Source organism: Solea senegalensis, linkage group LG14 (genome assembly GCF_019176455.1).
Source record: "Solea senegalensis isolate Sse05_10M linkage group LG14, IFAPA_SoseM_1, whole genome shotgun sequence".
Taxonomy (NCBI): domain Eukaryota; kingdom Metazoa; phylum Chordata; class Actinopteri; order Pleuronectiformes; family Soleidae; genus Solea; species Solea senegalensis.
In genome coordinates, this window is record NC_058034.1 from 4300320 (window position 1) to 4430789 (window position 130470).

At 40.9% G+C, this 130470-nt stretch overlaps 5 protein-coding genes across 8 annotated transcripts in view; all 5 read left to right on the forward strand.

Moving 5' to 3' along the window:
* The window catches only part of cbarpb (CACN subunit beta associated regulatory protein b), a 14378-nt gene extending 2102 nt beyond the window's left edge, over positions 1-12276 (forward strand). For all 3 annotated transcript variants that reach the window (XM_044044794.1, XM_044044796.1, XM_044044797.1), the window contains 9 exons: positions 46-118; positions 1724-1872; positions 3703-3764; positions 4800-4962; positions 5322-5493; positions 5877-6029; positions 6345-6615; positions 7459-7645; positions 8726-12276. In XM_044044794.1, the coding sequence (XP_043900729.1) occupies positions 71-118; positions 1724-1872; positions 3703-3764; positions 4800-4962; positions 5322-5493; positions 5877-6029; positions 6345-6615; positions 7459-7645; positions 8726-10232 (2712 nt within the window). In that variant the 5' untranslated portion in view covers positions 46-70 and the 3' untranslated portion in view covers positions 10233-12276. The remainder of the gene's footprint in view (positions 1-45; positions 119-1723; positions 1873-3702; positions 3765-4799; positions 4963-5321; positions 5494-5876; positions 6030-6344; positions 6616-7458; positions 7646-8725) is intronic.
* Positions 12277-35759: 23483 nt separating this feature from the next.
* Positions 35760-38612, forward strand: fstl3 (follistatin-like 3 (secreted glycoprotein)). Its single transcript, XM_044043305.1, has 5 exons — positions 35760-36014; positions 36307-36486; positions 37915-38130; positions 38210-38437; positions 38540-38612. Exons 1-5 carry the CDS (start codon positions 35945-35947, stop codon positions 38590-38592), a joined length of 747 nt encoding a protein of 248 aa, XP_043899240.1. The 5' UTR covers positions 35760-35944; the 3' UTR covers positions 38593-38612.
* Positions 38613-49676: 11064 nt separating this feature from the next.
* Positions 49677-55668, forward strand: rnf126 (ring finger protein 126). The gene is made up of 9 exons (XM_044044867.1): positions 49677-49786; positions 51778-51836; positions 52773-52836; positions 53264-53499; positions 53649-53717; positions 53810-53879; positions 53967-54060; positions 54382-54497; positions 54642-55668. The coding sequence occupies exons 1-9, from the start codon at positions 49712-49714 to the stop codon at positions 54810-54812; spliced, it is 954 nt and encodes a 317-aa protein (XP_043900802.1). The 5' UTR covers positions 49677-49711; the 3' UTR covers positions 54813-55668.
* A 2084-nt stretch (positions 55669-57752) lies between these two features.
* bsg (basigin) lies at positions 57753-71229 on the forward strand. Of its 2 annotated transcripts, XM_044043839.1 has the most exons (9): positions 57753-57993; positions 62790-63140; positions 64382-64550; positions 66011-66099; positions 66478-66614; positions 66745-67021; positions 69729-69753; positions 69841-69913; positions 70091-71229. In XM_044043839.1, the coding sequence occupies exons 1-8, from the start codon at positions 57930-57932 to the stop codon at positions 69899-69901; spliced, it is 1173 nt and encodes a 390-aa protein (XP_043899774.1). In that variant the 5' UTR covers positions 57753-57929; the 3' UTR covers positions 69902-69913; positions 70091-71229. The 2 variants fall into 2 exon arrangements, with proteins under 2 accessions (XP_043899774.1, XP_043899773.1); XM_044043838.1 differs by lacking the exon at positions 62790-63140 and having other exon boundaries at positions 57754-57993.
* A 2052-nt stretch (positions 71230-73281) lies between these two features.
* On the forward strand, positions 73282-116722 carry hcn2b (hyperpolarization activated cyclic nucleotide-gated potassium channel 2b). Its single transcript, XM_044043477.1, has 8 exons — positions 73282-74237; positions 75912-76335; positions 81190-81351; positions 93339-93557; positions 104072-104218; positions 104716-104956; positions 108846-109010; positions 114006-116722. The coding sequence occupies exons 1-8, from the start codon at positions 73501-73503 to the stop codon at positions 114974-114976; spliced, it is 3066 nt and encodes a 1021-aa protein (XP_043899412.1). The 5' UTR covers positions 73282-73500; the 3' UTR covers positions 114977-116722.
* The last annotated feature ends 13748 nt before the right edge of the window (positions 116723-130470 follow it).

Genomic DNA, 130470 nt, shown 5'->3' on the forward strand with positions numbered 1-130470 from the left:
ACAGTAACAGGTATTTCCTCTCTCTGTTTGTGTGTTATCTCTCAGGGGGACTCTTTCGTTGGCCTGGACCATGAGCAATGAGTCTACCGTCTGGAACACCCTACCAGAAAACTCCACGGTAAGTCTGCCTTTCACCACGGGCTCATTCTCAAACTTCCTGTGCATGTTCTGTGTGAGTGTTGTGTCCAGGTCACGACCAGAACCATCCTTTTGCCTCTGATCGTTTGACTGGCTAATAGAGAACATCCTGACCTGGACCTGAAATAATTCAATCTCTGATCTAATCTCAGCTCTAATTTCCCCTCGCAGAGAAATTACAGTGTGACGTCAGAGTCCGGTGCTTATTAACACTTGCTGTACGTTCCCTCTCCACTCCCCCAACATAACACTCCAACTGCAAGATCATCTTTCTGATATCAACAGTCTGTTATCTTCACATGACCCTCTCTATTCTTTCAGTTCAAACTGCCATTTATCATTTTATTGATCGTTTTGAAGTCTGTTCTGCAGCTGACATGGTACAAAGAAAACTTGAATTAGACAACTTTATGTTGCTGTTAAAACTGCGTCGATAATATGATTGAATTGATCTTTTGATTGTAAAACAAACTACAGGTTTGAAGCCTTGAGATTTGGAAAATTTGACCAATGTCATGTCAGTTTGTTCTATTGATACCTGTTGTCAGTCTGTCCACTCATATGCGCTGTGTTTATCTTCTATTTTTTGCAAATGGGAAGAGAATTTACTAAACTGATCATCATGCCCCATTGAAGAAGACCTAAAACTAGTGATTGAGACCATTAACTCCTCAGAAGAATGAGCACTGACGTTATAAATCAAGGGAGAATTTCCCATTGACTTCCATTGAGTTGTTTTTTGCAATCAGTGGCATCGCCCCCTGGTGGCTACTCAATAAAAACGCTACTTCCTGCTTAGTCTCACTCTGCAAACCAGAAGATTACATGCACTTTTTATATTGTTTATGAAAAACACACAAAAAAGTAGATTTCATACACATATAGTTACATCCAGGAAAAAGCATTTGTAAAAATACCATTTATCATTCAAAAATGATGAATGGTAAACTGATTTTAAATGATCTTGTTTGTAAAAACTCAGGTACAAAAGTACTCCAGGGTCTCTGCCGTGCCGGTGCTCCTTGTGCGTTTTAATTTACTCCACTTCAGTCCTCCCTGCGAGTTCTTTCCCTTAGCTTATGGTGCGCTGCAGACAGGTTAATAGCTCTGGCACTTATTGAGTAATTGCACTGTTGCACTTATGGATTCATTTTAGGCGAGCCAAACAGCCAGTGGGATTAAATCAATCTTTTAAGATCTATGTTGTTGCGGCCAAAGGTAAAACAACTGTAAATCTCATCTGCTGTTGAGGTGTCATGCATTTCATGTCGCAGACGAATGTCTGGGAACCTGCAAAGAGAACAGTTGTTCTGCAGTGCTGGTATATCAGGTATAAATGTTTAATTATCTCAGAATTACGATACAAGTCGACCTACTTCACATCAGGCTTTGATATCAAGACTAAGACGTGGAAAAGTTCATCCAGTGAGTGGTTCAGTGATATGATGTTTGTGTAGGAAGCTTTTTTTTAATTCTCCTCTCTCTTAAATCCCGGACAGCATCAGGGAGACACCTACTTCTCTTTGCGTCCTTTCACTCTATCTATGGATCTCACTGATTTATTCTGCCCTCTTCGCTGCGACAGGAGATCCCATTCAAGGCCAAGGAGCAACAGGATGGCTATGTGCTCATCCTGGTGATCCTCTCCATCCTCCTGGTAGGAACGCTGATCTTCATCTCCATCCTCCTCATCACCTGCCGTCGCTGCTACCGGGGAGGGCGATGCTGTGACAGGTGCGCTGCAGAAATCCTTTATTACACCCGGCGAAAAACCCCTGATTTTAAACCAAATGTTTTACGTTTAGTGAATAGAGGAGCAAATAAACCATAGATATTCAAATTTAATAAGCTTGAAACCAGAGAACTTAGTTATTTTTAGTTATATAGTTATAGTTGGAGATTCAGTTTCAGTTCAGTTCAGTTTTCCCAGGGTATATATATATATGTATATATATATATATATATATATATATATATATATATATATATATATATATATATATACATATATATATATATATATATATATATATATATATATATATATATATATACATATATATATATATATACATATATATATATACGTATATATATATATACGTATATATATATATATATGTACAAACACATGTGTACTTGCATACAATCTCATAGACAGGGATTATTCCCCCTGAGTTGAGCTCTGCACACAACTGCTTTTTAAACTATTACATGTTTAGACACAGATAATAGATAAGGCGTATTGCAATTACAAAATGAAGCGAGACTACTTCCTGTTTACTCCACCCAAGTGAATCCCAAACTCATCCTCACTTAGATTCCACTGCCACACAAGACTCGGATCCATTAAACAAATGAAAGAACGCTGGATTGCAATAATTGTATAACCCCACTCGTGCGAGCATTGTTGAAGCGGTGCGTTCTCTCACTGTTTGAGTGTCAGGACCCCCTGTAGACCCCGCTATTAAAACACCTTTGTGGAGGCACATTCAATATTTATGCTTGTGTATTTGCGATGCATCTGTGTTAATTCAGCAGATAGCATGGCTCCCCCCCCTTGAGCTGCTTTGTCCCTCTCATCAGCGCATGCACTTGTGTGTATGAGAGCGCACTGGCGTACAGATAAACACAGAGCACAGAGGCTGAGCTGTGAAAAGACGAGGCTTGCCGGGGGAGAGCGGGAGGAGAATTGGCAGACTGGTACAAATGATGAGTGTAATGAGATTTCATAGCAGCCATCGGCAGTGATTAATCTTGCGTCGCAACCCGGCAACACACACACACACACACACACACACACACTCTAACTCGCAGACAAGGTATAGAGAAGAGGCAGCCACAGAGGAAATGAAAGGCAGGAGAAACACAGATCTGGGTGGAACGGCAGAAATCCTTCAAGTCACTTCACACCCACACCCGCACACACACTCCAACGTCTCATATCTCTGCACAGAGAAATTAGATGGAGAAAAATGGCTGGAAATAGCTTTCATCTTCTTTCTTTTCTGCCTCATCAAGTAAATCCTGGGATTTAAGCAGCAGTATGGAAGTTTAACAGCTGCTCAGACTAGTCCACTAAACATTGTGGCCTTTATTATCCATTTTGATGATATTCTTGATTGTTTTAAACCATTGACCTGTATGTGTAGGAAGATAAAGATAATATAATGTGTGGAAATATACTTGTTTACTGAGATGTTTTGTGTTGTATTTCAGCCTCCGACCACTAGTTAGCAGCAGGATTTTGGCCATTTGACTAAAGAAAGACTGTATACTGATTATACATACAACATTGCTATATTTACTTTGAGTTTTTCATAAAATAAACTATTTTGGAGGTGAAATAATCCCAATATATCTCAATACGTCATCCTGTCACACCTGTATCAGTAAATGTATTGAATCACCAGATTCTAGCCAACGCACATCCCCGATATGTCAACTCTAACTGAATGGAAAGGTCAAATATTTTTAAATAAAACTTTTCTTTTTCCATGATAGAGAAACTTCAGGTGAAATCATATCATCTTATTGATCTGATTGTTGCTGTTTCCCCCCTAGGGCCAGCGATGACCCTGAAAAACCCAACGCCACCTACATGGAGGAGGCTCAGCCCACCCATGGTAAGAAAAAAAAGAGAGGTTTAGGAATAGAGGGACAGATAAAGAGATGAGTAACTGAGGGAGGGAGGAGTAATAGAGACCGGAAAGCTGGCAGGGGTCTTTTTCATAGCATCAGCACAAATGTGGAATGTCCCTGTCCAGTAAAATATTGTGATCTTGACCCAATAACTTAAAGTAGCCAGTCCTGTTACACATTTTATTATTTTGGAACCAGTGAATACGCTTCAGTGAACATTATTCATGAAAAGGCAGCACCCGTTTGTCACCCGTCTGCTTTTGTAGGGCTTTTTTTGTTCTGCGGTCAGCACTCATGCTTCTAAAAGGAGTCTAGAGTTATGTCGACTGCTTTATAGCTACGTTATATGTGGTTTGGCTTCGGATTACTTCTTTAATGCACGTCATACTGTGTCGTAGCTGCAGTGTGCGCTATTGGCTACTACAAAATGAGTTTTAGTCAATCATATATGACACGTGACAGTTCTGCAGGTGTGACACTTTTCGTCATCAGTATTTGTCACGCGCTGAGTCCTGAATCGAATTGGTGGTGGGTGGCCCACTTTTCCCAGCACCCTGTCACACTCATTATGCTGAACAGAACTCATCATTCACTGGCGCTTGTGCTGTCCAAATTGTGCTCTGATTGACTGTCAAAGCAAAACCAGAATGGGCAGTTCCCATGTTCATGTGTTTGAAGATGGCCACATTGTCCCGTTATAACAAAACACTGCTGTGTACATTTGCATTGACAGCAAGAGGCTTGAGCCAGCAGCCCTGGGTCACCATGGTCCTTCATCTCACTATTTTATTCCTCAAAATAGCCTCTACACTCAGCGCCACTTCTTATTTTCTTTGGTCGTAGGATGTAACTGATTAACTGGAACTCACAAAGGCTAGCGAGTCACAAATAAACTGGATGAAAAGATGGAATACTCTCTTTTTTTTTTGTACCATGTACCGTGTGTTGCTCTTACTGCTTCTCCCATCTGTACTTAGGATATGCACTTAAATCTAGTTTCCTCTTATTTCTCTTTATAGCAATCACCATCAGGGTGGATGAGTCAGACTGCCTGTCAATGGGCAGCGCTCACGATCAAGAGACGGAGCGCTTCCTCTCCACGGGCACTACGGGCCGCCGCGTCTCCTTCAATGAGGCAGCACTCTTCGATCATGGCAAGAAAGCCCAGGAGAAGGGCCGCAGGTCAGCAACTGATGACCCAACTGATACACAGAAGTCCACATTTACAAAGACCAAAGTATATACTTGTCCATATCCATATGTAATTCAAGGTTCAAAATCCATTCAAAATGCACAATTTATGATTTGGACACTGTGAACCCTCATTATTTATCATTATTTTACGTCCCCACTTTTCTGTTAAAGTCCTGAAACTGAGATGCAGATTCCTGATAAGACCGTAAACAGCAGTCAGAGACGCTGTGATGAGTTTGAAGAGAGAGGATATTTGCCTCGGTCTCCTTTACGAGGATAAGTATATGAAACACGTTTCTCATCGGGCTCAAACCTCATCGTGTTGGATTTTGCGTTTTGCCCCGCAGGTACACTCTGACCGAGGGTGACTTTCACCACCTGAAGAATGCCCGCCTCACGCACCTGCACATCCCTCCCCCAGCCCTCAAGATAGTAACCATCCATGAGTGCGACTCAGCCGAGAACACCATCACCATGACAACACGTCCTGTCACAAAGTCAGCGCTTTCCATCTTCCAGGTGACAGTGACAACCTGTTATTAGTCTTGATGCATAGTTAGTCCTGATCCGGGGACAATTACACCATCTATCACGCAGGTCGGGGCAAGAAAATGTATCCGGGCACATGTGCCCCAAAAAGTAGTGATTAAGAACTCTTTGTCTGTTAGTTTTTTAAACTGACTCCACTCATTGATTTCCCATTTTGGTACAGACACTGTGTAGTGTGGTCTTTGTAAAATGCTTTTTAATGCATAATGTGGGTGTTTATATATGGGCTGGTATGTAACAACTTACAGTAGACTGTGATTCCACAGTTATTGTGTATAACTAAATGCATTTAAAATCTTTGCAGAACAAAGAACAGAATTCAAAAAGGTTAAAGAGTGTGTTCTTTCCTACAGCCAATGCTTTGCCCCCTTCCACAAACAGCGCTGACCAGTCTGAGTGTCAGTCCCAGCTGTGCTCTCCCTGAAGATACCCTCAACTCTATGGTGGACACCAGCTTCACTGAGAACACTGTAGCACTCAGCACGAAAGAGCCCACCTACAGCTCTGTAAGTGATCTCCATTTACTGGAGGATACACACTATTACAGTAATGACTCATTCTTACATTATGCGAAAAGCAGTTTATTCCAAATATCTCACAAGCTAGGTCAATGAATGTGTTCCTCAGTCAGTTCGCCAGTGATTCATCCACACGGATGTTAGAGGGTCACAGCGCCCAAGGAAGGACGAGCTGTAGTGATGGTTGATGGCCAAACAAGGAAGCCCATGTGGAATATAACTGCCAGAGAGCATTATACACACACCACTAATCTTGGCATGCTTCTTTTTTTTTTCCCGCACTGTGTTTATGTCTCTGCTCAGATCGAGATGATGGGAGCTGGGCCTCGGGGCAGAGGCAGCAGTGTCAGTGTTGGAGAAGGGGCCATGGTGGGCGGCAGTGGCGCTCTTCCTCCTGCTGCTGCTGCTGCTGCTGGTGGGGGTGGTGCTGGTGGTGCAGGAAGCCAGGGCCCGGTGCTGCAATTCTTCACTAAACTGCGACGCCATGCTAGTTTGGAGGGGGCTAGTCCCTATTTCAAGATCAAGAAATGGAAGCTGGACAGCAGCCAAAGAGCGTCGAGTCTGGACACCAGAGGTAATGGATCCTTGGCGGTCTAAATTGTATTATTACTGTATTATTTTTAGAAAGCGAATAAAATGGAAGCCATTTACGATCATTTAGCATAAAGAAATATATATGTTGTATTATAACATAAAATGCCATGTCATCAGAGGTAAACAAATGCTATAGTTTATTCCCAACTTCAAATTGAAGTTGCTGTCTTCAGTATAAAGTTTGACGGTATAAATGCTTCTTGACCCCACCCGCCTCTGCTATATTGCTGTATACACACAAGCGCTATCTCAGTCAGGTCTGATAGTATTGCTTGACAAAGCCCATTCTCACAAGAATGATGCAGCATACAAATCATGTTAATTCATTATAAAAGAATAATAACATCATCATCATCATCATCAACAACAAAAATCAGCAAAAGTTGTGTGTGACTGTATATGTATTATTTCTTTTTAGTGTTTGTTCGTGTTGTGTTTGGCAATATTCTCTCATGGTACACAGACAATGGGTAAACAGGGGGCTCCAGTAACCAACTGTGAGATACCTTTTGGCTGCAAAGACTCGCACATACACACGGATGCACAAACGGACAAGACAGATGGCTCAGTGACGCAAAGAGTGGTCTTTCCAAGTTGGTTTGAGCCCCAGAGTGAATCCTCCCTGCTGATCCCCTTCATCCTATACACACACACTTCTCCCTGCTCCTCCTCAGGCTCAGTCCCCCACCCCCCCACCTCCAGAGACCTCCACAGTTGATGGAGGCTTTGTCCTGAATTAAGTGTCATTTCACTCTTGCCTGCCGTCACACAACCTGTATAACTCACAGCACTCTCGCACTTCCTTGTATGTGGCGTGAGCCAGGCTCGCCGAAGAGACGGCAGTTCCAGCGCCAACGAGCCGCCAGTGAGAGCATGGACCAGGACGACAATGACGCACACCACATAGACCTCATCCAGTACATCGCCCGCACGCAGGACGTCGTCTACTGTCCCAGCCAGCCCGCGCGCCTTCTCTCCCCGCCCTCTACACCACCCCCCTCCCTCGGCAGGTATCTTTAATTCCCTTGCCATTCATCCTGTCCACTGCTTTGCTGCCTTGCACTCATTTCTTCACAGAAACTAGATAATGTCAATTTTTGAATGTTATGTGTATTGTACATTATGGACGCACAGTATTATCAGCACTATATCGGTTATTAGCAGGTGTTGGCTTTAAAAACTAAAACAGTAGCCTGAAGAAGCTGCTACCTCCTTGACAGCTATAAAGATATTTTATATCCACATCTGCTGAAAAATGTTGTGTTTATTTCACTACAAAAGCGACTAAATAACATCTGCATTTGGGCAAAAGGAAAGACTGCTATTGGTAATGATTTTCGACCCAAGTTCTCCAGATATATCGGCAAAAAGTCCAATATTGTGCATCCCTAATATTGACGCAGTTCTCCACCGCTCTGCCTAAACATGAAAGTGTGCATTTAAAACATCAGTGTCCCTTAAAATGGCCCTAAACATTTTTATAAAATGCTTTGATGAGACATTTAATCAAAATGCTCCATGCTGACTCACTATAAATAATATTTCATATTTAAAAATGTATTTAATGAGGTCGATATCGGGGGATTCCCTGTGTGCACTTTTTCAAATAGGAGAGTGGAGGTGAGAATTGGAACCTTTCGGGATATAAACGGCATAGGAAACCATTCCATCGCTAACATGATCTGATGGTGCCCACAAAAGTGCTTCTGCACCAAAAATAAATGAACAAATGAAGCTCTTGCATACCTTTTCTTCTTATTAGTATTTCATGTCTATATTTGCTAATCCTCCTGCTTACTCCATTTATCAGTATGCATGTTTTAAATGTACTTGCAGTTTAAAGCAGAGGATTTCAAACACACTCAGATTCATCAGCTGAGTTCAGTTTAAGAACATGCACCCGCACCCATTGCCAGTCATGAAAATCATTTCATGCACTGTGAACACGGCCATCTCAGGTGACTGTGAGTGTGAGTGAATGCACTGACACTTGTTTTGCATGTCTGTGTTCCCTGCACCCCCCCCCTCCCTCCTCTCTCTTTATATCTTTCATTTTCTCTCTCCTCTTTATCCCGATGTGCACACTGCAGGGTAGAGGTAGAGGTGACGGTGGAGCCCCACTGCAGCCATGGAGGACCAGGGGTGATTGGCCTTTCCCCTGATCCCCAAGATGAAGCACTGAACCTGGCAAGAATGGAAGGTGCATATCCCTCAGACCCCCGCGACCCCCAGGATCCCCAGTCACTTTACAGAGACATCTGGACCCTCCGTGCATCCCTGGAACAGTACGCCACCTCGGACCACAGTAGCAACAATGACAGGAACTCCATCTGCAGTGACGGTGACAGTGTATGCTCATTGAGTGGACGCACAGAGGCGGAAAGATTAGGGCTTCCTAGCAACCCGTCCCAGGATTTAGGTGATGAAGCAGAGGTTGGGGAGGACGACAAGGGTTTGTTGATGTGTGTGGATGAGAAGTGGGGCATGAAGGAGGTGAAAAAGAGGAAACAGGCCAGCACAGATTCAGAGCGAGGGGCCAGTGACGGAGAAACAGGGACTCGTAAACTGCTGCAGATGGACAGTGGCTATGCATCAATAGAAGCTCCATCTCGAGGTCCAGAAGACCTGCGACTGTTTGGAAGCGGTAGCATCAGCAGCAGCCCAAAGGACAGGACAGCACACGAGAAGAGGCACCACTTCACTCATGCGGGGCGAAGTGGCACTATCGGCGACAGCTTTGAGTCTCATCTGTTTGAAGAGGAGCCAGAAGAGGAGTTGTTGTTGGGTGCGAGTGGAGGAGTTGCCATAGAAACAGGTGCTGGTTCGCTGAGCTGGTTGCCATACGGGCAGATGCTCACGCCTCGAGATGTTGCACAACTTTCACCTCAACCACCAACCCTACACCGACGAGACTACAGCATCGACGAGAAGACAGATGCTCTGTTCCACGAGTTTCTCCGTCACGACCCTCAATTCGATCAGCTGGAGTCACCTCTAAGAAAACACAAGTCCCGTATCCACCTCCGCAAGCAGTGGCAGCGGCACAAGCAGTGGAGCGACCCGGGCGTTAGACACCTCCAGTCGTCCTTCGAGAGACAACGGACTCCACTACGGAGGGGGGAGAGTGTAAATTACCCACTAGACACAAGTTACCACAGCACCCTGCCTCGCATCGTCAGTGCTCCTGATGAGGAGACCAGCGATGGGACAGGCAGCATTCCCGACACTCCAAAAGTAGAGCCTACAACTGCGGAAGATGGAAGCAAAGAGAGAAGGCGGGGCATCACTGTCAGAGACACTGAGGACCACACGTCCTCTCCATTGGACAGAAATGAAAGGCTGGGGGAGCAGCTTGACCCTCAGGAGGACAGCAAACAGTCAGGACTCCCGCCTGAGCCTCCGGACGAGCGCTCGCCGCCTCGACCGCCTGATTCCTCGGGCTTCGGCCCGCAAACCATCACAGCAGAGCTTACAGACAAACTAACTGCTAGCCTGGATGAGAGGCTGTACGCTGGCCTTCGCAGGACCAGGGACACGGCCGCTGAGTGTGTGACGGTGACGGCCACACGCGCCTCTCCAGACAACAGCCCAGTGTAGCTCAGCTCCATTCAGCTTCCCTGTCAACTTCACGCCAACGTGACACAACTGATTTGCCTTTCCTCAGATTAAATGTCTCTCTGTGTACAATTTGAATGGTGCGACCCAGACCCCGAACAAAAACAACGGAAAATGCTTTGAACCAGTCGATAATCAAACACCTATTTTGTGGATAATTAGATAACAGTGATCCAGTAAAAAAAAATGCATTCAGTCTCTCTTTATGCCTGTTAACATTGACATTTTACAGTTTACAGTAAAAACATTAAATTAACATATCAAAATAATGGCTTTAGTAATAACCGTTTGTCCATTGTTTTTGTGTCTGTAGTCTATACACTGTCTATTCCCACATTTCTGCAGCTGTTACTCCTGTCTCTGTTCTAGTGTAAGCATAAATGAAACTGAGGGCCACTTTTGTCTCTTTACTTGTTAAATCCACTGTGAAACTAGGTGCTATTTCACATGAAAAGAGCTACTGATTTGGACAAAACAGGCACCTGCAAGGTCTGTGATCACGCGAAGTACTTCTATCATACAAACACGCTTAAAGCTTCGCTTGACCACCACGATTAATCAAAACTAAATGTGGCACTCTGTACCTTGATGTCGGTTTATTCTGGGTTTTACCTTTTTGAACATGTCCGACTAAAGGCTGAATGACTGTGTATGGAAGAGGTTACTTGTTCAGACTGGTTACTTGTTTTAAACCCACGGGTCTGAATCCCCCACAGGAGCAAATATCACAGTAAGTCAAACATAAGTAGGCTCGGGTTGAGTTTTTTGGGCCACCTTGGTTCATAAAAATGTAGTTTTAATGGATAACAAACACACAATGTTGGGTTTATTGCCCAGAGAGATGAACAATAATCACATTAATTGTTTTTAGACGGAAGGTATTTTTGAACGTCATGACTGAATGTATGATGAGTCATGATTTTTATTGTTTGTTTTTTTTTTTTAAATGAAACCCTCGCCGTGCGTTTTAAATTTTGTATTACTTTGTTTAACTGTAAATGATGTGTGTGTCTGCTTTGCTTGAACAACAATGACAGTGTGGCCGGTTCAAAGGGGACGTACTTCTTTGCTGAATTAAATAGAACACTGTCGTTCTTATGCGATAACGCTCTGTTAAGTCACAGATATGACCGTGCACTCCCTGAGTACTCTGAAACTTAAACTCAGACTATGACTAAACACAGTTTGGTAGTTACATTTCAGCTATTAGACAGGATGGCTGCCCTCGCAAGCATTTGCTGTTTATTTAATTTAAAAGAAAAGCATGCTTTCTTGTGCATGTGGCTCCCAGAACAGACCTTATTTGTCCACATCTGACATTCTTTTCGCTCTTTTTTTCCTGAGAAAGTTGACAGCACAGTAGAATTTCCCCTCGGGGCCTGAGCTCTTCACTTCCTGCCAGCTCCATAACATAACAATTTTGTCGTTAAATCCGTGCTACTTTTTCTACATGCGACATTTGGCTTGCTCGCGCGATTTAGACAAACCAGCACTGTCATTGAAATGAGACTGCGTCTGTATCCTCTGCTGCAGCAGCATTATGTTGACTTTAACCCACTTTTGCTCATGTAATCTTATTCTCAGTGGGGCTGTTGGGCTTCCCCTCCCCCCCCACAATCTCCCCTGTGCAGTACACGGAGCCACTGCAGAGGATGGTCTTGAATAGTAATGGTAACAAGAGAAGTCCCCCTTTCATCCTTCCTTCTTTGTTCTTTGAGGCTGCCGGCATGTAGTTAATCAAAGGAAGTAAAGAGAAATCCAAGGAGCAAAGGCATAATCCTCCTCACGTTGTTTGAGTGTGATGATGATGATGATGCCTGAGCAGATTAGATGTTCCTCTGCTGGGTGGCAGGAGTTTCCCCTTTTGTTGTTACGAATGCTCAAAGGCTGAATTTGTATACCTCATTAGGGGAATAATGGTTGAGGTGAGTAGAGCTGAACTCAAATAAGGATTGTTTTTGCTCCCCCGGATTCACATTAAACCGTTGTTTGCAATTAAAATATTTATTTCATACATATTTATATATATACATATATATATGTATATATGTGTATATATCTATCTATCTATATATATCTATCTATATATATATATATATATATATTTATAGATATATATAGATATATATATAGATATATATAGAGATATATATCTCTATATATATATATGTTGACATTTATCAGCAGGAAGGAAATAACATTACTTATTCCCCTCTCAGCTATAATGCAACTGATGTTTCCTCGATGATAATAATTACTCAGCAAATTCTGGGAAATGAGGAAGGCAGCTGCATTTCCCTGAGATCAAATGTCAATGTATCCCAGTGTTCAGGCAGAAGGAGGTGCAGCAGTACAGCGTCCCAAACAATTCAACGAAAACAGCCATAAAAGTTGATTAAAAATACGTACACGTGTGCAAAGGTTTGACTTCACTGTGTAGAAAAGCACAACATTACAGGAGCTAGACTATAAATCAGTGTCCTCTGCTATAAGTTTAGACAGATACTGTACAAATGGGGACACTGTGGTAAATGGTGTTCATGTACTAACCACTAGCCTGTGAAATGCTTTGATGCATAGCTGTGTGTAGGTCTGCATGAGAGTCGACATTTTAGTCAAAAAAAGAAAAGAGAATCTTCATGTTTTATCAGACTGATCACGTCCATAGTTACTGCTCATTTGTTTAAGGCAGAAGATGAAATGTTGGTATGACTACAGAGGATGTATTTCATGGACTCCATTTTTAAGAGTCATGCTAGAATTCTGTAACTGATGAGATTTTGTGAGATTTCTCTCCTTGAATGTAGAAGTATTTCTGTAATTCCTTGCTTGTTAGTAAACTGCTTAATTTCTCAAAAAGAAAAAAAAAAAGCCAAGCTTTCTTATCAACTTTGCTTCTGTTGAGCCAAATCTATTGAGCCTTGAGGGACCAAATCATAAAAAAAGTGTTCTTTTAGGGTTGTTTTTTTTTTTTTCAATCTGTGAATAAACGAATAAAGCAAAAAAGAGAGAAAAGGATGTTTTTTTGCCTTATTTCAAGCAAATGGCTGTTATTCAAGATGTGAGAAAAGAGCACAGGTAAGGTTCCCGCTCCTGATTTCTCATTCCATTTTTCCTCATTTTTTTGCTCAGGCTTTTGATTTCTTGCCTCTCTCTTATTAATTGGAGAGAAAAGCCAAATCCAGCCTGGAAAGGGATCATCTAAAATGTCTGCCTTCCTCTTCACAAAACACCTTGAACTGCAGTGCCAGTATTCAGAAAATAGCCCCAAGTAACTATAACCATACTATTTCAGTGTTAGCAGCACAGGATGAGAGGGGGAGAGCAAGATGTCAGCCTCTGGTCTGGAAACTGTGATTTCAATAGTGACAGTTATACAACGCTGACATCATAATCCTCAACCAAACAGAGAAGAGAATTACTTGTCACTTGATAACTTGATGATGGTGGTAACAAGTTAAAAGAATAAAATATCAGCAGTCCAAAGATTATTGAGATATTTGACTCAAATTTCGACATCATAGTGGTGCAATGTTCGTTTTTGTGTGTGTGAACTGTAGTCTATCTATTTCAGTGTAAATAATATATGAATATAAATATAAATAATGGACTATGTCCATTATTTATATGCAGTCTATGTCAGAGGTTCTCAAACCTTTTATACCAACATAACAGTATAGTTATAATAGTAAAATACAGTGGTGTAAAAAGGTCGAGCAAAGTTAGCTGTGCACTTTTCACAGGATGTCATGACCAAGAAAGCTGGTGGTGTTAAGTTGTCGTCTTGTGGTTCCTGTTTTATTTTGAAATTTCTCCCCTCTCGTTTCAGGTAACTTGCTCCTCCCCCTTGTTTTGTTTCCTGCCAGGCTGATTGCCTGCCCCGCCCCGATTGTTTCCACCTGTTCCTCATTACCCTGTGTATATATGGTCTGCGTCTCCCTTTGTCTGTTGCCAGTTGGTCTTGTGGACCAGAGCAACGTCTTGTCAGAAATGTTTGTAGCTTTAGCTCTGTGTTTTGTTAGTAGTATTTAGTTGTTTTTTGTTGCTCTTTGAAAATAAAAGTGTTAATTTTTCATTTTGTCTCCCGAGACGTGCAATTGGGTCCAAGTCCTTGTCCCGGTGTGACACAGGAGGCTGACTTATTCACTCTATCATAGAAATGTGCGCTCGCACACTCGTACCATTAACTTGTACAACAGTTCAACACATAAGATGCCTACGTGTAGCATAGTTGGCTGTGAAAATAGTTCTTCAGCATCTCGTCCCTTTCAAAAATGGACATGGTCTGTGGCTCCAAGCATTAAAAAGAGAAGACTGGGGTGATGCTACTGCTAATGTACTGCTGTGTGTCCTATGCTGCCTAAAGTTATGTTGTGCTCTTGGATGTAGCTAGCTTGTAGTTAGCTGCCGACTGGCTAGCGGGCTAACAAGTAAACATGGTGTGCTAAAAACGTTATATAGACGTTCTCGCGTGTACAGGATAGGTTTATCTATAACGTAAGAGTGAATAGCTGGCCACGTGCTAATATCATCTACCCAATCTTTTATGGAAGCTGGGTCAGACACAGTATTGCTGTCGGCTAGTACTAATTTATTTAGGTATTGTTCGCGGTCCTTAATCGACAACATACATGCTATTCGCTTACCTGTTATGACGTTGGCTTGGAGTGTTTGTACACAATGAAAGGGTCTATACTGAAATTAGATGAAGATGGAGCGAGAGATAAGGTGACTCTAATTATTATTGTTGTTATTTTTTTCCCTCAGCTCCGCTCCAATCACATACCCTGGTGTAATGGCCGTTTATACCACAGTCCAAGTTCCTACGGCCACTTATTTTGCAGTGGTTTTGTTTCTGACTCGTGTCCGATTAATTATTTTTGAGAAACCCAATGTTACTCACAAGTATTCCACAGGAGGCAGGTAAACGTTTACGTCGATTTATTTGAAGACAAAAACCAAGAAAACAAAGGTCTGGTCCAGTACCAGAATATTGCAGTCCTTATTCAATTTTATATGCACAAACGCACGGTCAAACTGCCTTAAAACCTCGCCTAACTGTCATAAAGCTCAAATATAACACATATGCTTTTATCCAACACAAATCAGTTTCACACTCACAAATAAACTTGAATATATTAACAATGTATTACACATACTACACTACATATACTAAACTTAACGCTACAAAATTACTTTGAGTGGCTCTCACACCTGGCATAGAACAGTTTCCACTGGTGGTACACGTGCCACAGCTTGAGAAACCAAAGGTCTATGTCATCGACCAGCTCGTGTTGCCACCCACAGAGCAACAGCTTGAGCATGAATAAAGAACCAATGTTTCAAACTTTCTAAACTTGTATTTTCTCAACGAGAAGAAAAGAGCATCACTCCGAGCTTTTATTCAACGACACCTCACAAAGGGCGCGGTGACTAATGCGGGAACAGCTGGAGCCACAGCGGTGAATGGACGCGTGGGTTTGACGACTGTGCTACAGTAAAATACTCATTTGCATCAGCGCAGAGCATATTTCTATTGAGGGGGACGGGAAGTGATGAAAACACATTGATCCAGATCGATGCAAAGCTTCGCGTCCACAGCACAGGGACTGGCTTGTCATAACAGAAACCACAGTACTGAAACTGATTCATCACAGTGGTGTTGGTGGATGAAATGGAGAACACATGGAGGGGAGTGGAGACTGCTTTTGATGCAGTATGCCAACATGGTATACGTAGATTCATAAAGAATAATAAAATATCTCTTTAAATTAGTGCATAGAGATGAAATACGGGTTTTCCTGCCTCAAGCCGATCTTTTTCTCACACTGAAAAATACAATTTCCATAACAGAATCTGTGAAATAACTGTCAGTCTGCTGATTTTTTATTCTTTTTCTGAATGAGAGGGGAGCAGTGTTTGTGTGAGACGACCTCCCTTGTTGTTCTGTGTTTCACCCTGTTCCATCATCCCGAGCCATTTGCCCATCACTATTCATCGTCAGTCACTATTAAGCTGCCGGCCAATCGCTGCGCCAGACGCCTCAACTGTCAGCCAATTGGGGGCTTGGAAAGGGGGTTTCCCTTATATGAGAAGCGACGTCATCATCTGTGTGGTGCAGCACATCCAACAAATCACCCTTGAGAGTCTGTTTATAGCCGTGCCAAAAAAAAAGAAAGAAAGCAGAGGCGAAAAAAAAAGAATGCATCCTTTGTGTCAAAGATTAAAGTCACGTTTTTAATTTCTTTAAAAACGTGATGGTGCATTTGAATATTGTTAATGAAAATGATTCGTCATGTGAATATTGAGGATCGGAGCTCGTCAAAAGTTGAGTTTGGACTTGTCTGCGATAACATCGACATTAGATTGATGGAAATTACACCTAAAAGGGCGGGCTAGTCCAGACACATAGGATTTCAGTTGTGTCTCCTGTGCATTGTGACTGTGTGTCACATGTGTACAGAATGTTCCCTTCCACCAATATTCACCCCGACCACTTCTTCTTCTGTGCTCCTGCTTTGTAACTGCATTACTGAACCTCATGCAGGAGATATAAACTGATTTCCACAGACGGGGGGGGGGAATCCTGCAGACAAAGCATGAATGTAGATGTAATGAAATGTTACACATTCTCTGCTTTCTGTATGATAAATAGGCTAATAGGTTAAATAGGTTAATATGGGGGGAGGGGGAGGTGCAGGTTTGTAAATCTATTTAAATTGATTCTTATTTTATTCGTATTCTTTTAACTTTGTAATTTTATTTTTAGGTTTATTCTCACTTATTCTTATAGTTCTTAACTTTGTAAATTTTTTTTAAAAAAAATTGCTGCTATAATATTTGTTACCTTTGTACACTGGAGCGCTGTGACGAAAGAATTTCCCGCAAGGGATTAATAAAGTATATTCTATTTTATTCTATTCTTCACTCAAAAGCTGCAACTTGTTTGGGCTGCACCATTCACAACTTAACTGTTACTCATATGCTGTCTAGAACCTGAAAAAGTGGTGGCGATGGCGTTCCCTGTTTCCGTACCTTTGCCTCGCACGCCCACCCACGTACTGCACCTCCCCTCCTGCTCTGCCTCTACACCGTGCACGATGACTGTCGGGGAGGTGCTCAGTATTCAGGGATGTTTCTGAGAGGAAAACCCCATCTATCCCTGCCTCCCTCCCTCCCTCCCTCCCTCCCTTTCACCACCACCTCCTCCATCATGTGCCCCCCTGTTCTCCCTTCACCCACGCATTTCCCTCGTTCTCCCTTCTCCGCCTCCCTCTCTATCTCTCTCTCGTACACCAACGCAGGTGTCGTTTGAACGTGTGCACGATGCCGATGACTCACCCGCTTCCTCTTTGCTCACGATTCAAAGGCTTTTCGGTTTCTTAATTAGATGAGGCAAAACAAACATGACGCCACAAGTGTGAAATCGTTTTCTCTCAGTTGAACTTTACATACTTTTACTTGCTATAAAGAGCTCCACTGTTTAGTTCACTGCCAAATTAGTGTGCATAAAACAACCAAAAGGCATTTCCACTTCACTTAAACAACAATGACAACCCTAAACCCCCTCTATTTGACATATATGACTGTTTCACCAAACAAATTGGGCACAAGGAGTCTGTTAAAATACCCTTAGACTTGTGCCGCTGAGTGATGATGGACAAAAAAGGAAAAGAGAGGGAAAAAAGAGGAAACATTTGGACATCAACAGTGACAAAAGAATGCATTTAGGTGCGACAGAAATGAGGGGCATCACTCTGAAATGAAAATGTCTTAAAAAGAAGAAAATAAAGGGAAAACGAGGGCAGGTGAAAACCCTTGAAAGATGATCATGCAGCATCTCCCTCCCACGCAGTCTGCCTACGCTCCCTCTCTCCGCCTCCTCCATCCTCTCTTCTCCTTCTTCAGGATTCTGCTTTATCCATTACTCCCTCCCTGTCGGTCTTTTCCCAGCTGCGTCATCCACCTCTTCACTGTGTGTGTGTGTGTGTGTGTGTGTGCCTGCATCCCCCCCACACACACACACACACACGTCTATAGGGGACAGAGAAGAACTCTCCACTGTCCGTAGCTTTGTCAACGCATGCAAACGGATGCTTCTGCAGTATTTGTTCATCGTGGTTCTGCCTCACGCCGGGTCGAACAAGAAAGAAAACAGAGCATACACACGTGCAGACATTAGTCCGCACAAACCCATACAAAGAGTTACAATTTATTTATCAACCAGCCTGTAAATCTCCTTCAGCTGCAGTAGTGTTTCAGTGAAGCTTGTTGAAAGATCCCTGCCAGGGCTGAATATTCATCATTCATCATTCTCATCAAATGTTGGTGCAAGTCAGCGTCAGAAGAAAGGATATTTGTTTATGGCTGAAAGTGGAAAATCTTGTTCCCAGACCGTTCTACAAGTCCTGTTCACATGTCACATACATGACTCCCGAGAGGCCAGTCAGCGTCTCGTCAACCCAGGTGACCCAGACGTGAATCAACGCTGACATCATTTAAAACTTCTAGACCTATGACCATCGGTCAAAAACCTTTAATTCGGCTCCTCCCTCTCTATGGGTCACCACAGTGGACACTTACATCATCAATGACTTTTGAACGTGATTGTCTGACGATTGTACAACTCACTGCTTTGGCTAATGTGACATATTCATTTGGTTCTCAAACACACGAGGCTGCTTGTGATGACGGCCCGATGACTAATGTTGGAAGATGCAGAACAAAAAAAAAACAAACCCGTTCAAAAACAAACAAACAGGAAACGGCTTCCCATTAAGGCAATCAAAGGAAATGAAATAAATAAATAATCAGCTTTTGGTAAATGATGCTCATTTAATCAAAGATAACAAGTGTTTTCAGAAGGAAATGAGCGTTAGGTGGCCCCTTCCTCTTTTGTCTCCCTCGTCTCCTCTCACTCCACCTGCCTCCTTCACACTGTGCCTCTCAGCTGTGGGTTTACTGATTAACGCGATCCATAAATAAGTAATCAAAGCGAGAGCAGCGACATTCCACTTGCCCTTATTATCAGCCTTCTCTTACACACATCACAAAGGCACACGCTACCTTTTACCCTGCCTGTAGAATAATCGTGTGTGTGTGTGTGTGTGTGTGCAGGAAGACAGCGCGACAGTGAGCTGAGGGGATAAAAACAGGGAAGAGAGGGAACACATACAGTCACTACGAGTGTGACTAAACTGACTGCAGTAGAATGACTCACCCTGTTGCTATGGCAACATAAAGACACACACACACACACACACACACACACGCTCTCTCTCTTAATGTATTGTTTCAACTGCTGCTGAGGCGGCGGCGGCTAATGGGTAGAAAATCCAGAAATCGCTGAGGGAGTAGGGGTTGCAGAGGGCAGCGCATGGGTGCACACAGTGAGCATAAATCCTTGATATGAAAAAGACATTAACAAAACAAAGAGAAAATGCTCAGCCGCCGCAGCAACACCTCTCTCTTTCCCTCTCTTTGTGTGTGTGTGTGTGTGTGTGACTGTCAGCCCTGCAGAATGAAACCCAGTGGCTTCTTTTTCCACACTGTAGTGGACTGATGTGTGTGGGTGTTCAGCTTGAATGCCCATGGTAAGTAAAAGCCATAGGATAAAGTCTGACCTCCCACCACAATAAACCCTTCGAGGATTCATTAAAAGCCAAAGTTGCGCTCGTTCCCGTTATTCATATGCTTTCACTCTGATCATTGGCCTCTAATGTACAAGTGCAAGTATTGACCATAAAGTTAAATTAAAAAAAAAAACCTTTACATTACAGTATAGAAACAACACGGTAATAATTGTATAATTATAAGTGTTTTAATACATTGCATTCAGCAAAATAATATGGTGAGGTACAAAGCAAGATCACTGAAAGCTAATATTTGGACCTTGCATGTTAAATTCTAAAATAATAAATTGTTATGACCTCCCTGATTATGTCTCTGAATTAAGTACGTAGTTTAAACTTTAATATATTTATGTTTAGCAAACATAATAGCTCAGATGGAAGAGGAAATTAAATAATCCCACACACACACAAATATACAAGGGTCACAGACATTTTGCCCTCCATTAATTGGCACCGGAAAATGAATCAGACGGTTCCTCTCCGCACATCCCTCCATTCTGGAGAAAACACAAAAAAAACACACACACAACACACGAGCAAGACGAGAGAAGAATGATGGTACTCATGTTTAATTTAATTGGGTCCTTTGTGGACTCAGTCACAGTTCCAGACACCTCATTAAGCTCCACTATGGAAAAATAAATGTTTCAATTCAGACACTAACACAATAAAACAAGATAGGCTAATAAATAAATAGTTGTAATTTCCCCGCGTGACCCCAGAGACACGGAGTCAGACCTGTCACGGCGAAGTCACGACCAGATATGTAATAACAGAAATGACTCACCTAGAACACAAACAGAGGGGAGAATATTTCTTAACTTACTTTCTCTTCATAACGCGGAGTATTGACAAAACTGTATATATATATTGTATATATAATAACCAAAAGTCTGTGGCAGTAGGTGTGTCTATAATTCCAAATAGTTTTCCTGGCCTCCAAAAAAGTGCTTTTAGAATTTTGTCAGGGTGGAGGTTTCCTTGTAAACAAATCTGTAGAGGCTGAAAACCACTGCAATAAGAAAGAAGATAATGATTCATCGCATTAATGTCAAAATCGGGATTAATCACATTAATGTCAGAGTTAACTTGCGATTAATCGCAATTAATTGCACATTTTTATCTATTCTAAATGTCCCTTGATTTCTTTTTGTCCCATTATTTGTTCTCATTTTAACGCTCTTATCGTAACATAGAAAAGTGGATCGGCTTGCAAATGTTTTTTTAATTGAAACGATACAATATTTCTGTCACCCTGCATGTTTTGAGTTATTCCTCTTATTGTGAGAGCCGCGCAACAATAAGAGAGACTGTGTATCACCCTGCAGTGCCGTGAATAAAGTGCCCGTGGTTTAATGTGTTGTCGCCGTGATGAGCTAATCCGAGCTAAAGGAGCTAGCGGTCTTTGGAGGACTCCTTACTACGGTTTGGGGGTCTGCCAGCTTGGTTGGTAACACTGCATACATCATTACTTGGATGTGGGGATCCACTCGAAACGTTAGCCTACTACTAGCCTACTACTCTTACGTTAAAATGTAAAAAAATTGACGCCGTTAAAATGGCTTTGCGCTAACGCCGTTAATAACGCGTTAAACCGGCAGCACTAGTACAAACACATCTATTGAGATGATTAAAAATGTGATATGTGAAGATGTGCCTTTTGTGTGTGTGTGTGTGTGTGTGTGTGTGTGTGTGTCACTTTGCGTTGGCTTGCTACAGGGCTGACATCAACACCATGTTGCAATTAGCCAAACAAGAGACAATGACATATTGAGCGCTGCTAGCACCTTCTGTTAGTCAGCCTGCAAATCCCTCTTCAGGCCATAACTGCTGACACAACCACAGTATCATCCTGCACACGGCATCACTCACTGCAGCGTGCTGTAGTAGCAGGTCGTCCTTTTTAAGACAGCAAACATTACACGGTTCCCTCTAGATATACTGTATCGTGGGCATGTCTGGGAGGTGCCAACTCATACCCTGCATCATTACCTCAAAGCAAAGCAAGTCCTTTCGTGTTCACCTAATGGGCGTAGGCCTCTATCGTGCCGTCATGCCTGTGGCGGAGAAACTGCAGTGAGTCAACATCTAAGTGGTGCCCCCTGTTGACAGTGCTACCTGGGTTAAATGTGATAGTTAACCTGCAGTCATGCATGGGGTCATGCATTCTCAGTTCCATGTAGTGTCTCTCCTCCGGGAGGATGTGGATGAGAAACCCAAGGCTGTGATTATAAATACGATGCATTCTCTAACAGGCGTGGAACGAGTTTACTATCCAGAGGTCTCAGACTACGAGGTTGTTCTGCTTTTTAGGCTTGTTTTGAATTTCTGGATTCATATTCCAGGTGTTTTGATATTTCCTAACCCTAGTTTTTGTCTTTTGTCTTTGTTGTTTTAACCGTTTAACACAGAGCAAATCGAAGACGACACATTTGCACAAGCACACTTTGCAAGTTTCAAGTCAAAGCCGACATGTGGTTATTACGGTAATTTCACTCGCTCCATTGCAGGAAGCCGGCAAATCAGCATCTCTGTCGTACATAAGCTTTTTTGGCCTGTTTTTTTAAAAATATGTGTTATACTGTTCAAATTTCAAATTTAACACGGAAAAATTTGGTGTTCGTGTACAACTACAGTGTTTTTTCCAAATAAAACTTTTCGTTTTACTTCATTTTAAATTGTTAATACACCATTTTAACATGCAGTAAATTGTAAATAACTGCCAGATATTGAAAGTTATTCTGTAAAAATAGGCAAAAGCACTTATTCACAGGACATTATCTGGAACTTTTATGGTTAAAATTAGCCAAAAATAAAAGCCCAGGTGGACATTTTGAGGCTTAGGTGTTAAAGGGTTATGTTTCCCTTTGTTTTCTTACTGTTGCCCCTTCATCTTCTCTGTCCTCAGTAATTGCCCGAGCATTCCCCCTCTTATTTGATCCCAGAGTGTGGCGGTTAGATTTCGCTCTGCTTTATGTGGGACCGCTGTTTTCCTTGTCGGCTGACCCGCGTAATAAACCTGCTGTGAATCAGTAAAGGTTGTTTTCTGCTGAACCCTTACCCGAGTTGAGCCCTCAGCACTCAACAGCTACTGCAATAAATCTTTGTCCAATTCACTGGAGCCACGCGGAAACAATACGATATCATATCAATTTTTATAACTCTATTATTGCACCTTTCAGTATGTACTCACAGTGGAAAAAAAATAGACTTTCAGACACAATGACTTTCAAGCTTTTGCCGCTCGTCTGTGACTGAACACAACCAGCTGCTGCTGCTACAGAAGAAATATGATGCTTCCCGCCAACAAACAACAGTCTCTCACAGATGTCACTTTCACTATTGTTTTTAATGGTGAAATGATTTGACAGTGGCATCCCAGCACTAACTTATTCACAGGCAGTTTTCTTACAGCTTTAAAGCGCGGATGTCATGTCTATTCTGTCTGTGTGTGTGTGTGTGCATGTGTTCCAGGCATTACTAATGTTGTTGTGACCTAAATCTGTTGACACATGGGGACAAAAAGCAAGTCTCTATGACGTAAATGACTACATTTTAAGGTGAAGTTACAGTAAAGGTTTGAGTAAATCGCTAGGAAATGAGTCTAAACCAGGGGTGTCAAACTCATTTTTGTTCAGGGGCCACATACAGCACAATTTGATCTCAAGGGGGCCGGACCAGTAAAAATAGCAAAATAATAGAATAATAACCTATGACCAACTCCTTTGTTTTACATTTAATGAAGGATAATTTTACAAAACATGAAATTACTTGAGAGTAAGTGCAATTTCAACAATATCATGCCGAAATTTACTATTTACACAGCACACTTAGCACACACACATTTAGTCACGAGTTTCGGAGCATTTGACATTACATTTAGATTAGTGTGAAATTTTAACAAATTCATCCTGTGGGCCGGATTGGACCGTCTGTCGGGCCGATTCTGGCCCCCAGGCCATATGTTTGACACCCCTGGTCTAAACCAATGAAATGTCCTCGGAAGTCCTGGAAACCAGACTGTGTGTGTGTTCATGTATGGGTTTCATTTTGTGGACCAAAAAACTTTGGCTTTACGTGGGTTTGCACAAGGTTCTAGGATTAGGCTTAGGGTTAGAATTAGGTTTAGGTTGGGGTTAGGGTTAGGGTTAGAATTAGGGTTAGAGTAAGAGTTAGGATTAGTTGTGATGCATGGTGGTTAGTTTGCCACTTACTTTCATTAAATCACCACTCTCCATCTTCAGCCACACCAGAAGTAAACAAACTTAGCGTTAACTGCGTTAAATTATTTTCTCTCGTTAAATCTGGGCTGTATTAATCTCAGAGATTAACGTGTTAATTTTGACAGCTCTTTTCCAGCTTGTATTACCCGGTGTGGCTTCTACCGTGGCAAAGTAAGAGGGAGACAAACCCTTAGAGTGGAAACCTTCAAAAATAAAATGAGCACACACGAAGGCTAACATGAAGCCTCCTCCTACACCACCCAACCCTGCCATGATTACTCCGACTAATAATAAGCCCTTATTTGTCATTGTACTGGAACAGTAAATGCTTCAGGAACAACGACATTGCAGAACGGCATGTGATGGAGTGCCTCACCACATGGAGGAGTTCCTTTATCACCCTGTGACAAAAGGTGTCTCAATCAGAACAGAGGAGGAGAGTGTAGTGCTATAGAATGTAAAAAAAAAGAAAGAGCAAAATTGTCAAGAAAAGTGCAATGGAAATGAGCATCGGGTCAGGGGAGAAAATGAATGAAGGAGCTGGAATAAGGGCAGGCAGGATCACAGATTTACAGAGAACATCGTCAGGTCTAGACAGCGTGCAGCAAAATAAATCATACTGTGTAGTGTTGCAGCTGGTACTGCGATATTGTAATAATTATTCAGTGGTGTTTATTTTTAGTCACATCCTGAGGGTTTTCAAGTCCAAATGACATCATGTCCCCCCCCCCCAGAGACACAACACACACGTTAGTTTGCTCTGAGGAAGATGATGGACACACCCCATAATAAAACGACAATGACTCTGCATTCATGTGGACAAACCATGACCAGTTAATGCCTAACCCTAACCTTAACCTAACCACAAGTCAAAACTTAGCCCCAAACTTCCTCAGAAATGAGGTTCTGCCACATTAGGACCAGGTTTTGGGACTACCAGAGGTGACAAACACGCGTTGTTACGGCATTGTGTTGCCCCGAGGTCACATGATGTTTCTCCCCTGCTTTGAGAGTGTGTCTGTGTGAGTGTCAGTCTGGATGTGAGTAACCGTGAGTGATTGGGTCTGGATTATAAAAACCCTTCACTCTGGGCTTCCTCCTCACCTCTCCAGACAAATCCTGTGTCTGTGTCGTTGCAAAAAAGGTTGAAAGTAGTTATTAGTTGTTCATTTTGAAAGCTACGGTAAGTAGTAAGCCATTTTGTTTCACCTTTCTTTTCTCCTGTTTTCTGTTTTCCTTTTGTAGATAACATTAGGTTTAAAAATAGAAGTTTTGGTTTGTTATTTTGGCATTGTTTCGCTCCGAAATTAATAAAACTGCTCCACTTGTTTGAACAGACTTTTGTTTATTTGGCTTTCACACACACACGCGCGCGTTACCCCTGGTTTCCCTCACCAAGCTCAGTGGGAGACTGAACAAAATATGGACGCCAGCAGTTGAATGAAGTTAACAAAGTTGAATTCTTAATTCTTCAAAAACAATGTGAACAAAGCCAAAAGGGTTGGAGATCCTGACAAAAAGTGACAAAGACCCAGAACCGGAAACAAAAATGAAGAAAACCGAAGAAAAGTCGGCGCCATCGCTCATCGTCTAAGTTAATAACAAAAAACAATCGTGAGGAGGAGGAAGACTCGCTGCCCAGTGTCGTCCTCTGCTTTCGCTCTCCCCCGGCCCTCCCCACGATGACGCCCTCTCCCCCACTCACAGCAGCAGCACAGTGCAGAGGACAAGTGGGAAGGAGTGAGGTCGAGAGAGGCCGAGAGAGCAAGAAGCGACACGTAACACACGCAAGTGCACACGTACGCTCTAATTAAGGCCCTGGTGGAAATGGATGACACCTGTTCATATACATCCACATCCACTTGGATGAGTATTAACTTTAAAAGCTGATGAAAGCTTTGGACCTCTAGCCAAAAATAAGAAATGGGACTCATTAAAGGTGCATTCACACTGACTTAGATTCACTGTCACTGTAAAACTCAGTGTGTCCCCTGCAGGAGACTTTCTCCTGTTAGCATGACTTCCCATCCAGGAGGAAAAATAGCCCACATGTTGAGGGAAATATTGAATAGAGTATAGCCCACTGCATATAACACACACACACACTCACACACACACACACACACACACAGCATCCTCTGTGTGAGAGCGGTGAGTAATGTTTGGCAGTGGACAGATGGAGAGACCTTGGTTTTGTAACAGCTCACAGAGCATGAGTGATGCCCGCTGAGCCACAGGGGCACACGGTGGTTAGCAGTTAATGACTGTGTGTGTGTGTGTGTGTGTGTGTGGGGGTGGTTGGGTGTATGTGTGTGTATACCTGTATTTGTAACCTCTTTACTAAGGACCGGCAAGTTTCGGGAGCTAAGATTTGGATTGTGGTTTGGTTGAGATTAGGGTGAGGCCTTAACTAGTTATGGTTAGGGATGAAAATGAATGCTTGTGTCCTGGGAATAATAGCTGCACAATCTGTGTGTGTGTGTGTGTGTGTGTGTGTTGACTAGAGTACATGAAAGCACACAAGCACCTCCCACGTATCACACACTTGTGCCCACACATACCCGTGTATTACTTCACACAGTTAGGTTATAATAATGCTCTACATTTACACACGCACACTCTGCATGTACAACCAGTTAAGGTCTAACCATAAACTAACCACAACTGAAATGTTTAACTTAACCAGTTCCCCAGAAATTAGGTTCTGATTAGGATCAGGCTTTGGTCCTAAAGAGGTAACAAATACAAGTACAGAGAGAGAGTGAGTGGGAAATGTTGCTGTTGGAACATACTGTATTGCTTCCTGCTGTTGTCACATGTACATGTCACTTACTTTGTTATTGAGCACATCATTTTATTTTTCTCCTCCCCGCAGTCGTCAAAGTCAATTATTTCCAGAAATGACTTTTTTCCTCTTTTTTTTTTTTTTTCCTGCAACGAAAAGTGTTCATCTACCCACTCCTATTCTCCAGCAGCTCATCTTACCCCCGCCACCTCCATCACTGCAGTTATATAAAAGAAAAAAGGCTATTATGTGTCACTTTCCACAAGTTTGACAATGAACAAGAGCAGGTCCTCAGCAGAATGATGTTTGGACTTGGTTCCAAAAGTCTATTTTTGACTGTGCTTTGCTGTGTAACAAGGTTTCTTCACATTTTCTGGCTCATTGCAAAAAAAAAAAAACTACATTGATTGTGCCATTTTCTAGGCTTGTCGGGGTATTTGAGCTAATCCCAAATGTGACCAAGAGACATGGACTACTTGACATGAAACAAGGATTTTCAATAAAGCTTCTGCAAACCCGTAAGTGACAAACAGGACATTTTACAACACAAAAGCATCACATAACAACACTGACCTCGATGTAACCCAAACAGATTTGATGTTTTTAATAACAATCTGATTCTAATGTTAGAAAACAGCTGCATGGATACCAACCTGAGGTTCCCGGGACCCTAAAAGAACCCTAGAAGTCCCAACATTAGACTGTTTTTCTTTTCTTTTTGTTCACGTCAACATGACTTTTTTTTTTTTTTATCAGACTGCTTATAGGTTGTGCTGAAAAAAAGGATATAAGACACTCTATGTTGCACATTCTTATAGCATCTGTATGTTTTAGTAATGGACAAAAGCAGCCAAAATCCTCTAAGAATGAAGAAGAAGAAGAAGTGATGGTTGTTAATGGTGAAAATGTTATCATACTCATAAATGCTGGCGATAACTCATAAAGTGTGTATCTGTGCGTGTGTGTGTGTGTGTTCATGGACCTCGTAGTTGCTTCCTCCTGGGTGTAGCAATAACTTTAAGGTGAACAGTCAGTAAGTGTTTGCTTCAGCTCTCTTTAATTAAGTCCCACATGTTTGTGTCACACTGTAAAATAGCCTATAGTCTAATGTTTAAGTGCTTCCCATATTTAAATAGCTTCTAATAGAAATGCTCTCAAGGTAAAGACGTGCATGTGCAGTCCCGTGATCATATTCCACTGTCAGTCATTAATACTGCACAGACTCCAGCATGGTTGCTCTACTCATTGTAAGCCCCTAATGTTCATATTTACTCAGAGTGGGGTAATTAATTCTAAAGATCAATCTGCCCTTTTGCCTGTTTAAATATTTATGCAGCAGTCAGTCTTTTTTTAGTCACCGTCTATTCACCTGTTTTGCCCGGCACTCTGAAGAAAAGCGACCAAAAAAAAAGAAGGATCAATTCATTTTTCTGGAATAATTCATCATTGTCCACGACCAGAGAGGTCAGTAACGGACGCTCATTAATCAGCAGGTCCAACGTCGTTGTGTAACCAAAGGAGCAGCAGCAAATATCAACAGTGGCAGTGTGAAAACTCCATGGTTTGCATCTGCTTTTGACTCGGGTTGTTGTTTTTCAGCGCACACTTTCTGAAAGACACAATCACAACTTGCCCACCACTCTTTCATCCCTGTTTCCGACAGCATTCACTGTAACAACGGCAACAGATACACTTCACTCATACGTCGCCATGGTAACTGCCAGCAGGAGCAGGAGCAGGAGCTCTTGTGCAGTGGAGAGTCTTTAAAGGGCTCGCTCACGGAGAGACGGGCTGCAAAATTGCAGGTGGTTGGATGTTGTTAAAGGTTGATTGTTTGTTTTTCCTGATCTGACAACAAATATAAAAACGCTGAAGCCGCTGTGATTATGCAACACGGTGAAGTCTGTGCTTTATCAGTGTGTTTCTGCAAAAACAAAACAAAAAAAAACTTAATGAAAATTTCATACGTGGGGGTAAAAAAAGGGATTCTTTGAGTCAATACATGATTTCGTTTGAGCTGTGTGATCTGGAACATTCTGCTTTATTCTGCAGTGTGTAATCTCAGCATAGGAACAAATCCAGCAGCACAAAACAAAAGACACGATTTAAGAGGATGGTGGGCTTAAAATAATGTTACGTTTTGATAAAAAAGAACGACCGTGCTTAATGGAAATGACAAAATCAAACAGCCTATTTCTCTCGCTCACACACACATCCATACAAACTGCTCCCCACAGACATATCAAAGGGGTAGTTGGATTTATTCACAAATACAAGCAGCGCTTCATTATTTGGAGCACTCTCCAAAGACCTGTATGAAAGTAAGAATGATTTTTGATCATGTGGTGCAGCAAACATGCTCACATATACTCACATATGTCTTTTACTAAAACATGCAGGCGTTGTTTCCAGCGTGACAGAAAATACATTTATGATACAGTACGTGTTAAAATGTGATGAGCGTCGCTGACTTTTCATTTAACAGTAGTCATACGTTGTAGTAGGAAGTGGAAGGAGAGGAATTCCTCAAAATATGTTGTTGTTTATTTTACCTGGAACTTTTACTTAAGTTACGTTTTCCTTTGTTCATTTCTGTGGATGATCTGTAATTCATTCTTGAAACACAACCTTTCCCTTCCTCTTCTCTCCTCTATCTTCTTCCCTCATCACCAGTTACATACAAACACACACACACCCACTCATACAGAACCAAGGACTCAATCTACCTCCATGCCATGTTTACAGCCACTTTTTTAATTGAAATGTATTCATAATCTCATCTGTGTATATTCATGATTATATACTGTATATCATATTTGCGTTACCTCTATTTTAAGAGAATACTGCTTATTGTGTTGTGTTGCATTGTCGTTTGTTTTTCTTGTTCATTGTTTTTTTCACCCTCAATTTTGTTGTACCTACACAGTACAATGACAATAAAGGCTATTCTATTATACTGTATATACAGCGTACTGCATGGATTCTGACTACACTAACAGAGGAAATGGTGTCATAACAAACACTAATGCATTTTTGGCTGCTCTCTGTTTGATCACCAAGAATAGATTACAAAGGAAGTAGATGCCAAATAACTCTATAGTCAAGTGTTTGTTCAGTTACATTACATTACATTGACACCTCGAAAAGTTGTTTTTCTCCTTGACTTCTGTGTTTGTTTGTTTGCTAAACATCAGTGTGACTTCTCCCTTGTTACATAATACTCCAAAGTCTGTGACAGATGTGCCAGCAATCCAGAGAGTGACTCCATGAGTAAGTCGGGGCTGCCTGCGGGTGGTGAGGGTGAGTCATGAGCAGCAGAATATTCATTTTTTTGGGTTCTTTTAGAAAATGGAAATGAAATATGAACGCTAAAAACATGATCATAATTCAAGAAGACAATGAGTAAATCACAGAGACGTATGTCTGCAAACAAGTTGTGCGTCACTATGGCACATTACAGCACAGAATGGTTATCACGAGTAAGAAAAGAGCATGACTTTTTCTCAGGAGTGCTGTAGAGCGCACGTTTACAGGCCTAGTGATTTATTTTTGAATGATCAGGACCTCATGATTTATAATAATCGATCAGCTTTTCAACTTTAAAAAAAAACAAAAAAACATGGATTTATCAATTGAGCACTGACACAGTTTACAGCGCTCGTATAATGAAATGAACCATGGCAGTTATTGACATACAGGAACAGAGCAACATCACTTTTTCTTTTCTCAGGAGAAATAGCTGGAATTTCCTAGATCCCAGCACTCTAGTCCGTCACATGATCATCTGCATGGAGCATACCAAAGCCTTTCAACTGAGGAAATAAATATGTACTTTATTAACCACATATGACAATAATATAGACACACATTATGCATGTTGATCAATACAGTGTAGGATAAAACTGTTTCTCCGTAAAATGCCTGTGCCCACAAAAGGGCTGCCCATTGTCACCCATCCTGTTCAGAACTTTTAATTTCTGGGATGTGGAGTTTGGTGGTGGGAGGATCTCGTCTCTATGTTTTTCAGACGATGTGGTTCTCCTCTTAGCGCCATCAAACGAGTGGGAAGCGCCTCCAAATCCGAGGCCATGGTTCTCAGCTGGAAAAAGGGTGGATTGCCGACTGCCTCAGGTGGAGGAGTTTAAGTATCTCGGGTGATGACCAAAAGAACGAGATTGCGAAAACTGGCGGCCGAAATGAGATTCCTCCACAAGATTGTTGGGCTCAGCCTTAGGAATAGGGTGAGGAGCTCGGGCATCCCAGAGACCCTCCTGGCGGTGGAGTAGAACCACTGCTCCTCCACATCATGCTCATGCCTCCCGGACGCCTGCCTGGGGAGGTGTTTGGGGGCATGTCAACCCAGGACACGCTGCAGGGATCCCTTGGCTGACCAGAGAAGGCCGGAAGTGGCTGGTTAGAGGGCAGTCTGGGTGTCCTTGCTTAGGCTGCTGCCCCCAACTCAGAGAAGCAGAAGACAGCATAACGGAACGGCAAGACAACGCTTCTGTTTTCCCCACCTGCCCCTGTGCTGCCGGTGTATCCACAAACACTCTCTCAGTCAGGTCTGATAGTATTGCTTGACATCATCAAAAAAGGCAGCTTTAAACGTCGATCATTAATAATTTCTTGACTTCAACAAAGTCCATTACATCACATGTCAGAAAGTGACTTTGTTGTACAAGTCGAACTGAAAACAGCTTTGACAAATGAATGCAACAGCTTTGATGTGTTGATGAATGCATGACCATGAGGAGGAGATTAAATCTGGAGGGGGTGTTCAGAAAGAGCAAAGAAATCCACAGCAACACACAGTCACAGCTAAATGAAAGACACTCCTCATGTCCTCAGGGAGACCCTTAGTCACGACTTCATCGGTGTCCTGCTTCGACTGCAGGGAGAGATGAGAGAGTGTGGAAAAAGGTGACGTGGGGGCAGGAGAAGGGGGGACTGGTAAAGAGGAAGCGAGGGAGAAAGGTGATGAAGAGGAGTGGGGTTGGGGTGGTGGGGGGTTGTTGTTTGCATGAGCAGCGCGTGCACCAACATTAACCTTCTCCATTAATGAAACGCTGGAGGGACGACATGGGCAATATACTAACACAGGAAGGAAGCAGGGAAGGAGATGGCGAGGAGGCTGAGGGGGAGGCGCCGTGCAGAGGGACGGAGAGGGCGATTCTTTCCGGCTTCGTCACTTTTGCTGCCCTCGTTGCCAGTTCAATCAGTAACACACATTAGGAGTAAATTGGGTGGAGAGATGATGCAGATGCTTTTGGCCAGTCTGAGCCACACTGAGCAATTACCACCAATGAGTCCTGTTTAGCCTTGTGACCAAAGCGGCACTATATGACTTAAGACAGGCCTGTGGGTGAACAGAAATAGAGGGGGGTGTGTTGTTTTCTTGTCAATTGATTTGAGATTTGCAATGGTTTATAAATAAAGTGTAAAGTGCTTTATTTCATGCTCAGGAGACACACTTCATATTCTCAATCAGTCATGAGTGCAACTTCACACAATAACACTGAATCATCAAGCAAGTGGCAAACAGTCATGACGTCAAGTCCAGTCGTGAAGATTCACACATTTGACCAAGTTCACCTGCAACCGGGCTCTTGTCCGACCAAAATAGCTGTCAGTCACTCTGGAGTCCACTGTCTTTTTTACTCCATTAAACTCCATTAAAGGCGACAAAGACCGGAAACTCCAATTAACGCTGCGTTCGTGTGTGTATCTGCGTCATTACCTCGTTTATGAAACCCTAAAGTTTCAGAACAAACAGTTCAGCCACTGCTGAAAATAGTGTTGTATTGTTTTCCTGGGCTCTGCGAAGCGCATCGGCGCTTCCGTAATTTGATGTCGTCATCAGAAATCCTCACCACTCCTCTCACCACCGTAGCGCCTCCTGGTGCGGGCACTAGTCCGGGCACATCCGGTTGCGTACATTCAACCGCAGAAGAAGAAGAACTACTCTCGTTGTAGCTGCTGAGATGCAGAGCATCCACCGTGCCAGAAGGGGGAGCTGTGTATCTGAGAGCTGGCCTATCTATTACGTCACTTCCAGGTACCTGGCCAATCACAGGACAGTGGGAAAGCTCTCGTTGGCTGGCCAATCACAACACAGTCCACGTTCTGGGGGTGTGGTTTTGGTCTGAAACAGCGCGGCTGACGAGAGCGTCAGTGAGGAGATATTTTGATCGGCTCGTTTGCAGCGACTAGGAGGTTTTTAATCATGAAAACAAATTAATATATGTAAGTAGACCTCCATAACTAACATATATGTGTGATACAAGCATTCTATGTCACCTTTAAACACCAGAAAGTAGTGATTGTAACCATTAGCTCCCCAGGAAAATATCTACTAGTGCAGAGCTAGTTTTTCCATTGTCTACATTTTTGTAACCAGTGGAGTCGCCTCCTGGTGGCTGATCGATATATTCCTATTTCCTGGTCGGCTTCAGGAGGAACCCTGAAGACCAAGTCCATTTTTAAACCTGGTCTATGATAGTAAGCTGTCTTTCCTCAGGACAGTCACTGTGGCAAACGTGACTAATGTATCTAGACGACGACGACACATGTACCTGATTTGAACAAATTCAAATCAGTAGCCCTGTCATGTCCTGAATGAAAGGATTAATGTCCTTTTCATGAAGTGGGTACATGTGGCGAGTAGAGGAGGCTTCAGTGATGTTAAACACTGGTTCAAAGGAGGGACGGATGGATGGAAAATTACAAGATTGGTGAGTGGCGCCCTCACCTGGCGTTTTGTGTTGATTGCAACTACACACAGAATATGGACGACAGGGAATTGCAGCGTGAAGAAGCACCATTTCAATTTCCAAAATATGTTAGGCATGTATGACTAATCACAGCCCGTTTCATGGCATGGCGTTTCTACCGGTCACAGAAGTAAAATCACACGTGTACTTTATGTAATTATGAACGGCTGGATTCCATTTCGCCTCTCACCTTTTGGCCTATGACCTTAAGCTACATTTGTTACATTATTATTATCATCATTATATATATTATAGGTGGTAGCTTTTTGGAGTGTAGACCATTGTACATAGGCATATAAATGTAGTTTATTTTTTTATTTAGATGCAAAATGTAACAAGAAGAAGAACAACAAGCCATGTTGTTATAGGACCATAAACTCTGTTTATGCCTAGTGTTTTTTACTACTTTTCTGACTAAGGATCTACTAAGGAAAAGTCATTATATGCAACCCAGCGCTTCAGACTTTACGTATGTACACATTCCAACTGCCTCCACTAGATGGCAGTGATGTTTTTGTCTTTTCTCTCTTACGTTCCAGCCTGCAGGCCACAGTCCTGCACATACTCTGAGCTCCCCACCTGCGCCTCAGTCTCAGAGACACACTCCCGTCAGTGCACCACAGGCGTCATTGATTTCATGCTACCCCGCAGGCCCCAGCTACTTGAAAGAGACCTATATTTCAGTGGGATGGGACACAGGAAGCTGCACCCTAATAAAGATCATACATTAGTGGGCGCATCAAGGATCCCCACCATGCTGCATTCATTTGTATGGCTCGGCAGCGATGATCCAAACCATATGAGGAGTTGAGTGGATCTGCAGACAGTCAAAAAAGAGGCAGGCCACCCACAGCTATCACTCACTCCTCTCGTTTTTTTGTCTTCCCCTTCCCCTCCTAGGTCACGCAGCATTCCTTCTGTGCCCTGGGGATCTTCGCTTCAGGACCTCAACATCATTCACAAAGACTCTGATACTACAGCATATGCTGCCGCCGAACCCCACCCTTCCCTCCTCTCTCACTCGCCAACGATCAAAAGGAAACATAAAAAAACAAAAACCTGTGACAGACAAATGGGCAGAGTCACATTACTTTAGCATGAGTGCATAGCATACCTCTGTGTGTCAGGGGGTGAACGAGTGCAGGAGAAGGGGAAGAGCAGTGTGCAGATGTTCTGATCAAACAGGATGATAATACAGAGATAACACGAATAGTGGAGGCTGTTTTGTCCCTATAGTTGACAGATACTGTATATATATCCACAGTACTCCACTGTTTTCAGTCTCGCTTGCCGCCGTGTCTGTGTTTGATCAGAGACTGAAAACAAATGAGTGGGCAGACACCAATGCTTTTTTGTAATCATTGTACATAATATATTGCTCAAGACCAGATCACCTTCACAACAACTTCCCCTTTGTTTTTCCTACCGCAGCTGAAACATCAGCAGTCAGTGAGAAGCCCAGACAGTCAACAAAGGGAGGAATGACAACATCATATGTTGTCATTCCTACTGAAACATTTATTAGAGTCGTTTGTATTTTTGAGGCACTTTATATCAACTAGACATGGGGAAATCAAGCCACAGATGCTTTGGAAAAAAAAAAACTTTCCTTCACTTGCATTTACACAACAGCTTCAAAAGACTGTTGCTTCAAAAATGAAAATGTGGAAAGAAATACTAATGTTATTTCCCAGCCAAAACCACACACCATACATATAAAACGACTATAACCAATATTCAAATAACATTGGAAATAAGATAAATTGGATTTATCTTTATCCTATTAAATCATATTTAAAGATTATTATACCATTAAGTGTTTTTCCAAAGCTCATAGTCAAGTTCCATTAAGAAACACTGGTGGATATTTAAATGTTTATTATTATTTTAAAGCTCATTAATAAAACCAGGACTTGCGTAGCCTTCACATGGAGTGAAAATATTTTGTGAGGTCATACAAGTGCCCAGCGTCTGCTGCTGGAGGGCACGGATCATTTCCCGACTCTGAAAATTGAGTCAGACTCAAACTGTGTCCTGCCCTGGCTTATGACTGGCTGAGAGGATCGCCCATCCCAGCAGCATAATTCCATCTGGGCTAAATATTTATACTGAGGGGGAACGACATCACTTATCCACAACACATCCATTCACATAAGGGAGGGCTACTTCCAGAGTGGAGCAAGAGTGATCCCACTCCGTTGGTCCGAGTAACATCACTTTTCCCTGCTGACATTTGCACTCACAAGTTTTCACAGGAAGGTTTTTGTGCAAAGCAAAGAACACCATGAGCATTTTGATTTTTGTTTTTGGGTTGATACTGACTTTGTATCAGACTGGGAGGAATCCAGCCAGTGGTAAGTGGACTTCTCTTCTCTTCTCTCTCTTATTTTATTGTATTTGTGCATTCATTTTCACAAAGATCACATTTGAGCCTTTTAAAAAAGTAGTGTATCATTGTTCAAAAGATAAGTTTTCTACTCTTAAACTTTGTAATCATGATATTCAGCATACAGTGTGCTAGTAGCATTTTATAATAGAATGTAGAATACAACAGTATTACACTGAACATACTCATTCTGATGTGTTTATATTCTACTTTCTACATAAATTAAGACGATTTAATGTGTATTTATTGCACTATTATAGCCGGGATGTGCTGGCTGCAGCAGGGCCAAAGGTGCGACATGGTGCTGATGAGAGGAGTGACCAGAGAAGAGTGTTGTGCTGGGGACCGTCTGGACACAGCGTGGTCCAACACCAGTCTGCCCATGAATGAGGTCAGCCTGCTGGGCTTCCTGGGAATTGTGTCCTGTAAACCATGCAAAGGTAAACAAACAAACCTTTAAAAAGCTGAAAGAATAGCCCTGATTTGTTTTATTAGGGAATTTCTGAATTGAAATGCTTTCCATCTATATTTTAAACTTAAAAGACAGGACTCTGGTGGCTACTATCAGATTGTATATAAGTACTATAGGTTTTAGCCACTGCTTACATGCTCACATGCAGACTTGAATTCATCGGTTTCATTCAGCTTCATAAAATAACTCAAGTTAATTTGAACCACGTCATTCGAGAATCAACATATTTACACAATGAGTTCCTGATGCAGCTTTTTAACAAAATGCAGACGTGGATCGGGGAGAGGCGTTCATTCCACATCACTCCACTCAGCTGTCCTGAGACACTTCCTCCCCTGGAATCTAAGCAAGGTTCATTCAGGTTCACTTGCAGATAGATTCTGTTCTCGTAAGCAGCACTTTCAATATGTGATCGGGGGCCAACAATGTGCATGTGTCTGTGAGGATTTAAATTCCAGCAAAAACATTTTTTTTCTGGCTTTTTTTTTTCCTCTTTCTTTTTTGGAAAACACACTCAAGCACAGCCTCAGGTTCCTGTGACATCATCACGCGGTGAAGAGACGGAAATGTGTGTTCGTGTCTTAGATGCGTTTCAAATAACGCACCGCAGACACGGCATGACAAGCGGACAGAATCAGAAGCGTCAAGTGTTCCAATTCTCTTTCACTCTTACAAAATGAGCCCTGTTTGCTCTCATGAACAAAATAAGATGACGCATTCCTGCATGCTGGAATAAATGCCTGCCACATGCCCACATGTCTGGAACTCACAATGTGAGCCGTGATGGGGAAGAAAAAAGCAATAAAAGTCGATGAATCCAACATCATCTTAAGGTTGTTCCATTTGTTACCAGGTGACCTCTTATTGCTGTATTTGTGTAAACAAAGTATCTTGCAAAGAGCCGCACATAGATTTAAGAGTCTTTAATGATATTGACTGATCAGCTCTCATTTCTGTATACCGTGAAAGATCCCCGGAACTATATCCCATATGCGTTGTCTGCATAATGTGGCACGACAATGACGTTACGCGAGTGACAGAAGAGCCCCGGGCTTCCTTGTTTCTCCGTCTGAAAACAGCTCTGACAGCTATTTGAACTCTGTCTACCTCTGAGCCCTCCCGTCCCTCTACAGGAGCCCTGGCTTCACATTCCACCAGATGAGACACCCACGAGTGTAACGTCAATAAAAAGATGTGATTTATGTAAATATTGTGCAAGGTAAAAAAAAAAAACAGTCTGGGAAAACCCCAGATTCCAGACTTGTTTTGTATGAAAATGTTTGTGTGTCACCTGAGCTGGTAATACAGTAATGTTACACTGGCAGTGCACTGTGGTCACACACACACACACGCACACACACTCTCACATATGATACCACTTGCTGTGCTTTTGTAGAGACTTGTGAGGGAGTCAAATGCAGTCCCGGGAAGGTTTGCCGGATGATGACGGGAAGGCCGCAGTGTGTGTGCTCACCAGACTGCTCTCACATTTCCCGGAAGCATGCTGTGTGCGGCAGCGATGGAAAGACATACAAGGATGAGTGTGCTCTGCTGCTGGCTCGCTGCATGGGACACCCAGACCTGGAGGTCATGTACCAGGGAGAGTGCAAAAGTAAGGAAGCACAAGATTTATCTTGTCTGTCAGCTGCTCGGCACGGAAGCAAAAAACCTCTCTACTTTCTATCTCACAGAATCCTGCTCCAACGTGGTTTGTCCGGGAACTCACACCTGCGTGACTGACCAGACCAACAGTGCCCACTGTGTCATGTGCCGCACGACACCCTGTCCAATACCAATGCCGTCTGAGCAGCCAATCTGTGGCAATGACAACATCACCTACCCCAGTGCCTGCCACCTGCGCCGGGCCACCTGCTTCCTTGGCCGCTCCATAGGACTCCGCCACTACGGCCACTGCAACAGTACGACCGCAAACTCCTGTTTTCCATCTGTCATAATGTAAAAAAAAAGAAAAAAAAAAAAATGATGATGCCTTCATTTAACTCTGTCTGTCTTTGATGCAGCTCCTCCACGGAAAGCTCACAGTTTTGATGGCAGTGAGGAGAATGCAGTCTAGATGTGCGACTCGGATGAGGGCCCCCGTTTCAAGAGATGAGTTGATCTCCAAGTGACACACCACTAGCTTCCGAAATGACCTCTTTCATTTTGACAATCCTCCCCTTGTGGAAGACACGCTGTCGGTTAATGTCTGTGTTGATCTTGTCTTTGTTCAGAACGTGGACTGTATTTAAAAAGTGGACGTAGTATTGCGGTTGCAAAATAACCTCGAGATTTGGGCGATTTACAGTGACCGTGACCGCGACTGAGACGACAACGATTTTGTAAATCAATGAGGAAGTAGGCTCAATTTCCCAGTTTTTTCCACCCTACTTCCTGGGCGTCACTTTTCAAACCAGGAGACTACGTCCATTTTTATATACAGCCCATGGTTTGGAGGTTAGAGTCAGGAGCGATGCATGTGTCCAGAGGTAGAAATATCTCACAAGCTCTTTGGGAGATGTGTGCATATTGTAAATAGAATACCACTGCTATTTATTGGAGAAGGTATCAAACTCTATTTATGTTTTTATCTTAGTAACAGCTGCATTTACCCATGGGAAAGCTGATGCAAAATGTGTGTATTTATTGTGTTATTGTGTTTATTGTGTACATACAATAGTGGTCGCTGGCATTGGTCTTTTACAACTTACAGTTTTCACAGTCTCCCTCCATTCTCCACAAACAAAGAGCTTTCCCTCTTAAGCTGATGGAAAGCGATGCTAATTTGTTTGGAAAGTTGATACCACTTCACAGCCTGCCAGTGTGGTTTCAATCCACCACAAACAGGAATAGAACAGCTACAGCTGCACTGTACGTACTGAAGCTTTAGTCTGGAAGGTGAGGAAAGGGCTCAGCCTAAACAGTCCGCCTCACCCTCCACACAGTTTACTCTGGAACCCATTCCAATCTTGTAGCCCTCACTCATCACTAAAAATTAATAGTTTGCTTGTGTTGGCACAACCCCAAACCCGTGACAATAACACCTCTGTTAGACACTTGGCTGTGTTTGGTTAAGGGAGTTTTGAAGGTCATGTTCGTTGTATTCCTATTGCTGTTCTGCTGCTTTGACGTGATGGAGGGTTGTTTGAGAACGGGCTAGAGAGACAAATGTAATCAACATTGTCTGACCTGGAGGAAAACTGAATTTGTCTGGGAATGGACTGTAACACTGATAAACCTGGTATAGTTTCACACAACACGTACAAATATCTTCTATAAACTCAAGCAGATGTCTGGATACATTGAATCGTCTTGATTAAGTATACTACGCAACATTTGAATGACCCACCTGTACATAACAGTCTCATGTGTACCTATACTGTGTATACTGTGAACCTTGAATGATGAATGCATCAGCATATTTTTGTATTTTTGTACTGACACTCCAAAACAACATAAAGTTTGATATTTGTCACAACGTGTCCTCTGTCGTTTGGAGCTTCTTCTTTTTCCCCCACACCAAGAGGAATTTAGCTACTACGCACTAAAAAATCAATGAAAGAAGTAAAACTACATAATAATAATAATAAGAAGAAGAAGAAGAATAAACTAAAATGAAATAGAAGAATATGTCAAGTAAATGTGCAGTTGCATGATGCCAGTTACTGTACCAAAGATGCAATTAAAGCAATAATGTCTGAATTTAAGAGTTTTCCATAAATCAAATTTAAACGGCCCATAATAACATAAATGTGACACTTGTTTCATATTTAAATACATGCTGCGAACACGAGTGTTTAGTGTCCATTTACATTTCCATTTGGCAGTTTGGCACCTGAGAAACTAAAGCAGCAGTATCCCTGCATCATTGGAAGCCTTCCTACAGCTGCACCTACGTCGTCCACATTAGTCCACAGCGTCAAACATGTTGGTGCCCTGGGTCCTTTCAAGTCCCTTGAAACGCCCCTGCACAATAAATCTCAGTGTCCAAAAACGAGCTGAAACATGGACATGAACACGTTTTCCATTGTTCGAGTGTCTGAGATGAGTTTAGGCTCAAACTCGAACTCAGCTGCGTTTCAAAAGTCTCTATATTAGTTTTCCTGATGCGGCAGCAGACTGTGTTAAGTGACAATGATTTTCCAAAGTGCTCCGAGCCCATGTGGCTACATCCATCACAGCAACACAACGGTTCCTCATAGACCTCCCAAGGGCTTGATGTTCATGCACATTCAGCAGAGACTTGAGCTGAGAATATTGTCTGAGATATCACAAAGTGGTTTTACCTGAAACATCCAGAACATTACTTGTTTTTCAGTCTCGCAAACTCTCCCAGGTTTGTTTTAAGCTTTTTTTTTTTGTTCCTTTTTTTTGTTTTATATACAAATTTGCAACATTCTATTTTTGTACGTTTAAAAAAAAAAATGATTCAAAAAATGTTTCGGCATGTTTACAAAGTGTCCCAATGTCTTTTCCTTCATTCAATCATGGTCGACCTTCACGTGTCTCAACCGATACATAATCCAATACATCAAATAACAATAAACCCAACCGTGAAACTGTGTCCGACGTGTATTTTATAATATTTGGATTTTTTCGGAACTGTGTCACAGTCTTAATTGTGCTGCTTTCAGCCAAATGAATCACGATCAGACTTGCACCCACGTGGAAACTTATCGGCATTCCTCTCATTCAGGGTGGTGGGTCCAGCTCCAGCCAGCAAGGCACTCACACAGTTTATGCGTGCAGTGGTTAGACCTCGTCTCCTGTGCGTGCAGTGGCTGAGTAGCCTCACTGACAAACCTCTTAAGGGCCCACGTGAGAGGCAGCAGAGAATCAAATCCAGGCTGGGCAGCTTTACTCCTCTGCCTCTTCAGGGATCTCCCTGCTCAGGATCAAGGTCAGGGGGATGGAGGGTGAAGGAGCTGAGGAGTGAATGTTTTGAAGCACTCAGGCCTGGACATTGACTCACTTTCCTGTGTAGTACCTCCCTTGTTTTTCTGTCTTTCTCTCTCCCCTGTCTAAATCCTGCGCTCTGTCATGCAGCAGCATCTGGTTCAACTTTAGGGAGATGTTTATATTCCTGTCCAAGTACCCTTTTATTACACTGGGAATGGAATTAAATGTTTTGTTAGTTCGAACAAGGCAAGTAACAATGCCACGGAGGGGATGTTGCTGTGCCCCACACAAAATACGTACGAGAAAATCATCCTTTCGCTGTTTCCCTTAATATTGTGCTAAAATTCATAAATGACGTTTGCTCAGATTTTGTCATCAGGCGTGCACACGTAGTCATCAGTGTGGGCAGTGGAAGCCCCTCGTTTAACGAGGGCCTCAAGACAGTTTAGTCATCGCAATGTACGACGCGATGCGACGCGATACGCATCATCGCCGTCAGTTTACAGTTCATTTTGCAACCATTCAAAGCAAAACATGCAGCTCCACTCACATTTGTCATGACAAAGCACATTTTATCGTCTGGATTTAGACGTCATTTAACAGAATACTGTAGTTTTGCCAACACTAAAACATTTTAAAATCCCAAACTGCCTAATATCTGCATCACTTTTAATAAAGCATTGGCCACAGGTCTTCCGTTATAACACACAAGTGAACATCGGTTGATAAAGTAGTTTTGGTGCATGTACGTGGAAAAACCCTGTGGTTCAAGGCACATAAAATCCCATTTGCCCTTGTAACTATGACTGTGTAATACCTTCACTTTAAACAACCTGTGTCTCATTACCACGCGGCGCTCTTATGGATGTCGGATATGATGCACCTCTGTTACATGAGTGGTGGTAATGACACGACCGCAGCGTAAACCTATGAGCCATTTCAGAACTATTATAATTACACTCAACAGGAGACCTCAGGAATTCAATGCCCACTTTACTCGCGCTTGTTGTTTTCCCCCCTGTATATTATGGTTTGTGGTGCGGGAAAAGAGCATCATGTCCACTTTGTGTTTGTTTGTCCCCATGTTTGAACGTGTGGGTGAGTACGTGGGTGCATCTGTCCAGCTCACACTCACCTGTAATGAGCATGGGATCAGCCACATGTATTACATCACAACCTCTGGCTGAGTTGTTTATATCCCTGCAAACGCACGGGGCCATGATGTGACGCCCACACTGACATTTCAGAGATGCGTAATCATCCTGCTTTGATATGTCACGCTTCTTTCTCAACTATGTCCACATGGCATCATTTCCGCTAACTTGCTCTACTACTTCCAGTAAGTTAACAGCCAACAGTGAGATCTGAAATGATGTTGTGATGGAACTAGACGCTGTGGAGTGTTTTCCGAGACCACCCACTCTGTGGATCGCACGACTGGATTGTAAACAGTTCCGTCTCACATCTGAAACTAATAGATATCGCATCCATCATTTCATCAGTGTATTTCTGCCGCAGACATAATTTCCCACATTTCGGTTGTCTTTTAATTTTTTACATGTGCACGATATGAAACTTCTGACAATTCATCATTAAACTGACAAGAGCCTGTACTCCAGTTATATCCATTATACTTTTACCCATGACGTTTTTCTGGATTTCCCAGAAATATTTTTTTCAACTTCTTTCATATGGAGGCATAACACGACAGTTTATTATGTGCACAATGCTAGTACTGGGATTTAGAACAAAGTGGATTCTTCTGTAGGTGCTGGGAACTATTGACGTGATTGCGTCACACAGTTGCTGCACATACATTACACCACATTCAAAAGGTGCTTTATTATTGGATTGGGGTTTATGTCAGTGGCATTTAAACAATGCTCGGCCATCAAAAGCTAAAATCGAGACTTATAATACCAGGTTTTGTTTTTCCGATCATGGAGAGTATGTAAAAATGTAAGCCTAGTTTGTCTGTTTGAGTCGGCACAAGATGGCCTCCATAAAGTACATAGAGGAGGCATATTTCTCCCAATAAACCCTTCAAAATGTTACATACTAGTCCTTTAAAACCAATAATCCTAGACAGAGCCTCAGGTGAATGTCAAGGAAAGGAAAATCCTTTGAAAATCGGCTGTGCTCAACAACAAATGAATTATTCATTTGTTTAACGAAACCAAGTCAGCAACAGCGGAAAATCCAAGCAGGTTCACGGGACGTGTGCATTGCTCGTCAGCGATCTGGACAAAATCAGATCGTCAACAACAAAACGGCAGCGTTAGGAAGTTGTGCCAATGCTAATTGTCCCAAATTATTCCCGGTAAATTGTTCCACTTCCTCACTTTGACCTGTGGGACATTTTCTGCACATCGGTGTGTGGTCTGGCCCACATGTTCTTTGTCTACCAGAAATATAAAATGCACTTGCAATACAACTAATTATACTGTCATTCTTTGTAAAATATGTAAAAAAAAAAGAAAAAAGAATATAGATATAGTGTCCAGTAAACAAGTGTTAAGTGCAGCCTGACACTTGAGGGTTTTAAAGTGTGTGGGAACGTGAGTGCCTGAGTCGAGTATTGTAAATGAGGTTGTTGCACTCAAATTGTCACTGAATTCACTTTGGTTTGAATTTGTGTTAAAGCGTGAAGCCACATAACTGTGACGTGTGATAATTGTGTTACAGTTAGTCCATAAACTTGACTCCAATTGAGACCAATTGTGCAATTTGAGGTTTGGAAGACCACCAGACCGTGGCCATAATTTCACATCAGCTTTTCAGGTGGCGCTCACATAGAAACAAGTCAGAAGTACCTTTTTTATGAACCTTGGCTCAGTTATCTGCTGGTGTATCATGGAAAGTTGGTTAAACATTTAATTTGCTGTAATGCGCTAAAGTAAGCCCTCTAAAATCAGCAATAAATGACAATAGGAAAGTTTCCTTGGTTCATTTAGTTGTTTTCTTTTTTGCTTGCTCATTATCAGTTAAAACAATCACCAGGAGACACTTGGGTGATATTTGACGTATTTAAATAGGACAGTGTACCACAAATGAACTCAAGAGGCCCATATGGTATCTATTTACCCAGACTACAGAGCTGAACAGCTTGTAAACAGGCTGTTGATCAGTTTTAGATTACAGGAGTAACTGCCTCCATGCATAATGTTAAAAGCGCCAGTGTTGTTTGCCGTGGACTGGAGACACGCTCCACAACTGCATGAGAAAACTCAGACACTCTCACGTACTGTATGCACCGTGCAATCTCCTCACCACCTGGGAAACCACACAGTTGAGACAAATCCACACCCATACACACAGACACCCAACAACACATGCCAAAAATAATGTATATAATGTATGCCAGAACCAATACAGCAACAAGATTCAGCATCTGCTGGGGAGCTTATTTATTGTTGAGATACTGTAAGTCTTGTTCCTTTCATTTGGAGTCCTTCATGTCCACAGTGTAGGTTTATGGGTGGTCTTTTACGTGTATGCGCTGGCGAGAACAGATAATACGACATCTCTCCAACATGTGATCCTCTATATCTTGTACTTTATGTGCTTGTCTTTTCTTTGGCTGCATTGCATCATTTGATTTTATCATTTGAGCATTTACAACCATGTTTGGAGGCTTGTGAGGTTATGGACCCAGCAGGAATGACACACTGTGATGTAGCGGTTAACACCTGTGCCTCACAGCAGCAAGGTTCCCGGCGTGTGCGTGTGTGTGTGGAAAGGTTTCTCTGGGTCTACCAGCTGAAGTCCAATCACATGCAGGTTAACTGGAGACTCTAAGACCCCATTCAGATAGTGATTCTCTACATATACAGATCACGCCAAATACAGATATGAATGCTCCCAATCCATCCCAAAAGTCCTGGATCCAGTCACAAAAGTCACACTTGGATCTTGGATCACAGTAAAGACCACCTCCACAGCTGACGACCCCAAGACCCACCGTTTTTTAAAATAGTGATTAATGCATTGATTTATTATTTGAAGCCACTGACACAATATTAACAATGATTGGAATATAAATTCAATTCCAGCTAACCCAATGTCAGCTGTCAGCAGTGTAGAAGATGAATGGCCGTGTGTTTATTTGTTTATACTGTTAGCATGAAGCGATCGGGGCATATGTGACAAAAATAAACTTGATGACCTGCATGATGGTAGCAATGGATGGAACATTAAAAGGACTGCTGTTTCAGATCCCATGGCTTTTTGATATCAAGTTGCATGTTCCAACCACCTACTGCTTCATGTTCCCCCATCCAAGTGTATATGAGACATTTCTAGAGCCAGTGTTTCATTCGTTCACTCTGGGCTACTGTACATACATGATTCTACAACATGACAGATTCCATGGAAGAGGACCCACTCCTGTGTCATTCAAAGAAAGTTATTTCAGGTTATAAAAAAGGTTATAAAAAACTGTGTAAAAATACATTGAATGGTGTATTAAAGTATATTTATGTTGACACAACCTCCCCTGGATTCTACAAACTGGACCTTAAAGGTGTCACCAAAGGTATTTAATTTATCAATGAACGAACTTCATTTGCATATCACTTTTTCCTCCACATGGGGGCACTGGTGCCAATCCCAGCTGACCTAGGGCGAAAGGTGGGGTACACCCTGGATAGGTCACCATTCCATCGAAGGGCCACATAGAGACAAACAACCATTCACTCTCACACTCACACATACAGTCAATTTTTGTCCAATTTGCCTAATTGCCAAATCTGCATGTTTTTGGACTGTGGGAGAAAACCGGAGAACCTGGAGAAAACCCACGCACACACACGGAGAACATGCAAACTCCGTGCAGAAAGGTCCTTGTCCTGACTGGGTCACAAACCTGGGTCTTCCTGCTGCTTTATGGCAATCAGACATTTTAAATACAGTTAAATCCCAATGTAATCTGTGAATGTAAAAAACAAAAAAAAGGCACTAATGTTATGAAAGACATAAAAACCACTGGGTTGCATATTATCAGGACGTGACCATGAGGTAATGAACCGGTGACTCAAAAATAACAGATAAAGTCAAACTAAGTTGCTAAAACATATGCAGTGACTGACCACAAACACTCAGCTACAACAAGGATGGTTTAGACTGGGCTGCTAATTGTACCCATGTGCTTCTCTAGAAACATCTATATTTTGATAGCTGCTCAGTGATGTAATACCAAACAATTATGTGCCAATGCGGTGCTGAGGAATTTTGTTGGGAAACACAAGCAGAGAGGAAAAACACTGCACAAAATAGCAGGGATACCTGCTGCAATTCATAAATGAGTACATGAAAACGATCAAAACAAAAAACAGCTTTTCGTGTCGCTCATGTTGATCTACACAGCCCCCTTGCTGTTTGTGCTGGGATGTAATGTTTGAGCACGTGTGTGCATGTGAGAGCGTCCGATGCATAGGTCTTGTGACACATGGCCTAAAACAGAGAGTGTCTGGAGGAGACAGAGTCTTCAATGGGTGGGACTGAAAACAAGTGGCGCATGACTAGAGGCCCAGGAAGTTACAGCAGGCGACTGTTGTTGCTGAGTGTGTGTCTATGTGTGCCTGTTTTTATGCGAGTGTGAATTGGGGGCCCAGAGGGACTGTGTGGGGCAGTCCCGACTGGAGTGTCTGGAAAAACTCAGACAAAAGTGACAAAAGCAGCAGTGTCCCCTGCAACATATCCGTCTGACGCCTTGGCTGTAACACTTTGTTACCTCTTAGCCCAAAGAAGGAACTGTAAAAGTAGGCCATGAAAACAACACTTGGACGTATGCACACATCTGTACACTTCCTGTTAATCTGACAACTTGTGCAGATTTCCATATATCATATATGTGTGAAAAAAAATGATTTAGGTCATCAGTCTTTAGAATTCATTTGACAACTTCAGATACATGTATCTTAAACTCTTATGCCCAATAGTGGACACATGTATTTTATATTTTATGTTGTGTATTTTTATGTATTTGTATTATCCAACATGTATAACAAGTGATATAGCAATTGTGTGTGTGCACTATGCTCATTTATGTGTATGTTCTATATTTAATTGTGTCTGTTCACCTGTAAATTTAATAAACTAGACTAAAATGTGCACATTTTAGTTAGTTAGAGAGAAAAACAGCACAACCCACTTCACAGAAAAATAAAATTATCTGGGGTTTTTTTTTGTTTTTTTTTATTAGTTAGTGTTTTGTCAACAAAGCCCAGCTCTAGATTTGGAATGACACCAAACGACACAATAAAGAAGGCCACTCTGTCTGGGTAGAGCTATTATTTGCTGCTTACATGACCTGTATCTGACCCACAGTCACACTCCCCAGAGTGCATTGTTACAATGAGTATTCGACTCTGATGGCTGTGACGCACTGTGTCGCAAGGAGATGTAAGCTCATCTCCAGCCAGGCAGACATTGCAAACCTCGGTGCTATCAGTCCCTCTCTAATCTCAGCCCATAGGACAGCCAAGTCTTTCCTGCTCCCAAATATCCACATCAGACACAACAATGGCCCAGAAAGAACAATAGGACATAACTACATTACATGATTAGCTTTGCCTTGTGGAAAATTTTTATTGTAAATCTCTTTTAATGAAATTGTTTTACGACACGCGTAACAGAAAACATTGTGCTGGATTTACAACTATTGCTTGTATACAAGGTGGATGCATCACTATCCATATGTTTTTCATTCAAAACTCTAAACCCATAAAACACCACATGAGTGGTTGCGTCTAGTGCTACTCTCCTCAAGAGCACTGAACTGGACATTTGTGCAAAAAAATCAGGCCAGACAGCTTGAGAGATGTGATTGGCTGGCAAGCAGACGGATGGGAACTCCTACTTACACTCCACATGTTGTGCCAAGCACTAGAGGTACTCCAAACTTGTGACATGTTTATAGCCATCAATCTGTAGTTATGGTGATCACATTAAGAATACCTGTGGGGGAAAAATTAGGAAATGTTAATTTACAACTTTGAAATAAAAAACAGACGCAAAAACTAAACCATATCAATCATTTTTGTCCCCCCAGAACTAATGGAACTTAGTGATCTCTGAGACCTTCACTGATATCTTAGTGCTGCCAGATGGCTGCCCTCAACAACTTAGCTGTGTGTTCACAACATAGTTCCCATGTGAGAGGCTACTTATTTACAGTTTTATGTGTCAGATTTGATGCATGATTACATGGTTCCAACAACTGCTGTCCAACAATCAAGGTCAAAATACAAATCCACCTCCCGACGAGATGTGATGCTCTAAAACAGATGCTCCATGACTTTGCTGAATGTCTTTTGGGCTAAAGAGGTGGTTGACAGGAATCCAATGGAAAAGTAATGAGTCAAAATAAATCTTGTGCGATACCAGATTGCAAAAACAAATCTCTGGTTTACATATGAGCAGCTGGGGGAACTGACCATTGGGGACCAGACATGTCTTCAGTGCAGGCGAGACACAGTATGATGGTACTTGATATAAATTGGTTGGGGTAATCATTTATAACCTCTTGGCCTCTTCACATCTCTGGATATTTTGCATGTACATGGAATATGAATTAAGAACACCTTCACCCAGTATTGCCATAACAAACTGACTAAATATCTCACAAATTCCACTGGAAACATATCAAGAGTAGATTATATCCTCAGCCACTACAAAGTAAAATTCAGTGACACTCCTCACACGCTTGATACACAAAAGCACCACCATGTGGCAGTATTTTATAAGACATATCAGTGTTAGAGGCTGCCAGATGAAAATTGTAGTCCGTTTTTTCATACCTATTCCTTCCAGTGGGATATTCATATTTGGTTTTGAAATAAACTTTAAATTAAGTGAAAGCAAATTTCACAATCAGTCACAGATATAGCTTTATTGTGTATTATGTGTATTTTGACACATCCAAGGAATCTAGCACCATATTTTCTTTGCTTTGAGTATTTACATTTAAATGGACATACCACTATAAAATGACAACTCAATATAAGATCGGTTAACAAACCATCTAATTTGTACAATAAAGATAACAGTTAATTGATAATGTAATAATGTAGCATTTAATTCATTTTAATTAATAGCCGTAGATCGTTCACTCATTATTATTATTTTTTTTTTTATTATTATTATTTAAAGTGGGCTTTCGTTGATTTATTCATACAGTACATTAAATATTATCGTATGGAACAATGCAGGCATGAACGGCTATCGTATTTTCTAGTAGATTTGTCCTATTTGGTGCTCCGTACTTCTTCCCCTCTCTCCCTGTTTAGTGGCTAAAGATGGCGGAAGCTCCTCCATGGCCCAGTCGCTTCTTCTGTCACAGATGCTCAGCAGAGATCAGTCCTCGGCTCCCCGTGAGTAACACAGTTAGAAAGTAAACGCAGAGACATTTTGACAAACGAAAGACACTGTAGTTGTGTTGTTTTTATCATAGAAATCGTTGTGGCGGCGGCGTCAACTGTTAGCATGCTAACAGCTTTAGCAGGCTTGTACAACTACCTTTTGACATGCTAACGCTTTTCAGCGTTAACTAACCTGGTATCTTATTATTGGACGGACCAGAATGTAAACAAGCTCTGCTTATCTGTTGCGTACAATACAGGGCTCTTTTTCTGGCACATTTTGTTGTATTACTGGGATGTTTTGTTAATGTATGCTGCTAGTGAATTAAGCTAACATGCTAAGAATAACCCTGTCTGCAATATTCACTTCCAACGCCAGTAGCGCGTGAATTCATATTTTTATTTACTAACCAAACGCGTTTATATTTGTCTCTTTTATACGTCTGAATGTTTATCCCTTGTGCGAAAAGAATGTCCCGGTGGCAACAAAGCCACTACGTCTTTTTCTTGTTTTGCCGTTCAGTAAGTGGCCCCCCTCTGTCACAGACTAGAATGATCTGTCACATAAGTGTATGTGTCCCTCGGAATGAGAAACATCAGCTATGGGATTGTGTAGAGTGCTAGTAGTGACTGGTGATCGCATTTACCCCACACAACTGTGTGCAACTGCTGTCTCAATTGTTCGGGGAAGCCAGTGTGTTAGTTACTGTGTATATTGTCAATGGATTCATAAAAATGCTTCTGACATGACATTGCGTAATGTTGGAGCAATAGAGCAACACAATGTGATGAAAGTAGATACTTAATATCATGTAAAGATATGTATGATGAGGTCATCATTAAAACGGGCAACTGGTTAGTGTTTTTTGTCAAGTTATGAAGCCAGAGAGTTAATCGAGTAATTGGCTGGTCAATAACATATCAAGAAACGTTAAAAAATGTTGATCAATGTTTGTCAAATCTGGAAATGATGATGTTCTTGATTGTCTTGTTTTGCCCACAAGCCAAAACAAAGATTTCTTTGTTATATGGAGCAAAGGAATGAAGAAAATATTCACATTTAAGAAGCTGAAACAATCTTGTTTTCATGATAATAGCTTCAAACCAATTAATCGATTATCAAAATAGTTGTCAATTCATTTAGTAATTGATTAATAATAGATTAATCGAGTAATTGTTTCAGCTCTAGACTGTAATTTAGAGAAATATTTATTCTGGGTTTTTTTCTTTAATGTTAATGTTTTGGGATATCTCATGGTTTGTATAGAAGAGCAAGCCTTTGTCTATTTATTGTTGTCTATTATTTAATTAGTGATTAGAGGATATTGGGTGCATTGAGTCTGTGTAAATATGTATAATTTTTTGCATATTTACACAAATTATGATACTTTGTTCTTTTTATAATAAAATCACATCATCACTGTTCGGTTGACTGAGAGGCGCCTCATAGCCTAAGAAGCTGTTCATTATTGGGCCATTGATGTGTGGTGTGATTCCTTTGGTGGATTTTATTTTGGTTATCATCTGTCTTTGATGAAAGGATCAAATAGAGATGGATTCTCTGAGCTGCAATTGTTTGTCTTAGCTGCACTCAGTGCTACAGCTTCCCATTTCAGATAGTGACGCTGGTTGTCATAACATGTTGAACACTTCCTTTAACAGTGTTTGACTTAAGAGAAGGCAAGGTCTTTGCTGGCAGTGCATCCTCTCCTGGGCTCTCTTGTCCAGAGTGGACATGTTCAAGAAAATAAAGTGTCAAAATGGGATGATAATACTCCAGTTTATAAGGAATGAGGAGTTCCTGATTTGAGAGCTAAACTATGGAAATAATGCAAATCATGTCAGGAGGACTCGGCTATTCTGACAGCTCAGGGTAGCCCTGTGTCTTACAAAGATAAATGAAATGGCAGAGACGGGTGTATTCCTTAGATAAGCATCTTCAATCTTCTTTCTGTCACAGTCCAGCTTATCATCTTTTTGTTTATGTTTTTCTTTGTTTACAGGACTATACATGTCCAAGATGTGATTCAGGGTTTATTGAGGAGCTGCTTGAAGAAAGAAGGTATGTCTGTTGATTATTATTTTATAAGACAATACAAGGATTTTCACCAGGCTAGCTTTTGTGGCCTACTGTATAACCACAAAGTTCCCTCACATCCTCTAGTTCTTCACTTTCAGCTGTTCAAAAACGTTTAGTGATGCTGCTTTCAGTTGTCACCATCTAAGATGCTGAATTAACCTTTCCCATTCATTTGTGTACAAATGTATTGTCTCATAAAGTCTTTTATAAAACTTGTTGTTTTTTTTAAACTTGATTTAATGTGTATATTTTGACTGTTACAAATAATCCCAATGTTTGGCCATCACTCCTAACAGTTATGCTACACTAATCACATTTAGGACCGAAGCACAAGAGAGTAAAAATCAGCTTTGCTTCAACTATAAGGGCTGTCATCACAGACATGCGTTCAGTCATGATATTGCTTTCTTTGCTTCCTGTCAACATGTTTGCCTACATGCAGTGTAATTATTGATTACTACAATAACTACTGCATGATTAATAGCAATTAAAATAATTTACATTTAGTTTTTATCTCACATAAGTAGTTTAGATCATGTGAAGGTTTTAGGAGTTTTGTTGTTTCACTAACTAATACTTTTGTCAAGCTGTATATTATAGAGTCCCTGCTTGACATTGGGAGAGGCTAAATAAAATCAAAGTAATTGTTGGCTCAACAATAATAGCAGGTGCTTTAATTTTAGACTGACTTTGCATTACTACCCCTTACCTGTTTTTTTTCATGTTGGACTGTGAAACCAGCCACTACATGTGAAGTCAAAAACTGAAGGGATAAACTTTTGCGGAAGAAACGGGACACAGCAAAACATGACATCATACAAGAAAATAGGAACGATGGAAACTGACACATGGTGGAAAAACAATTTCTTTTAAAAGTAATACATCAATACATGACCTGTCAATCTGTCCCCTGTTTAGTGCTGACAATGGCTCCAGGTCTACAATCTCCAGTGGGCCCCAGAACCAGCAGCAAACATTTGAGGTTTCTAACTCATTCTTTTCTCAGACTCTGTGTGTCACGTAACATCTCTCTGGGATTCCAGTCCACTGTTGCATAATAAAATCAGCATTTCTTAACATCTTACTGATGAACGTCTTTTTAGAGTTTCCACTTCTGCTTTTTTAATCTCCTGTCAGGACGACATATACAATATGTTATTGTGTTTATGCTGTGCAGTTATTTGCTGAAAAAAACACCCCATTTAATAATTTAACATCAACAACAATTGTATGGTATTTTTATTGGCTTTAAATGTGACCTGGGTGAATTTAGTTGGTTGTATTACCATTAAGTGGTTGCCTTTAACTTGAGGATGTTCTGTGGTAAAGCTGATTTATTTTTTGTTTTGTTTTCTTCGAGATTACAACACCCAGATTGAGTCTATTGTATCTCTTTTTTTGTTCTTCAGAGCGCAGACCAGCACTTGTTCACGTTCCCCTCAGGATATGGTCAATTTGCTTTGGGTGTCTTTGATGATAGTTTCGACTTTGGGGCTGGACTGGGAACAGAGGACAACCGGGAAACTGAAAACAGGAGGGAAAGGGAAGCGGCATCAAGGCAAAGATATGGTGCTAGGCAACCAAGAAGTCGTCATGGTTCAAGACGGCAAGCTGGGAGGCATGAGGGAGTACCCACTTTAGAGGGGTGAGAAATGTACTTGGTTACTTGTGGGACTGAAGTCTCATTTATGTTGTTTTGTGGTGTATTGCCTCAGTGTGCCATTTTATTGCTAAATAATCTTGACGTCGAGACCACCGCATATTTGTAACACACCTGTATGTTCTGTTTTGTAGAATCATTCAGCAGCTAGTGAATGGAATAATTGCACCTACTGCAATGCCAAATATTGGTGTTGGACCTTGGTGAGTCAATAGAATAGAGCTCTAGTAAACTAGAAGCTACTCAAGAATATGCACTTTATGTCCAGCTGTTTAATTATTGTTTCTTTTTTAAGGGGAGTTCTTCATTCAAATCCCATGGATTATGCCTGGGGTGCCAATGGGCTTGATGCAATTATAACACAGGTATTCTTAAATTCTCAAATTCAGTTTATAAACTCTTTAGACTTGAAATGGGTTTGTAACATGTGTTTTATTTTGTCCTGTCTGCAGTTATTAAACCAGTTTGAGAACACAGGACCTCCACCTGCTGATAGAGATAAAATTAAAAGTCTTCCTACAGTACAAGTTACAGATGAACACGTTGGTAAGTTAAATGCTATCCTGATTTTGGAGTTTTTTTTATTTCTGAGTTGCCTTTTTTGTAATAATGATCTTTGTCATGGCCACATAATGGCTGGCAGTCGGAGGGCTCTCACCATAGATTTATATGATAGTACAAGGACATGTTGCCACTATTGACCGCCATTAAAACGTTCATTTCACTCAGATTTATACATTGAGCATAAGTTTTAACAAACTAAATGTAGTCTCATTATTTAATTTTGAATTTTGTGGTCTACGATGGCGGTAATAACTTAATGATCAGATTACAGTCCATAATGTCATTATTTTACTCTCTTTTCAGCTTCGGGGCTGGAATGTCCTGTGTGTAAAGACGATTACTGTGTTGGAGAAAATGTGCGGCAGCTCCCATGCAATCACATGTTTCACAATGATTGCATAGTTCCCTGGCTGGAGCAGGTATTAGTCATTCAGCCATCACCAAATGAATTCCCTTTTCAGTCACACATTCACTAGTTCACTAATCTGGAAGTATGGTGTTATAGATGGTGTAGAGGAGCAGTAAGACAACCCCCTCATGTTTTTTGTCCCTCTTTCTTCCAGCATGACACTTGCCCTGTGTGCAGAAAAAGCTTGACTGGACAGAACACAGCAACAAACCCTCCACAACTATCAGGGATGAACTTTACCTCCTCCTCTTCCTCATCTTCATCCTCTTCTACCCCTCAGTCTTCAAGTTCGACCAGCAATGAGAACTCCACTGATAACTCCTAGAGAAACAGTTCTCCTCATAACCCTATGAGCTGTTAATAGCTCCTAGGCTGCTTTACTTCAGAGAGGTGACCTCCAGTTTCTCCCTGTCATAGGGTAGAGACCTGAGTGCATCTCACCAGGAGCACTCAAGCCTGACTCAGGGGTAAGTGATATTAAGTCAGTCCTGGGCCTCCCTCTCTCTACAGGAGTCTGAACAGAGGAAGGCCAGAAGCCCTGGAGTGCAACTTCTCTCAGGGAGGATGTGGAGAAGCAAGGATACTATGAGAGGCTTGATAGGCCTGAATCACCTCATACAGGGAACAGAGTGCAAAGGAATCCAGTGAAGGTAGAGGACATGGGACAACAAGAGAGTTGCTGACTTTTCTTTTTTTTATTGCCAGACTATAATTACAAATGACCCATTTTTGACAGCGATATCTCTGATAAAAGTACACTATTTACGAGTGCAATTAAGGTTTGGAACATCTCAAATTTGATTCCTTTTATTTCTCAAAAAGAAATATAGTATTTTATAATCCAAAATAAATAAATAACATTTTATGGTTTTCTGACACCACACAAGTACCATTGTTTGCTCTTGATGCTCATGATGTGTCCAATTGCAGTTATTTTGTGCCGTTTGGGTAGTGATGTGGATGATCTTGACAAAGTTTGTTTTTATCTGCAAACCCAAAATGTTGATCCCCTTTTGACATTATACACTCAAGAGACATTTTCGTGCGCTTGTGCTTTTTAACTTCAAGGAAGTATTTTGTAAAGTTACCTGTTGAGAAATGATTGGTTTGCAGTATGATCATATATACATAAGAAACTGATATGGAAATAAAGATGTTTGGGTGCTACCACTCAAAATTCATGGATGTATTCTCAGTGTGTGTGTGTATACACTATATGATAATTATTTGATAAGTCTTAACATTAGCAACTGTAGTTGTAAAATAGATTTGGAGGTATACCATGGTGAAATTACACTCTTGGTTCAAGACCAATATTTTTCTTTTTTGGAAATTGACCAAAAATTGTTACATGTTTGGTTAGGTATTAAATAACAGCCTGAAAGTAATGTATTGGGCTGAGTTATGTGCTTTGCTGATCTGTGTCTCCCAGAATAATTAATTTTTTCTTTAATGACATCTTGCAGGCTCTAAGAACAACTAAACTGGGAACAATAACCCCATTATTAAACACTGCTGAACATGATCTCAATACAGATTGTCTGGTATTTTCAAAGGCATGCCGATAGGAAACAGACTACACTCAACCCTTTAATGTTGTACTTGCCTGCAAATTTGGTAACTAAGTCAATATTTTCAGCTTCCTTGCATTGTGAGCTGTATGGGTGTGTTTCCTCCACATTGTACAGTACATCTACTCTCCTTTGGGATTTAGGTTCAAAGGCCTTTTTTCTGAGGGAATCAATGTAGACTGATGTCCTTGGTCCGGCTGAAAGACAAATGGATCCACTTGTGCTAATGAGTTTGATTTACAATGTTAAAACGCTGCCTCACATTCACAGTTCATCGTTGAAGTACATACATTTGTGCCCTTTTTATCAATGTACCTTGAAAACAAGCTTTTGTGAAACACGGCAAAGCATATCTGTATCTAAAGCTTCTAGTTTATTTCTTTAAAACTGAACATGAAGAGTTGTAGATTTTCTTAAGTCATTCACTTTGATTTTTTTTTTAAAGAAATGTAGTTTTTTGTATCATTGCAAAATGTCCTGTAAAAGTGAAAACATGGAATGTACTAGAATAATTTATTCAGAAACCTCTTGTATCAGCATGACAGTTATAGTTTTGGTCTTTTCTATCATACAACATACAGCAACATCATACTTGTTTGACTTATTGGTGAATATTCTAATGAATTTACAAAGGTTCCACACACAATTCATGACACTGGTTTATTCTAGTGTTTGACTTGTCATCCCTTAATTTTACTTTTTCCATTGTCACTTTTTCCACCTCCAGTTGTCCCTGTGGTTATTTGGCATCCTGACATGCAGCAATGTGTGTGTTTAGTGTAATATCCCATGCTAACCCAGCAAATTAATTCAAGAAGAAATGGTGTCAAAACCTATACTTCTGTGAGCATTTAGCACTTATGACATAAGATGGTTATTGAAAACCAAAAAGGTTGATCCTGAAGTTCAACCCACACATTTCTTGCAAAACTTGCAGTGTTTGTTCTTTGCACTGTGTTTATATGGACAGCAGGAATATGCTAATATGTCCAATTTAAGACATTTGTCTCTCACCTGAACTCGAATAAAGCCGTATTTAGATTAAACCATAATCTGATATGGTTATGGAATATTCTGATCTTGGTTGGTCCATCAGATCAGAACATCTTATTTATGTTTTCATACTGTAGCTACTAACAAATGTTAATTTAATAATTTTATTAATTTATAGTGTAGTCTAGCAAAACTAATCCTGAATTTGCTATTCAGAATCAGAATATCTTTAATAAAATAAGATAAACATGAATTAGTAAAAACAAATATAAAATAAAAGTAACCATTTAGTGTAACTAAAATGAGTTACTTAAAGAGAAAACAATTATAAGTTATATTTTTCCGTATAACATTGAAACTATTATGTTTGTTAGGTCTTCTGTCACGAGAGGGGGTAGAAATTAGCCTTTTACACAGCAGCCATTTTGACGTGTTTCAGCAGGAAAAGCACAATGTGTTACTAATTATTTCCATTAACGATGGCTCTGTTAAGTTCATGTTACTTCTGTGACCTGTCAAAATGGCTTCTTTCTCTATCGTGAAAACGTATTAAACTTTCCAAATGTTTCATCTTTAAACGCGTTGTCTTACATAATACTAAAAACCATTAAATGAGCTAAACAGGTTTGTTCAAGAAGACCAACGTTTGATGTCACCACGCCCCTGCGTTATACGTCATGTGTACGTGCTGATCAGGGCGTGTGCGTGAGCTGCTCGTAGAGGACAAGCAAGTCCATCAGCTCTTCCGTCGGACATTTATCCCAGCATCCACCAGTGGAAGTTCGCTGAACGAACGAGATTAGGAGGGAGAAGACTCGGTCTGCTAGTTTTTGGCATTGTATTTATTTGACCATTTAGTGTGTCGTAAATTATTAACCATGAAGTTACTGTGGGCGCTCAGTGCCCTTCTGCTGAGCTGTTGGCGAGTGAATGCATCCACAGGTAAGATGTCAGCCATGTTTGGTCGGAGATGTTAGACTTTACCCTGACTATCATTGTTCATGTTCATTCAGACTCTTGTAGCCTTGTGACAGTTGTGTTTTTACTGTCATTTATTATGATCTATCAATATATATAATGTCGGTAATAAACCGCCGAATTGACTGTAGCTGTGTGTCAGGCGTTAGCGGTCATGCTAGCTAAATATTTTTGCTAATTTGCCATAGCTGTTGTGGCCCTTCCGTGGCCGCATAACCGTGGAATGTTAGGTCTCGGAATCCGCTTCATGTCTGTGTTTTACACCAGGCACATTTAAAGTTCACCAATCATCGACCGATGGTGTTTTGGGATACATGGTGTTTTAAAAAAAAATTCGTAACGTTCATGTCAAAGTTGCTGTTGCGTAACACGACAGAGGGTTCCTGCCTCTAGCGAGCGTAGAATCGTCTTGTTTTTGTAGAAAAACAACATCTCAAGGGTTGCTGTATTTTTAGTCCTTTTGGTACATCTTTCACAATAGTATCGCTCATAAGAACACCGTCTTCGTCTTGTAACGTTGGATTTCACGCACGCCTTACTGTAGTTGGCGTCCTGCTGCGATTAAATTATTACCTGGTGTATCATTTGCTTTAATGTGGGCAACATTTTGTTTGTTTAACGTTAAAATTCCAAGATTTGACAATTTTTCAATATATCAACTGTATCATGTTTTTTGCAGTATTATTGTGCTCGTATCCATGGAATCAAACCTATTGTTATAAGAACGTGGCTATGAGTAATTAAAGTCCACCCATCCACGATGAAATAGATTTACACCAGTTGTAAGACTGAAGTTGCAATTTAAACAGAAATACAATATACCATGTTAGCAGCAATAATACAGTTTAAATGACAACACAAATAGAGCAAGGAACTACAGTGTAAATTTACAGTGTAAAGATCCGGTAGGCAGTAGCACACAAAAAGCAGGCACCAATAAGCCCATGCACAATATTAGTATGTGCATGCATGTATTTACCACAAAATATTAAGCAGAAGCAGGGTGTAACTCAAAGTTCACATGTAGAGAAGGCCGCAGCACATTCAGCATTTGTGAATTTTCTTTGGGGAGGGTTACTTACCACTAATCCTACTTCCTGATAGTTTGTCAACTTGGGTCACCATTGACAGACTTGATCCCCCAAAGAATCAGTGCTGTGTACTAGGCTCCAGTGATCAGTAATTGATTTTCTGTTTGTCACCAGGCGTATGTGTCAGCTTTGCAGTAGCTGTTACTTGCGTTCCAATTCCTAGAGATTAATTTCTCTTACTTTCAACATGGACAGTAGCTCTTGCAGGCGACCATGACTCACATTATCTCTGCAAGTTTACTCCTCAATTGTCCACTTGTATATCTCCACACTTTTAGCCTCTGTTAATGCTGCAGCATTTCGTACAGTCCGTTATCGATTTGTTAATCACAGCTATGGGCTATTTTCTATAGTAATCTTCTGTCCCTGCTCCGGGGTTTCAGCACCAAAAATGTGGGGACTTAACTGTGACTTATCTTATCATTAAACATTTTACCATTTCTTTTCAGTGTTCATTCTAAAGTACAACACTTTGCTTTATTGTTTACTTTACTTGTAGGATAGCTAAAATGTATGTACATATTTGCATTATGTACAAGTTATACACGTATTTTGTGCTAATCAAATCTTTCCTGCTTTTTAAAAAACGTCCCAGGGGCAGAGTAGTTGAATAATTCAGCTTCTCTAGTTTAACTTTAGAAAGTAGGTTGCGAGGCAGACAAGTAGGCTAGGCTTAGTGTGGGGGGAAATGGGAAAAGCCATTTTTTATACCTATGTTCATTTCTTGATCTTTATCCCAGTTTGGGTAGTAGTATGGAATATAGAATACAGACTCTTTTTTTGTCTGTGAGCTCTATTTTGAGACTTGACCTGCTTAACCTGTAATGCAGCAAGTGTCATTCTTTTACATTCCAGATTAGACATTCTTATAATAAGTGGTTTCTGTCAGGGGGAGAAATAAATATTCTGCTATGTTTGTTTTTTTTTTTGCAAAATGTGAAACGGACCGGTTGTGCACCACAATTCAATGAAGAGTAATTTGACTGAACAATTTACAGCCAGATGGTGTTGATCTTGGGTCTCAAAGTTGTTTTAAACACTTAGCTACTTGAATTAGCACCATGTCATGTTTAGTCATAGGGATTTTTTGCAAAATGATTCCACTTCAATTTCCTAGGTGACTCACTCTCACTTTCTTCACGTTTAGTACAATTATTAGTTTGCAGTACAACAGCAGACATCTAACATGGTCATATTCAAATTACTTGCACTATGTACTATTTAAGCAACATCATAAGATGGCAGATGGTACATGTTGCACAAATTAATTGGCCCTACTTGAAAAAATATTGTTTTTCCAAACATTGACCTTTACTGACTAAAACAGGGCTGTAATGAAAAGACAATGAGTTAATCTCAGTGTTTCATGTACTGTATTTGATCGTGTTGGGATTATGGCATCCATCTTCTATAGAAAAGGATATTGCATTGTACAAGCCTTTCCTGTCCACTGTGCACATTTCTACATACTTGGTTCCATCAGTATTGAAAGTGATGTAAGGTTTGCATGGTGTGTACACCCTTTCTTTTGTCAAAGGACTGATTACATTCTAACAGGAGAGGTTAATTTTCAACCAGCTAGTTGAGTAAAACAAATGCAAACAAACTTCATATGAAGAAGATAAACCATGTACATCCACAGCTTGGCCCTTTTTGCCACTCTTTGTTATGAACTGATCTTATTCTATCTCAAAATTGCATATACAAAGTCAATATTTTACAATAGGGTAAAGTTACTCATGTCTAGGCCTTTTATGTGTACTGTTTAAGCCCTTTATTTGCTGTAAATAAGTGTGGAACAGTGTCCGTGGCATTTTGTCTGAAAACATGTGGGTTATTCTCATGTTACAGAGGGAATTCTTGCACTAACAAGAGTCACCTGGTTTACATCAAATCACAGGAAGGAATGTGGCCTAGTCTATATTTAAATTTGATCTTTCAAACGGTATGTGCTATGAAAGAGACCGTCTGTAGGTAATCAGGGGGAAGCTTTTCTTAACAGAAACATGACCTTATATTTGTGGACTTGTATGTGTGTATATGCTGGCAATTGTGATTGAACTTTATCTTTTATAAACAATACAATTTGTAGAAAGTAGGGGGATTCATTTGGTGACGTGATTTTAAGATAAGAAAGGGTTTGTTTGACCAGTGAGGTGAGAGTGTTATTCTTCCCTGGATCCACCCGAGTGGATTACGCCCCACCTTAACCCCCGCTGAATAGCCAGACAAAATCGATTCTGCCTGCTGTGCGTACAGTTAAGTAAAGTCCCAATACTGGAAAAACAACAAATGCATAGCCGTAAGAATGTGTGTGACACAGCTACTTGTCCACACTCTCTGGATTTGACTGCCTAATTAAAATTACTAGCACGTGGAGAACTTTCAGTAGCATTGGGGGAAAAAAGTTATTTACATTACCCATTAAAAGCAAACATTTAAGTTTCATAGCTAAATTTAATGTCTACGTTCATTTATGCATGTGCTAAACATTTTTTTTTTCATGTAAACACGTTTAATACTGATAAGTTCAGACTGGACTTTGTGACTTCTACGTACGTTGATGTCATGTGCCTTGATTTCATCTTTGATGGGATATCTTGAGAAACTTGTGCTCGTGATGTGACCATTTGCTTTAACACACTAACCAATTCTATCGGCCCAAATTTCTTAGTGCAAATCCTACAGTCCATTCACTGTTGATTTAATTTCCTGTGATTTTTTTTCTTCCTTTTTTCATTTCAATCACCTGCGTTTTATGTCCTGTTTTATTCTGTTTTCAGGGATGTCTCAAAACATAATCCACAACATTTATCTAGTTCTTAAGCCTGTGGGGTTGAATATCACAAACTTTACAATGTTTAAATAAGATTCAACACAAACTCCAGCCTCCAAGATGCATCAAACCACTAAAAATGCAACATGGTTGATGAATTGAATATTAATCAATTACTTCTTTTTTGAAGTGTTTCATCAATTTGATTTTTTTTATAATGATGAAAACAAGCATGCACACTTTTCACCTTCTTAATTAATTAATTAATTAATTACTAATTATTTTCTGGTTTCTTTGCTCCATAACAAAGAAATCATTCAAACTGAATTATTTTAGTTTGTGTTGCAAAATAATTTAAGAACAACATCATTTGAAGTTTGGAAAAGACTAATCAACATTTTTCCACATGTCATGGCCCAAACAACTAATTGATGAATCAAGAAAATAGTCGACCGATTAATCGATCCTGAAAATAATCATTAGTTCCAGCCCTAAAACCTTGTAACCATCAGGCTGCTGTCCATTGGTAGATGTATGAGATGTGGCCATTAAATTGGAACCAAATCTGGGTCATCCCTAATAACATTTTATGTTGCATATTATTTTTTCTGAATGGGCCAGAGCAGCAGCAGCAGCAGTGGTAAAATATTTCCCATAGTAACTGGGTAAAACTGTTGCTCTGATCTGAAGCTTTTCTCTGTGCTTACTTTCATTTTTCATTTAATGTTGTGTTTTATTAACGTTGTCTCTCTTTTTTTCTTTGTCCTTTTTGCTTTATCTTTCTACCATTGCTGCCTGTTATCACCAACAAACTCACTGGCTTGCTTTAAATCCATTAAATTTAACAACTCTCAAATTCTCTGCCCGCTGTACCGATTGTTAACGGTGCTCAGCTGGGTTTATAAAGTCTCCCCTGTCTCGGATGAAGCTGATCAATGACAGTGCAGAACTGCACTGCGAAGTGATCGGAAACCCCATCCCTGAGGTACAGTGGTGGTTTATAGAGGGTGAGGAGCCCAACGAGAACTTCACCCAGCTCTTTGATGGAGCACGGGATGACCGTGTGCAGCTAAATGCCACGTATGTCGAACACGCAGCCAGCACCATTCACCTCACTAGCCTCACCCTCGAGGACTCGGGCATGTATGAGTGCCGTGCTTCCAACGATCCTGACCGCAATGAACTGAAGAAGACGCCAAAAATCAAGTGGATCCGCTCACAGGCAAACATTATTGTGATTGAAAGTGAGTGGCAGAGATGCCAGTCAAAGTAGCTTGGCTATTCACTCCAAATTAGTAAACTGGACAATCCGCCCCCATTACACTTGGCTCCCATGCCTTTCCCTCCAAAAACCCCTCTATCCTGCTTCGTCCAGTATACGCTCCCTTTTCTCTCCTGAAGGTCTTAATTTGTCCCGTAGTAGAGTTTGAACCTGGTCCTACGGTGTGGTAGAGCCGCCCTGCAAATCCTGTATTCCCAGACACAGAACATGTCTTAAATCTGATGCCTTCTTTGCCACGTTTCAAAGGTTTAGCTGCAGTAATACTGGTCATAGGGTTGGAAATATGTCAATTGTTCCCGTATGAAATGATTGTAACCATTTATAAGGAATTATAAATGGAAATGATTTTGCTAGTACTAATTAATGCGTTTCCTTAATTACCACCCACAATGCCCCTTTTATTTATGCTTGCAGACCATTCCTGTGTCTTGTATTCTACTGTTCCTTTGGTACAAATTATTAAAGCCACATTTTCAGCCATTTGGCATCTGTCTGCCCTGTGCTCCAGTATTATTATCCAGTATTACCTACTATTTAAAACTTAAATATTCCATTGTTACCTTTTATCATGTGCTTGGCAGCGAAAGGGTCGACAACCTGTCTTTCCCCCCTTTGGTCTCGGTCTCTGCATGTTATTTTTAAAATGTCTCTTTCCTTTGACCTCTTGTAGATGTATTAGCTTTCATTACATCTCCTAAATGTCCCTCTACTCCCATGTTTGTCGGAAAGATGTTTCTATATTGGGACGTCTTTCCACTTGGTTTGTAGCTCTGTGCATCAGGACAGAACCTGTCACCCTTTGTTCCTTTATTCTAAGAACAGATTTATTCCTGTGGCCACTTAGGACTCAACAATTGTCTCTACAATGCTTACTTGTCGAGTCCTAACCAGTATGTACAACCCAGTGATGGAAAACATAATTGAGGTACAGTTAAACAAGGTGAATTCACAGATCTCTTTAAACCTTGCCTAAAGTTAAAGTGAGAATTCAAAGAGCTTGTTCGTGTCACTGACCATCAAATTATTGATTTCTGTGAAGAAATGGTTGAGTGTCAAGAGAGAAAGGAAAAATTAATGATGGGTTCTTTTCAAGAGATGCCTTGAAATACATGTTTAAACATTATAAAATGTTAAATGTCAACAAGCCTTTTTTCAGTTTTGGAAAAGGGTGGAAAATAATGATCTTTTTCTGTTTATCCAAAGCCCCGAACATCATTACTGAACCTTCAGAGGTCACCAATCAGACCTCTGCAGTTCTAAGCTGCAACCTGACAGACTCCAGTCTTCCCATCAAAGGATCCTACTGGGTGCTCAATGGCAAAACAATTGAAAAGTCAGAGTCCTCCGATTCTGCTCCATTTACTTCTCTGAGGTAAGTAGCTACAGCCACCAAAGTGTGTCATGTGGGGGTATCTGCCCTGCAGCCCCTGTGGTACAATAAAGGCACTCATCATTCGATGGTTATGCACGTCTTTTATAATATTTTCTGATTAGTAGCAGATTGAACGAATGGCATAAGAAAATAGCAAACCTTGTGCGCTGTAATTCTTCCATTACCCATGTTCTGAATTAAATATTGACTGAGCATTACTGTTATATAAGCTGTTTACCTCTCCTCGGCCTTGAAAGAGCTATGCTTTCTTTTCATTTCTTCCTCTGCCTTAACAGATTTCCTTCTTTTTCGCTTATCTCATCCTGCCCCTTTCTCTCTCCTCTCTTGCTGCCTCCATCAGCTGCATAGCTAGGGGCACCATTCGGGTATTCACTGCTCTCGATTGGTAGAGAGATGGACCATGTAGATATGCAGCTTTGCCAGTAGTGTTGGCAGCAGGGATAAGCGCCCCTAGCACTGTGCTCACTTGCCCTGACCTTAATTCCTCATTAGAGAGAGGGGGCAGGACTGTACGGGACAGCAGCATCAAACAAAAGTGTGATTGTTATTGCAAGGGGAAGTTTGAACATTTGGACAAGCAGCTTTATTTTCACCCACAGGTAGGGATGTCCTGATACAACTTTTTCACTTCTGATGCGATACCAGTATTGCAGCCTTGAGTATTGGCCGATACAGATATCAATCCGATATGATATCGGCACAAATCATACATACTTTAATTACTTATTTTGTAGTGTGGAATAGGCTTTATCAAGTGATATTACTTAAACGGAGAACAATAGTCAGCAACAGTAGGTATGAAGAAAACCGGCCCATTTATTATTAACCAATGGGTTACATAAATTTTAACCTTCAACATAAGAATATTAGATTTTTTTGCCATGTTAATTTCATACAGTCTATGGTAAATTTCATCAGGAGGAAAGTACCAAGTGCTAATGGGGGTGTTTTCAGAGCACAGGTGTTTCACAGGTAACGGGTGTGTCTTCAGAGAACATCCCCCTTGTTTTCACTACTTTGGTTTAGACCAACCCACACAGGGTGAGTGACGCGTCTCGCAGGTAAACCCGGAGCCCAGCCCCGCAGATGCACAACGGGCGCTGCTGGATAGAAGTGCTGGAGCGGAATGGACTGCTTGTATCGGAGTGCTTATATCGGAGATTTTAGAGGCAGTCCGATATAATCCGATACTCATTTTTTGGCTGATATCGGACCGATACATCCCTACCCACAGGTCTGGAGCTTTAATTGAGCTCTGAAGATATTTATTTACTTTATAATGTGGAATAAAAGACGGAAATTACAGTGTGTTCAGGAGAATCCATTACAATTCACTAGCTGCTTATTTGCAAGCTTGGTTGGTCTGCACAGATCAATACACCCGATTTATTCGCCTATCGCATGTGGTTCTCAAATTCTATATTGTTCTCTTTACATAGTCTGGACAAGATCAACCACCATTCTGCTGGGAAGTATGAATGTGTGTTCCAGACTGAGCCAGAGGTGAAGCAGATGATTGAAGTGAAAAGTAAGTTTTGTCATTTAAATGTTCCTGTCTGTTTGAATCACTTTTTTACATGTTTGTACACTAAGTGTTCTTTTATTTCTATAGTGCTGTGCACAGACTATAAATTGATTATGTGCCAAAGGGAGTTGAAAACTGGGTGTCATTTATATATTTAATTAAAGAAACTATAGATGTGATAGATTTATGGTAAATTAGACCTATGAGTTACAGGAATATGAATTTAAAAAAAGAAAACATCAATTACACATTTACTCGTGCGACCTGGTTTTGTTTTGTTGTGTGAAAGTGCCTATGATGGATAAAAGTTTAAATATGGCTAATTTAATTCACAAAAGTTCTGACTTTGGTTTATGATTTATATTTCCCACCATGCACTAGTCCTTCCCCACGTCTCTGCCCACAAACACTCCGAGCATGGCAATGAGAATGACGTGGTTGTGTTGGTCTGTGACAGCCATGGCTATCCACTGCCCACTGACTGGTCTTGGTTCAAAGAGGAAAATGATGTCAAAATGGTATGCATCTTTCTCATCATAAACCTTTTAACTAAACCCTGCAATCACTTTTATTATTCTCAGGAAATAATGCAGAATGGTTGTATTTTTTGTTTATTCTGAAAAACTGTCCCTTCAACACAACTCTCAGCCTATCAGCAACGGCACTGGTGACAAATACGAGATTAAGAGCACTCCCAACAAGACCAGTCTGACCATCATTGACCTGAAAATCGAAAAAGACGCTGGAGACTACTTCTGCTCTGGAACCAATGAACTTGGCACAAAAACCGACAAGGTCCACCTGCGTGTCCGCAGTCGCCTGGCTGCTCTCTGGCCCTTCCTTGGCATTGTGGCTGAGGTCATCATCTTGGTGGCCATCATCTTCATCTACGAAAAGAGGAGAAAGCCCGATGAGATCACTGATGGTACGTACGTGGTGTTACCTACAACAGCACACATAAGATCAACTGTCAGGTCCTGTTCAGACAGACATTAGTACTGTGATAATAAGCTAACTTCTCATTCACCACTTCATAGACAATCATTAGGTCGTCAGCACATAATGTTAAACATAATTTGAAATGCATTTGTTAGTTAAAGATCCAGTGTGTGAAATTTAAAAAAAGAAAAAGGCAAAAATATTGTATACAGTAGTGTATTTTAGGCTAATAATAGCTCTTGTGGCTTTAACATATGCCTTTATGTGTAGTTTAGGTAAGAACCTTGCTGTGCTGCCATATATTTGCAGCAGCTAGAATGGACAAACCAGCCATTGTGTGCATTTTTGTGTTTTGAACTGGAAGCTTACACAAGTAATGATGAATGATGTGAAGGCCACTGTATTCCATAATACACTTGGGAAAGAGAGGGGTGAGTGAAAGAGTCCTCTTTGTGAGAATCTACACTCTTACACACTGGACTTTAATCACATACAAAATAGTATGAGGAGGACGTTTTATTATTTTGTAACTTAAATTGGCAATTCCACAGTTTTTTTCCCTAAACGTAACATTCCTTTTACAATGTTTCATATACATTTTTATAGCAGTGATGCTGTTTGAACACCTGGAGCTGAACACTGGCCTCAATTGACTCTAAAACCTAGTGGCCAATTTGCTATTTCATGTGAAAAGTAGTTGTATTTGGAAAACATTGCCCTTATGTTTTGAACAGCGAGTTGCCATTGTCTGAAGCAATGTTTCTAAAGCAGTTTAAATTAGCTTACTGTAAGTGATAAGAGAATAAAACACATAGGGCCCAATTTTACAAACCGCAGTGCAAGTGTAATTTTCACGCCCAGTGCCCACGTTGTGTAGGTAGCAAATGTACTTGTGCTCATCAGTGCACTGTGGGTGAGCTTGTCTTAAAATTACGTGTCACCAGGCTCAATGTTGGCACATCGCCATCTTGAGGCAGCAGAACGCCATTGACTAAAAAAAGTCTTAAGTGAATGGCACAGTACTTTAACGGTTATGTAAGCAGTACATTAGATGCGCCGCATACACGCTGCTTGTGTCACAAACGGGGACATGCTTCATCACTTCTCATCAGGTTAATGCAGTTTGAATGTCGGTGCATTTCTTTATCCTTTGCAGTGTAATGGAGTTGTTGAGGGGGCAGAGGGTCAACCGGCTAAGGACCATGTGTTCATTAGCACACACATTAAAGCACACAGAAAACCGCGACAGTACTTCTGTCTCTCCGTCATGATTAAATTGTCACACTCCTGATTCTCAGCTGCCAGTCGAAGTACGGAAGTGTCTTACACGTAATGCTGTGGATACGAGCTTCGTCTTAAATGTTACACAACAATCTGAGTTGGGCACTACTCAATGCGCTTTAGATCAGCTAAATGGGGCCCATAAACTGTAGAAGTAGTGTGCTGAACTGTGAGCTGAAAGGATTAAGATGGAGATTATTTAAGCTTTTTAGGTGAAGATGTATGCAATGTGGTGGCATGCATTCAATATGTATCGTTATTGTTTTGTTTTTTTGGTTTTCTCATAATTTACATTTTAAAAGAATCAGCATTGGCCTCTGTGTAAACAGTTTGTGATAGACATTATTATTTTTTATTATTTACATTTTTACTTCTCTGTTCGCTGCTGATTTTGCATTTTGGTAAGTGAACAAAACTGCATGTCAGACTGAAGTGGTTGAGCTGGGATTACCGCGTGGAATACGCTATGGGAGCTTGAATGAGCTGCTTCCTTGTTCACCAGAGACACAAAGAGGAATCCGCTCAAATGTTTGCTCACTCTTTCACTGGCCTGGCAAAAAAAAGACCGAGCAAGATTCAGCTGTTTTTCTTTCCACTTTATTTGTGGCCTCATTTTTTTTATTTTATTTTGAAAATTCACATGTTTGAGCCAATGAAAGAGTCAACTTGAGACACTTGAACTAAACTAGTGGAATGGTTTGTCATGAAATTGAAAAGGTTGGAAAGTGAGAGGTTTCACTATTTTGTCTGCATGCCTTCTGCATCTTGTAATCTGTGCATGATAAATGAGAGACAGCCCTCTTCTCCAGACCAGTTTACCATTTTCTATTTGTCTCATTCACCATTTGGCCACAAAGATGGGCTTCTCTGCCTTACCTTGTGAATACATGCTGTTGCTCTGGTGTCACCACAGACCCTATTCATGCCCGAGTTGTGTGTTTTATCTCCGCCAGTTTTTAAGACTTGTACTGTTTTTATCTTAATGTGGCCACTGCAGTGTTCTTTGGTGTCCTTTTGCTTGTATTGCATGAGCCTCTGTGATGCTAAGGGTTGAATCTGGACAGTTTGTGAATGGCAATTTTTCAAACGCTGCTGCAGATTTACTAAAACACACGCACCATACTGTGTCGAGTGTCATTCAACACACAATATTGATTGTGTGCTTTAAAATAATGTGAGGATTTTGTCGTGTCATTCATTGCCAGAAACAGGCGGGCATGCTTCGGTTCATGTTAATTGGAGTTGATCATAACCTCATTGGACCTCATGTTACAGAGGATGTTATGTTATAACATGTGCTTCCATCATCTGTGGGGAGGGCGCATGTGTTACTCACACCACTCTCACAAATGTAACCTATTTTTCTCACGTTCTTTTTTTTCTTTTTGTCTTTCTCCACTGATTGTTCATAGATGACGACTCAGGATCTGCTCCTCTGTAAGTACCAGTCAACGGTGTAGCACCTTGATTGTCTCTGAATTTGTCATCTTTCGGTCACTGATCTGTTTGCTCTCTGTTCTACAGGAAGAGCAATTCTACCACCAACCACAAAGACAAGAATGTGAGGCAAAGGAATTCTAACTAGAAGCTGAAAGAGGTGCGTATATTATAGGGAGCAGTTTTCCATTTGAGAGTTCCCAATTAAATATGTACGATAGTTTACATGTTATGGGATTTTTTCCCCTTTCCCCAAATTTTGCTCCTTGCGTGTGTTAATTAGAGATGACTGTTCTTTGTCAACAATTAATGTCATTGTACTTCACTCTTTTTGTAGATGGACAAGCAGATGGCAGTCCAGGATTCAACTGTTGTGAGGCACATTATACTGTGCACCCTGCAACTTTAAGTATCTTTTTGTGCTTGGGTGTTGATGTTTTAAGAAACTGAAGGATATCCTCTTTATTTTTATTTTTTTTCAGCTATATTCTCTCATTGTGCAACCAGAGAACATTGTGTGAAATACTTCCTGCTTGAGGCCCGGCATGGGTCAAATATCGCATGAGTTTAAATACTTGTTCTAGAGAAATGTGTGTTTGTTGTGAAATCATTAGTATGGTCATGCGAGGAATGCGTAGTTTGTGGTTATTTTTCCGTTTCTGCTGATGCTTCGTTCACTGACCTCACAAATTGTTTGATCTTTTCTTTTGTAACATAGTTTGGAATGGAGACTTTTGAAAGCCAGATCAAGTTTTGTTTCAAGGATCTGAAACATTGATCATGAAACTTTACTTACTTACATTTTAAGAGCAGCAACTAGAGTGTTTGTATTCACATGTTTGATCAATCCTCGCACCAACATAAACCATCGCAGAGTTTTAAACTTTGCCATAACAAGCACCAATCCTCTTGTTTTCTTTGCATTTCCTTTTTAAATTCAACATTTAAAGTTAAATACTAAAATGACTTAAATTCACACTTTTTTTTGTTTGTTTTTTGTTGCCATAAGAAATTAATAGGTTTTAGTCAAAAAACACATTTCAATTTTCAGGTATAAGTCACAATCTCTTTTTGCCAATGTCATACCCACAGACAAAATTAAGGACCAAGTACAGGAGATGCCAGTTTTGATACTTCTGTTGGATGCAGCATAAATAATCATTTTTACTGATGTTTGAAATGGCAGTTGATGCTCAATAGTAGGTATGTTTTTATTCTTTTTCACTTACCGGTGATGTGACAAAAGGAAACATTTGTGTGATCGCCCGACCACTGTCTCTGTTCCTTCACTGCGTAGATTATTTAAAGCCATATGCTCATTTAACCTGAGTCGTGCTGTGATTGGATGTTAACATTTCAGACTTGCATAAATGAAAAAGACCTAGCCAGAATTGTGTAGATTGTTGTACCTTCCAAATACCTGGAATAACATCTTCTGTACAAGTTGCACAAACTGAATAAAGGTAACTAATTTTACATGTTTGTGTACTTTACTCCATCTTTTTACTCAAATGTTGACTTTTTATTGGATAAAATGCCCAAAAATCAGGTCAAGTATCATCCGTCACTCACACACACAAGGGAGGGCTCCTGAGTGAAAGCCCAGCAAAAAGCTGAACTTAATACAGTGAATAGAAGGGTTTTCTTCCAAAGAAGGATAAGTTCTCAGTGTTTTGTTTTGTTATCTGCTCACACTGATACGTTTTACATCCAAATTAACAGAGGGAAGGTGGAAGCAGCTATGCAAATAAAGTGAAATTGCAGTGAATTTTAGTTCAAGGAAATATCCCCTGTTCTTTTAAAACATTTGTGAGGTGAAACACATGTTGAAAGGGAGCTTTAAGTGAAGGTTTTAACCCCAGTAATCTGAAACACAAGTGGAATCGTGAGATATAAACAAAAGTTGAAGCAGAACTTTTGGAATAAGGATCATCTGTAGAGTCGTCCTTTCAGAAAGCTCTGCAGGCTCACCTGACGATTTTGGGGTAAGTCTCAAGGGGGTAAGCAACACTTGCAGCAGTTTCATGCTGGAGCTTTACCCCAAAACAACTATCAGTACAGTACATGTGTATATGTGTTTTTTTTCCTTTCAGAAGTCAAACTACAGATGTATTATTCATTGGTAATAGCGTAAACATACAGTAATTCTATTTCAAAGTTATGTGTTCACTGAAGTATTTTATAATATGTTTTGCCTATTTTTAGGAGCCTCAATCCTCTGAAAAATTAAAACTAAAATTTAACAAAGTAAGATACCTCATTAAGAGCCAGAGATTATGGATTTTTATTTCAGGGTGGACAAACCTGTAATAGATGCTGTGTGTACAAAGCAGATTAACATAATAACACATTGTACTCAATGTCAATTTGTGATTTTGTACATACTTTGTACTGCTTTAGTCTGAAAAGAAAACGTTAATGTTTAGAAATTCTCAAGCCTCCAGCGTAATGTGTGTCTTTTACCACAAGGTGGTGCTTGTTGACCGCAAGAGAAAGAGCCCTGACCTGTTCCAGCAGGTTACAAGGTAACACAAAGCAACAGGCAGACGCTGATGATGCAGGCGCCCAGGCCGGTTACAGTAAAAGCTGTATTGTTATTGATTACCTGGACATGGCACCAGTGATTATTGGCTAATCAGCCATTTTCAGTTCCCGTGCTCAGTGGTGTTTAGCAAAAGATGGTGGTGTGACCTTCATTTTTTTCACCTTAGTCCGGATGTTCCTTTCAGGTGAGTTTGATTCATGTTTATTAATATATTATCCATGTGTCTATTTATGAGATCTCTGTAAGAATTTTCATTCTAATAACAATGGTTGTTTGGGTGTGTCCTGTTTTGACTTTTGTTCACATGTGTTTTCTCTCTCTCTCTCCAACAGAGTCATGACCCTGAAAAATCCACTTCAAGTTTTGATGACCCAATGTCGTCACATTGAACTAGGGCTGCAACCAACACTTGTTTTCATAATCGATTCATCTTTCGATTATTTTAAAAAATGTCAGCAAATAGGTGAAAATGTTCATCGTTCATCAGTGTTTACCAGACTTATTATTTGTTATATGAAGCAAAAAACTCAAACCGTTTATCAAAATAGTTGATTAATTAAGTAATCAATTAATAAAATGCAGTCCTAGTTTGAACCTAAAGTTTCCTCAGGCTAAAAGAGACACGTGCTCTCTCTCTCTCTCTCTCTCTCTCGCTCTCTCTCGCACACACATAGCTATTTTTCTTCGGACACTGCATTGACTTCGATTCATTTAAACAACCAAAACAAAGCATTAACCTTAACCCTAACTTCACTCAGATCTCCAGAAATGAGGTTCTCCTCATCGGGACCCCTGGTTCTGCCAAGGTCACATTGTTGTTTATGCCTGAAAGGGTCTTAAAGAGCTCACAATAGTGTTTACACACACACACACACACACACACGCACACACGCTCACAGGGCATGAAATAACAGAAGCCAGGTTGCAGCCATAGCAACGGTGCGCTCCTCTTCTAAAGTGAATGGAAAGCAGGAGGAGGCTGCTGTGGCTTTGATCTCCACACCTTCCTCCTCCTCGTCCGCCGCCGCTGCCCGGTCTCACCAGGTTGCAGGTGCGCGTGTCTTGCCCTTGTATCGTGTCTGCTGGTGGTGGAGGAAGCGGAGGTTGGCGAAGAGGACCCCAAATTCCTGCATCTGCCTCCACCACATCAACTAATCAGCTGGGGCGGTTGCGAGGGCCACGGGAGCAGCGGAGGAACCAAGATGAAGAAATGTGTGCCAGGAGGCGGAGCCGCGTCCGGTGCGCGTAAAAGCTCCAACAACAATGAGCTGTGGCTCTTCAGAGACGAGGAGTGCGCACCCCTCACTTCCTCCGATCTGTCGCGCCACAGAGATGCTCCTGGCACAGAGTGGGAACACAGGCGCGCAGGATACACAGGCTCAGATGAGACAGCGGTAGGAGAGACAGCCATCGGAATGATATGCAATAAAAACGGAGATTGTAGAAGGGACCCGACCAGTTCAGGGAGCCTCTCCTCTCTCATCTCAAGGCAGGAGAAGCAGCCAGATGGAGTAGCAACGGCGGCAGCAGCGTCAGAGGACAGCAAGGGGCTGGCTGCGTGCATGGACGGCTCCATTAATTCACCGGGGCCCCTCAACCAGGGGCCCGGGGCCGAAGTGAAGACCGTGGCAGCGATGGAGAAAAAGGACTCCAGAGTGTCCTTCTCCTATGCCCCGACTAGTAAAGGACAGACCCCGAGTCTGCAGTCGAGAAGTTCTGTGACATTCACTAAAGCTGAGGACGGCTCTCAGATCGTGCCGGACGATGGAGACTCCAGGGGCAATCAGACTTACATGCAGCGGCAGTTCAGCTCCATGCTTCAGCCAGGAGTCAACAAATTCTCCCTGCGCATGTTCGGCAGCCAAAAGGCAGTGGAGAAAGAGCAGGAGCGAGTTAAGTCTGCGGGGAACTGGATTATTCATCCGTACAGCGACTTCAGGTGAGAGTCCCACTGACTTAAGTTCATAAGAGTGTATCTGCATGGCTCTGCGTGAAGGATTAAGAGAGAATGGTCCTCCATTTAGCCATAACAGAAACCCTACCCCATATATTTTACAAACTAATATGAAAAACCCACAGTTACACAGACTCACCGGCCACTTTATTAGGTACACCAGACTCCTGATAAAGTGTCAGTAGTGGCACAAGTGTGTTTTTTCTGCTGCTGGAGCTCATTTGCTCCTGTACTGTTGTGGTTTTCTGCAAACTTTGAGCAATAATTAAATAACAATATACAGTGTGTTGCTATATAATGTTCTTCAGTATTTATTTATATTAAGACATTTAAAAGCAACAATTAACTGGTTTCTTCAACGTCTTTAAATACCTGACCATTTATTAGAATAATTATCAATATCAGCTGATTTTAAACTCGTTTTTTTTCTGATGTTTTTTGATAAGTTTCAGCACCAAGGACAGTTCCCCCAAATGATCTCATTTGTAAAATGACTGAGGTTTGACCCAAATGATTTCAAATTTTCAAACAGAAATATTGATTTGTTTGTCACATAGTGGTGTATGTGGCTTGCACTGTTGCCTCACAGCAGGAAGGCTGCTGGTTTGTGTCCCGGTCTGGGCCTCTGAGTTTGCATCTTTTCCCTGTGTGTGTGAGTGACAATGGCACCAGCAGCCCTGCGACTCTCATGTGGTAGACGATGAATGAATGAATATCGATTTGTGATTGTTTTGTGATTGAATTGTTAACTATTATTATTGAATTAATTAGGACACCCATGACTCAGCAAAGCCATCTCAAATTCCTCCCTCTGCATTTGCAGTCTCCCATTTCCCTTGATCAGGCAACAGTGTACTCTGAACGCTCAGTTAGTCTTCTTCCAGTAACTTTCTCGATTATCTGATTCGGTCCATAATTTTTCCCACCATCACCGTTATGTACAAGCAAAAAGTGGTGCCTTCAAATGTCATGTGTTATTTTACCAGCAGCTTTAAACCTATAGACAATCCAGTTATAGACTATCACATGCTCACAATTTGATTAACTATAAACAATGAAGTTATTTTCAGATTCATTTTCTTGCTCAGCTAATGACATTTAATCGTCTCATCTCTAAAAACACAGGAGTTGCCCGTCATAAACCAGTGCTTTAAATTCCAAACCACAGGTCAGCTGTTTGTCAAGATTGACTTTTGTGCCACACTCCGTTTAGACAAGTAAATGTCACCGACACCAACCGGTGGATATGTGTGATGGAGCATAAATCGGTGGCTATGAATACCACTCAGGTCTCTGTGTCTTTGTCCTTGGATTTTAAAAGGAACTCGACACCCAGTTGGACTTTCCTGTAATATTCTTGTCTCTCTGCTTGTCCTTGGCCTGACCTTGCTGTGTGTCAGATGGTGTAGGTTCTCTCACCGGGAGCAGATACAGATCACATGGTGGGAACGAAGCAGGCGTTTGGTCTGGGACTTTCTGTGTGGAGTTTGCATGTTCTCGCTCTCCGGGTTCTTCGGTTTCCTCCCACATGTCCAAAGACGTGAAATAAATGAAGCAGTTTTGACATCAGTATTTTATTGGCTCAGACTGTACACTGTTATTCCTGCGTGTGTTGTCTTATTCATGAAACACCTTCTCCCCACGTCTCTTCTCTGTCAGGTTCTACTGGGACTTCACCATGCTGATGTTCATGGTGGGCAACCTGATCATTATCCCCGTGGGCATCACCTTCTTCAAGGAGGAGACCACCACACCTTGGATCATCTTCAACGTCTTCTCCGACACCTTCTTCCTCATAGACCTGGTTCTCAACTTCAGGACTGGTATTGTGTTTGAGGACAATACGGAGATCATCCTCGACCCCAAGAAGATCAAGGAGAAGTACCTCAAGAGCTGGTTTGTGGTGGACTTTGTCTCCTCCATACCTGTGGATTATATCTTCCTCATCGTGGAGAAAGGGATTGACTCTGAGATGTACAAGACGGCCCGGGCGCTCCGCATCGTCCGCTTCACTAAGATTCTCAGTCTGCTGCGTTTGCTGAGGCTCTCCAGACTCATCCGTTACATCCACCAGTGGGAGGAGGTAGGTGGAGTCTACTGTGTAATGCTGTGGATAAAAGGAGGTCTTTGGGTTTACATTGAAATATTTGTATGATTACAACAGATCATGTGTAGAATCTTGTGAGCGTAAACCACATGTTAAAGTATAACTAAACCCCCTCTACTGCAGTTAACTCCACCCAGTATCTTATTTGAAAAATGCCAAAAGAAGTGGGCTGAGCCCTCAGTGAGGGAGAGGCGGAGGGAGAGAGAGTGCAGACCAGTTAGGGGGCGTGGTCTGGCAGTGAAACCTGACACTGAGCCGCTCTTGCCGCGCTTCAAATGATGGAGAGAGAGAAAGGCGACAGAGCAACAGTCTGGAACAATGAGCCTCACGCTGATTAGATATGGGAGTGATGTAAGAGTGTACCAGTGATGTAAGCAAGGTTCAAAAACAACCAATGGCAAATTAGAATGCAGTGGCTGGTGTTTGACCAGAGAGAGGCAGCAGACACACAATACTGGCTCATGGATCAACAAATAACATTAGTAGATAAACACTGCCTTTCACCTGAAAGATGTGTTGTAGGGATTTAGTTACACTTTAAAGAATATGAGAAACAATCCATATAGTGATATGTGAGGAACAATATACAACGTCACTAATTCTTACATTCTGGTCCTTTAAGCATACATAAAGGCATGTTTCTTTTCTGCACACTGGATTTAAAAGTGAATTTTCCATAAACCTTGGCCTCAGGTTATTCATGTTTCTCACCTCCTGAGTCAGAGTAGGGAGGAGCTGAAGCTATTCTCAGCTGACATTGGTGATAGGCAAGAGTACAGCTCATGGAAAGTTACTTAAAAAGTCACTTAAAAATTACTGTTGCATCACAAGGCGTCTTAATGGCAGTTCAACTAGGAATGTGGGGAGCGCAAGACAGCGTTCACACAAGAATGTGTTTATTTAATTATATACGGAACCTTTTCATGGATTTTAAGATCTAACAAAATTTGTATAAACATCACTGTTGCTGCGCTGATGTCAAAAAAGAAAAAGAAAGTGGTTTTATCGTTCTTTCATTGATAATTTCATTGATACCACAGTGGTATATAAAGAAATATATATACTGTATATATACAGTGTATGTATATATATATATATGTATATATGTATGTATATATATATATATATATGTATATATGTATGTATATATATATATGTATATATGTATGTATATATATATATATATGTATATATATATGTATATATATATATGTATATATATATATATATCAAAAGTCAAGCTATTTTTGGATCCATGCAATGTTTGGTGTAATTAATAATAAATAAATAATAATTCTATCACAATTAATCTGATAGCTCATCAGTGAGTCAATGTTGTGATGCAGTGAAGAATTCATGAAAAATTAATTTGTGCTCATCAGTGGGAAACCGTAAAGGGATTTCCCAAGGAATGAAAACAACCAGAGAGTATCCGGACTGTCTTTTTTATTTTCACTGTAATGTGAACACACTTTTCCACAGTTGATTGAATATGGCATTTCAACCAATACACATTAAAGAAGTGGCAGAGAGTGGCTAATAAAAGAGCACCAGCTTCACTAATTACATTACACTGCAGGAAATAAAGTACTGTGCTGCTATGCTTCGTCATCCATTAAGTACTCCTGTGCTATTAGGTATAATTTTATTTATATAATTGTTGTATATATATATATATATATCTTTTTTTTGGCATGTCCCTTAAAACAAGATTTATTATTAGTATTATTATTATTGTTATTGTTGTTGTTGTCATTATTATTATAATAATATTTATAATAATAATAATAATAATAATAATGATAATAATGTCAATAATAAAGCAAGACGCCTAAGCCCGTATTGCCGTGACAGTGGCGTGTGAATGGGCGTGGCCTGACACGGGACAGATATGAATGAGAGGAATGAAAGAAAATGCACTGTGTGAAAGTGTGAGTGAAAGGGTGTGAATGAGTGAATGTCAAAACCGTAGTATAAAGCTTCTTGGAGTGGTCATCAAGACTAGAAAAGTGCTATATAAATACAAACTATTTACCATTTACAAGACACCAAGTAAACTGGCTGGAGACCCCATGTGGTCTTCTATTGCTGTAGCAGCAGAGCATTCAGTGCAGAGGTTTTCTACATAATTCTCCTCTGGCATCAACGCTGCATTTTTGCCCAGTTTCTCTTCTGGACCATTCTTGTTAAACCCCAGTTTGTCGGGGGTACCTAATAAAGTGGCGAGTCACTGACGAGCAGCAGCAGCAGCATCTACCCCGAGAGCAGGGAAACACAAAAGGCCGTTCTCCTGCAGGATGACCTGTAAGCTCTCTGTACTCTATATAAACAAATGATTCTATTTTGGCCCAACCAGGCATCTAGTGTATGAATCAAATGTGTGTTCTCTCACTCTGAAAATAACCACTGCTCTTCTGATTACAACGGCGTAATTTGAGCCTGTTGTGCACCATAATTACTGACTCTAACACACACACACACACAACCAAATTCTCCTTTGCTTTAACTGAGACTGAACCTCCTTATCCTGATCAGCTGCTGATGAACTAAGCTCTGTTTGTCTCGACTTGGCTCAGCTCAGCTTAGATGCAAGTTGTGATGATTTTCACTGTTTAACCCAGCTCTAAGTCAGTGGACATCTCTCAAAATGATGCTGTTTAACAGCATGTACTTGAATAGATGATGTGTGTGTGTGTTTTTGTATAGGTATCTTTGCAAGGACAAAAAACAACCATTTTGGCTGGTCCTCATGTTCTGTCGCCTCTTGAAAAGGCTTTTTTGAGGGTTAGACTTAGGTTTAGGCATTTAGGTGTGGTGGTTAAGGTGAGGGGGCTAGGGAATGCATTATGTCTCAGTGTCCTCACTATGAATGCTATGCAAATGTGTGTGTGTGTGCGCGCGCGTTTGTTTGTTGTGCCGACACAGCAGCGGAGATAAGAGTTGTCAGGAATAACCAGAGCAATTTCCTGAGGCAGGAAGCAAGTCTCCTTCTCTGTCTGACGTGCCTTTTACACGAGTCAGATTATTATAGTGAATGGTTGAAAGTGTTTGCACAAGGGTGGGGAATTGAACTGAGGGTAAAATTTCATCACGAGTCACTAAATCTAAATCTGAATCTACCAGATCAACTTGTGTGGCAGACAGGAGTAGTAAAGTGTCTCAGCTGTGTGTGTTCTTGCACGGGGAGTTGTGGTCGTGGTAATGTGCCCTGACCCAGATTGTGGTCTGACAGTGACACATGGCCAGGTGCTGGTCTGGTATCATGGGTAACATTAGTCCTGGAGCCTCATTAATCATGATGGGAATTCTTCCTAATCAGACCAGGGACTCACTGTGTGGTTTCCCCTTCTCCAGACGATCAAAGGCCATTGTAGGAGAGAAATCAGCGTCATTGACACAGAACGTAAAAAGGTGGAATTATAATCCGAGTGTTTGTCAGGTGCGATGGGGAAAGATGTTACACTGGTCAGCCTCCTTGTGTTGGCACTGGAACACACAGGAGGAATTTGCACGCAGAGGTTTAAGTGGAGTGCAGGCTTTGACATTCAAGTGAGCTGTGCGTTGAGCATCGCGCGGCCTCTGAGGTGACAGGATGAGTCACAAACGTCCCGACCCGGCTGCTCCCGAATCGGTGAAATCACAACAGAGGCATCTCTTTCATGTCTCCAGACAGACACACAGAGAGTCTGGCCTACTTCACATGTAGGACAAACGTCTCAAGTGAAAAATGAGCTGTTGTTTTTGATACAAGAAACTATCAAATTGGCTCATAAATTAGGGTTTTTCCAATATGCATACATTGATATTCTATAGGCAAACACAAACATCTGGTCTACTCCCCTCGGTATTAAGTTCAGCTAAGAAATACACAGGCACGAAATGGTAAAAAAAAAGGCCTGGCCAGTGGCCAGCAAAGCCACACTGAGTGGTGTTTACAAGGCTGTGACCACAACACCGTCTCCACACAAATAAGACTTCTTACCTAAGGCGAGAGCGGGCGAAACCTGTCTGCCTGTTGATCAAAGCTTCATCAGGGTCTGCGTGAGATTTTATCAAGATGGAATGCCGACCACAGACTCTGCTTGTTCATTTTCTACACCTAGTTACAATTCAGAGCCTCAGCCTGACCTCTGCTTTTAGTAAAGTTTGATTGAGTTTTAACTGCATTTTATTCTCCCAGGCTGATTATTTATTTAAAGCTGTACAACCCTTACACAGTCACTTCTGGTGGTGTAAAACGAATGCATGATAAGAATAATACAAAATCACTAGACGACAGTTTCTCTTAGATTTAACGAGCAGCCATAAGAACAGACTGTGTGTAAGTGATGGATTTAATCTGTGAAGCCAATGTGGAAGTGCCTGAACCCTGTATTTTCCTGAATAATAAGGGGGCGACTCCAATATAATAAATAATAATAATTATAATAATATCATTAAACATCTTTCTTACGAGTTAATGGTCTCAATTGCTAGTTTCACTTTTGCAAATTATTTTTCGGGGGAAAAGATAGGATGAATCACAGCACATATGTGAGTGCACAGCGGGGTGATTGACAGCTGGTATCGTCCAATAGGAGCCTGGCTGCAGTGAACGTCCAATACATCAACGTAGCGCCGGTCAAATCTCCACCTTTTACACTTATTCGATTAAATATCAATTATAGGAAAGACATTTAAGTGATAGTTGAAGTTCTGGTTTGAGTAAAACTGTGAAATGAATCCACTGATTTGTTGTTCGCTTCACACATCTGTCCTTGCCTTTCTTTGTCTCCACGTCTGTAACCCCCCCCCGTCTATCTGTCTACCTGTCTCTTCTCCTCCTGACAGATCTTCCACATGACCTATGACCTGGCCAGCGCTGTGATGCGAATAATCAACCTGATTGGTATGATGCTGCTGCTGTGTCACTGGGACGGCTGTCTCCAGTTCCTGGTGCCCATGCTGCAGGACTTTCCGTCGGACTGCTGGGTCTCCCTCAACAAGATGGTGGTAAGCTACAGTTCCTGTTCGGTGGGGTTTTAGTGTTTGCATAATATGTATGTGCGTGTTTTACACAGACATTAATAATCACATGACGGACATGCGTGTGTATGTGAACCAACACATGAATGATCAAAGGTGTGTTGAAGGCCGATGGGGAAATGGGATTTATTTAAAGTTGAGTCGGCGCACACGCTCACACGCTCACACAAAAATGGCCTCAATTAAACCATCTCTAGTTAAACCCTGGAGACTTGCTAGTGGAGCGAAGGACGACAACAAGAGCTTGTTTTCTCTTGGTTCTAACGGCGGGACTTATCTTGATCTCCCTCGTTTATGTCTTTCCTTCCTTGGATCTGGCAGGTAGCTTCTGGCCATCTGCTGATAGACAAACCATCATAGCAGAGGTTTTCTCCCACATTATTGTGTACTTGAAAGGACAAACTCTCTGGAGAGAAAGTGGCAGCAGTGTTCAAGAGCCAAAATAACCAGTTATGTAACAAATACTTGACAAAATAATCAGTATTTAAAGCAGGTTCATTTTGGACTTAGCTGCTCAGCAGGAATTTAGAAAAACAGGAACACTGTGCTTCATTTTTAGATCAGTTTGGTGGAAAGATTCAAACTCCAGCATTGGCAACAATAGCCTACATTGCAGAGTAACCTAAAGAAAGGGAAAACGTCTAAAGTTGGACAATACGCATAGTATAATTGCATGAAGAGATTTCCTCACGCCACCAGTTCTGTTGTTTTTTCTGATTCTGTCTTTTATGTCATGTTGTGTTATATTTTTGAATCTCACCTAAAAAATGACTGAGAAAAGCCCTCAACTTGAGGTATTTTCATTTAAATTCAAATAAATAGCGATTTTCAGTTCCATTTAGCCAAATTAAGAGCACAAATTCACTGTGAAACACCCTGTTTGGGTGTTTATTGTTTTGGACTTTAACTCTTCCATCCTGCCTGACTCTCATCATCTTTCTATCCGAGATAAAAGACTGAGACTCAAACTCAAACACAAGTGCAGAGAAACATGTATGCTCAGTAACGCTCTCTGTATTTTATACACATGCAGTATGTTTATGCAGACACGTGGAAACGTCTCTCACTCTGTAGAATGCTGATAATGTAGTGGCCTCACTTAACCAAGAGAGACTAGCTGTGCAAATTATTTATGATAATTATATTCAAATGCAGACCTGTCAGGCTCTGGAGCTGGATGCATCATTTTATATCTTTTAATTGACGGTGCATGTGAGTTTTTGTCGGTAGAGCTGTTAAGAACTTTATGAAGGGCTGTGACCCATACATAATACACAGTATGGGGTGCATTTAAAAGAGGTTATTATTAGGTTAGCTTTTGGGGAAAAGGTGGAATTAATACAGAGTTGAAATAACTGGGGTGTAAATGCAGGGAATTGCAATTATTGGATACATTAAAGAGAGAATAACACTTGCAATTATGTGGAAAAAACTGTTGAATAATTGTCATAACTGTGGAAAATGCACTTTCTTGATTGACAGTAACTTCATCTGGTCCATAGCTCACCACTGTGACAGAGCCAAATGATGCTTTTGCTGCTGTAGGTTCCACAAGGTGCAAACAATTCCAACTCGTGATTGCTCTAACTATTTAGAATATTTATTTTATTCTGGAAGAAACGTCACGATTATCGTGTGTGTGTGTAAGGAAGTTCAGCAGACTGAGTAATTCTGTCTTTGTGCTCTTGTCACGCGCAGGCTGTTTCTCCTGAAACCGCCTAATGCTGCTGTCGCTAAATAAGTCTCACATGCTGAGAGTGAACTTTCTAATTCTGGCCCATAGATTTGTGAAATTCAAGGCCTTGAAAATAGTACTCTGATAACACTGTGTCCTGTGACGCGCTGATGTGGCGCGTGTGCGTGTGTGTGTGTGCGTAAGTGTGTGCCAGGGTGTTGTGTGTGTGATCTCCAGGAACAGATGGATCTCACACCCACTGACCCTGGGGGACAACACGCTTTCTTCTCTCTCTCCTTCCATTTTGTGTTTCATCTCAGGCCATATTTGTTTTTTTCTCGCTCTCCCTCACCCTGGAAACACTCATGTCTTTTCTTTGTCAGTAGATGTCACTTCTGACTAAGGTGAAGGAAACATCATAAATGTCTTACAAGTTGAGATTTGTAGTGGTTGCAGCTCAGAGTGACTGACCCTCTCTTTCCTCTGCTCAAACATGCCTCCTGCCAGGTTATCAGGAGTTGTTTGCTCAGTTCACAGTTACAAAAATAAACGTGTTGATTGTCTCTTTGTGCCATTAAGCTACTGATCATTCTGCTGATGACATTTTCCTGCCCTTCCACGCTTCCTAGTTCATTTAATTCCTTGCCCCTTCTGCGTCCTCACCATGTTTTACGCCCACGTTTCTCAGACATTTGTGTTTGGTGCCATTTTCCAGAATCATTGTCACCTGTGTGGGCGTGGCCACTTGGCACGCTGCGCTGCTGCCATCTTAGTGTAATCGCAGTCAGGGATCATTTTAGAGTGGCTGTGAATGAGAGCGTGGCATTAAGTGATCCTCCTCCTCAAGCTCCACTTCAGGCTGACTCACTGTCGGTCTGCACTGGGCGGAGCTCACTCTGTTTACCATTGTCATCATCAATGTACTTAGGAAATGGAAATACAGGCAGGTTGGCTTTATATAGACTCGCTGAGAGGCATTGTACTTGTATACCTGCTTGCTCGTATATTATTAGCTACAACTGTTCAGAAACATATCGATCTATCAAATTATCACATGGTAGCAAGTCAGTGCATTTAGGCCTAAAGACCTGCAACCAGAATTTTCAACTGAGAATCAGAATGAGGAAGAAAAGTGATTTAAGAGTAGTTTGTTAGTCAGTTTTATTCGTTTGTGTTGACACATGTTAAACACACATTCTTATAAATTAAATAGCAGCATTCTGCACATAAAGAAATAGACTGAAAAGGTGCAGGCTGAAGCTCAAGCCTATTTTGCCTTCCTTAAGTACTTCTGTTACCCGTCAGCGCATGATTTATAAAACAAAACAAGAAAAATACATTTATCTCCGGACAAATATCTATTGATAGTTTAAAATGGGAAGTATTTCATTGTAATTCCTCTTTGCAGCTGCTCCACAGACCCACAGACCTGAACGGATACACAGTTGCTCTTGATATCTGTTCTAAATGCTGTTTTATTGAAACAGTTCATTTCCTCCAAGTCAGTATTGACTCTCTCTGACTCTTCTTTATTCTCTGTGGCAGAAGGTCATTTCTTTATTTTAAACATAAATTTCAAAGATGCCCTATATAAGGCATTTAGAGAAAACAACACCATAGATTTTTTATTTAAGGTGTATCTAGATGTATGTAATGTAGCAATTACTCAGGATCTTTTTTGTTTTAATATTATTTATATGAGATTTCCAAGTGAGATTATTTTTTAACGTTATAACAGCGTTATTTCTCCTTGGTTTTTAACTTGGCAGCTTGAGAATATAATAAATGCAGTTTTATCTCTATATTCAGAGATAATGTATTGTTTATCAAGCCAACTTTATTTTATGTAACTCACTCTCTATTGTTTGTGACTGTATTTAAGAAACTGGGATTTTCAGTCACAACCGTCTCTCGGGTTTACAGAGAAAATATCCAGTGAGTGGCAGCTTAAAATGACCAGACTGGTTTGAGATGATAGGAAGGCAACAGCAACACACAGCAGTAACCCATCATAAGCAAGTACACAAAAGACCATAAGTGAACGCACAACATGTCCAACTTTAAGCAGACGGGGCGACTGCAGCAGGAAAACCACGCCAGCTGCCACTTTATTAGTCATGTGTACCTAATATAGTGGCTGGTGAGTAACTTTCTTCCTTTCTGTAATGCATTCAGCTGTCACTCAAAGACAATATCTGTAGCTAGAAGAGAATGTACATGCAGTTGACAGCGGACAAAGCCCAATAATCAGGCTTCTGCAGCACACTGGTCACGAGAGACTAGATAATCATGGCCTCTTCCCGCCTCCTTCAGGCTGATTGGCTGTTGGATCAATGGCATCCGAGCAAAGCCTCTCTCTTCTCTGTGCTTTAGTTTGAACTCTGAATTTTTAAATATTAGTCAACATCAATAGGGACATCAACAAGTCAGTGTTCCCTGTAGTTTTTATCAGGGAAACCCACTTTTTCAAGATGAAAAATAATTTTCAACCCAATTCACAATATGAATCGTCACATAACATTTCTGGCCATTTTTACTCCTGTTACTGTAGCACCTGATATTATTTGGAAAGACATTTCCAAGAGATGTATGTTTGCTGTTTGCTTTTTTAATGAGCCGAGTATCCATTTATCGCAGCTGGCAGCTATTGTGACAGATAATCAAGTGTTTTGTTTCTTGTGTTCTTGTGTTGTGTAAAGCAAGTGGCGCAGTGTAATATAGTATTTCGATTGTTTGCTGCTATTATGCGCTGTATTATTTTTATCGATGTGGTTCTGTACAGCAATTTGGTCAACCACGGTTGTTTTAAACGTGCTCAGATAATGTGATCATTTTTATAAAAGTGACCACAACAGCAATTCATTGAAACTGATTGAATCCTTGGATTTATTCAGATTGTTTGAGGGTATTTGTGTCTCTGTTATGGGAAACTGCTCATGAATCAGAGCTGTTTGGGTCCAGGGAAAGGACGTTTTGTGCTGCTTCATGGTCAATTTATTGCAGCTACGTGAAACTTATAGTAATTTCGTGTTCACGTTCCTCGTGAATTATTAAATTCCGGAAAAAATAAGTCAGCTTTGAGGTTAGCCATATACACACACACACATACATTTAGTCAAAGAGGAAATGCTCCAGTCGGATCCAATCTGAAGCCTTAGATTAAAATGAATAAATTGTTTATAAAATGGAACACTGTTACAGCCTCATTGAAACTGCTGTTTTTGTGGGTCAACTTTTCCCTGTGAAACCAACCCCATTTTAAGAAGAAAAGTCATCATTCATCCCATAGCTTGGTGGACTTATGAATGCAGGTTTTGTCTATGAGTAGAATAAATAGGAACACAAATGATGTTAATATGTTTCCAAACAGACTATTTCACTTTTAAGAAGTCCCTTTTAGTGGTTATACGGCGGCGCTTTAGCTAAATGCTAACGTTAACGTGCTATGCTCATAGATGCTTGGCTTGACTTGACTTAATCCTCCTCGCCCGTCCGGGAGCATACAGGTGTTGGTTCTGGATAAGTCCTTGTTGACACCTCTCCTCTCTTCCCTTGAAGATTCCACTCAAGGGCAGATCTAGTGATGGATGCAGGAGGCTTTCATAGGGTGTGGCCTATCCATCTCGGAAAGGCCACACCCTATATTTCCTTCTTCTAATGGTGACTTCCACCAGTTCCTGGCCTGTCCTTAGTGGGTCTTGATTACTGATCTTCCTGGGCCACGAGATTCCAAGGATATAGCATTCATTCATAGACGCTCATAGATGCAACACTAAGTAAATATTCATGTTTTCTCTCCACTCATGATACGATAACAGAAATTGAAAAAGGACAGTTGAGGCTGATGTTAACAGCCACTTTTCCACCAACATTTCCAGGAACTTTTATTACCAGGAATTTATTTACCTGGGGAAAATAATTCCCAGTATGTAATTCCCTGTGTGGATTGTGTTTCCACCGCAATTGAAAGTTCGATAAAAAAAAAATTACAAGAAGTGTGGAGCGAGGTTGCAAAAGAGCTTCAGTGGAATAGTGTTTGTAAATCGAGCCTCAAAATAGTTCTGAATAGACCTTTTGAACAATGCGTACTTCTACTTCAGTTTCTCAAAAAGTCTTTTTTTGTCTTTTTTAAAAAAAAAGACTAAATTGGCATCACTGAAACAGCTGCACAATGTGTTTTCCACCAATCAGCATTCTTCACTTCACACAGCTTCGCCCCCCCAGAGTTCCTGGTAATCTGAAAAATCCCTTGTCATGAGAAGGTAGTCTTCTGGTGAAAAGCTTGGAGTCGAGGTAAGGTTTTCCCTGGGTAATTTAGGTGGAAATGCACAGAGGTTTTTCAAAATCCCAGGTAAATGAGAGAAGTGCTTGTGGTGGAAAAGGGACTCGTGTTAGCTGATGCTGCTGCTAACGTAAATGTCACAGGATTACCAGAGTAATCGTAACTCATGAGAGAGACGTGAACATCTGTGCATCAGCAGAATGATTCATCCATCCAATGAGTCATGTTGTTAGCAAATAAATGTACTGATAATATTTTGCATTCTATAATTTAAACAATCATCTCAGAACGGATGCTTGCAATTGGAGCTATATGACTGTCTGCATGCACATGGATGCACATCAACAGTCTGAAATGTACAGCTGTGTCCCAATGCAGAGGCTCGATCCTGTGATGGACACACTCCATGATGATGTGACCCTCAGAGGGCATGAACCTGCCTCTCCTCTGCAAATAGCCACAGGGGGTTGGAGTCGACAGGAGGCAGATTTAAATATGAAAAAATACGTACATTATGTGATTGTTTACCTTACAATTATTACAGAGAAACCCAACAGGAACGCAATGAGCATGCACTTGACAGAGCCAGACTCAGAACGTACGAACAACTGCCTCGACCGGTTGGAGTAGGAGAGAGGAGAGAACGGAGGGGGAAGGGAAGAGGGTTAGTGAAGGAGAGGTGGGTGAAAAGAAGAATGGAAAGGAGGGAGGAAATAGAGAGCGGGAGCATTTCAAAAATCGATTACATTAATAACCTTTATCGTCATCATTATCATCGTCTGGTCCAGGGTGTAATATCATGCCTCTTGCCACAACGCCATCTGGGATTTGTTCCAGCTCCTGACCCTCAGAACAGAGGATAATATTAACATTAGCAGTAATAAGTAGCTATATAATATATAATAATAGGTATATTTGTAGTATATTTGAGCTGTGGCATTGAATACCTGTAAAATAAGAACAAATATGAGGAGGAACAGAGAGTGCTCGCTGCATAATGCCTGTTCCCCCAGCAGTCTAGGCATAAGGCAGCATGACTAAGCGATGGTTCAGAGTTCACTTGAACCAGCCCTAACTAAGCTTTATTAAAGAGGAAAGTTTTAATTTGAACTTTAAATGCAGGGAGAGTGTGGGAGTCTGTTCCACAGGAGATGAGCTTGGTAGCTGAAAGCTCTGCTTCCCATTCTACTCTTAGAGACTCTGGGAACAACAGCCTCCATTTTCAGAGCGGAGTGGTCTGTTTGTGGGGTAAGGAATAATCGTATCTTTGAGATATGGCAGGGCCTGATCACTGAGTGCTTTACATGCGAGGAGGAGGATTTTAAATTTAAAATTTTACAGGGAGCAAGTGTAAAGAGCTGGTTCCTGTCAGTCTCCGAGACTTTTTAGAGCATCCTGATAATAATGAGTTACAGTAGTCTAGTCTAGATGTAATGAAGGCATGAACAAGCTTTTCAGCATCCTTTATTGACAGGATTTTTCTGATCTGATTTTTCTCATGTTGTGCAGGTGGAAGAAGAGTTCAACTCAAATAAACATTGGTTAATTGAGCAGTAAACCAAGATCCACTGTGTCAAATTCTGCGTCAACTTTGGATCTGATAGAGTTAATTGGCCTTTTGCACAGCAACCCAGAGCTGTCAAAATCACAAATTAATAATGACATTCAGATTTCTCCGTGTCAGGGTGCATACTGTTTTTTTGTCACACTTCCTTGACATTAACTGACCACAACTGTTGCTTAATGAGCAATGTAACTTGAGCTTGTGCTGCTTATAAGGTGACATAGAATGCTTGTATCACACATATATGTTAGTTATGGAGGTCTACTTACATATATTATCTTGTTTTCATGGTTAAAAACCTCCTAATCGCTGCAAACGAGCCGATCAAAATATCTCCTCACTGACGCTCTCGTCAGCCGCGCTGTTTCAGACCAAAACCACACCCCCAGAACGTGGACTGTGTTGTGATTGGCCAGCCAACGAGAGCTTTCCTACTGTCCTGTGATTGGCCAGGTACCTGGAAGTGACGTAATAGATAGGCCAGTTCTCAGATACACAGCTCCCCCTCTGGCACGGTGGATGCTCTGCATCTCAGCAGCTACAGCGAGAGTAGTTCTTCTTCTTCTGCGGTTGAATGTACGCAACCGGATGTGCCCGGACTAGTGCCCGCACCAGGAGGCGCTACGGTGGTGAGAGGAGTGGTGAGGTTTACTGATGACATCATCAAATTAAGGAAGTGCAGATCCGCTTCGCAGAGCCAAGTAAAACAATACAACACTATTTTCTCAGCAGTGGCTGAACTGTTGTTCTGAAACTTTAGGGTTTCATCAACGAGGTAATGACGCAGATACACACACACAAACGCAGTGTTAATTGGAGCTTCCGGTCTATGTGGCCTTTAAAATGACTGCTGTGCAAAGAGCCCATTAAAAGTACACAGCAGTTTGTCACGGGAGACACATACTAAAAATGAATGATTTGGGTCAAATATTTAATTGTGATTTCCTTCCCAGTATAAGTTTCAATGTTCAATATTTACTGTCTGAAAAGATTCAAAATGTGATGGAGCTTTGCCACAGAGCACCATCAAAACATGAACTACTGCTACTACACAAAAATAGATGAATTAAATTGCAGCCTTTGTGAGTTACTACTTGCACGACTCAAATGGCAATTCTGATACTTGCTCAGACTGAAATAGACCATTTTATATACTGTTACTGTTAGAGAACCACCAAACCTAAAGCTAATATAGAGTTTCCTGTAGACAAAGAGAAAAATATTGAATGTTCCATTTCCAGCTATGGTTCTGAACCTGTAACATGCATTTATCTTTGAAAGCATAGCTAACAACATGCCTCGACATGCTCGAAAATTCACTTTCTAATCAAGGGGATTGTCCCCAACTCTCTGCCCTCGGGCCCAAAGTCTCTATGTTTTCATTGTAAAGTAATTATACACCGAAGCATCTTTGAAATAATGTTGGCAGGTTTGCAAAAGGTTTGAAATAATGAATGCAAACACAATCCCACTGGTTCTAAATAATGAATCCTAGCATTGACAACAAGCAATGTTATGGTAATTTACTTTACTTTACATTTAATATATTAAAATAATATGTATATATATATATATATATATATATATATATATATATATATATATAAAATAATAAAGTTCAGTATTTTTAAAGCCAACCAAACTTTTAGATGTTGGAGTCTCAGTTTAAGAAAGACTTGCACACACCTGCACTGTCAGAGAGATGCTGAGCAGCATGACTGGCAAAAATCAAACCTACCTACATCAAATACACGCTGAGAGTCCAACACCATGTATGCCCAGAAGGCTGTGCCTGCGTGCACACTCAAATTCTATAATTATGCCATTGTGCATCATGGATCGTCCCATTCTCCCTGTGTGTTCCTCCCTAAATGTAATTAGCCATGTTCCACAGTGCCCAGTGAAGTCTGATGGCAAATGAAATGAAAACAAGAGCTAATTTCATTTGTTCTGTACCCCCACCCCCCTCTTAGGGTGGTATGTCTGCAGAATTAGTTTACTGTGTTACTATGGAAGTTGACATTTTCACTAGTAGGAGACAGCTGTACACTATGTCAGCTTTTATCATCTCATAATTATCTTAAACTTCTACAGAGTGGTTCGAGCTGGGCAGTGTTGCTTCTCCTGCTCATACAATCACATACAAAATCCGGCATGAAGTGTGCTCTCATTCCTGCATTATCAGGCACTTAATAAGGTCAATACCACTTACTTGCTCATTGTATGTGAGTTTCTGGATGTCTGATGACTAAAGACTGGGAAGAGTTACCAGTTAAATTGACTTTGTCAAAGGTTAACAGTGTCCTATTGACCCATCCAAAGCTCACTGTTGTTGTGAGACTAGTTCGGTTCATAAGCCATCACCACTTGTGATTTCTCCACTTAAAATCCCTCTAAAGTAATAAAAATTAAAAAAAAAAGTGTGACTGGTAAAAACCTCTGATAAAGCTCTTTATGTCATTATATTTTAGACACACTGAACAGAAAACTGGTCAGAATTTGTTTTCAGTCTTTACTCCATAATTCTTTACTCACCTTTTTTTCTCCACATATTCTCAATCACTATTTACAGAATAGTTAATAGAATAATCTCTGAGTTTGAGGATGTCTATCAGAAGGCATGGTTTGTCACATAGTCACTGTTGTACATATTTGGTTAATTTGATTTTTAAAAGAAGACTTAAAACTTGTTATTTTACTCGAGCCTTCAACTCGATCCTTTCTTATTCCACCCTCTGTTGTGTTTTAAAAGTTAAAACAGGGTTTAAACCTCCTGACGCTATAGCCTTTTCCTATCACCCCGTGTTGTATCTTACTGTTTTATTTGCATATTGTGTTTTATTTCAAAGTCAAAACAGGGGTTTTTACTTTTTGACTTTAGACTTTACATTGTCAGTCCACCCTGTGTCTTGTTTTATTGTTGTATTTGCTTTTTAAATTTTTATTTTCCTTTTATTGTGAAGCACTTTGCGCTGCAATCCTTGTATGAAAGGTGCTATACAAATAAAGTTTATTATTACTATTTTGAATGTCACACTGTCAACAGCTCACACTGTGATAATTTAGATATGTAACTGTTGGAAGAAAAATAAAAGCCTTAAAATTGCATCTCTGATGTGAAAGACTGCACTGAATGCGGACACAGAGTTGTGGCAACGTGTTATGGCACACAAACAAACATATGAAAATTGAAGTCATGGTTTGGGTTGGAGCTAAGTGGACCCATAATAACTTTCTAGTTATTCTGATGTTCAGAATTCTCATCTCGTTTTGCCGTGGTTCTTCAAATCACCTATCAAACACTTATTTTCACCTGATGATAAGACCTGATGGGAACCTCTTTCACCTCCAACCACATTTGAATCTCAAATGAAATGCAAATGTCCCTGGGAAGATATACAAATCAGAGAAGAGCCCCAGCAGTCAATCAGTGGCTGAGGACACCACTCAACCCAAGCCGGGACACTCACAAACACACAGGTTGGACAGTGTGTGTGAGCCACACCTGTTTGAGGACATGATGTGAGGTTCATTGGTGCGCGTCAAGGAGCTTTTAATGACTCTTACATGAGAGAATTAGAATTGACTGAGTGCTTGAGCACCAATCAAAGGCAGACTGAAGAAGGCAGATGCGCAGGCTCCTCATTAACACTCCCCCCCCCCTTTTTCCCCCACCTCATCTCCTTCTGCTTGGCCAAGACAAGGTGAAACTGCTCAGTGATGATGATTAGGCTCTCTACCAAACCACCACCACAATCTCCAGGCACGCAGACGCACACTTTTCAGGAATGTCTTACTCGTTTGCACTTTTATTCTTTGAATAGCACTCTCTATTCTCTCTTCTTTAACAATCTGACATACATGTCCACAGGAATGTGCCTCAGCAGTACATCTTTGGCAGGGATGACAGGCTCAGGTCATCGGGTCAAAACCACCGGAGCATAAAAGTAAAAATACAAAAGAAAGGAGTTAGGGAGAAGTAGGTGATCTGATCTTTCATAGTCACGGTTTGATTTAGACAAATTGTACTTTTTCCGACCACATGGCTGAGCCAATTATGTCACATGTCACACATGGCATGTCTGTTGAGGAGCTGATGAATAAAGATCCATCTTCTACCGCTTCATCCTCCACATGAGGCTTGTGGGGGGGGCACACACTGAGACACACACAGAAGCATCTTAAGAACATGCAGTTTTAGTAAAGTCACAATGTTCTTGACACTACAGGGAGGAGAGAACACAATTCAAATCCAGACTGTGTCTTGTATGGATTGTGATATGATTTCTTCTGAAGATTGTTCACTCTTAGTTGAAGGAAAATGGAAAAACTTAGTTTCTTTCATTTCTTTCTCTCTCTTCATGTTTTATTACCTCACACAACAAAACAACGTCACTCTCTGATCCCCCTTTGTTTTCCTCTGTCTCCTACAGAATGACTCATGGAGCGAACTCTACTCCTTCGCACTCTTCAAGGCCATGAGCCACATGCTGTGCATTGGATATGGAAGACAAGCCCCAGAGAGCATGTCGGACATCTGGCTGACCATGCTGAGTATGATCGTAGGAGCCACCTGCTACGCCATGTTCATCGGCCACGCAACTGCACTTATCCAGTCTCTGGACTCGTCTAGACGCCAGTACCAGGAAAAGGTGAATATTTGTGGGTTTACTGCCATGAAATACAGATTATTTTGGGGGTATAGTCTGCAAGATGAAAACAAAAACAGATCTAGTCACTGCGAAATGAATGTTGTTTGTGTATCGGAGGTTTTGGCACGTTATCAACACCATTTAGTCATTCAACGGTGTGTGGATGAGAAGATTAATACTGTTCTCAGTCTTTGCATAAAGACTGGACATGGGTGCTAGGGTGGCGCTGTGAAAAGACTGGAATTTGTTCAAATAAAGAACAATGACATCCTTTCTGGTGAAGGCCATTTTAGTTATTTGATGCACTTATAAGAAATGGAGGGGAGAGAGGGGAGGAGTCCTGTTTGTTACAGTCTCGTCTCAGCATCAGATGTCATTAATCCTTGCACACGGGACCTTTAAAGCTCTAGCGTGTTACTTTTCAATCTTAACTAATCTCGGTTACATTCAAACCATCATCAGATATATATACCTCAGTATAGCAGGTAACGCTGCAACATTCCTATGCTGCACAGTGTGCGATTAATTTTACATCATGACTGATGGAAGGAAGGCGGGAGCATAAGGCCAAGCTCATAAAAGGAGAAAGCAGCGAATGGTTGGAATATGGGCCGAGAGTCATCCTTGCAGAAAGCTCTGCAGGCTCACCAGAGGAGTGGAGAAAGTCTGTTGCCGTGGCTGAAAATGCCAACAAATACCAGTAAAAAATGTCTTCTAAGGGTGCATTCACACCAGACCTTCTTAATTGAACCCTAATTTGTTTGCTCGGAAAGTCCGGTTTGTTTGGGGAGGTGTGAATGTACAACCGAACCGAACATAGAAGCAAACTCTGGTCCGCCTAAAAACCTAAGTCTTGTTGCAGGGCATTGTTGGTAAACACAAGCAAAACATACACGTGTGTAGAACAGTAGCCAGGAGAAATGGGTGAGCCCATTGTTGCAGTGTGTAAGTGTCATGTGTTCACATATAACACAATTTAAAAAGACCAAGAGCGATAGGATTTGATGCAGCTCCATGTTTTGCTCTTATGTGGAGGAAACAGAAGTTGCCCTGCATTAACCAACAGATCAGCAAGTTTTCCTGTTCATTATTTGCCTTGTCTTCTCCTTCAGTTATTTCCGATGCAGCGCCACCTCAGGCGAGGAGGGGAATATGTTATTCAAAAGGTTCGGTTCCTTTCACTGAAGTGCAGTGTGAAAGCAGACTCGGACCGGCTGAATGTTACAAACCCTAATTGAACCGAGTCACTAGTCTTGCGGACTATTAGGTGATCTAGTCATAGTCCTGACTCTACAGTCTATGAGGGAGTGGGGACTCTTTCTCACAGCAGCACCTCTGTCACTCACTGCACAAGTTCAGTTCATATTAGTTTTTACTTCCAGCAGCTTGTTTTTGAGCTTTAACCACTGCGAAACTATGCCAAAAAGGACTTTTAGTATCTTTGAGTGCTCAATCCATGTGCTCCTCATTGGGGCTGGAGCCTTAAATCAGGGTGTTAGATAACGTACTACATCACTGTTACCCAGATGGTCCCATGGTCTAGACTAGAGCATAACAAGATGTCACTAAAGGAGACACCATGGGATACTTCATCTATATTGTTTGTATAGTTTAGTTTCCATCGGGTGATCACACCTGATAGGAACAGAGAGGGTTTTCACATTCGATTCCAACACACTTTGATTAGAACAGCATCTGTTCTGCAGTACATCAAAGCTTTGGGTGTCTGTCTGTCTGTCAGCCAGGGAACACACCCCTGCTTTTTAGAGCCATGATGTCATTACTGCTCTGTGTCTGGTTAGCTTTCTTAGATCCTGGCTGATGTGGAGATGTCGTGTGCTGTCTGCTGTATCAGTCAGACGCATGCACACAGACACGCTCATGCATGGATCGTTTTTGCACTAAAATGTGAACAGATTTTCTCTTTTATTCCGCGGACACTCTGACTCTTCACATTGGAGAGATAACGTGATCGGCTTGCTTTATTTTCTGAATCATCATATCAGCTGACATGATAATGTTGAGTTTATAGAGGTGTGTGTCAGATTAATGAGCATGGTAAACACATAAGAGAGTGGATACGTTATCAAAGGATCTCTGGTAATCCATGCGTAATCATTGAGCCAACTTATAAATGTCACATCAACATTGGATTAGGATATTGATTTTACAATCAAAATGAATTTTTATTTGGTCCAATATTGAATCATCAAGTCAAAAGATCTGTTTCTTGAAGCTCCTCCCACAGATATTAACAGGCCCTTCCCAAAGTTGGTACATAGCATTAAAACCATAAGCCTAAAGGGCGTTGTCTTGGACAAATGATGTGCTGAGTCTCTGTTTTGTGTCAGTTACCATGTGGCTGTACTTGTGCCAGTGATGTGACGTCTGGAGCCAGCACTTCCTGCTGTTGCTCTCACTCTGTTTTCCTTCCACAATGCACATCAGTGAAATAATGATCACGGTGGCAACATCCAGCTATAGGCCTGAATAAGACAACAGATCCAACGTCCCATCCCCGTTCAGTACCCATGAGCATTTGTTCATCATTAACAGTGAACTGAACCGTGCTGCACTGCAGTCTGCAGCAGGACCATCAGATAAGAGGCTGGAGACAGAGACATGGGTTGGAACTTGCCTCACTGACAAAACAGATTCTTTGTATAAATGCTCGCGACAGCATGAACCTTTATTGACATAACACAGAGTAAACAGTTACAGTGCTCAGTGTTGAGACAGAAATGTCATAATAGCTCTGCGGCTCAGCATCGTCTCCAGGGAAGGATTGCAGAGAACCGGCTGACCAAAGAGAGATGTGGAATCAAACTGTTTACTGCTGGTTTAAGAGTTAGGTTGAGCACGCTGGGGTTTTTCTGCCTTATCAGAATTGATTCATGTTGTTTGGTTAGCTGTGTGTTTAGCAAGGTTAGGAACACACACACAGCACACACACACACACACACACGTTTGCACAGCATTCATAGCGAGGACACTCACAGATATAATGCATTCCCTGACCACTTACCCTAACCTTAACCTAAACTCAATTCGCTAACCTCAAAAAGTGCTTTGAAGGGGTCCTCTCTCTCCTCACAAAGAAGAAAGGTGCTCCAATCTACTGTGTTAGGCATGTGTGAAATAAAGTAAGAGTGCTTTCATAAATGTGCATTACAAATTGTTTAATTCTATCTATTTACAAAGTCAGCTAAGAGAAGAAAAACTTCAATCAAATCAAGATTTGGTGTGACCACTGTTTGCTGTCAAACCAGCATCAATTCTAATAGGTACACTTGCACACAGTCAGGAATTATGTAGGCCTTTAGTCAAGTATATGATTAACCACTTATACCAAACAGGCGCTAATGATCATCATTTGCATGATGTAGGTTGAAACACAGTCATTAACTGAAACAGAAAAAGCTGCGTATGAGGCTGAAAACTGAGTGAGGAACAGTGAGACTCTGCTACCGAGGTGAGCACCACTTTCGTTTCACAGGTCACATGCACGGCATGTACAGAAACAAGGCACAGGGTAGTTACAACTACATCAGCAAGATCTCCCCAGGCAAGAGATGTGCTGTCCACGCTCCTTTGAAGAAGCACAAAGGAACACAGTGGGCAATGTTGAGGACCGTAGACGCAGTTAGTGTGGCAGATGAAGGACACATCACGTGAAGATGTCCAGCAGTGCCATCAACTCAGAACTGGCAGAAACCCGTGGGACTCAGATTCACTCATCTACTGTCTGGAGAAATCTGACTCGAGGTTGTCTTCAAGGAAGAAATGCGGCCAAAAAGCTTCTTCCTCTAACATAGTCTGACATGGAAACAAGGCCAAGCGACTCTTCAACTATTCACAGGACTGATGAGTCATTTTTGAAAATATGCGGTATGTGGCTGTTCATCGTAACGCACAGTGGAGCCTCCTTGTAAGTTTGGAGCTGCATTTCTGCAAATGGCGTTGGGGATTTGGTCAAGATTAATGTTGTCCATAACGCTGAGAAATACAAGCAGGTACTTATTCATCATGCAGTATCATCAGGGAGGCTTCTGATTCTGCAGCAGGACAACGACCCAAAACATACAGCCAAAGTCATTAGAACTATCTTAATATATATGTATATATATATACTGTATATATATATATATATATATATATATATATATATATATATATATATATATATATATATATATATATATATATATATACATATATTTATATATATATATATATATATATATATATATATATATATATATATATATATATTTATATATGTATATATATATATATATATACATATACATATATGTATATATACATATATATGTATATATGTATATATATATACATACACCACACATTAGCCATTATGTAACTGCCATGTCTTGTCCCCTCAAGAGCAATCAGGCAATCGTGTGTGTTAGATGGACGTTAGAAAAGCGAGACGTGACCCGGAGCCTTCACTGATGAGCGCGGATTTACTGAGCCTTGACACATCAAACAGCAACTCGAGGCACTGCTCATTCCAGGGTATAAAAAAGCTATTTCAGCTGAAATTAATTTGAATTAGTGTCGGACGACGCGGCTAAAAGAGGTTATCATGATATGGACATTTTCAAATTAGTCTAAATTCATAATTATCACAATAAATGTCATATGATTAAAGAGAAATTCAAAGTGACTGCATGTGTTTTAGAGCAGAAACAATGAATCGATTAATTGATTATTAATCGATTACTAAATTAATCGTCAACTATTTTGATAATCAATTTATTCGATTCAAAGCTTTTTTCATGATTAAAACAAAATTACAATGGTTTAAGTTTCTGAAATATGAATATTTTCATCATTTCTTTGCTCTGGATAACAAAGAAATCATTTTGTGGACAAAACAAGACATTTGAGAACATCATCATTTCCAGGTTTGACAAACACTGATCAGCATTTTTTTAAGTTTTCTGATATTTTCCGGAATCATTTATTCATTCATGCAGAAAAGATCAAGTCTATATATTATTATCATTTTAAATACATACATTTTCTATCTATCCATGTCATTCAGGGATCCAGAAAATCACTTTTGAATTGTTAAAAGTGATGAAGCCGAGGACAAGACATTTAGAAATCATACAGTTCTACTAATACCAATTTTTATTATTTGATGACGTATTACAATCGACCGTCTCTGCTGCCAGATGCGCACATATTTTATCCTTCCATGCCCTGAGATTATAATTTTGGCTCTGTTAAAAATTCTCCAAGGTCAAGAATGTGTATGACGTGTGTGTGTGTGTGTGTGTGTGTGTGTTGTTTTCCCATGAGTAAACCGACCTTGAATTACAAAGTTGAGCACCACTATACGAACACTTCACTTTCTCTAACCATGCTACTGTATATCCCTGCTAGGATGTGTTTGTTATGGATAAACATAATATGTGATTTATTTTACTGGATTTATGTCATTCATACTTGATGCAAATAAGGAGGTGATAACATGTAAGACACAGATACTGACAACACAATCCAAGGTAAAGCTGATCTACGTCCCGCGTTTCATAACGTACAGATAACGTGAACTTTTCTCGTCTCTGCTGTAGGAGTCGTGCATTATTAAATGTGGGACATAAAACACACACACGTGAGCACAGTTTGCAGAGAATGTGTGAGTGCATCTTTGTTTGCACGTGTTTACGTCCCTGCCTCCGCTCTTCAGTCGGAGGACCAAAGCTTCCGCCGCTGTCGATGTCAACTTATTCACTGAAAAGGATGCACACACACACACACACACACACACAGATACTGTAACTTGTGACTTGTCACATCCTGACACAGCCCATTAATAGGAGGGCCAATTCAATCTCGCTCTTCCCTCTGCAGCAGCTTACACTGACAGCGATGCATCGTGTGCACAAGCCACAAACTCCGGGCTTTATGTCCTATAAAAAAACCTCTCTGTTGACTAAATCCACTGGCTAAAAGGGAATAGATTTTGCAAGTTTAGTAAATTTGTTAGTGTCATACAAATGCAAGACGGACCTTGCGTTATTCATCCACATAACAGATGCCAATGGATTTGCTTATTTTTAAAAACTAAAATAAATGGAATTAGTTCAAGGTGCTGATGTGGTTTATGGGTTTTCAATGTAGGGCTGAGAAAACGTGTTGTATTCAAATTGAAATTGCACTTTGGAGAAATGCAATTTGCAAATCACAAATGCTGCAATTTCACTGGGTTTCACTTGACATTACAGTCCAGTAACAATATGATATTAACTTTGACATTGAGAATAATAATAATCGCTAAGCAAAATCCATTCATAATAATAGAAAATACATTTTGGGACATAATGGGAATGAATTTCAACATCGCTCTTTTTGATTTTCAAGCAATAAATGTTTTTTAGGTGCGTTTGTGTGTTATTATTTATGCCCAAACCAACTTTTACGTACGACAACTCCGTCTCGCAGTCTGCGGATTATCGTCTTATTGTAATTTACATTTTGAGCAAGAGACAATTTTCTGACTCACTCCCACTCCACTAACCTTGAGTGACATGGCCACTAATCTAAGTCTACTGCCGTAAAAAATAAGGGAGTCAAAAACTCCTTTAACAGAGAATTGGGGGGGGGGGAAGAAAGAGTGTACGCGAGATGTCATTCAAGTTTAATTGAGACTGTCACACGCTGAACCCTGAGGCAGGAAACACTTAATAGGATCCTCCCAGTTTATCCCTGATTGAATGAGCAGGATACTGTGGAAGTCAGCTGCATCTTCATTGTTACTCACACACAGCGAGTGGTGGTGGTGGAGGTGGGGGGTTGTTTTCTTACATAAGTGAGAGTTCTTTAATGTTTTTTGTTTTGTGTTTTTTGACACAGCATTTGTGGGACACCATTTAAATATCCTCAATAAATATGTCTCTATAATGTCCAAGTTATGTATTTACTTTAAAGATGTGACAGAAATCTGAAACGATGGTTATCGTTCAGTGCTGCCATGGCTGTTCATGCTAAATGAACCATGACCTGAGGGAATTCATTAAGCGTGAAAGAGACTGAGATTAAAATTGGTTTATGCAAGAAAGAAAATGATGCAGTCAATTGTTTTTGCTCATGTAATTTCATTGTGTGGTCAATTGAAGTAAGTGATCGAGTCTGATTATCATGTTGCGTCACGTATAAGGTCATGCTGGACTGTTGTGTATGTGTATGGAGGATCTATTTCTGCAGGACGTACAGTACGTCGGGCATTTTGACATAAAAACAGGAAGAGTAGACAATTAAAAGATGTAGGTTTATGATCATTTTTAGTTTTCTAGCTCATCCTACATGTGATTACAACATACACTCTTTTACTAAAGTTAATTTGACTAAAGTAAAACATAACTGCAACATGTTTAGAGTATTATTTTTGTAAATAACAACTCAGTTTTTGTGCTTGGTCCATATTCACAAAAATGTAATTCTGCTCTAATGTGATAAGATAAAGTTGTTCACAATTCCCAGTGAAAAGGGACATTAAAACAAAGTGACACATCACGTTAAACAGCACACAACAGTTCAACACCATACAGTATATTTTATTAATGTATTTATTTGTTTATAATCCACACACAGTTTTGGTTTAGTCCAGACTGCACCATATAGAGTAAACACCAGATATCTGAACTTACAATTATTCATTATTAAACCTATACTTGAATAAAATGCACACATCCGTAGGGAATGAGCCATTTACTTCTTTATCCCACGTAAATATCTTTTTTATTGTCTTTCATATCAACCCAGCTATGTCTTCAACCACAGGAGCTGTGGTGCATATGTATGCACACCCAGGATATATATTGATTAATGTAAATAGAAATTAGGAAATTAAAATCAAAAGAAATGCCTTTATGTCTTGTCCCTAAAATGTAGATACAAATGTCACCTTTTTGGTTCATTTTTACATAAACCCATGCTTTTCTCTCTCATAAGAACCACTCAGCACCTTATACACAGAGAGGAAATCCCCCTGTATAGAAACAAAATGAATAATCCTACTATGACAGCCAGCATGTGCTGTATTAAGGTTATTGTGATTTGCTGTGTGAGTCAAGCCATTAGGGTCAAGCCTCCATTTTCCTCTCTCACCCATATGTCACCTTACTGTGTGACAAAATGTCATTTCTCTACACCACGCCTGCTTTCAATTGTTTCAAGCAAGGTCGTTGTCAAACTCCTCTGCTGTTCCTGCGTGTACGCGGCACATCGTATCATAAATTGCGGTCTTTCTGCTCAAAAGATGAACTCCCATCAGCACTTTAGATGATTAAAGCATCAGGTTTCCTTGAATGTTGAGTGAGGTCCAAAAGTCAGAAGACGTTTTTATATTTCCAGCATTTGTGTCAGTCATCCAGTCTCGTGACAAGGATCGGTGGGTTTCAGCTTCCAGTGTGAACCTGAAAGGATGAACATGAAATACTCTTTAAAATTTGTTGTTATTTGAGAAAATTAAGGTATAAGAAAATGCTTAATGTTCTATTTAAGTGATAGTGGAAGGCAGAGTCTTGATTTGTTGTCTTATGTGAACTCAGTTTATGATTGGAGAGGAAGACCTTTGACCGATTCAGGACCATGGACAGCGAGCGAGACGAAAACATTATTATTTCCTCAATAGGTTTCCAAGAAAATCGAACTGTAAATTGAAATGTAATCATGTCTTGACCCTATATTATCTAATCTCATTAAACCCTTTGTATTTAAGAGACTAATTTAGACTCACTTCGGTAAACTAAATCATCAAATCAATAACCTTAGTTGAAGTCTCATGAAACAATGAAAGCCGTAAACAGCTGTACCTAAGCGATGATGACTGTGCTTGACATTTTTCACTGTCTGTCACTGACACGGTGCAGATTTAAACTATTTATTATTTATGTCTGTTTAGAAATGCATAATGTATACCTGCCACCCAAACACATTTGAAGTCTCCGTGTAAGATTTGAGACGGATCTTCAAATCGCCAAGTGAGGACAAGGGAAGGCCTTGCCTTCTGCCTTGACTGTGAATTGAATTGCTTAACATGCAAACACAAACATAGTTTTTTGATACTATGTGAAGGAGGTGAAGAGCTCATCTAGTTCAGAGGCTATCTTGTCATGGGGCTGCGATCTCACCCTTCTTTTTTCTCTTTTCTTTTATTTGTTTGTTTACAGAAAGATGATGATGTGTGAAACCACATCCCAGTGTAAACAAAGCAAACCCAAAAGCCATTTGTGTACAGGGAATAGGAGACGTTTCGTTGGCGTGCTGTTGCCACTTGTCGTGGTTAGATCCCCTATTTTCACAGGGAAACCAGGCATGTGATGTGTTATGAGCATCCTAGGTGGTGAGAAACGAGGTGGGAAAGCAGAACCTTCAGGCTGCACTCGATGCAGATATATGTTGATCCGGGATGAATATACAGTACGCGATGGTGTGAATCACTCGAGCTGCAGCCGACATCGACTCTCAGCTCTTACTTGTAGCTTCATAGTTACTTATTCATCAATTCCAACATAAATAGCAAACATCACCCTTTCTCAGAATAGCAACTGGAGTACATAAATGCCCATGACTGGCTTTATTTAATTATTTACCCATCCCCTTTTTTCTTCATGTGATTTTAGAGATCACATCTCTTCCACGTGTAAAGCCTGACAGCGAGAGAGAGAGAGAGAGAGAGAGAGAGAGAGAGAGAGAGAGAGACTTGCTGTGGTTTAAAATACAACAGAAGCATTTTCCTTTGTAAACACAGCAGAACATGATGAATCCTCAGGAGATTTGCAACGCTCTCATGTTTCCTTAACAGCTTCACTGAACTTAAAGGGGTCAGAGGTTCGTTCACATTTGCTGAGAGAACTGTGCAACCATGATGCTGCAGGAATAACCACGTTACATTGTGTATATAAAAGCATTTAGAGTTGACTTTCAGCTCCTCCTCCTTGTATACAAAGCACTTCACAGGCTAGGACCAAACTACATTGCCAACTCTCTTGTTAGGTATGGACTGCTGCTGGTTTATTGGACGGAACAGTCGAAAGAAAATTGGGGATGCCTCCTTTGTTACTTACGCCCCTAAACTTTGGAGCTCACTAGATATTTTTATTGACTTTTGGCAGTAAAATATATCCTCGATGCGTCTCCTGTGACCACATTTGATCAGATATGGCTTCCCATACATTTTAGTCAGCTACACTTGAAGTCAGGACTGTTTGTAAGCACAAAATAAGAGTAATAATAAAAAGAAGAGACTTGAGGAGTTTGAGTGAAACAAAGTTTTGATGTGGGTCAGAGGGCGTAAGTTAATGGCAGTTTATTATTATTATTATTCAGAATGAGATTGAGTGAGTGAAAGGCTCTATGGAGATGGAGTTTTCTTTCTTGTTGCAACAAAGGAGTTGCTAAATCCTACTGTGTGCTTTTTTTTCTCTTCTACACTAACTATGCCTCTCTTTTCTTTTTTTTTGCTTTTCTCCATCTTTTAGTACAAACAAGTGGAGCAGTACATGTCTTTCCACAAACTACCAGCTGACTTCCGACAGAAAATCCATGACTACTACGAGCACAGATACCAGGGCAAGATGTTTGATGAAGAGAGCATCCTGGAGGAGCTTAATGAGCCTCTGCGCGAGGTATGACGGCTACTTTGATGTGTTCAGTCACTTACTCTTGCATAACTTTTGTCAGAGTACTGTAAGTGGAGTGGAATAAATTCAAACTCCACCACATTTTCAACCAAGCTTTTTCCATTGCTTGAAAAATAATTCAGTTTTAAATAAAAGTATGAGATTGTTTTAAAGGAATTGTCTCATGGAGTGGACTTCATGGAGTCCCATGTGTCCTGAGTTTGCATTAGTTTTAAAGTAATTGTCTGCATGAGACAGTCTTTTCCTTAAGTGCAGCTCAGAGTGCACTTAATGTAACAGAAACTTGGAACAAAAAAAACTGAATCCACAAGCTACAAGGTAAAACGATAAAACTGCACTTTTTTTTCTGAAAATGTTTCTTCTGTTGAGTAATTACATTCTTCTTTTTTTTAAAAAAACATTAAAAAATAAACGTGCAAATTGTAGCTGCCTCATTTGCAACATCATCCTGACCAAACCCTGCTGTCTGTTGACGCTTTCAGGAAATCGTCAACTTCAACTGCCGGAAGCTGGTCGCATCCATGCCGCTGTTCGCCAATGCTGATCCCAACTTTGTGACGGCTATGCTCACCAAATTGAGATTCGAAGTCTTTCAGCCCAGAGACTACATCATCAGAGAGGGCACCATCGGCAAGAAGATGTACTTCATCCAGCATGGGGTGGTCAGCGTCCTGACCAAAGGAAACATGGGCATGAAGCTGTTGGACGGCTCCTATTTTGGAGGTTTGTCACTGTCACTCTACTTTTCTGTGCTGTTTTATCTAAGATTTCCCTTAAAGGTCCAGTGTGAAAGACTTTGTGGCATCTTATGGTGAGACTGCAAATTCTAATAACTGCAGGTGTGCATAAAAACATGCTTTTTATTACCTTAAGGTAATGAAAACCAATTTGTTTTATTTCAAACTAAGCAATTATAATAAGAAAGATATAAAGAAAAGCACCTGACACGTTACTTTTACTTGTCATACAGGTTTTGCCTTACAGCCACTTATGTCCCACTTTCCCAGGCTGCTGTTCTTCTGTGGTTGTTCAGAAACACGGTTCACACACACACACACACACACACACACACACACACACTAAAGTCTTGTGCATTTCCGATGCCCTGCAGCTGACCATCGTTCACTGGCAGCAATGCTGATGTGCCAGCAGCCCAGGGAGCTGTTGGAGTGGTGCACGACACACACATCGCACATACACACATCCAATTAATAACAGCTAATTAGCACAGCAGAACAGTGAGGCCAGGGCCACTGCTAATGTCAAGCGCAGATTGTTGGAAGCTGTCCCTGCCACCCGGGAGCAAATTATAGGTCTCTCTCTCAGTCTATACACAAACCAAGCGCTGCAGTGCACTTGGACTGGAGGGAAACTGGTGGGTTTTTTGTAGTTAAATCTCTAAATTAGTAAACAGCAGGAAATAGTGATGTCGAGCCAGACATGATTAGTTTTTATCTGACTTAACAGTTTTTACATGAGTGGTTTTAGACTTGGACTTGCCTCAAGTTCTTCAACAAGCATTAACTCCTTAAATCCTTGTATTTCTCGGTCAATGTTACGGTCACGTCATTCCACATTTCTGCACACATTTCTCAAAAGTTGTCTGGACTGACTTTGTTATTGTATTACTACATTTGGAAAATGACAGAGCCTTCTCTTTCCGTCTTTTTTCAGGACAGTGAATGCAGCAGTGCCTGCAATTTAGCCTTTTGACCATTCAAAATCACTGTCTGGCAGAACAATGCACCCTTTTCTCCTGCGACAGCCATCACAATACTTTGTAGTCTGCTTGGGTTTGTGGCGAAGCCTCTCGTAATATGCCCAAACTGCGAAAGCCTTTGCAATCAGCTGTTCCATTCATTTATCCATTTTCTACCACTTGAGGGTAGTGGGGGGGCGCTGGTGCCAATCCCAGCTGACATAGGGCAAATGGCAGAGACAAACAACCATCCACTCATACACTCAAGGTTAAATTTAGAGTGTCCAATTTTCCTAATCCCCAAATCTGCATGTTTTTTCTCCGGTTTCCTCCCACAGTCCAAAAACATGCAGTATGGGGATTAGGTAAAATTGGACACTCTAAAATGACCGTATGTGTCCCTGGGTTCACAAAAAGAACAAGAACAACATTCTACTTTACAGCATACATCACATTGTCATCTCTATCTAGTGCGTTTGACCTCGCCGTATGACTTTATGACTTTTATGAGAAACGGTGGAAAGACATTTCTGCTCTCCTCTTTTCCACAACAGAAAAGACACATATTCCACATATATTTCATGTTGTCACTAATATGGTTGTCATCAGTTGATCCTGTGATCCTGTGGCCCAACTCATGTGAAAATCCACGTTGATCCTCCACAAGAAAATAATCATCCAATTTAAAGCGGCACATGATGTAATATACAGAGATTTTGGTTGAACTGTAATTTAAAAAGAACGGCCCTGTGGTCGTTATTTCCAATTATGAATCTCAATGGCATCTTTGAGTAGAGTCTAACTAAACATGCCATTGATTTTCACAACAGTAAATGTCTAGTTATTAGACCCGTGTGGGTAGCAGATGCTCAGCTATTACCCACATGATGTGTTGACCCCGATGACATCATCAGGGTTTGTTTTTTCGGACACAGAGGATGCACCGCAGCTGTTTTGACTGATGGAGTTGCTTTTTTCTCATCATGAGAAAACCCCTGTGAACAGGTCATGCAATAAACCTCTAAAGATTTTGGATATTATATATTAAACAGTGCCATCCCAGGATAAAGCAAAAGGTTAACACAGTCATGTTTCCCCGAGCAGTGCTCAGAATATTCAAATAGATGCTGAAATTTCATTAATCCCATTGAGCTTTTCTATGTATTTTTCATGATATGTGAGAGTGACAGTTTCCCTATTCCAAGCTACTAATGGCTCTGATCAGCTTTTCAATGCAGCCGCGGTGGTTTCCTTCCGATTATTATCAATTCCCAGCACTTACACTTTCCACAGTAATGATGCTAGAAATATGCAAATGCTTGTGTTATGTATAACCAGGAAAACCCAAGAGACACTTTATGAGAGGACATCTTTAGCGTTTTGTGGAGAGTTTTACCACTGCTCTTACAAAACTGGTAAGAGCTGTGAAGCTGTCTTTCCACCCGCTCACATTTTAGATGTTTTCACCAGAGTATATGAAATGAATTGTAATGAATTTGTTCATCAATAGACAGATTGTACTGTTTGCACCACAGCTTTGACTTCCAGTTGACCATGAGCAGCCAATTCACATGTACAACAAACAGAGTGACGTCTATCTGTGTGACCTATTAATCATTAATATACCAAGCAAATGTAAGTCCGCTGTCAGATGGACGGAAAACGTGGTCACGGTTTAACGGAACGTGCTGTTCATCCAATATGCATCTACTGTGAAGTGACTATACATGTGTGCACAGCAAGGTCAGTGCTCACGTCAGACTGAGATTGAGTATGAGACTGGAAAAGGGTGGAGTGACCTCCCACTTCCAAGAGGCGTGACCAACGGACATAGATCAAAATGTCTTTGTTTGCGAAATGAATCGACCTACAACCAAACAAACCAAGGATCCGTATGATGTATTCAGTGACGGAAAATGTGTCAACAAACGTGCTTGCTGTAGTTTTCCACGAACGATTACTATCTAGGGTGACTTTTGTGAGATCTCCGTAGCCAACAGCCAAATCATGAGACAGCTGCTCGGCCGCCCATGTTGGATGTTGTTGGCAGAGTGAAATCAAATCTCCCTGGGTTCTCGACTGGGTTCACCCAGGCTATTTGAAATACTAAGCAGTTTGACATTTTATTCATGATACTTCAAACTCAATTTAATAATCCAGTTAATTTTCAGTTAATGTAATGATCAGCCATTATACTGTATAAACACAAGGTAGACTCTCCACAACCAATTATGTAGAAGCCTAACTGTGTAACTGTGTGGTCAAGGAGAAATACTAGACTACCCACAATCCTCAGTTGCAAGACGGGGTTGTTCAATTTTACACTCCATGGTTACATGACGTTTACTGCGGAGCAACCTGCTGTAAAGGCTATGTACATGTACGTTGGAAGGGATCATTTGCAATTGTTTATGAGATGCCTAGTTCCTTTATTTGTAAATCAATTATAAACACACTCTTGTATCTTGTATGAAGTTAACCAATCTTTGCATACAAACCTAGGTAATTATTTACCAAAAACCTTCATCATGGCCAAGGCCATATCGGCTGTTGCCCAGGGTGCCATCCACCCATCCTTGAAATTTCCATCAGCCCGGTGGCCGTGCACACTGCAGCATCGCCTGAGAGGTCAACCTTTCAGGTGAGGGGAAAGGAGGGCATATGGTTGTCAAGACAACAGCCAGCCCCAACCTATTGAAAAAGGAAGTCAGAGAGAAGGTGCAGGCAAAAAAAAGTAATGTCTGAATGAAATGAAGCTTACTTGCACATCTCCAAATATAGTGTGTTTCCTTCTCACAGCTGTCAGTGCTGTGCCACTTGTGGAGGATTTACTCATTGCTACTGACTTCTCACAGCAAACGCTTGCATGAAACATCTCCACTCTGATCTGATTTTATTTTTCTCACACACCAGAGATCTGTCTACTGACCCGAGGTAGACGGACGGCCAGCGTGCGAGCGGACACCTACTGTCGCCTCTACTCTCTTTCCGTGGACAATTTCAACGAGGTGCTGGAGGAGTATCCCATGATGAGGAGGGCCTTTGAGACGGTCGCCATTGACAGATTGGACAGAATAGGTATGGATCCACAGAAAACTGATCATGATCACTTTGCTTTAATGAGTTTTTTGTTGTGTGTTTTTTAAGCTGAAGCAAGCAGCATCTTTCAAACAAGGGTGCACAATTATAATATAATTGATGTAATTTTCAGGCAATTATGTCATTACTTTAAATTTGTTTTGCCCATCCAGCATAATGTCAGATATAATTTACACAGAATGACGAGTCATCATATCATTGTCCAGTAAACATTAGTGTCTACAAGGCTTTTATTTTGAAAGTCTTTATCATATCTTAAAATTGTAGTTGTGTATAAACACAAATGGAGCATGTGTGTTTATACTCAGGTCTGATAGTATTGCTTGACAGGAAGCGCGTACAAATAATGTTACATTGTTTCTCATGCACTGCAGTTTTGAAGAACGAAATATGAAATTAAAATGAATTAATCTCTCTCTCCACACCTTGGGGTCTTGGAAAATGAAGTTTGGTGTCATTCATAGGAAGAAAATGAAGCATATATTCATTCATTTACACCACGTCTTTGTCAAAACACTGTGCGATATCTGACAGCTGTGACAGAGTGCGTAGACAATGCTGACAGGGAGGATGTGCAGGGGTGGAGAAAATTAACTGCGGGTGAAAATGTACTCAGGGCTGTGAATCACAGATTATGTTCAGTCGCAAAAGGTTTGTGTAACTGAAATCAAACATTTCCTTTCCTGAGGGTAGGTGCCACTGTAGGAAATTATTATTTCATGTTTCACATGGTCATCCCAGGGCTAATGAGATACAGTCCTTGAACAATTTATCCAAGTTATTTTGTGATGATCAGGAGTTTAGGAGCATTGTTCGTCACATATAGTCTAAACTATACTACGAAGAATAGTGATATCCTTTTGTCTCATATAATTTCAATAAAGATCTCTCTGTTCAGGAACTGTGCCATCGTCCCTGGAGACTGGCAGGTGTAATGTTACCTCAGAGCAACACAGACTGTGAGAAATTGAGAACGACACAAGGGATGTGCTTTTTAGTAAAATACCTTTTTGTGTGCTCATTTATTTTGGTTGGATTATAATAAAAAACATAAAACGCAAAAAAAAAGGGCATTTAACCAATCCTACTGCCTAGAACCTACGGTGAGGCAGCCTTCCAGCATTACGCCCCACGTTTATGGAACAGCCTGCCGCAGAACCTTTTTTTATCTTGTTTTTAATTTTCTATTTTAGATTCTCTAAAAATCTAAAATGGTGGCTTCATGGCGGGGTCCACGCATCTGAGGGGTGGCGATCCTGTTTTTATTACATGCAGCACATTGTATACTACATTTTTTGTATAAAAAGTGCTTTATAAATACAGTTTAATTCAGGACAGAAAGACTGTATTTGCCAGCAGCCAAAACTGCCGCTATATTGTTTATCAGCAAACAATCCAATAACGTGCATCCCTAACTGCAACTGTAATTTTTTTGGTGTCTTATTCACCTATGAGGGTTAATCACTTTCGTGCATGACACCTAAAATAAAGAATAAATACAAATTTAACTGAATGTAAAATATGACAGACCTGCTGAGCAAGCTCACCTTACTTTTGTATTTCTATAATCTCTCTCACTAGATTAATGCAGTGATTTTTAAAGCGATTACTCAGCAGTGAGCGTCTGAGCATCACATACGCACTCAGACACTGCTGCTGCTTCTTCTTAGCCAAGCCTTGGGAGCTCATTGTTAGGGAGTAAACAAAACATGTTCTCTGCTGTCATGCCCCCCAAGGTCAGCAGTGCGGCTGATGTCACATCCCGCTGTCACATGACTACACTTCACATGTTTATTAAAGCCCTGCATCTTACAGTGGTTGCCATAGCAGCCACATTCCTCACATGAATCAGTCTGTCAGCTCACATATTTGGAGGGAAGCTGACCTGTCTGCTTCAAGACCTAACCACCAACTAAATATTCTCACTGGACTCCATGTTTACTCAATGCATATTAATCAGTAATAATGGCTTCTTTTGTTTGGCTTCATCAACAGTCACAGACGTCACTGCGTTCATGTTCAGTGTAAAGAGTAGTGGTTGGAATGAACTTGATGGATTCCTCTAGAACCATCTTCCCTGACGAAACCTGGTGCTGACAGACCGTCAGACATTAATTGAACAAAGCTTGCTGCATTCGCAACACATTTTCACAACCTTAATACATCCAATTATGTTCAATGTTTCTCCAAGAGTCCCTGAGCATGCAATGTCAAAATAGTTTCACATCCTTTGAACCACTGGAGCTTGGATTATTAATGTTTGTCTATTCTAAAATCTAAAATTTGCAGCTTTGGACATTGGAGAGAAAGCAACTGTTCATTAGGCGTGGACGATATGAGCTTGAATAATATAACAATATTTGTGACTGTTTCATAGACATTTTCATTGTTTTATTGTTAAATTTATATTTACATTTATTTTATTACTTTTTTTATATGTATTTTATTGCCTCGTGTGAGCTTTTGCGGCTTTTATCTATTATTCTGTCCAAAGTGCGTCACAAATAAAGTGAGCCTGGATTGGAGAATTTCAAAATAAAAGTCTCTGTTTTAATATGTAACAATGTTTAGTTCACACTAAAACATGCATTTATGCTGCAAAATTAATCTATTAATTTAAAAGAAAACAGACATGACTAATTATGTTATATCATTGTTGGGAGGGTCACATGAAATCAATTGGGATACCATGTGCGGCCCACGGGCCATGAGTTTGAGACCACTGTTGTAAAGCAACCTAAAAGATCATCTTCCATACCGAATAATTGAATATGCTTATCTGAAGATTCACTTGGATTTTATCCTATGCCACAAGGGTATAAGAGTCATCAGAGTCAGCCTTCTCACATCCTTCTCCTTTTGCACAAGCAGCTGGCTGTGTGTGTGTGTGTGTGTGTGTGTGACAGAGAGAGAGAGAGAGAAGGACGAAACAAAGTGATGACCAGTTTTTCCTTACCTCTTTGTTATGTAGGTATCACTCCAGCTGAATAATAGCCTTGCTTTTGTTGCCAGCTCTGTAGCCCACCTGCTGCTTCAGTGAATCAAGTTTACTGCCAGAGTTTGTGCAGGAGACATACGTTGAACTACTTCAGCTGCCCTCACAGTCTTCTGTACGTGACCATCTCTCATGTGTCACAGTTTGTCTCTAAAATCTCTCCCACATTAAAAAATGAGCAGGTTTACCCAGAATTTTGAACCTGGATGAAGCTGCATTAAAATAAAGGGGGTTAACATTTTATCTACTCCCTCGCCCAGTGTGAATTTGTGATGTACCCAAAAACCATCATCTAGCTCAGTGACCATATTTTTTTGTCATAAACTTCGGTCTCTCTTTCAATCAATCTCGCAGTTGATGTGATTGAGGAAATCGATCACTGCCAAAAATGAAGCAGGGGGAAAAGAAATTAGAGTATTCGCTTGGGCCTTGCTTGTACTATCAGTGAGTGTCGATGACGCACTTTCTAACTCGAGAAAAACCCATTTAAACCCAGGATTACATTTTTTTCCTCAGCAGCAATTGTTCAACAGATAGTGACCCTGTGACTGGCTTTTAGCATCAATATCTTCATCAGTGTGCACCCTCTCCAGATAAGTGAGGCGGTCACTTCATCCATCTTGTTGAAGGCCACGCAAGGACCGGATATAAGAAGGTGTTCAAGAAATTATGAGTTGACTTTCTTCACATGTCAAAGCAAGAAATTCACTTGTTAAGATAGTAGAAGATAGAATAGAATTTGATAGAATTTGTGTCACAGAAAGGCCTTTCCTGTCTGTATATCGAGAAGACGTATGTCTCTGTTTACATCCTCCATCTGCTTGTTTGTGATGTCAGTGAGTAGGATCTCGTAAATTCAACTCTCCGCAGGTTTAAGACACAACAGTATCTGAAGAGATGTGAGATCTCGTCTTGAAACTCAACACAAACACACACACACAAGCACTTTGGTCAGTAATAAACCATGTAAGGACAGCTGTGAAGACTCCTTCCCCACCTTATCTTCCCTTATCTCACTTCTGTGGGCTTTACTGTGGAGATGAGACAGTGCAGCAATGTGTTGTGTTACTAATGGTTCATGAGCTCCCACTACGTTTCTCCCTGTGACGATTTTTATGCTGCGTCAAGAAAGCTGTTTTCTGATTCTGAAAGTGTAACTTGGGATAAGTTGAAACTTGTTTTTGCTCAAATGTGCATCTGGTTTCAGGCTCTTATCTCTGCTTGGCTGTAGGTGTGCAGACTGTTTCCCTCAGGGTGAAGCGGTATGCTGCAATTCAATGACATGTCATCTGCATTCAAGGGCAAATCTCCTCCTCTTGTTTTTCTCACTGGGTGAGAAGTCACAGTCACACACATCTCCGAGCCATCATTCACAGCTTGGTGCCACATGAGAGTTGCTGAGGTCACTTGTGTTGTTAAGCTGATGTGGCTGCCATGAGATAGAGAGAGAGAAGTCACATGAATTCAAGTGTGAACTGGTGTGAAAATGCTTGGGAGGGCACAGCAGTATACCATGAAGTGCCAAATTGAATGAGGATTATTAATTTTTTTGGTTTTATTTGGATATTGAGGGACTATGTGGTTCTATAATTGCTTATTATTAATGCATTAGGGTTAAGGAAACTGAGAGGCAAATAGCTGATCCATGACCCCACACAACTGATGATCTGGTCTTCAGGAGTTTAAATATAGGCAACCAGCTGAAGACAGATGACTTCTCAGTACTTCTTCAGTACTTAATAAGTAGTAAAATACACTTCTGAAGTAAAAGTCACTCCATTGAGTTTAAGCAATAGTGAGACTTGACAGATGGCTAGAGAGAGAATTCAGAGACCAAACCCCCGTTACGTTATGCTGCTCTCAAACATAAAGACAAACAAAGTCAAAACATAACTTTCTTCTTGAGGCTAACAATTATATATGATGAAGTAATTATCTCTACATTTGTTTCAACCAACTGTGTCTCTGTGTCATTGCAGGCAAGAAGAACTCAATCCTGTTGCACAAAGTTCAACATGACCTAAACTCGGGTGTTTTCAACAACCGTGAGAATGAGATGATCCAGGAGATAGTGAAGTACGATAGAGAGATGGTTCAACAGGTGGATGTACCACGACCACGAGCCATGTCCCTGACACCTTCTCTTCATGGTGGGATCTTCACTCCTATGGGTTCCTCCACCCAGCCTCAAAATTCAGCGGTTGGCACTTTGCAGCAGGCCTTAGCCATGAACTTTTGTCCCCCGATGCAAGGGAACTCATTTGGAGCGGGGAATATGCAGTCTCCAAGGATGGTGAGGAGATTCCCGGTGGTGCAAAGCGTATCCAGCCCTGTGGCAGCCTCTCCCATGCAGTCTCAGCTCCTTGCTTCTGGTGCCTTTGCTCCGGTCCTGTCCAGCCCTCCAGTCCAGAGCCCACTAGTAGTTGCAGGACGATCGTTCCAGTATGGGTCCAGTTCCATGGCAGGTCCCACCTCAGGCTCCCAGCTTTCTCTAGTCCAGCAGCACTTATACAGCCCTGCACACCGGCCAAGCACATTCAAGAGCACGCATTCCTTGCAAATGGGCAGTTTGAGCCAAGACGCCAGGGCCCTGTCTGCCTCTCAGCCCTCACTGCCTCATGACGGGGTGCAACCAGCTGCCCCCAGTCCACCACAGTCTACACGAGTCTCTTCTTCGTCCATCGGACCCCCTCAGACCCCATCAGGTCACACAACCGTTCGGAGTGGTATACCACAGAGGGTGGTTCTGCCGCATCAAATGTCTATGGGGGCATTCCCCTTAGCATCACTGCCTGGTTCTGGACAGAGTTTTGGGGCCGTTGCAGGGCTGTCAGTAGGGGGGATGGGAACAGGTCATGGAGACTCAGGACAACCCAAAAAGGACTCTATAGTGAGCCTTCCTGAGACTGACCACATCAAAGTTAGATCCAGGTTATCCTCAAACTTGTGATCTTAATTAGACTCTTGGGAGGGAGTGACTCAATGGGGGCTTGACTGCAGGATCACGGGAAGGATTTCTGTTCTCCTTTCTACAGTTCCTCGTCACTCTACCTGTTCCAGTTTGACTATACGAATGTATGAATGTTGAGTGAGTGGCAGAAAGGATCATTTGAGAGGTTAACTGTTTTAAGATCAAGTCTGTATGGTGACTTTGGAAGCTGCAGCATTGATATGTTTCTACTCAGACATAGAAGATGCACAGAACAGTGGTTATACAGCAAAGTAGCATCTGCCATCTCTTTATTAATTGTATTTCACAACATAGTTAGCAACAGATGGGCATACCTGCTTCACTTACCCTTTCATTGAACTCATGTGATGAAAATTTTGGGTCAGATTGGACTAAAGGAAAATCAGGGACCTGCTTCAGATATCAGAAGTTAGCACGTTAATTTTAACCACCGCTTCTATCATATTTTTCATGAAGGCCGCCTTTCATTTCCTCACAGATGCATAATTATTGTGATTGCATAATGTTTGAATGCTAATTGGTGTTGGTTTGAACAGTTTTAAATATTTATTCAAGTAGCTCATTAGACCAAATTTGTAAGCACAAAATTTAACAATTTCTAAAAAAGAGAGACTCCAGTGGTTTAAGCCATATTTCTGTGAGATCACTGATATGACGTTATGAACAAGAGTGTGTTGTCAGTAGGATCTAGTTTGCCTCTTTTGTAAGTCTTCCCTGCCTCCCTACGGATAAATGTGTGAGGTTGTAGAATCCTCAGATAACATACGATGAATATCCTTCAAACTGAAATTACATCTGTGGGACAAATGACTTTGTTCCAGCCACGCCATTGATTTCTACAGGAAACGGCTGCATTTTTTTTTATTTAAAGCTGCATTCGTCAATAATTTTTAAATCAACAGTGAATCAAATGACTACATGCAATGCAACAGGAACCTGCCCAGAATGATTACGCACCTTTATTTTGTAAATGGACAATTGTAGCCTCTAGTACTCATTGTTTTGGTGATAAGACCCACAATTACTCCACCAGCAGAGCTTTTAAATATTTCCTCCATCCTCCCACAACACCTCGAAAATAATGAGTCATCACGTGAATCACACAACACTTCTTTTTCTCCTTCTTAGTGGTAGAGTGCTATTTAAAATTGCCTTAACCTCCATGAGATATTTACACCAGTCACAAGGGATTGATGTTTTTCTGTCACTCAGCTGACTGTACCGTGACCTTACTACACCATTTTACTGTGGTTCCCCAGGGGAAGGGTGCCAAAAAAATGGAATGGGAGGGGCTGATTATTTTGGCACTATTCCTAATGGAAAAAGTATAGGTACTTAACCTTACTATACCAAACCTAACCTGATATCTGCAATTCAGTTACAGACAAACCCCTTACACATGTAATGAAATTGTATTTTCTGAATACACTGGCAGCACCATGTGTAAAGCCAGTATTTTATTTAATGGTTGTTGCCTCCATCTCTGGTGATACATCCTGCTCATTTTATGTCTTAATATAATATTTTTATTTACACATTGAACCTTTAAAAAAAAAACAAAAAAAAACAAATTGTCAAATGTCAGCTGTTGCTCTTTAGCTTGCACACACCAGTTAAATTAATGTAGAAACTGACCATTGTGTGGTCTGAAGCTGATTAATGATTTGGTTTGTTCCTGTACATTTCTTTAAAAAATGTAATAGCAAAATGACTCTACAGATATATGTCCCCAACATTATATGTATATATATATATATATATATATATATATATATATATATATATATATATACATATATATATGTATATATATACATATATATACATATATATATATATGTATATATATATATATATGTATACATATACACATATATATGTGTATAAGAAAGAAATCAATGGAATATATGACACTTTATACCACAGATTTGATTTCTAAAGTATTGGGTGTATGGTATTTTATTAAGTGAGTAGTTATTATCCACACTTTGTGAAAGTATTATATTGTAGAAATTATAATTCACTGCCAGTTAATTACAAAGATTTATGTAAAACCATTCAAATGCACACAATCAAAATGTAAATCCATCCTTTTTCGAACTCCGAAGCTTCATACAGCAGCAGTTTGGGCAATCACTATGCCAAAGTCTATTCATAGGGATAATGAAACTCCTGGCACAGCTCAAGCTTAATAATGCTAAATAAAAATGTATTTTGATCAACAGCCAAGGAGAGTGCAGATACTGTGCAGGATGTACAGTATATTTTAATGTGTCTCTGCCATTACTGCCCCAATAAGAGTTCATGATTTGTGTCCAGAAGCATTCAGAAGGGAACCTTTTCTCCTAACCTGACATTCTATTCACCTCATTTCACTAATGTCTGAACCATTACTCCATAATGAGAGTGGAAATTGGAATCCCTCGGGTCTGTTTGGAGCTGTAACTATTCTTCTTCAATTGGATTCCATTATACAGTCCCAATAATGAGTTCTTGGCATACAGTATGGTCATTTTGCAGTTTCATTTTGTTTAGTTTCAGTCCCTCTGTTGTTGTCATTTAGCTTGAGACAAAGGTGAAGGTTTATAAGTATTTGTATATGGTATAAAATAAAAAAAGACACCCTGTGCAATCTATCTCGGCTGCTTAAACGTAAATTAATACAGAGGCCTGCAGTGTGAGTTGTGTTCTGCTCGGTGTCCTGGAGGCACCGTCTTTGGACGAATGCATTTAATTTAAAAAATCAGGCGTTAGACAAGTGGCAACCGGCCGTGACGTCGTGCTAAAGAGTATTAACTCCCCTTATGAAGCCTCCTTAATTGAAATTGTTGATGTTTTGCAAACTGAAATTCATCGGCTGCAATCAGGCACCTATGGGAAATACCCATAGGTGTCAATCACACTGGTGTCCACTTTATTGTCTGTTTTCCTCTCAGTGGGAACATAGTTTACAACACTGACATCATGTGCTATTGAAGAAGACCTGAAGCTACCGACTGAGACCCGTTAACTTCACAGGAAAATGTTTGCTGACATTTTAAATCACCGTTAGATTTATACTTCCATTCAAACATAGTTCTTTTCACGTCCTTTAGTGGCAATTCAATATAGTCTTATTTCCTGGTTGGCTTCAGGAGACTATATCTGTTTTTTATATTTAGTTCTTTTCCGGGATTAGGCAAAGTGGACACTCTAAATTGAAAATAAATAATTGAAAAGTTTAAAATAATGAATGGATAGATGTCTATGAGAAAATGAGCCTATGTATTTGTTTGATTAATAATCTTGTAATCTTTTAATCTTCTCAATCACTAGTTTCAGGTCTTCATCAATAGAATATGATGTTAATTTGGTAAATAATGTTCCCTTTAGAGAAAAAGAGACGATAAAGTGATAAAGTACTTGAGTGGACACCAGTGTGAGTGACAGCTGTCCAACAGGTGCTCGGTTGCAGGTGACCTCTGTGAATTAGTGCCAGTCAGGTCATGAGACTTGAAGCTTCACAACAGGAGTTTGTTTTCCAACTGTCACATTTTTATTTTAATGACACAAATCAACACTGAATGAAGAATAAAATCAAAAAGTTTCAAGGCCACGGATATATATTTTTTTTTAATCAAATGCAAACCAGACATAATTCAGACTGAACCATTCACTCCGGCTAAATGTACAAATCAGAGAACAACGACACAACAAAACACGCGTGTTCACGACTTAACGTTGTCAGAAAGCGAAGTTTGTCATACAAAGCAATAACTGAAAAGAGTGGTGACTATATGCAAATGATGTTCTGTTCTGTGTTAATGGAGATGCAATATTTCACATCTGATTTCCTTTTAAAGTCTCTTAATGGAAGAATAATATAAGCAGACATTAGCAGATTTAAACACATGATTGGTTAATGTCTCTATGCGTAAATGTAGTGTGCGTCTTGTAAACCTTTTTAACGTTAGACATAAAACTTAAAAACTAATAAGTAAAGCAGAACAAATCGATTTGCATTCTCACACCTTTGACCACCGCTGCTTGTCGGTTCATTTTTTTTCTCCAGCATTACTTTGGCGAAGTAAAATCATGTTGCACAGGACTCTGTAGAAGCATTTCCCCTCTTCTTTTTTTTCCTCCTTTAGAAACACATTGAGTGTCATGTAAATGTTAGAACTCAGCTGTTCCACTTTTTCACTACAGCCGCCGGGCTTTGGTAAGGATGGAATCTGTGCCACACACACAAGATCAACATACATTTGTAATTGTAATAATATTTCTGGTGTTTCAGCCCCAGTGTGTCATGGGCCTCACTTCAGTTGGCTTTGACCTCATTTAGACATATATGAATATGAAGTTCCATGATGCTCTGTAATATCAAGAATGTCTGTGAAGGCTCTCAGTCACATCGCTCGGAGTCTTCTTCAGTAGTTGTTGGCAACTGGACTCAATGTATGTGGATGAGTGAGAGGACAGGCAAAGCTCCTCATATAATCCTCAAGCAAGTTACCATGGTTACTGTCTTCTTCACTGTCTCTGTCGCACCACCGACTGGACTAGAAAATAATATACGTCACGGAGCATGCACGGTTGGCGTGTAGAGTCATGAACTGTAGATGTGCTCACGACCGCCACTGATGATGAAAACTATATCCCGCAGTCTTCACCTGAGGCTTAAGTTGGCTGAGTGGTTTCCAGTCTTGTCCATCGAGCAGGAGAGGTACTGTGGTCCCATAGTGTTTCTGCTTTGCTGTCGGTGTGTGTAGATCAGTCGTACTCAGATTTTTCCCTGTAAAAGAAAAAAAGAAATAACCATGTCAGACTATAGGGAAAAGTGTCAAAGTGTCCCTCCTCTAGATATAATTCTCTCATCATCGGTGAAACCCGACCATGTCCATCAACGAATGGGAACTTTCAAAAATGATTCCTTACCAGTGGCACTGATAATGAATTCTTCCCCCGTATTAAAGGCCTGAGTCTGGTGTTCATTAGCGACATCAAAACACAACCTGACAGTGCAGCTGCCTTTAATGTGACGCGTCGCCTCAACCGTCTGCATCTGATGGATTTTCTGTCACAACACACAAATAATGCTCCCCGAGTGTTTCTGTTGTTCATAACTGACTTTGACAAAATGCCGCCTCCGACACATCCACACCCTTCCTGAACATGTGTTCACCTCCTTCCTATAAGCCGCCAAGAGAATGGAGTGTGTCCTCTCAGCCATAAAGGCAGGGATACATTAGTGTTCACAGATATCAAGCAATGAAAGGTGTTCAGTCTGTAGCCAAACTGTAACCAGCCCTCTGCCACTCAAACTGCATAAATCTCAGCAGTTGTCAGGAGTGGAGAGAGTTGTGAGCAAAGAGGGGCTCGACTGCTGCTGCTGCTGCTGCTGCTGCTGCTGCTGCTGTGATAACTCCTTCCACAAGGCTAGTGTCCAGGATACAGTGCAGGGATTAGACATAGATTTGGGGCAAGGTTCCCAGCATGCTTTTATCTCCTCTCTCTCTCTGTTCTGACAGAGTGTTAACTGAGCCTTCGAATGGCTGCAATTCTTGACGCTCTGGTGAGTTGCTAGTCATTTAAAAATATATTCATCCCCAAATCCAATACTGATGGCCCTGAGACTGCTGTCTGGGGTTGAACCGATGGAAAAAAAACAACCAGCCACCATCCTCAAAAACCCTATACAGCTCATAAATGAGACAGTAGCTGAAATGTCTCTTAAAAAAAAAAGTATATCATGAGCACACAGAGAGGCAGAAAGAAATTGTGAGCCACAGGAGAACATTGCTAACAGGGTTTATGCAGTAATCACTTCTTCATAGCGGGGGAGCTATTTCAGAGCTTGCGTCTCTTACTAAAGCAGCAGGGGTTGTAAGCTCCATTTGTTTCAGTGCAAACATCCTAAATCAAATGTTTTCTCTCTTTTTTTTTGTTTGTGTGTTTTCTCCCACTGATGCTCCGGCAAACAGCAGGGAAACAGATTTAGTTGGAGGATGATGTCAGTGACTTGTGTGAAATGATGTGTGCGTGTGGTTTCAATATAATTTGTGGGCGCGATTTGAAATTCAAACTTTTGTTGCTGCCTGATTCTGAATCACTCGCGGACACACACACACACACACACACACACACACACACACACACACACACACACACTCGTCAGTGAAGTTTCTTCCTTTGACGTTCACATCCCTTCTGCCGCTCACATGACTCGCCCAGCTAAATTGCTGAGTCTGCTTATAATCCAGCCTTAATAACCCGGGTCAGGCACAGCACTCCCCAGCTGAGCTTCGTTCTGGTTATCCTCTGAAGAAACCATCACTCTGGAGTTCATCACTGAGCCGCTCCAGCTGATAGCAGAGTGCCAGAGGTGACCAGCTCAGCAGTCCTCATCCAGCTCCAGCATGCTGATGAGAAGCAGGTTCGAGCGAGGAAGGGACAGGCATCGCATACACAGCAGCGAGAGACCCATCCTGTCCTCATTAGTCTTTCGAGAATCACACCGTCCGGGGGAGGTGGGCATGCTGAGTAAGGGAATGCATGACAACCTCTGAGCAAAGTAAACACGTATAAACACAGACGATGAGGAGGGAGAACAGAGAAGCTTAGACACAGTTAGAGGTCCAGACCGAGGTTAGCCCATTTATGAAATTATCCAACCCTTTATTCCAAAAATGAGGTTCTCCCCACACCTTACTGCATTTTCTAATTACGTTTCCAGTGGAATGTGTTTTCTCCCGGAATAAGTGAGGGGTTGGTGGTGCGGGACTTTGTAAGACGTCAAAGTCCTGTGTGAGACCAAACTTTGGATGATTTGTTGTGGCTTGTGATGAGGACACCGAGGATGATCTCACTCAAGGCCTACTCATGTTGTGACTAGATTAGAGATGCACAATATTGAATTTTCTGCCAATATCCGATATGGCGATATGCAAATTAGCGGCTCCCAGACGCAACTCTGATATAAACCGAGTTCTGTACATGGTCCCTGTCAACTAAACTCACACAAATATTGGGAGTGCTTGGACCATTAACCAATATCAATATACAGTATATATGTTTTTCCCTGCGCCCAACTGCAGATGTCATTTAGTCTCTTCTACAGCAGATGTAGATATAAATGTTGCACAAACTTACTCATGTAAATAACTGATGTTTCCTTAAAAAACACTTTTTGTTGAGTGGAAATGTAAATTTGTCAGAGTCAACGTTGAACTATTAAACATACATGGCTGGAAAGACTGTCGCCTGTTTTGCGTCGTGCTCCACGTCAACTTGGAAGATGAGGTTCACAGCACTTGGTTCCCCCCGACTTCAAAGTGCTCAAGTGAATCGCCATGTTGTTCGTGTGGTGTGCTCTGGGGTTTAATTCCCACTTATAAATGGCATTATATTAGTGGAAAGAGTCTGCAGGCTCATTTCTTTTCCACATGCTTGGGAGAGACATTTAGTAAATTTTGGAGCGTGGTAGCACCGCACCGCGCTGTGCTGTGTGTAAGTGTGGGCTTTTTGTTTTAAGGGCTACCAGGAGCATTAAGGGAGCGGTAAAAGTGGGGACCAGAATGTGAAGTCTTATTTATATGTTCAATAAAGGCGAGTATAAACAGAGGTCTTAATAAAGCAGAGTTCTGGCCATGATCAGTTCTCTTTATGTTCAAGTGTACACTGGGAGACCTTGTGCCATTTATATAGCCCCACTAAGTCAATACTAGATGGGAGGATTGTATGTCCATGTACATGGGAATGAGTGTGTGAAATATGACAGAGCAATGGCTGTGTAAAGCAGTGTCTTAAGACATGAAAACATTTTATTTGTTCTGCATGTTCAGCCATAGATTAGTTGTTTACACATTGCGATGCTGGATTGCCGCGGTTGGCTGCCTGAAGCACAAAGAGCATTAAAACTTAAGACGATTGCTGAGTCTCATCCTCAGGAGTGAAATACACTTTGGGATGGAGGCTGTCTGCTCTCTCTCTCTCTCTCTCCCATCTCCAATACGTGTTGCCCACGTTGTCATGGTTTTAATTCCTTTTATGGTCCAACTCTCTTTTAAACTACCTCCATACTACTACTACTACAATTTCTGCTCTAAATACATCTACCATCCACAATACGCGAGTTTTTAAAAATGCTGCCAGTTCCATTTTTGTTTGATTGAAAAGATCACAGTTGTGATATATTTCTTTCAGAGCTTTTACCTCGTTCTTTCAACCACGAGCCGTTTCTCCCGGCTATTTTGCGGCGGAGCAGAGTCTGCTTCTTTGTATCAGAGTTCAGTTGCACATTTACAAATGAACCAGGCTTTCGTTACTGGTCTAATAAAAAATGTCCTTGTTCTACTTTTCACCATTTCTTGCTGGTTATACTCTCTGACACCAAGCACAAATTAAACAACTCCATAGGAGAGAGTCAACTTCCAAGTTCCAAAACCTGCTTGTGGCAGTTGTTTCATCAGCAGGACAATGTTTCATACATTTTTAAATGATATTTTAGCCCATTTTAGCTTCAACGTCCCCCCTATTCTCTGACTTAACTCTCATACGTCTGTGCTTTGTGGAGCACTGTGCATTTCCCGATGGCATTTCACAGTGAATCACTCCCTGGTTTTATCAACGTCTATGAACTGATGCATTTTCCACAGGCTGTGAGCTGCCGGTCCCAGGGAACAGAGGAACTTCCTCAGGTCTCAAGACGTCCTTTCTTTCTTACTACCCCGTTTTTTTAAAAGCACAGCCCTTCTCTTTTCCCCTCTCTCTCTGTTCCACCAAAACAAATCAACAACTGTTCGGCTTTATTAAACCCCAGAGCCCGCTTTCTCGCAAACCAACCGCAACTCACTTCCTGACGGGCAGCCATGAAATAATGTATTCATAATAGTCTTCACTTTTCCAGCACAAATGCCATGCTGTTCTTTTCATCTGCGGGCTTGATGAGGCCATGCAACCCCCGCACCACCACCACCACCACCCATGTGTGCAGGTCCTCACTGAGATGGGGTCCAGGCTACACATGTGTGTCAGTAAAGTGCACGTCTACTCATGGTCACCTCTGTCTGATGGCTCCTGTCACTTTCACAACACTCCAAATTTGAAAGTGAAGAACCTCTGACATGCACACATGAGACATGTATGGACACATTTTACTTACTAGTATGACATTGGCTTGAAATAAGAGAATTTGGAATTAAGCCTCAAAATGTCCGTCTGGACTTTTTTTTGCTTCTTTTAACCGTATAAAGGCCAGAAAATGTCCTGTGATGAAGTGCTTTTGCCCATTTATCCAGAAGAACTTTATTTACAACGTACTGCACGGTAATCTAGTATATTAACTCTTTTAAATGAAGAAGAAAAAAAAGTAGTTGTACATGAACATCAGATTTTGCGTGTTCTCGATGTCCAAAAACAGGCCAAAAAAAATGGAAACTGTGTACAGGCCTTTTTTCAACTCTCTCCTCTCTGGTGACAAAGACGCTGATTTGCTGGCGTCCTGCAACAGCGTGAGTGAAATTACCGTAATAATCACATGTTGGCTTTGACGTGCAACTTCTCAGCTTTCAGAAACCGTTGGAAGTTTTCCAATAGCACAAACCGTTGCTTACCTACGATGATGTAAAGTGCACAAACGTGTCGTCTTGGATGCGAGTGATCAGTTTAAAGCAGAACAATGACAATATAGACAACATTGCTGGTTGTATGTTCTTGAAAAGATTGCTTTTTCCCTGCGTCACGTGCATGTATCCACAGATATTTACAGTATATCCAGCTATAGTAGATGGTTTTAATCAGAGTCCAAACTGAGCCCGGAGACCTGAGCCAAAAAGTTGACTCTGACATCAGCACAAGGGGGTGAAACTTGCTCCGTGGCCATTGTTCCTTTAATAAGAGGTGATTGACAGGCATTTCACGAACTCAATTTATCCCCAATCAGGGAAGGTAAATGATGCTAATTCAAACAGAATGGTGATTGGGAATAGAATGATGAATGATACACTGCAAGAACCATCAAGCCGTCTCTCTTTCAGTAATGACCTTGAAGACAAAAACAATGAACTCAATTGCCTCTCTCTATCTCATCTTCTTCTTTTATCTTCTGTAGGCCTGTGACTAATCAGTGTCATTACATTTTTAATCAATTATCATTATTCTGTATAATGACGTCAATATGAAATTCCAAAGGCCCAAGGTGATGGTGTCAAATTTCTGGTTTTGAGAAACCAACTGAAGTGAGGAAAAAAAACAGCACTTTGCAGGAAACAGCAGGGTTTGGTACATTGTCATCTTCTATTTGTCTTCATGGTAAAAGGATCTATTTGGTTCTGCTGGAGAGACGCAGGCCTTCATATTCTGTTGATCACAAAATCAATTAATCTCTTTCATTTGTTCAGTCTCTTGTACTTATCCTGTTAAGGTCGTGGAGGGGGGGGGGGATTCCACTTTAGAGTATCCAATTAAAGAGGCAGCAAATAACATTTGTGACCCTCGCAGTTTCTGTTTGCTCAGTGACATGAATACATCCGCTGTTTTGTCGTAACGAGCACTCATGTGTGAAACTGGGTGGACACTATTCTCATCTTTTGGTTTGGATACGGAATAATGTGCAAAAACCCTTTAGCTAAGAGAAAAACACAATAAAAGCAAGATTTATAACAGGCCGACATTTATTTTAATCAATATTACACTATTAAATAAGATTTAACACCATAATGGCCAATTTAAGACACATTTCACCTTTCACCCAACATCAATCAGCATGATTTTGGACAGTGGGAGACCCTCACCCCAAAACTCAACACATGACGAGGTTCATATGGATTACAGAGGAAAGGTGAAAAGTGCCGGGTCCTCTCCACAGTAAACATCTCACCCAGTTGGGGGAGCTTATGTCAACACCCAAAGGGTTGCAATAAGAAAACAGAGAAACGTGAAAGTGACATAATGGTAATAGGAATCTGAGATAACTGGAAAGAGTGTGTACTTCCATTAAATCTAATTAGTTAATAGTGTGAAAACAGTCACAGTGGTGACGGTTGTTAACAGTTATTGCCGGACATTTCTTTTCTTTTATTTGGTTCATATTTAACAGTGAACTCCCTCTGCTGGTAAATCGTGCTTTTCTCTCTCTCTCTCCCCCTCTTTTACTGTCTATATCTCGCTACCCCCACCTTGTATACTGAACTCATTTACCGTCACACTAGCCTCATGTCAGGACATAATTACTCTGTGGGAAATAGATGGCCCTTGCAGCAAAAATTCCCTCTGGCTCAGCAGGAGGTGCATGTTGTCTGCGAAACCAGTGTAGTTACGTCCTCGTGTGTGACACACACTGTTTCCACCCCAACACCACCTTCCAGCTGCAAAGCCTGTGCTCGCTGCCTTGCATGGGGTCTTGGGCAAGAAAAGGTCAGTGACAGAGCGCTCCTGGAGCAGATCAGCATCATGGAAGGAGATGTGAAAATTTAAAACACACCAAAGAAAAAAAAAAAGTCTTAATAGACTGACAGGATAACATGGACATCTCCATCATACTGACTATTGTGGCAACCAGTGTCTTTAACATACTGATGGTACAGAAGGTAACAAAAATGACCGACACTAAAGATTGATGAAACTGAAATAGCTCACTTTTTTTATTAAACTATTGGTTGATCTTCAGAAAATTCTGCATACATTAATTTAATGATTAAGGCCCTGGTACACTTGTGCAGACCCAACATGCACCGTGCACACGACGTGAATTGCAGCCCAGATTTTGGAAACGTATACAAAGAGCGCGTTTGGTGCATGCCTTTAAATTCCAGAGAGTTATTAAAAGTCCATTGAGTAAGAATTAGTGACATCTAATGGTGAAAGAGCCAAGCACTCTGCTCACCCCTCTTTTACCAAAGCACATCAGGGAACTATGGTGGCCTTCATTTATTTCAGAATAAATGTTGTTTTTTTCCTAGTTCTTGTCGTCGATGTTTGCTTCAAAATGTGAAAGCAAGGCCCTTGTCTGAAGGATGTAAATAGGGCTTTTTGTAAAGCTACAAAAACCATATGATTTTTATTTTGAAGTGATTATACACTGATACAAGCGTGTTCAATGTCTGCCAATAAACCGTCCTAAATGTTCCACACTGGACTTTAAAGCAGAAGTCCTGTCTAATGCAGTCAATGTTTAACTTGAAACATTAACCGTTATATAAAACGGTTAACCTCAAAAGTAAATCACAGGTCCGTCTGTGGGACATAACTCAGACAGATTCAGCAGCAGAACTTCCTTTGGGCCAATTTGTTAGGAACTCACCAAGGTGACCTGTCTTGTTCTTGTTAACATGTCTGAGGATTTGGAAACACATATTGCGGCTTGTCACTTCATGGTAGACGGAGGTGAAAACTTGGCAGATAGTCTACACCACACTGGAACATAGATTATATGGAGCTTAAACATAATTTGCTCTTTCACATCTCATATACTTATGGAAAAAAGTGGTGGATGTTCCCGTTAGCACCGACAATGCAGTACAATGTGTCAGTGTGGAATTCCAAAAAAGTCTTACACAGGGGTGTAAGCTGAGAGTATGGCTGACTATATTTGCTGAGAACCAAAATACATACATTATACTAAATAAGGTTGAAACAAACCTGTTGTAGGAGAAATGAAATGTAACTAGAGGACACAAAAGTGCACTTCCTGATAGCTTTAGTATTTATTATGGCTTCAAGAGACTTTAGCTCACACTGACCTATGTCACCCACATTGAGTGCCTCTAGGACAAATGGGAGCGGAACATTAAGAAATGTTCCAGAGATGTGCATTTTTCTGCAAAGTTCCATCAGTTTTTGTGTTTAAAATCCCCATAAATGTGATCGATAAAATAATCTTAGCCGGGGTTCTACTAAATCCTTCAATTATGACTGTAACTGAGGGAAGCTTTACTAAACACATGGTGCACACAAGTTTATAAAATCTATTAAGTGAATTCTTGATTTTTAATCCAGGGTGTTATAAAGAATTCAGTGGGAAGTTGAACATTTGAATGAAAAAAAAAAAGTGCACTGTGTTATTTTCAGCTCCTCATTAATAATAAAAGATCACTGCTGCATTGTGATGTTGACGTGTTGGGTCTCTTCGATCAGTTTGGCCTCAGTGACTGGTTTCAAATCTGCTTTCAGTGTTGACGGTTGGGCAGCTCTTGTGTTTCTACGTCGTTATTTTGAATAAACACACAGAATGTTTACACTCTGAAATGCACAATGAAAGAAAAATAAATCTTGGGGATTAAAGCCGGTTTGCAACATATGTAGGGTCAGGACACTGGAGCCAAGTCTAGCCATTTCCCTCCACCTACTGTAAACAAATATCCCCACTGCTGAGCAACTGGTTGATCAATCTGTCTTCATGCACGACCACACGTTGGCCGCCTTCTCTTACCAGCCTCCTGGGTCTTAAATATCCTGAGCAACTCATCTGGAAGATCTGTGTCCAGTCATACTGAAAAGACACTAAATGCCTCTGACTTAAGATTGGTCACATCATGATGATAATGTCTCTCCGGGGGAGAACACCGTTTGCGGAAGGAATGTTTTACCGTCGTCCAAAAATACTGTATATTCTCAGCTCACTTTTCATTTGTCTGAGCGCGCAGCACGCGAGCTGCTTGCAGCAGCTTGGCTGAAGGAGTCCAGCTGCCGCGTAAATACCGGCTGACACCGAGTGTATCAACCAATGGATGAAATCAATCACAAAAGACTTCCAGCGAGGACAGAAGCGCGGTCAAGACCAAAGCATGCCGAGTCAATGCCGGCCGACACCGAGTGTGGTGTCAACCACTGGAGCAAATCATTCACAAAAGAGCCAGGACAGAAGCATCCTCAAGACAAACAGGGAGCAGGAAGTGGACAAGAGTGCAAGAGGCGGTGTCATGAAATATGTATGCAAACACGACAATCCAAGGAGATCTTTTCTTAGCAGCCAGGGAGTCTGACAGCAAAGAAAAACGTGCTCAGTCTGGAGACCGAGCATAGGCTCATTAAAGGCAACACTAAGAAGTACATAGATAGATAGGAGTGATTCTTTTTCATCAATGGATCTTTTTGGTCTATTTGTCTATTTTTTGTTTTGACAAATTTTAAAATTCTCATTATGATATCATAAGTGTTGCTTCACATACTATTTTCAATGTAACCACATCCCCTTGAGCCGTAATTACCACGATGTCATTGTCTTTAATGGAAATACAACAAATTGAATATAATATTTCCATATTGTGCGACGGTAGCTCAGTGGTAAAGCGACTCATCATTCCTGATTTCAAGTCCCCACGTTGCTCCTGTTGCCTGTGCCGGCAGCGTATGAATGTTTGAAAGATGAGTGATAGATAGTGTATGAATGTGTGTGTGATGCCAAAACTGTAGTGTAAAGCAGCTTTGTGTGGTATTGCAATAGTCAGTAATAATATTCTTGTCATGACACCTTATCATTTTTAAGGTGACATCCCCTCACCCAATCCCTCCGTCTATGGGTCCATGGGAAAAACACAGCAAGGCCAGCTTCTGATGATGAAGATGAACTGTTGATGAATAGATGAACTTTCTCATGCTTCAGTGCTACTTTTACATGTTTGTCCTTTCTGGTAATTAATTCCCAGGATTCCACATTTGAGTGTTAATATTGCCAGTGTATTCAGATATAAAGGTTTCAGGCACACAGCTCCTCCACCCACCACTGTTTCTATAACGATGGCCCCCTTAAGATGTTGTGTAAACATCCGTCCTCAGGGTGGACAGCCCCAGATAGGACTGTTCACACCTCCAGGATGCTTCTCCTGTGGCCATATAGGATCCGATCGGAAGTCCAGCCATCGTCTACCGTTTTATCCTCCACACGAGGGTCACAGGGGGCGCTGTGCCAATCCCAGCTGACATGGGGCGAACAGCGGGGGACACCCAAACAGCCATTGACTCTCACAGGACATGCAAAGTCCCTGCAGAAAGGCCCATGATCTGACTGGGTCGCAAACCCGGGTGGAAGTCTCCGTCCTTTATTCAAATACAGATTTGCGTTGTGACTGTTTCACAGAACAAAACTCAAATTTTTTTAAAGACTGTACAGATGTGTCTATACTGTCAGTATGTTTATATCAGACATGTTGGCACAATAGTCTGTCCGAAATTATACTAAATAGAATTTCTCAAAGTTGGACTAACCCACCCTCTGGTCCTTCCCTCAAGCTGACCTGTACATGTGCCACAGTTACCACACCCATAGAAGAAGACAGTTCATGGAAGAATAAGACAACAGCGATGAAAGCATGGACTGATGAGGAGAGATGAGGAGCTTAAAGAATTGAATAATGGTTCACAACTAGCTGCAAGCTAAACCAGAGACCATAGACTGTATGTAAAAAGTGTACGTAGTCTTTTTGGTTTGACAAACACAGACAACTCGGTAGTAACAAATACAGTGAATCTCCACTAGGGGCGGCTCCACCGCTTGC

Bases quoted from the DNA above. Each gene is read 5' to 3' on its own strand.
- fstl3 (XM_044043305.1), top strand. From the start codon at position 35,945: ATGAGCATTTTGATTTTTGTTTTTGGGTTGATACTGACTTTGTATCAG. The intron at 36,015-36,306 runs GTAAGTGGACTT...GCACTATTATAG, and splicing joins TGGGAGGAATCCAGCCAGTG to CCGGGATGTGCTGGCTGCAG. The intron at 38,438-38,539 runs GTACGACCGCAA...TCTTTGATGCAG, and splicing joins CCACTACGGCCACTGCAACA to CTCCTCCACGGAAAGCTCAC.
- rnf126 (XM_044044867.1), top strand. From the start codon at position 49,712: ATGGCGGAAGCTCCTCCATGGCCCAGTCGCTTCTTCTGTCACAGATGC. The intron at 52,837-53,263 runs GTTTCTAACTCA...TTTGTTCTTCAG, and splicing joins ACCAGCAGCAAACATTTGAG to AGCGCAGACCAGCACTTGTT. The intron at 53,500-53,648 runs GTGAGAAATGTA...TCTGTTTTGTAG, and splicing joins GGAGTACCCACTTTAGAGGG to AATCATTCAGCAGCTAGTGA.
- bsg (XM_044043839.1), top strand. From the start codon at position 57,930: ATGAAGTTACTGTGGGCGCTCAGTGCCCTTCTGCTGAGCTGTTGGCGA. The intron at 64,551-66,010 runs GTAAGTAGCTAC...CTCTTTACATAG, and splicing joins GCTCCATTTACTTCTCTGAG to TCTGGACAAGATCAACCACC. The intron at 66,615-66,744 runs GTATGCATCTTT...CACAACTCTCAG, and splicing joins AGGAAAATGATGTCAAAATG to CCTATCAGCAACGGCACTGG.
- hcn2b (XM_044043477.1), top strand. From the start codon at position 73,501: ATGAAGAAATGTGTGCCAGGAGGCGGAGCCGCGTCCGGTGCGCGTAAA. The intron at 76,336-81,189 runs GTAGGTGGAGTC...TCCTCCTGACAG, and splicing joins ACATCCACCAGTGGGAGGAG to ATCTTCCACATGACCTATGA. The intron at 93,558-104,071 runs GTGAATATTTGT...TCCATCTTTTAG, and splicing joins GACGCCAGTACCAGGAAAAG to TACAAACAAGTGGAGCAGTA.